General features: G+C 38.2%; 3 protein-coding genes and 3 long non-coding RNA genes across 29 annotated transcripts in view; 2 read left to right on the top strand and 4 right to left on the bottom strand.

The window, feature by feature from the left end:
* LOC111244317 (uncharacterized) overlaps nt 1-41358 on the bottom strand; it is an 85834-nt gene extending 44476 nt beyond the window's left edge. The window contains exons 1-5 of one of the 12 annotated variants that reach the window (XM_086977845.1): nt 40861-41358; nt 27999-28144; nt 14500-14669; nt 14264-14413; nt 6021-7036 (exon numbers count right to left, since the gene is read on the bottom strand). In XM_086977845.1, coding sequence (XP_086833971.1) covers nt 6021-6126 — 106 coding nt within the window. In that variant the 5' untranslated portion in view covers nt 6127-7036; nt 14264-14413; nt 14500-14669; nt 27999-28144; nt 40861-41358. Of the gene's footprint in view, nt 1-6020; nt 7037-8110; nt 11147-14263; nt 14414-14499; nt 14670-15013; nt 15446-27998; nt 28145-33736; nt 33824-40435; nt 40557-40848 lie in introns of those variants that run through there. The other 11 variants (XR_015319427.1, XM_022791321.2, XM_086977843.1 and 8 more) reach the window with 11 other exon arrangements.
* A 9469-nt stretch (nt 41359-50827) lies between these two features.
* LOC111243573 (acyl-CoA:lysophosphatidylglycerol acyltransferase 1-like) lies at nt 50828-105123 on the top strand. 8 transcript variants are annotated; one of them, XM_022789400.2, is made up of 9 exons: nt 50828-51306; nt 63923-64177; nt 66635-66800; nt 95955-96140; nt 97315-97455; nt 99141-99302; nt 99900-100049; nt 101864-102030; nt 103826-105123. In XM_022789400.2, exons 4-9 carry the CDS (start codon nt 95958-95960, stop codon nt 104271-104273), a joined length of 1251 nt encoding a protein of 416 aa, XP_022645135.1. In that variant the 5' UTR covers nt 50828-51306; nt 63923-64177; nt 66635-66800; nt 95955-95957; the 3' UTR covers nt 104274-105123. The 8 variants fall into 8 exon arrangements, with proteins under 8 accessions (XP_022645135.1, XP_022645143.1, XP_086833966.1 ...); XM_086977840.1 differs by lacking the exons at nt 50828-51306; nt 63923-64177; nt 66635-66800 and adding exons at nt 73891-74792; nt 75324-75448; XM_022789391.2 differs by lacking the exons at nt 50828-51306; nt 63923-64177; nt 66635-66800 and adding exons at nt 73892-74077; nt 75324-75448.
* On the bottom strand, nt 65535-73796 carry LOC147759111 (uncharacterized). Of its 2 annotated transcripts, XR_015319431.1 has the most exons (3): nt 73566-73796; nt 71702-71771; nt 65535-66052 (listed from the first exon to the last, which is right to left on the bottom strand). It is a non-coding gene; the product is annotated as an uncharacterized LOC147759111 (long non-coding RNA). The 2 variants fall into 2 exon arrangements; XR_015319430.1 differs by lacking the exon at nt 65535-66052 and having other exon boundaries at nt 71381-71771.
* Nucleotides 105124-112619: 7496 nt separating the features above from the next.
* LOC111246313 (uncharacterized) lies at nt 112620-137993 on the bottom strand (the record flags this gene model as incomplete). The annotated part of the gene is given in 5 exon segments (XM_022795735.2): nt 112620-112842; nt 117498-117561; nt 118885-122112; nt 123185-123443; nt 137806-137993. Coding segments are annotated over 3 exon segments (1260 nt in total), but the record flags the coding sequence as incomplete, so codon positions are not given.
* On the top strand, nt 117351-137495 carry LOC147759110 (uncharacterized). Of its 2 annotated transcripts, none has more exons than XR_015319433.1 (2): nt 117351-117431; nt 134865-137495. It is a non-coding gene; the product is annotated as an uncharacterized LOC147759110 (long non-coding RNA). The 2 variants fall into 2 exon arrangements; XR_015319432.1 differs by lacking the exon at nt 117351-117431 and adding an exon at nt 130812-131128.
* LOC111242930 (uncharacterized) lies at nt 123453-133243 on the bottom strand. Of its 4 annotated transcripts, none has more exons than XR_002670211.2 (4): nt 131487-133243; nt 131284-131353; nt 127303-127450; nt 123453-126391 (listed from the first exon to the last, which is right to left on the bottom strand). It is a non-coding gene; the product is annotated as an uncharacterized LOC111242930 (long non-coding RNA). The 4 variants fall into 4 exon arrangements; XR_015319428.1 differs by having other exon boundaries at nt 131284-131350; XR_015319429.1 differs by lacking the exons at nt 131284-131353; nt 131487-133243 and adding an exon at nt 128463-129149 and having other exon boundaries at nt 125861-126385.
* Nucleotides 137994-144179: the final 6186 nt, after the last annotated feature.

The following is a 144179-nucleotide window of genomic DNA, read 5'->3' as shown; positions in this document are numbered from 1 at the left end:
AAAGTCGCTGCCGTAAACCTGTTAAAGATAGTTTAATTACAAGTGTAGGTAAGGGATAATAGATATTTCGTGACCTTGGAGTCAAGCTTAGACATGTCCCTTTCCTTTTTTTCTTTCTTTTTCGTTTTCGAGTCTTCAATCCAAGTTTTAAAGTTGTCCAAAGGTCCTAGGTTGCAAAAAGCTTGAATTAATAGCGGATCAGTTCTACATTAAATAGTTGTTTTAAGCCGGTATTGCCTTTTGTCGAAGGATCTGTGGTCATAGACTCGCCACAATCTCTATTTATAATGATCTTATCACGGATTCTAGAGTACCTCAATAAACTCCCGGTTTCGCCTGTCCAAGAAAAAGAAGGGGAATAACTTCGCTATCTCTAGTTCATGTTACTCAGGGATAGATTATACACAGACAATTTGGATCCGCTTAGAGCAGAAACATCTTCAGGGTAACATACGATCCAGTGGCTGTTCATCCGACCAATTTTTGCGCTAATGTTAAAACACTTCCTGTTAGAGAAGAGCAAAAAGGAGTCAAAGGTTTCATGCTTTAGTAAGCAGGGAAGCGCCGATGTCTAATGATTTTGCCTCTTCAGTAATTATATGCCTGCTTTGTATGCTGAAAGAAGTGCATTTAAAATCCTTGTTAACCACACAGTCGACGTATTTCCAAGATACTTGCTCAAAATAGAAACACGAAGTTCATTAATTATGCGTTACGATGCCTTCCTGTAAACGTTTAGATACCGTTTATTTTGTAGATCATTTGTGGGGGTACATAAGAATCTTCTTCTGATTCTTTAGAAGCGGCACAGCAATTGACAATTGCTCAGTGGAATTTTTAATCCTGACTAAGGTGGTTCTAGCGTGAGAATTTTGGTCGGTGTATGACAAACCTGTGACGCGATGTAATGAGTTTGTTGTCCATAGAACACGCTAATATAACCATTACACGGAATTATGCGCAGGCCGTCGGATGCATGAGTATACGTTTTAGTGTTTCAATTGTGTTGAGAAATCACTAGATTGTCAATGTCAATTTAATGATGTCAAAATAAATGTTTCCAATTTTACATTCTAGAACTGCCGTCAAGCGTTGCTACAGAAAGCGGGCTCTCAAAATAAGCCTACGCCCAATTTCAAAGTGTGGTCATGAGACCGAATTGTAAAACCGTATCACGGCAACTGCGCTTTTAGCGAATCGATACTTAAGATCATTATCATGAACTGAAAAAGCACTAGATGGGTAGATTTCAAATCACGGCAATCTGAACGAGAACAAAAGAAAAAAAACTGATAATGCGTTATGCTTATTTGAGAAGACTGTTTAAGTAGCTCCGACGGTAGTTTACATAAATGCACAAACTGTTTACATTAATGTAACAATATGATGACAACTTACACCCTGTCGTAGTGTCGAATACGCAGCCTGTTCAAAATTTCTTCGTGTTCCAGTGAAGATAAAGGTTGAAGCCAGCCACAAAGTAGCCCTGAGACTTTTAGAAAAAAAGTACAGGTAGATGAATGTGAAACGCTAGCAATCTCTAGCAAGTCCCGTTAGTGTGCAATCAGCGGATTATTTCTTAGGGCTACGTCAGTTAATTATAGGAAAGAAAGCCTCCATTCTCACTGCCGATGTTTGCAATACATCATTTGCGTAGTACATCTGACATAAAAAAAAATCATATATGACCAAAATTACTAAAAGTAGCGTAACAGTAATATATATATATATAGTCACATCGATTTCGGACAATACCAAGTATATGGCAGTAGCAGTGACGATTTTCACCAACAGTGACGTTATATTTGGTGAACAGTTCGACTCATACATGAATAGCTCGACCGTACGCGCACTGCTGATCGGCCTTATCTCAATCCAGCTTTAGTAGTGAACCTCTTGCTGTACAGCACTGACGTTTCTGTTGGCACTGCTTGAGAATATATGCAGCCGAATCTCGCTGAGGGTGATCGTCCTTTACTTAGAATCAGAGCTGGATAAAACTGTGGTCTGCAAATTAAAAAGGTAACCTGGAGACCTGCACTTGATGGATTTATTATATCGACTTTATGGGGCCACCGCAGTAATCTGTTTCAAGCATGCTTGAATCTGCTAGCCTCCTAGGTAAGCCTCTCTACCATCTATGACCTCTCGCGCAGTCTCACATTAAAAGGTGAAGATATTCAATTCATCAACCTATTCGATCTCCAGCTTGCATCCCGTGAGCATAAGTTTAACTAGCTAGGAAATGAACTTGTCGAACATAATAGCCCATTTGAGTGAAGTCAGGAAGACGTCAGTCTGTCTTTTTGAGGGCGATTGCCTCACGATACTTGATCTGGGACCGTATTTGCTTCGAATTGGTCTGATTTTTCAACGACATCGGTAGCTACGGACGTACCACGAGAAAGTAATGCTGAAAACTGTAACTACGGTTTTTTATCCTGCTCTGGTTCTCTCTGGCCCTAAGTTGCTTGTCCAACAGGTTCGGCTTCAAACGCTTCAGTGAAACAGGCCTTCCATGGGTAGGTCGAAGAGCTCACTGCTTACTTGTTTAACGAGAATACGGATGAACTCAACGATCATACTTATCAAATACAGTCCTTGGCACGCCTCCGAGCTGGTGTATGCTATATTTTCCTATGAACAACAGTGTCCAAGGTTGCTTTATGTCGACGGAAAAGTCTCTATGCTCCGCCTAAAATTGTCCTTCTCGCCACAAAATTCGGCTGCTTTCCTGTTAAGTGCTATCAAGGTTTACAATACAGACTTGACCGTTGCCTAGAACTGGTTCGTAGATGGATAACCGTCACAATCGTATCAATGCACAAATCCGTGTAATCACAATATCTTCAGCACTACGTAGACGCGCGTTTGTGTTACACGCGGGCGATAAGTTATCACGACTTCGCTACATCAATGTGTCACGTGTTGCGAATCTCATAGACCCGTACCGTATCTGGTGCGGAAACTTGTTACGAGAAAGATTGACCCTCGGTTACACCATTCGCAAGGGCTAGTCTAGATTTTTACATGCCTAGCTTATGTCCAGATCATAACCGATAAGAGTCGTTTTCTCCCTAAGGCCGCCGGCGACAATAAGTTGGCATTGGCAAGCTTTCCGTTCAATGTCGCGATAATTGGACCTTTTTTGCCCTCGTAGCGCTTGATGTAATCATTCAGTGGTTCAGTGAGTGGTGAAGTGATTCATTCAACGACTCGTGAGCAAAACAAAGATGGCGCGGGCAAAAACCGTGGCTCGCAATTTTAGTCAGCTTTGAAGAGCCACGAGGAATCGTGTGCGTGTGAATTTGCTGCTATCAGTGAGCGACCACTGTAATATGAAGAGAGTAAAATACGCAATTTTTTGCGCAAACCCCAGCCGACTTTTCGCGTGGTGTTCCACTGGTATCGTTTTTTCGTTCCTCCGCCTTTCTGGACAAACTGTGTCTAAATGGAGATATTCAAGCAACCGTTTTGTTGTACGGAAAAACACGCTATTATATATATAAACAAGGCGTTATCGGCTCGTTGGTGTATAGAGTATATTCTACATTCTGTTAATCTGGACAAGAAACAGTCTTGACCGATCTCTGTTGGACACGTCTGTCTGCTTATTATAACGTGTCCCTGTTTGGTTTGTATCATTGGGTGGGACCAAACGGCTTAAAGTTATTGTGTCCGATCTCTTATTAGTTACACCTTCCGGAGTCCTACCTAGTTGTTGTATCCGCTGAAAGTGTGTCGAGAGTAACTATTGAAAGATGAATGATAATATTTGCGCTAGCGAAAAATTCCTATAAAGAGTTGAAGGAATCCTACAAAGAACTCCTGCAAAAAAGAACGTACAATTCTTTTTTTTTTTGTAGGAGTTTATTCGTACCTGTAATAATTTTAATAATGGTTTCTTATTGGACGCATATACACGTGAAATCCTAATTTATTTTGGAGTTTGTCGACAATTCTTGGAAGACTACTGACATTATTGCCCGCGTACATTATGATGGCCACTTCCCCTGATGTGCTGATGCATGCACCGCAGGCGTAAGTGGAGAATCTTTCCTGATGTTGAGGTTGTTTGTAGTTCTCAATTTAGTGAAAAGGAAATTAATATTATGTGAATGATCGCTGTATCGATAGACTTGGATGAACCGATATAGATGCTAGGCTTGGCGTACGACCGTTTTCGATTAACGTTATCCAGCTGTGTTGTTTCTATAGCTACCTTGCTGCGTAAACACGCAGACAATCGAAAAATATACCATTCAATTTGATAAGCAGGCTCGAATTCGACGTACTAGAATTTCTACAAAACCAGGTGGTAGTAGGAAAATTTCACGTAAGGCACTGAAAGTTTTAGTCTTTAATAAAATTTCGATTAGTGCTCTAGTAAAAAGAAAACCTAAACGTGGTGCTTTATTGGATTAATTATAAAATTAATGTAATGACTGATGATTTTTGAGAAACTCGCGCGCACCACGTCAGTAAATCCAGTTTAAATCTTTTCCCGCTCACAAACCTTTGCGTATTGACGCAGAATACAAAATGGAAAAGATAGACCAGTTGCTGCCGTATCAAGTGCAAAAACAGATCGTTGGTCCTGGCGGTCTTAGAGGACCCCTGCGAACGGGCCAGACATTGGACCGCATGACAACGCTTGGTGGAGAAGTACTAGTACTGTACTAAATGACGTAAGTCATAGTAGCAAAAAGATGTGGACGGTAGGAACTATCTTTAGAAGGTATCACCCTCAAATTAACATACGAGTAGCCTGTCTTCCCTAGAATGTATGGTCTACTCCAGCGACTTCTCCCGGTGAGACATCCATCCATGCACCTATATGCTGGATATTGTAGATCCGTATTGCCATGGCTTGATCAAACTTAGGTTTCAATGGGAAAATGATGTACCTATCTCACAACAAACGTCTTTTTTTAGTTCGCCTAATCTAAGCCTAACTCGTGTAACGAATACCGCCAAAAAATGGTCGGTTAACTAATCAAAAGCTAACATCCTATATGGAACATGTTAGCTTTTTGTAAGATTTCCTATCAACGCAAATAACATGACGAAAATTTAATTTGGTAGCCTGAATGCAATATACAATAGCATATTTAGTATGGTTTTCTGTTTATAGTACGGACCCTTTTTTAAAGGGGGGCATCTTGTATAAGCTTTGTCGATCATCTAGCTATCTTTTTTAATAATTTTAATGATTCTACCTATAATTTTTTAATACGAACGCATTGAGGCAAGCAGTACGCACCCTCAGCACACTGCATGAAGTATACAAAGAATATTAAAATAATTACTAACTAATAATTATTAATATAGAACATTAAAATAATGCAGAAAAGGAGACCAGAAAATAATAGTAAATCTAATGTAACAGAGAGAAATTTGTTTATTGAAAAATCACGTGTTCTTAAAGTTTAAGCACCAGATTGTTTGATTAAAGGGTGGCCTTTCTACAGGTTACAAAAGTTATTGGAATGTTAGTATTTTTTAATTTTCGTATCCTTGTCTCAACTATCTCAAATATCAAACATTTTTTTCTGCCTTTCTTGTACCTCCTCTTTCCTATTAATTTTCTTGTTTATCTAGAGGGTGCTAAAATTTCTCTAGTCGTGATCCGTCGAAGACTGTATAGTATCGTATTTTACCAACTCATAATACCTTTTTTCTTTAGATATGTTTTCCCCTTACATTTTCATAAATATTATTACCTTCTAAGGTTCTTATTTGCGCCTTTATGATCTTCTGACTCTGTTATAATAACTTTTTTGAAGCACAAACCCACTTAATTTTATATATTTAAAGCCAAGCTAGTTTTAATGAGTTTTGATGTTCTTAGAAGGTAGGACAACTCGTCAAGGTGTCGTAGGCTTACTACTGGCTCAAAAATACTGAAACCCAATGGGTTACTTTAGTAACCTTAATAGGTATTGCATGCCGTATTAGATGTTCTACATGTACTTATATCTATATATATATATATTTACGTATTTATAATAGGTACCCACCTTGCAGGGATGAGGCGATGCATCCAAGCAGTAACGGCGGCAGCAAACGAACTAGGCACCCGCATCGGGATGCCGTCCATCTTGCGATCGTTGTGTCAACTTTCATGTTTATTTCGTATCAATATATATATATATATATATATTGTATAGAGCCCAACATACAATCCTGTCGGACGGATGAGCTTAATGGCTTGAGCGTGCTAGAAATGGATTGAGCGAAATATCCTATGTCGAACTCAGTTGATCAACTGAAAATTTATTTCTGAAGCATTCTGGTGCCAGTGGGGTATTACAGCTGCGCTGTATCTTTGAAGAATAAACTGTTATAGTTAATTTATATATAGTTATTCTGAGCACAGTTGACATAAATTAAAAGGGGTTATCAAGAGGTCGCAGTGGCAAGAACGGAAGAACTATCCTATATAGCTACAAAATAATGTAATTCTTGCAGAGCTGGAAATAAATTACTCTTACGATACATATGATGGTAATTAAAAATGTAGCCAGTGAAAGTAATAACTCAGAGCGATGTGGGACGGACACAAGGGCAAATTATAAAATAGTGTTTTTCGAAAATAGCAGCAAACACAGTTACTGATGTGATAAACTGTATACCCATAAAATGCTTGTGGACGACGCATCGATATCACCCACCAGATGCGACTACGTTATGTTGTCCTTAACGAACAAAGCCGCACCGCCATGATAGCGGCCACGCATTTAACCTATCACTATTCCCTCATTAGATTTATTAAGCTGTAACAACGCTGCAAGCAAGTCCAGCCCCAAAGCCACGGGTCTTGTCGCATTCGATTTTCCGGTCACTAACTGCTTAGCCACTGTTACTGCTTCCTGTTTTGAATAACGTGCCTAGTTTGCTTCCTGCCGTTGCTTTAAACAATGACAACAAAGTGTCTGTCAGTGGTTTTGCTGTTGACCTTCGTTGTCCTCCTGCACTCGGCTGCCTCAACTGAATCCCATCAATTAATATGCATACGGGCGACGATGGTATCCTCCTGAAGTGCAAAGAAACAAATCGACTAGTAATCTGCAGACTCTAATTCGGTTTTCTCTACGTACCTTGGTTCCCTAACGTTTATGCGCATTCTAGCCAAGTAGAATCTGAATATGAAGTTCGTTGCAACAGCAATAATATGGTCATTGTGAGCTAGGACGACTCAGCAGCTTGCAAGGGGTCGAAGTATATGCTCGGTATGCCCTGATCGGTAACGGCAAGCGCTTGTGTGTTAACGAGTTCTGTATAAAGTACGGGAGAAGATGAGCCTAGTTTTGACATCGCTAGCTATTCAATTAGGTTATAAGCCGGGCAGACGTTTAAAGTGCGGCAGTCCATGATGTACATCGTAATAGTATATTGTTTAAAAAACATGTGACCTTTATCACGAGTAAATGTAAGTACTAATGTCCATAAAGTCCATAATCCCATAAATCCATTTGATATTGTCAAGTAGTTAGCTCATCAGCTCTTTTCATAGTTATGTTTGACAAGGGTAGATATTATCGCGAACCGTATTCATTCTATAGCCAAAATCGGCTCCAAGCGCGACAGGCAGTACGGTTGTCTATGGTGGAGGTATCAGTAATGAAATGTTTAGGCCATTTTAAATAAACGCTCGGATGTTTCTTTTCTCGAAGAGCAAACAACACAAGCTATCCTTAATACTCAAGCTACCATAATCCGATCGAATATTTACACCTTTATATATATATATATATATATATATATATATATCTTGGAGTAATTCTGTTACTCTAGTACGGTAATTCAACTCTGGTACAATCATCCTACGACATGTGTTCTAATAGTCGGAAACATCCAATATATCCTTCGAAGCCTTCACAGTGACCGTATTGTACAATTCCGTAAACCTACTGCAATTTTATTCCAGTTGAATGAATCTTTACGCTGCAATTAATTGCATATGTATTGAGAAAATAACTGACCTCTAGTTCAAAATAACTAGTAATAATAAGTGGTCCTATTAGCTTTATTAAGTTACAGTAAATGCAACCAAAATAATAAATAGAACTCGTAAATCGAAAATTAATTTTCGACCTTTCAGGCTTACCTCACATGGAATATTTTACTTTGTTGATGCTATTCCAACTCTTTCGTTCGAACGCTTTTGTGATCCAGATACTATACAAGATTTGGTCCGCATTTGAAGTAAATTTCCACATCCACATACATTTGGCCACTCGGTTAAAAAAATCGCGCCTCATTGTCAAAGATCACGCCTGCTTAGAAGAGCTTGTAAAATCGGGCAACTTCTTGACGGCTGGTGAACAAATCGCCCGAAAAAACTTATCGCTCAAATAAGCACTATACTTTATAAGAAAACAAGTGCTCTTTTAAAAAAGAATATTTAGGTAATTGCTCAAATCTTTTGCACAGCTCCCCACAGGGAGACCATCTCACAAGAAAGTGATCGCTTTGCTAAACATGTCAGGGTAAATAGATAAAAGCTCGGACAGACCGTTGACGCCTAGTCGCATTTGTTGTACTTAACTTAGTTTACTCATGAATTAGTAGTTGGCAGTTACTTCATTGACAAGCGCTGTATATTTTTCGAACAGGTACAATAGGTGTTTCGTTTCACCATCTTATTTCACTGATCCTATTAGCTTGATTCAGTTATAGTAAATGCAATCAAGATCAGACCTTACTACATGTTAAATTACTCTGCTATTCCGCTAATATTCGCTAACATGCAATACTCACAAATACCCGGCTATAGCAATTCTACTATAGCAATATAGTAGATATAATATAATATATAGGTTACTCTCCCATTACTCTGCTGAGTAATTGTTGCCTATTGAACTATTCCATTTGTCTTAATTGCCTAATAATGACTGTGACTTATCCTTGACTGGTAATTTGGATTTGTCCCGGGTGCGTTTGCAAATGATCATGTTCATTTCATATATCTGGTATGTTGTTCTCGTACAGGCAAATGATTGCTGACACCAATATGTCAACTGTGTTTGTCCTGCTTTGAACCATCCTGTTGCAACACTGCACCTATCTCATAAGTTTGTTCTAATATTAATGGGTCTCTTCGTTATTCGTACATATTAATTGGCCGATTCTTTTCTTCAACTGTTTTCAATGAGTCCAATGTCCTACTGCATGTACGCTTTGTGTTTCGAGTTTTACGTTCAGTATTGCCATCTAGAATTCCAATACGAAACGTGTCTGTCCTCGAATTTGAACCTAGATCACGACCGTCCCTAAGATTAACAGGCAAATACGATTTCAAAATTGCCACTATAAGTTAGAACAATTGATACTTAAACGTCACAAATTAATCCACCCCCCTACAACACCATTCTTGTGTCTCGCTCCTACCCTGTTTGCCCATATCGGTTCATCTGTCTGAAGGTTCCATATTAACATGAAGGCAAAACTACATCGCGAAGATATAAAAAAAACTTTTTTTCAATATTCTCGAGACTTCAAAAAGTCTCAAAAGTAAGCAATTTTCTAGTATAAAGCTTTAGGGTTGTTGAAGAACTCGCCAAAAAAGGTTTATCTAGATCAATGGCCATCTTGGTCTACAACAGAAAGAAACAACCTCTGAAATTAGCACTCAGGCAATCGAATAATCTCACACGCAGCCCACTCCAAGATGAATGTCTGGTGACGTATGAAAAATGTGCCCCAAGGCCATTTGATGTAGTGAAATTACGAACTTATCGTGCGGCCCACAAGACAAAGGACAATGTAACTATAGATGTGAGCAGATCATATTGTGATGTAGGTATACAGAGGGACTGGAATGCAACCCGTGGTCTCAGCTTTGTTTTGCCTGTTCTAGGACTGCTTGGTCTGCGAGATAACAGAAGCAAGTGGAAGCATGCGTGGCAAACGGATTGCTTTTATCGTTCTGTAAAGACAGATTGCTATACTGACAGTGAAATATCCAAGATTCTAATGAATGCATGTGGGTTTTATTAACGGATGATAATAAACGGCAATGCGCGTCGGCATCCTGGTAAAGGCTGAGACGCTGGCTAGGCTTGTACTATAAGTCAAGTGTTCAATTCTGGAAATTCTTTTACGGAATTACTTCAAAAATGTATTTCCACAGTGAACGAAAAGGGCACTAAGCGGAAGGAACACACAGGACTGCGCAACCACGAGGCCGAGTGTGCGCATTTCGTGGCTTCCACTATAATACAGAGTGTAGGTCGATGGATACTCAATTACATGGTCTAACCACTAACAGATCGAAGTCATGTTCTCTAGTTTAAGGTCAAGGAATAGCTTTATATTGTCATTAAGTTTTCCATCATCAAATCAATGATTATCACCAGTGCGCGGTTGTACACCACTGCAGTAGCCGATGGTAAATACCGTATTTTTCATGAGTTTTAGATCAAGAAATGTCCCTCTAGTCCTCTCAGTTCAAGTTCTCTACTTAGAAGTTATCCCCGCTTGATGTAACATACGTATGCCACCACTGTTTCCAGCCTTCAAAGCACTGTTCAAGATCGCTCGCCGGCACAGACCTCAGCTCAGTTAGTTATACTTATTTTTCTCAACGTGCCGAAACTCTTCCCCTTCAGACTGTTAATTTTGGAGAAAAGAAAGATTTAGTAAATGTAGATAACGGGGCAACACAAATATATCGAGTTTTTGCGAAAAATGCTTTGTAGTAGTGTACTCTGGGCCAATGCATTGTCGTGATAGACAATTCGGGACGCGGTTGGGCCGCAGTTTTCGATTTCTGTGTTGGACAGACTCCATGATCTCCTTAAAAGCGTGACCATGGAACGGGGCAGCATGAAGTCATGATAAACAACTCTTCGACGGTGGAAGAACGCCGTAAGAAACATTTTGGTTTTAGACTTGAATCTTGGCTTTGCTTTTGAATTAGTACTCGTAAGACTGCACTCCAGTCTATTCGTCGTAGCCTTCACGTCTAATTACTTGCAACATGTTCAAGAAAGCTTAGCACTCTTGTTAATGCGAAAAGGTCTTCCTTTCACGGTTCAAGGTTCACGGGCGTTCATCTGCTGCATATTCAGCTTCTTCGACTTTTAAACGATCAATCAAAACGGCCTGACAGAAATCACTTTCTTCTAGTTATAACTAGAATATGGTATAATTAATATATATATATTATAATATGCCCTTTATAATTATTATATGGTTGGCAAGCACGTAGCTTATCCATAACCGCTATCGCGGGCCTTCTAGGATAAGAATCGACAAACTTCTATCCCCTTCCGAAACAACCTGTTTACTGGAGTTTTATTTAGTATCTGGTTTTCATAGACAGTCTGCAACGTGTGCACAGATTTTATGGTTCACACAAGCTTACCTAATTCAAGCTTGCAAGATCCTGCAAAGATCGTAGAACGCTTAGTAGACTTACGCAATCTCACCGGGAAACTCAAAATTGTATCAGATTGTTATGAAATATCACCTGTATGAAACAGACGTCCCGCTCTTTCTATCAAAATAAAAGAGGATAACAAGCGATCATCCAACTCAAACAACGTATTCATGTCGGAAAAAACTTCATGTAAGTAAAACTTGTACGACCTAATAAGATATCGAGCGTTAACAGAGAAAAAATTCTTAGAAAACTGAGCTAATGGACGCCATTCTTGAAAGGAGCACGCTGACAAGTAAAAAAAAAACAGGATAGGACAGCAATAAACACATAGTGAACAGATTTAGAGCTATCATTGTTCGCGACAAAGACAAGTGCAGGCGAAAACAAAGTAATAGGAGAAGGGATTTTTCATGCTACAGTGAAGCTAAATATTCCGCAAGAATATCTAGGCAAACGGCTAACGCCGTAAACAATTGTTGTCCCGTGAAACAAACCTGCGATTCTCAGGAGACATTAAAGAAACCATTGAGCCTTAGCTCTCAACCTTGTTTTAATTTAAGCTAGCCTCGCTTGAAAAGCTAACGTTGTTTACACGGGCAATCATGGAACAAACAGCGAGATTATCAAAAGGCATAGAGCGGTCGTGCTAAAATGAATCCTTCAAACTGTGCAGTGGTTAATATATTTTTTTGTATCTAATGTTGTTCGGAATGTTAGCGCTCTCATAGCCTTTAGTACTCAAAATTTTTCAAACTCAATACGCCAAATTATTCGAAATGCTGACTCAGTAGAAGGGTTTAATCAGCCTTGTGGCTACCTCGACTATTTCTCCGATGAGCCAAAGAGCACTTTGCAACAAGAACGCGGTAGTAATTTGAGCGATTATAATGCTAGTATATAAAATCGCTTGATTTTTTAGTTCTCATTTACTATTTTACCTTGATTTTCAATGCTCACAGACCCCTGCAAAGCGCCGACAACTACAGCTTCAAGAATGAACGGGCGAACTGTCTGCTTCGTGCGTCATTCAGTCAGTCTTGATGCGACGGTTGTTATGTTTCAGCTTGAGATTTGACCAAAGATTAGACTAAACTAAGTTAACTACCTTAGATTATGTACAAAACGCTATATTGTCCCATCTTTGATAACTTAACTGTTTTTTTAAACATGTACTTTTGTATTTCAGCTCTTTCAACCAGTAATTATCTGTTCAAAGCAATGTATATCTAAGAACCTGAACAGTACCACTAGCCCCTTTTATTCGGAGTTTCCTCTCTCGATGGGAAAAAGAGTGCTTAGCAACGAAGGAACCGTGTTTGTGATGTCTAGAGCTGAAATATTCAATATTGAAACATATTAAAATATAATGAACATGTATAAACAAACGAGATGAAATTTAAGGGTTGCCAATATAAAATTTCGTGTGGGGTTATAAAATCAAACGAGATGATTCGACTAGATTTTATCCAAACCTTATTCGCCTCCCTGAAAATTACTCATTAGCTCAGATTAACAACGTTGGTGACCGTTTTTATTTACACCAACGACTACTTTCCACTAATTTTTTCTAAATTACACTTTTTTCGCTATTAAATTTCAAGAAAATACCCATAATTAACAATGTAAAGGTTGCCAAACCTAACGCAATACTTCAATGATCGATACGTTTTCAAATCCAAAGCTCCGTAGCGAATCTCAATACAATCCACTTTTATTTAGAGCCAATGACAAAGAATTGGTAGCTTACCTAAAAAAAGGATCTGCGGGCCGGCACAAGAGAGGGAACCTTGTAAACCTATGTCCTACTTGATCCTAGGTGATCCGCGATGCAATCAGCACAAAATACGGCTTTTCAGTCAAAAACCTCGGTGCTTGCAAAGGTTTCGTGAGGGATGCGTTGCACCAACGATCAAACTTATCCCTAGATGTTTCTATGGTAACTGATACTCCTGAGGAGAGAAAATGTCGCCCTTCAACCAACATCTGATATGATTTTTATTTCAAATTAATGTTAAATAACAAATAATATATATTTTTCTAATATTAAACCAAAAACTAAATGACAACCAATATAAAGATACGCTTTTGAGTTAATATGCTCACCGTGACTCGAATATCACCGGTTTTTCGAATTTTTTAAACTATTCGTACTAACTACGAAGTAACTAACTATTATACATGGATCATTTTTTGCTCAATTACGGGACAGAGTCCGAAGAGGTATATCGTTTCAAAGAAATGAACAACATCCTCAAAGTAAGTTGTTTTTCTTTTAAGAAATGACTTATTAATTTGAAAGAACCTGGCAATTACGCAGCATTTTATGCCCATTGTTTTTACGATATCAAGGATGCATCAAATCCCGATAGGTTTGGCTGCCTCATAATAGAACGTATAGATGAAAACTTCACACAAAAACTCCAGTCGTTTTACGATTTGTCCTTGGAAAAAACTGAGTGCGCGAAAACGATATATCTCAACCGAAGCTAGCACAGCTATGATCAAAAAGATCTAATGACTTACTTCAAAGCATCGAAAGTCAGTCACGGGGTGTGAAAAATCGAATCGAGCGCACTACACTACGTACGTTTTTTCAGAGGATACGACAACGTCATTCGAAGGAAGTCCCACTCTGGAACTCTGCTCAACTGTGATATAACGGGCCCTTCTACCAGATTTTAACGGATGAGGAACTGATTCCCGTTCTTAGATACGCCCATTCAGACGGCACTGTCCGGGCTATGCACAATCAGAACAACATTGCATATGATTCTTGTGCGATGAACAATGAAAGCATTTTTAAGGACATGTTTTATACACTAGCAAAACCAGCGTCTGAAGGAGACCAACTTTAAGGCTGGATATAGCACTCACCTTCATTTCAAAATTTCTAAAATACCAGCAAGATATCGTTGCCCTCCTCTATCGATTTACAGAATTGGCTTTCGCCTACCATCTTTCCGACTGGTCCTAGTGCGGTTATTTAGCAGGGAGTGGTTAAGGTAAGAGATCAATACGAGCTGTCTGAAAGAATCAAATCGAAGGAAGCATATGACTATTCACTGCGTTCTTTATAGCTCGGGATTTCCGCTGGGAGGAGATAAACTTACGTTAAGATTTAAGCCTAGACCATCCTGGTTTTTCTTCGATTAGTAGATAAATTCGTTGCTTTGCGCCGCCATGGACATATCAGTATCCCAATGTTTCGAGTTTCACGTCCGGTATCGTTGTTAACCACACATCTACACTTTTCCATTACCCTTCAGCTTTTTGTAACCACCTATAATAAGTTAAACCTTTTTTTCGTATTACGTTTTAACAAACAAAAATAGATTAAAACATAATGGTGATAATAATAATAATGGCAAAACAGTTTGAAAAAAGCCAGTGAGAAAGCATATAAAGGATTCCAATACTCAATCAATTTTTCTCGAAATGCGCGTTACCGGATAAATTCTAACAGGAGCTTCACTTCAACCCAGTGACTAATAGGAACGATGTATGCAAACAGTCAAACGATCATTCGAAAGATCAACTTACTTACAGCAGTACTAACCCACGTGCCGTCTTCGAAGGACGAGTTTAAAATTTTTTCCTATCTAATTTAATTTCCGGTTATCTTACCTGACACGTTTCACGAGATTAAAGAAACTCGATAGGAGAAAATCACGCTAATACATTCGAAGCGTTAACAATTGGCATAATGATACTCTAGGGTGTCGTAGCACCGCAAAGCGCCATAGCCTCTTTTGAGTAATAGGGGTATGGTACTCAGGAACTTGACGACGCCCTAGTGCGCTTCCTACATCTAACTGTAAGTCAATGACGAGTAAGATTTATTTTACTGCTATTTTATCAGGTTTCAATCCGACCGTGTGAATGCAGAAGTTGACGCTTTTAGAAGGGGACAAGTTGCTCAATAGGTATTTGATGGTGGTGCACTCGAACAATACATTCCGCTCCATGTCTATGCAGTAACGATAGCCAACTCGACTCGTCAGAGCAACAGGGCCAAAGTTAGCTAGGCAAAAAGAACAATTGGGAATAAAGGGACAAGTGAGCAAGAGAGCCGCATCCCTCTATGGCCTGCATCTTGCATAGAGAGTTTGCAAAGTACGATATTGGACCTAGTAGAAAAGCTAGAATTTTGCAACAAGCGTTGACAGTATTAAACTTGCTGCAGGCTTATGCGATGTAGTTACAAAACGATAGCAGAAGCATCTAATACTTGACCCTGTTTCTTGACACTGTAAGTTGCTATACATTGATATTGTAACGAGATATAGCATAGCCAACGTTGTTCTCAGGGCTGAATCGTCAGATTCAGCAGACACCATCGTACGATTTCGTGTTCGCCTGACTAAATAAGGCTTTTCCTACATTTCTCAGATCTAGTCTATATCATCATATGCAACGGTCAATCGACGTTGACAAAAAATCACATATAACGCAGTGAACGATGAATGCAGCAGACAAAAATACCCTACAAAATGAAGGGCTTTTAAACGACGGCATGGACTAGCAATAAGGACCAGTTCCCGTTTTTATTATAAAATGAACTGAAGCGCTGTCCTGACTATTCGATTGATGCATTTACATTTCTCACTCATTCCGTTGGGGTAAAAACTGTTTTGAGTAGTTACGTACCGGTACGTGGAAGTAAGATATTAGGGCGTTCAGTGTGAAATGCAAAAAAGAAGATCTAAAAATTACGCTATTTTATTCCTCCGCGAAATACGTTTAGTTTAAGACTATTCAGATATCATCACTCGAGATTTTAACAGGTGAATTGCAATGGGCTATAAAACATCAAGAAGATCCAAATGAGTTACGATTTTCAATTTTATAATTACAGCCAATAATTTGATGTCTGTTCAATGGTGGACGACTTCATCATGAGATCTGATTCGCTGACCACTGACAACACAGTTGTGTTGTCAGTAACTGATGGCGATAGGAAACTTCCCATTGACCAGTCACCAGTCATTATTCAGCAGAGACGAACGACTTATATGCGCGACTACGTTCGGCTTCATACTGCAAGAATCACTCTCGGTCATGTGCCATACTCGCCAAGCGTTGCTTTCACCAACCAGCATTTTTTTAGATCTCGACGACTCAATAAGAGAATTATTCAAACCTCAATATTACGTCGATATGATCTTTTGGAACTTCTTAGACTCCCGTATTCCAGTTCGTAGCAGTGGAATAAAATAAGTTACTAATAAAATGACAGCAAGTCATTTTATTAGTAACTTATTTATATTCATAAAGACAAGTAAACGGCCTATAAGTTAATGGTTTGAATTTACGCCCGGTATTACCGTAATTAGACAACATAATTATGCATTACATAATTCCAATAAAACTAAAAGAATTTCGTTTGCGAAAACTTCACTCTATTGGGTTTGTCCTGTTCTTTATTAATAACTGTACCACAATATTGATTCTAGTGGTAAGGCTAAAGGCAGTACCGGACGTAAAACTGAAACGTACATTTATGTAGTAAAGTCGAGATAAGAAAAGGTATCTGCGCAATATTAGTGCCAAAAATTAGATTTCGCTGGCTCGTTTAGAGAACTAAATTGCAACCGAGCTTATCAAAGTCCTGTTTCAGTTTTGCGGAGAGCGGACGTGGCCCACCTACGCTCCCGACAATTGGTGTAGTTGAAATGAACATAACAGCTTAATGATTCAGTCGAGATACAAAGCGCAGAGCTCGGTGGTTAGTCCTTATATTCCGTTAATTTGATAATTTTTTGCATCGTAGTGGTAGGCAGGCAGGCAGGCAGTCTGAGCCAAATGCTAGCTTTAACGCAAGGTGTGCTCAAACTTATCCGCAAATTGCTATTTTACTCTTACCACTACCACACAGAAGGATTAAAGACATTGTTCTTGGATAGTCGTTTTTTTGCTTTGTAGTAGTGCAACCTAAAGCCTTGTTGAAAACGGGTCCGTTTGAAAATGTGATGGGCTAGGTCACGTGCTTGGTCACGGGGAATAGTTTTCAATGCGGCGAACCAACTATAACGGCACTCGTGTCCTGATGGATGGATCAGCGCGTGAAAAGCAGGTTTGCCTGAGTCTTGCAACCTGCAGATCGACGAAGGCACAGTCAGTCGGAAAATCCCAGGCCTTGCCAGACCTGGGACGAGTATAGAGGGCTCTGTAGTAGAGAAGATCGAGAGAGGCTGAGAGTAATTTGCGATGTTTGATTATCAAAGTTTAGATCAAAACCCCGTTAGTAAGAAGGAGAGGCTGTCTCCGGGCTTTAAAAGCCAGTCACAGAAATGGCCAAATTAGCATTTAAACAGAAAGGACAAAAACGGCTCCTACCTGCGCAACAACTTGAACGGCTAGGTGAAAGAAATGGCGTGGGAAGGTAAGCAGGAGTTGCGAACTGGCTGCTAAGGTGACGTTGGAAAAACCAACAGAGCAACGTGTATGCTCGAGGGAAAAACAGGTCTGGATGTTTAAACTTCGTTTGATGCCATCAGGCGCCCCATGGACACCAAGCAGTTTTTGGGTTGAGATAAACCAATGCAGCTTGGACGAGAAGCACAAGTTTTTGCTAGATTAGAGGTGGCTTGAAGAAGCCTATAGAGTTATAAGATTGTCGGAGCTTAACTTACGTACCGATATATACTTATGGGATACTGCCAGCACCTACAAGGGGTGTAGGTGCTGACTGTTAACGAAGAAAATCAAAGAGACAATCTGGTCTAGACACCCACGGCCATTCAGTACAACGGGTCAAGGGGAATGTCGGTGAGACTCATAAGAAAACCTATAATCCATATCATACAGGAAGCAAGTAAAAATGGGACTATCATCTTTAAAATGGAAGTAGTTTCAGTCCGTTTGAGCCAACAAGCCTCACTAAGCAAGATTGAAAACCTTTTCAGCGAAATCTTCACCTCAATAGGCCGTCTACTCAAGTATACACCTGAAGACCCACCACCGAATAGAGGAAACTACGAGATTCTCAGGAAGACTGTTGATATTAAAGCTTTCAGGATGCAATTAATGATCATAGACAGCAACATTAAGAAGGCATCCAATACTACCTTGAAATCTATAATACTGAGAAACTGCGATAAAAATACATTCCTTGCGAGAGAATACATCCCTTGTCTACGAGAAACTTCAGTGAGTTGTGTGCGTTGTAACACAAGGTAAAGCATACAGGGATTAAGGTTTTACGGAACGATGACGTTAAGATCAATGTAAAAAGGCGTGTACAAGGGCACCCAAGGCTTTTGTAAACGATGCTGAAGGAAAATAGAGCGAAAATTGGTCGACGTTATCTGAAACCTTCTCGAAGAGACCTCTGCAAAGACGGGTTGGGCCATCGAAAACATCTACGATCTTTTGTAAAGCCTTCAACAAAGAATGTTCAACGCGAAACTACCACTTCTTTGCTATTCGAAGCATGTGCAATGGATAAAAACTTTGAAGACAACGGCATTTGTAAGGGCTCGTTGCATAAACTCTCGTTTGGGATTGCTTCTGCCTGGTTCAGCTTAGTACAAGTTCAAGCCCGATATGAACAGCATGGACTGAGCGCAACACTCCTTCACAGGGGAGGTTGCCGTAACAAGTGTTACTTTTCGCAAGAGAATATTTTTCAAAAGGGCCACAAAAAACTGTGTGCGTTCATCCGGAAAGCGCAATTTCTGCTATGGCGCGAAGTTAAATATCACAACTAATGTCCTTGGTCAACACGCTAATGGCTAATCCCGCCAACGATTCGACTGTAAGTGCGCTGGTATATCACATAGTCAAATGCAAGCGTTGCAAAGGCCATGAAGGGGTTAACCCGTTTTGAAGGAAAACGTCAGCCTATATCCAGTACCAATACTGGTTTTTCTCATATTCAGTTGGTTTTACTGGATTGGTGGTATATTTAATTTAGTGATATAGAAACTTATACCCTAAATTTCTATACCACTAAATTAAATAGGATCAAGTGGTAAGTATCTGCTACACGAAATGGAATCAGACACGGACCTAAAAATTGATAAAAACCAAACCAGATATCAGACGTCTCTAGATGTCTACGGCAATATATTCTTTGAACAAATTAAACTGCTATCCTATAATCCCTACCTAAATTCCCCTATCCCCCTACTTGCCCTTCCAAGATACGCCTTGTTTTCTGTGAAAATATATGTTACCTTTCAAAAAATATGTAATCAGAGAAAGGTGGAGAACGATTACACTGATGAAGTGAAAAAAAACAAAAACTGAGAAGTTAAGCTTAGGATGCAAAATTTAACATGTCGACTGATACGTTAATTAACAGCCACACTGTTTAAATACACAGTTAAATTAGCACACACTCTGATCAGAACGCATTTCTCAATGTGGACACGACAGCTTAAAAGGCAGAATAATAGCAGCTGAAAGCGACTTCAGTACTACAACGCAAAAGTTAGAGTAAACCTTTTATAATTGCTCTGTTATAATAAGAACCATTTCTGCCAATTTCAGCAATATGCAATTCTAGCAGTATGAAAACTCATGATTCCAACAAGGTAGAATGTAGCTGCCGCGATGGGTAGTCATACGTATAGTACAACTAGAAAGAAACGGTCTGAGTACAAATATATCTATTTGTTTTTCTCTAAACCATAGACAAGATACGCGACGTAGAGATTCAACTTCTAGATGCTTTATGAGCGTTTTGGGATAAGATCGTGGGTGCACCAGCAATTCTTTAAAGAGTACTTGTTAAAATACTTTAAGTAACGAGGGGTATAGCAAGCCCTAAGAGAAAACTAGTCTTGCTGCGCGGAATAAATATACAAAAGAAATTGAAATATGAAAATCCTCAAATCAAGTTATTTGAAATGACTCTTGTAGCTGGGGTGCTATCTGCAGAGAAGTATGTTAAACTAAAGAACTTGCCTATCGCAGTGTTGATTCACACAAACGAAAACTTGGATGAAATTTTAGGTTACGAAGTACAAGAACGCTCTGAGAGTACACGTTGCCTTAACTATGACGGTGCGTTTGCGGACAGAACTATTTCACTTATACAAAAACTAAAACTACATAAAGATCTCTGCCCATCTTCCACGCAATGTATCGATCACAAACTTCCATACAATGCTTGAAGCTGTAAGTACGGATCTGCTCCCAACATATGGGGAAACCGATGTCATCCGCCGCAGCTTTCGGATCCAGTTAAAACACAGGCGGTTTCAGCAAAGGTGCCACACACCCCCCTTCGATAGTAACGCGAAACGAAAGGAAAATTATTAACGCTACACTGGATTGTAGTTCGCAGCTAATTATCACAGTCGTCTTAATTTATTATAAGGTATTATTTATTATTTTATTTGGTAAGAATAATTCTCACGGGAAAGAGATGTTCCGATTTGCCTACACCAAAGCTCCGATAATACTGAAAAATAAAGCTTGATGCAAGTAGAATGCAACCTAATCAAAGGCGACCTACGCTACGAAGAATGCCCTTCGTCTTTAACACTTGCTTCACACTTAAATGCAAAACAGAGCACAAAAGCTGAAAAGCAAAGTGGGTCTTCAGGGTATTCAATTCAAAAACACGTTTTCTATGCCCAGCAAAAGATCGCGTGGAATTCGATCAGTTTGACCTGCCTTAAATTCAATGCACTTCGTAATGCGCTAAATATCACTGAACGTCAGCAGAAATCTTTACGTAAAGACGTCCTTAACGGAATACAAGCATGATCTGTTGGTCCATTCTTTATGCATTTTATTTCTGTATGCTTTATTTCAGCACTAAAAAAGCCCCAATGAAAACCTTAGCGTACAACAGACTATTCACTAAGAGGAGTATTAATCTTGAAGGCTTTTTGGAATACCTAACGATGGCGCCAAACGTGAAACTTGAGCCCTTTCGTTATCATCTTGGACGTTGAACAACAAATTGAATTTTGAAGCCTTTCTACGAGCTCTGCAGTCTATTTAAGAACCGGTTATCCAACAGATGACTATCAACACTCTAGCCATTTATAGCAACAATATTCACCAGGAACAGATCTAGAATAACTACAGTTAGTATTAAAAAATTATGAAACCACGACAAATGCTCTCTTCAGCGATCTGTTTGCCTTCTGACACCATGCGAAGAGATAAACATTTGCTGCGCTGTGACAGCATGTTAAACCTATGCTCAATAACAAGGCAGCAAAGTCAGCCCCGCGGGCCAAAGCAAGCTTAATAGTCTTTAAACAAGATGGTACAGCTTGAAAGAGTTGGCCTATCAACAAGCAATCAAAAATCTAAATAACAATAACTACTTTCAATGTCAATGTCACGAAGATTAAAACATGGCATTCGATGAATCGCAAATATTAAATGGCTTTCATGGACACGTGAAATAGTCAAACCAGGACACGTTGCGTTAAGACGTCTTGAAAAGAATCCTAATACGCGTGTAGATCTGCATTCTGCTATGAAGAAATTTACAATCTTTAGAGACGCTCTAGGAGGCGTAGAAAAGTCCGCACCGGAATCCGGTGTCAACCTCGTTGTGAGAAATAAGGCTACGAAATCTTCAAAGAATTTGCTGTTTTCAGCAGACTTCACAATTTGAACAGTAAAACAAACACTCGTCCAAGGCACAAGTAATCTCTTTTTGAACTTTCGCAGCACGAAGCACCGGTGAAGAACGCAATACAAATCTACGAATTTGACTACAGCGGGCAATATACATGTAGTTAAAACGCCTACACATGGCCCTGAAGATAAATGGCAAGAAATTTATGTTGCTGCCGCTGGATTATGTAATACAATTTATAGATGCAGCTGATATATCGTGCATGTGAATTCCATTAAATTAGAAGTCAGAAATCTTCCAAAGGGTAACGCGACTAGGTCGCTAAGATCACGGTTTTTCCAAAAATCACACATTGACCCAAGACATCCGAAGCTCTTAGAGGTACTTATTGGTGTATCACCAAGTCCTCGAATACCCATTGCAAACATAGTGAGCCACTGTTGATACAGTTTCGTTTGGTAGCTATGCATTCACAGCTCTTTGCATCTAGAGCTACAATTTTATACGTTCCGCGCGTCTCGTGCAATCTATTACGAGTGCTTTTGAAGCGTATGATAGAATAGCAAAAGACAAGTATTCCATTTCTATTTTACAAAGGTAACACCGTATGTTCACTTACGGTTGACCAATGCGCATTTTTTCGAAGAGTTGTTAGTCTACGAAGTAATGCATTCGGAGATTGATGTAGAGGAAGCGGAATTTACGAGCAGGTATGATCTCAAATAGCTTCAGGTCTTCTTGAGAACGCCATTATACCCTTGATGCTTTGGGTTATGCCCATTGTACTCTTGAGTTTTGAGCAGAAAAATCTGATTAAAATTTTAGACATGAAGCTAGTTATTTAGGTTGAGGAAAACGAAAAGATGTTTCATTCAGTGTTCGATCTGACTGGAATGAGGTGAAGTGAGTTGGTGCTCAACCCAGAAGTTATAGCACATCGTCGGCGCGCTATAAAATCCTGTCTGTTGCACTTCACACGCAATGTAAATTCACAAAAGGACCTATAATAATGCAAAATACATAAACATATAGGCCTCTCTATTACTTAATACGACGATTTTCAACAACTAATAATAGCGGAAATGAAAAGATCTTCACATCTATGAGACTGAGGCAGTCGCGCAAACGGGGCACCTTTAGTATCACTTTTTTTTCGAGTTTATAGCACGATAATTTCTTAAACATACGATCATTTTTCGGCATTAAAAATATTCCTTATTGTAATTTGTATAAAAAATTAGGGCTAGTATATGTTAGATGACCAAACGACATCACCCGTTTATCCAAAAGAAAAGTCAAAAACTGTAAGATTGATACATAAGCTTTGTTTGTTAAAAAGTTCAAAGGTCCAGAAAGTACGGTTCTCTTGATACCTCTCTAACTTGGATAACATGCATTAACATGCATAACATGAATAACATGCAAGTTAGGATCAGTTTCAAGCTTCAGTGCTCAGCTTTAGCTTTAACTTCTGCGGAAGTGTTTGGATAATTGATGACCAATGTTTTCCTTCCAACTTATTGTAACTGCTTCGTTTAGGCCATGTTGGGCAAATATTTTTATTTTTTTAGCGACAATAAAATATTACGTTCTATTTGGTCTAAAACTTTTACAATATACGAAATTGAATACAGGGTCCAATTAAATACAGGGCTTAACTTCCTAGACAGCCGTCTGAGACGCTGGTTACTGCATGCTATTCAAATACTGAAAATTTCATGTTGGGAGCCAGCCTTCGATACTAAGCGTGACCAACGAAGGCCAAGCACGGCTCGAATTGCTTTACTCTGAACGATGCGGTTTCTTCCAGGTTCTGTGTCAGATTGGACTATGGTGACATTGCAAAAAAAAGTTACCACTATATAGGCAGGGCAACAATGTCTTGACGTTCATTCTCTACGCGTAGCTTGGGTAATCTTCCTGGAACGGTCGACTCAAAGCCTCTGCACAATAAAATCTAGGAGTGAGTTATCCAAGAAAGATTTACTGCTATAAATAATATCATTTGACTGAGTCCACCGGAAGACAACACGTTACATCTTAGCTGAAGCGAAAAATATGTCCGTAACATCTAGGTTATTACTCATTTTGATAACTGCTCGTGCGTTTTTGTTGGCTCAAAACAAATGTGACATGCCATCGTGAAAGACAAATATTGTGAAACAACGTGTTTACTGTTAGGGAAAAATAGAACGACCTAAACAAAAGGATCCTTTTCTATCTGTACTTGCTTAGTCGTAGTAGTCGTAAATAGTAAAAATAAGGCGAAATCCATTTGCAGAAACCGTCATATATATGAAAAACAGGACATTATGTCGAAACTAATCAATAACCTTTTTTCAATAATATGTTTTCTAAATCATAAAAGATATTTCTACAAAATCCTTTGCACTTCTTTGGTAGGTTTCTCGCGTTAAAAAAATATGGAAGAATCCAATTTAAGTTTGGTTTAATAATTTCTTTTAGCACTTCGTCTATGAACATCGATACGAAATTATGATTTGCCAAATGTCTTAACCATAATATTGAACGTACACACTCTATGGGAAACATTCTATGGGAAATTCTATGGGAAAACACCAAGGCCTTTACTGACAACAGACCTAATGGGCAAACTGCGTTTCAGGGAAAAATGAACAGGGAAAAACAAATTCGCCGAACGCAACCACTTGGAGCTTCCAATGGCAGCCGTAGAGGCAGTCTCATATGCCTTACAGCCATTACTCAGTGCGTAAAAATGCGGCGCAGCGAGTTAATGCAACTAAATAAATGAAGTGTTGGAGTCCCAACTGCGCAGCAGAGCTCTTAGCTCTGCAAAAAGTAAGGTGGAACATGTGCCCGGTCCTTCGAGATGATATAAATACATAGACGTAATCGCGTGAACTACAATACTGAGGACGTTGTGCTTATAAATATAAACATATATTTTGAGACAAAGTCACATAGAGACCACACTTTAGAGATATCGGCCACTGAGAACATTCGGAATTTCCGGTTGCATGTCTTAGCCACTAAACCACTACTATGTATGTTATAATTCCTAAGTCTGATAAGCGTATTATATATTAAATATAAGATCCCTAAATCCAAAGGGAGGCTACGCTACTATAGCTCGCCGAATCAGTACATTGTTTTCACTTTCTATTATTTAAGTGCTTCCTACCCTTACGGGGTATTTGTTTTCTATATTCAGGCACGATATATATATATATATATATATGATGTTAGTAAATTGTAGATTTGTAAGATACCGATATGTTACGAATATATTTCCACTTAATCCAGTACTGTCGGCAAACTTGTAAGTTTCGGCTTGAACTTGACTCAAAGCCTCTCTTGTGTCAAAGCAACATAACCTGAGCACTCGAAAACTGTGATCCGTGATCCATTCTCAGTTGTACACCGATTAGTTAATACAGTAAATGCTTAAACCAGTCATGTGTCTGCGCCACAAATTCTCACAGTTAACTTCGGTAAGTTTTTCACAATAATTATAATCCAAAGTTTTGCACCCAGCTTTACGCTAGCCAAAGTGTTAAATAAAAGGGCCGATGGAATACATTCCGACCCTCCCCCCCCCCCCCCGCCGAAATAACGACACAGCTTTCAGCTTTCTTTCGGGAAACTCTCGTATGTGACTGTGCCATGAAATTATCGTCACCAACTGGTCTCCGAAATGCCAGTACGTCCGGATCGGTCCCTTTCGTAAAATATCTTTTTTACTGAGGAAAAATTGTCATTGAAAACAAATTCGACACCGAAACGACTTTTAGATAGGATCCCCATAGTTCACATCTTTTCTTACCATACCGTTTGTTATACTTTAGTGCGTAACGTATTCGCTTGCTAATTTTAGGAACACGTAATGGCCTAAGTTCGAATACAACAATGGACATACGAGTCGACGTGCACGGAGAGTGCCTAACGGACGTAAATCTTGAAACATTACTCCGCGGGTTTGAAAGCCATTGTCCCTCTATCCAGATTCTTAATTGTCATAAACGCAAGTTCCAACAAGTAATGGGCATCGACGGTGGCCCTGCCTCGATACTTCAGCTCTGAAAAGCTGCTGGCACTGTTCGTGAACTGCTGTCTGTATTATGTGCGACTACACTTAAAAACTGTGACACCTTCAAAAGAATATTTTCCGGTCAACGGAATAGAGAGTTACGGCCAGATCGTGGCAAAATTTTTTGCAAGTATGACCGCGATCATATATAGTCGCTTCAAGCATGCCTCTTTTGGTTGGGGCACCGTCAGAAGTGTTACACTATAGCATTGATACCCAAGGAAAGCGATCAATGGCAGACGTTCAATTATGAAATACCTAAGTTTTCTCAAAACAATTGAGTTCGTTTTGGCGACATTTTTGTCCTGATAGAAGATCTATCTAAGAAGAATCTTATGGAGGCTTTCCTATAGCCTATTGGTACGGTGTTTACGAGTTCAGTAAGTCTTGTGAGGTTGCATGCGTATTCATATCGAACGTTTTCGAAATGTTTTAATAATCTCGTGCAAATACTTTTAGCTATGTGGTTTTTAGTACTATATTACTTACTATACTTATAATAACTTGAAATCCTTAAAACAGATGCACTGTTTTCATATTCACACTTTTGTTAAGCATGGAAAAGTTATCAAGTGAAATCATAGTAAAGGTTCTACCGAAGGTGGATGTTGAAACGATTGAAGCTAAACATTGACTGTCAATGAATTTATTAAATGAGCAAAAGGTGCAAATAAAAATTTAGTTCTCACACCGAAAAGCTCAATCGATAGAAAATATGATTTTTAGTCAAAGACGAGCGGTAGCCTGGTTTGCTTAATGCAAAATCTACCTTCTTTTGTTAAAATCTCAGAAAAACAGTGAATCGCGATTTGACTTGAAACTATCTGAGTCATGAAATTGACAGAAAGAGCCGTAAAAAAACAAAAATAGAGCAAGGACGTTGTCGCATGGCTAATTCTGATGAATGAAAACTTCACTTACGTCCTGCTTCAAATTTGTTTCGTCAAGTTATACTTGTTTAGATAAATGAAGAAGTTCATAATGGAAGACAAGTTCGAAAATGGAACTATTAAAAGTTAATCGCCTTCATGAATGCGTCCTTCGTTCGACAAGGAATACATTTACTATATAAACAGCGAACAAGAATTACGAAAAGCCAAAAAATGAGTTAGTTTCTTCGATGTTTAATAGCACTTGAGAACCGATAAAATTCTCTCCAAGTTCTCTTATTACTCATTAGCCCGAAAGAAGCAAATGCTTTTTTGGTCCGTCTAATTATTGTTCCATAGTAAATTGTTGTCTTGTTTATTAATATTATTATCTAGTGAAATCTTCGGAATTCCGGCGAACTTATGTACCCCAAGCTTCTAGAGGTAAGGATCTTCTTAATTTTTTTGCTAGGACAATGAATGTATAGGCAATGCTAAATGGCAAAGCAAAATGTTGCTTTTACGTAGCAACCCCCTAGCTTTTGCCTGTAAATCGGATATTATTCAATATTCGCGTCTGAAAGCTAAAAATCAAATTTGATTAACTAACGTCGTTTCTATTTTCTTTCTAATTATACTTATTTATACGCCATCTACGGATCCAAAGGGTGAAAGAACAGAGAGTCTAAGTGTGTATAGTTTCACTTTATTTAAGCTTGTTCTTACAATTGTCAGCATTTAGATCTAAAATAAAACTTCACCACCTTATGGTCCTATTGATAAAGCCGCTCAATATGCTGAACTATTTTAACTCAATGAGTTTGCTATACGCATAAGACCCAGTGAGTTACAGTTTGAAAAATTTTTGTTTTTCCAAGTTCCTTATCAAATTAGGCGTCAGGGGTCTTCTATAAATACCCAAAATACATTGCCGCATGTAGCTTTAATAAACACTGGTTATGAAGCGCTGTCTCACTTCATCCCTCATGACTTCCAATATAGTTTTGTCGTATAGTTCCGTGCAATTTATGTGCACATTCTTTTTCAACATCTAGCTCTGAGATGAACGAAACTGTGCTAGAAAAGGAAGCAGATTGTTTTAAAGTGTAAAGTATGATCCACCTTTTTAAGCTTCCGTCGGAGAAATCCGGCCCTTGTAATTCATGTTTGACACTATTCATATCCGAGAACAAGCTTTCCATCCACTTTCCAACCTTGAATGGCATGTTCCATATAATCTTGCCATACTTTAAAATAGCATCACTCACCTAGAATCAGAATTAGATAGGTAAAAGTCTCAAATTTAGCCAAGGGCAGCAGAGTCTAGAGTTTTAAATTCAAAAGAAAAAGAAAACAATTGCTTTACTTTGTATAGTTTTCCTCTTCATAGATCATGTTTGGTAATTCATTCCCTCTACAATAAGGGACAAGTAATGTATCTGTCTAAGATAAGGTCGTGATAACAAAACAAACAACTCACTTAATACAACAGCTATCGATTTGCACTACCCATGTTAGGTCCTTTATAATTAGCAAAATTTGTCCGAGAAAGACTAAAATGGTAGGCCCCTAGTATCAGGTTGTACTTGTCGTATCTGTGTCGTACTTAAGTAACGAAAAACCGACACATATGCAATTGAAAACCTTACAGCCGTTGTAGATATATATATATATATATATATATATATGATACGGGTGATAGAACCACTGTAAGGAACAACACGACTGGTAGTCGCTGGTCTTATGTAATTCAATATTTGACAAACCCAGAAGCTTACTTAAACTAACAACAATACTTATTCAACAATATTCATACCCGAAGAGTGGCTAAGCTATTATTTTATGCAAGTGAAGTGATTACCAAGGAAAAATGTATTTCTTTTGTCTACATATCTTACGTAACTAAAGTGAAATCTAGGCCTTTGTTGAATTTCTTTTATGGGCAAGCTTCTGTGGTGCACTTTACAATGTTGCACAATGGAGCGAAATTACAATGCCGGAATTGATCGCATTTGAAGGAACGCCTTCTATCAAGATCGGTTGTTTCACCAAAACGGTCTGTAACACATATGGATTAATAAAGGTTTCTCTCAGTTATAGAATATAAATATTACAAAAATACATAACGTGATTCAACAACATGTTTATATAATATATACTATATGGGTAATATATCGCAAGATCTATGATCATCAATCATTTATATCCCCTGGGTTGTAAGCTTCATAATTAAGAAAGTCATTCTGCCTAGCTTTCAACAAGAGGAAATTAGGTGGAACTACCTGCACGGTATTTATCACATTCCCTTCGCACCTATTCGTACATCGACCTTCTTCTTCTAAACTTTATCAGTAACCGAACTTCCGACTTCAAACGGTGATACAGAACTCAGGTTGATTGTCAAACAATTACAGTCCGCCAGCGTGTCTTGAACCTTTGATATGCGATTCAAATCGGGTCGGTAACGTTGAAGTCGTGGCTATGATTAGAGGGAATTATCACAACGACGACTCGCAAAGCGGACAGAACCCTAAGCCCTGTTAAAGCTAGGGCAAAAACTTAGGTTCTCGTTAGGTTTTTCTCGGGGTAAAGACCTCGAAAGGCCAACATTTTCGCTATTTGTTATAGTCTATTTCACCTATCTCGGTTTCAAAGAGATCATTTTCTTTTTGACACAAGAAAAAAACTAGTCATTCCGATTCAAATGAGCAAACCTCCAGACGCTTCAGGAAATGTTCTCTTGATCGGTACACTGCCTAGAAGATGGTCCTATCGTTATCATTATAGGAAGGGTTTTATGAAAGCTTAACTCGAAGATTGGGGGGATAATATAAGGTTAAATCAGCCAATAGCTAATTCATGATTCGTGTACTCGTCTGCCTCAGAGTATTTGAATGTGCACTGTGTATTTTGCAAAGGCTTCGAGGCAAGTGACCTTTCGTAATTTATTTTATAGTATTTTAAAGCAAAAATAGAGTACTATAGAGCGCGCATGGGCCGAAATTACATAAAGCTTTTTGAGACCTACTCTATGAATTAACGCTGAGTGTACGGCCGGTAGGCTTTAGTGAGGAACGATAGAGCGTTAGAGAGAAATCCCGTTCTAGGTTACTAAATTATCTCTAGAAGGTTTGCGAATGAGGTAAACTTTTCACACAGGTCATGTTTATTTACTATTTCCCAATATCGCTGGCCAACAAAGCTCACAGCATGTAATGTGGTGAATGACCTATATCCTGTCAGCAACTGCTTTAGAAAAACTTCAACGCACACAAAGCAACACTTCAATTCTCGTATTTACGAAATCGATACCCTCTGTAGTATGTTCTTAAAAAGCTCAAGAAACACCTGAAAAGAAAAAAGGATCAGACAATAAAGGAAGCCGAAAATCAATATGGGCATAGCTGGGGTTTCTTCTTACAATTTGGTTAGCAAAATGCATCAATGGCTGGAAACAAACAGGGACACATGAAGATGAATCCCATGGGACAATAGGAATTCGTAGAATAAAAAGCCAGACTCTTTATAGTTCTTTTACAGAATAGTGTAAGACTGCGATAAAAGTTTCAATGCAATATCTGTGCATCTCCAGTTAGTCAGTCTTACAAGATAATTTAAGCCAGTGCATTTGTGGGGCATGTTCCTTATTTTAGATGCACTTTTTAATGTTTTTTTCTATTCCCGTTTTTTCAAAGTGTTCGAAAAATAACGAAATGCCATAGGGTTGATAAAAAACTTTGCAGGATATCTATGACAAGTTGCGTAAGTCCTTTTAAATTCCAGGGTTGCATGCATAACATTCTTCATACACAGCATGTAAGTAGAGTGCCAAATATCATATTGGAGAGAACCAAATATCAAGATCCTGATTATACCCCTTCAAAGGTTTCACGAAATGTTCTACCTCTTCTTACGTTCCTCATTGTTCCCGCCTATGTACTGAATAAGTCAAAAGCTTTCGTCTGCAAGTTCCTTCATATGTACTCAAAATTCTTAGGTAAGATAAAAGAAGATCTTGGAGGACAAGAGAAGTAAGCAAGTTAAAGATGACATAAGTTGTAACGTCCATATCTGCAAGCGACCTGATGCACTTTTACTAATTCTATAACCTTAATTGAGAAACATTGAGCTAAACAAGGTAAGAATCGAGCTGCTTACCAGTAGACGAAGTGTTCATCTATTAAGCTCGACGAAATTTATGGGTTTGAGTGAACGCGGTTTCACAAAATATGACAGGGGGGAGGGAGTTAGGACAAAATAGGGCATAGAGGAAACAACAGCGGATAAAAGAAGCAAGTATACATAGGAGACACTGGCTAGAATAGAGCTACCCGCTAGTATTGTCCATACGAGAAAGAAAGCAATCGCCGAACTTGGAGGACATACACTCAGCTCTTGTTCTGTGATTTAAAATGAGATAAGTTCGTCTTCAGTTTATCTTTAAAGAGCATAGTAGTACCTTTTCTTATTATAAGAAATATGAACGATTTGATTGATGTTTTTATATATTTTCGTCAGCATTCTAAAAATGGCAAAGGAAACTGTTGTAAATTATTTACTCATTTTCTATTTACGTATTACATGGTACAATATGAAGTCTTATTATTACCAAGCTGCCAGTGGGGAATATCCTAAATTTCGAGTACAATTTTTTTACCTTTTGTTTCAGTGTTAGTAGTCATTTTAAAGCTAAAATATAGAATATGAAATATTTGACCGATATTTCTATTTAAGTTTTGACGTTTTATTTCAATTTCCCTTTTCGAAAAACTCAGTGCTAGCTCCTATCCTTTGAAAGTGCTTTCTTTCCTCTACCGACACGTACTTGAAATATTTGGAGTTGCTTTGGTCTCGGATCATAGCAAGTAAGGAAAAATTAGAACCTCAGTTTCTAACCTTTGGACAATTCACCTGCCGTACCAGTTTGACGTAAGAATTTCTGTTCCTTAAATCACAACCCTGACGGTCTGTTAGAAGACAAGGCCCTTTCAAGCTGACACATCTCTGCCCTGTATAGAATAAATCTGTAAGCAATTGCCGCAGGCTGCGAGTAAAAAAGATGTTTCTTTTTTTCTTCTAGATGTATAGAATACATTTTGAATCATTGTCTATGATAGCGGTGGTTCGAGAAGTATAAAAAAAAAAACTACATCTCATCTGAAAATGACAACTCAATCCACAGTAAACTAAGTGTGTATGTCCTTAGTTTACCATTTTGTTTGTCAGTCCACATTCAGTTTCACTCAGTTCTGGCAGAACAAAGTCCAGTCCCGTTTGAAGCCAGTTGAGACACTTAGCAGTGCACCATGAGGATGGTAATAAACAGCATTTTTTGGAGCTAATACACATCATCTTACCCCCCTCACACTAACCAGTCATTCGCGTAGAGTTACATTACGGAACAAAGTTGCAGAAATGCGGTTCTATCGAAGTTGTGGGCGGCGGAGGGGATACTGCTAATGATTTTATGCAGAAGAGACTCTTATCGCGCGGTTAATCTCACTGGCTAGAGTTTATGAGAATGAGTGCGTTCGTACCAATATGAGATTTTAGGCTAAATATATTATTAGTTTAACATGTTCTGAAAAAATCAATTTGATCACGCGTGCTATTTCGGCATACGTGTTCCTGGCTGAGGTTACCTATGGCCTATGGTTCTACAGACCGTCGAGAATGCTTCTTTCGAGCTTTTCCCACCACATTCTCAGATAGGATTCAAAACATGTTTCATTGCCAAGTCTGGCAAGGCTGACTTTTTACGCGCACACAGTTACTTGTATGTCGATACTACCATAAGAATAGCAGCACGTTATAATTACAGAGTGAAGTATGGCATATAAATGTTCATAGTTACCATTTTAGATTGATTGGCGTACTCTGTTGTTCACAACAAATTACACTTTTGAAGTTGGCTGTTTTTATGCCACAATATCTTTTTGCTCAAATGTTGTTCCGTATATATTAACAATACGTTTCAAATGCTTGCGTAGCTTGACTGACGCAATTTCCCATATGGCATTAGCTAAACTATGTAAGCTTTTTTATGCTATTGGGAATATCACTAAAAGTCTTCGAAAAACTTTTTGATCGGCTGTAGTATGACAGTGTTGTTGGCTTTTGAGTGCAGGTTTCATCTTGAGGGTATTCACACGAGAAAAAAAAACTCATTGGCGTTAGGTCTGGGAAACGGGCAGGTTGACCTCTTCGACCAATTCATCTGTTTGAAGGATTGTCATCGGTATACGGTTTTACATCATGATGACACTGTGCCCCATCGTCTTGAAACTAAAATTTCCCATTTTCAACAGTCTTCAAATTAAGATTCAGATTATTTTATTCATTCCAACACAACTGGCACCAGTGTGGAAAACAGATGGTCCACTTAATTCTTTACTTGAGATATCACACTATACCGTAGCTTCTGGTAAATTTAAACACTGTTCTTGCGTAACATGTGAATTTACAGCTGCCGATAAGTACATTGACGTCAACCAATTACGTCATCTAATTTTAATTGATGATATTAATTTGATTAATAAAAAACTAAACAATTTTTCTCGAAAAACTATGCGTCCCTTTCACATCTTCCGTTTTTTTTCCGCTTGCAATTTTTTTTACATTTGTATGGTCTTCACTGACAGCATATATTCTTGATTTACTGACACCAAGGTCACGACTTGATTTTCTTACAAATCTTACAACTCGAACAGTTACATCTGCCTTAAATTTTAATTTAAAGGTTTAAAACTTAATTTAATTTAAAATTTAAAGATTATAACCCACTAAACAATGTACTTTTTGCTAATACACCGTTTATAATGTTTCAGCTTGCGTCAAATGTTTAACAGAGAATAACGAACCTCTTCCAGAAATTCCTTACTTTCGCGATTGAGTCATGTTTTTATCGCTTGACCACGGCACGTGTCCTACTAAGGCCAATCTCAAGGCTGTAAGTATTACGAAAAAACTATTATTACCACTGCAGTCAGGTTAAAGAGAGCAACCCAATAAATGTAACGGCGCAAAGAATAAGTATGCTCTACTATGCTTATTCTAAAGGATGGACATAAACAATAAAGCTGAGCAAAATTCTTTAAGTGCTCGCTTTACGCGCTTTTATATTCAACTAGGCACTCCAGCCACCTTAGTTGGTAGATAGCAACGTTTGTCTCGCCTTAACTTTAGCAATAAACCTTTACATGAGTAGTAATGTCAAAAGTCGTTCCCCAGGTGATACAGAAGACAAGAGTATGCAGATTACCAAAAACGCTCCCAATAATAATCTAGCGACATCGACGATCACGACCGAACACGTAAGTCAGTGGAAATAAGGGGAGATTTTACAACAGACAATAACTCAATGCAATGTTAATATTTACAGCTATGGTTAATAGTTCCGACAAATGAAATATATAAAATTGGTGAAATACAGAAAAATGGTTACATTAGCCTTTAAAAGTACCTTTCGTTTGTACTGCAACTAATTATATATGACAAATACGGGTATAAGAAGCTCAACAAAGTGATGGCTCAAATTATGGGGTCTATTTGATCCGTTTACATCCAGAATACATCAATATGTAATAAATGTTCAGGTTGAAGGTAAGATTTTTAACGACGTTCTAAAGAGTCGTTTTTCATTCTAGTTATGAAGATGTATAAACTGTACGGGTCAAAGTTTCATGAATCGGGAACGGCTCTCATGTAGACAAGTTGCGAAAACGTAAGCGGGCTATCGGCTCGGCTGCTTGAAAATTCAGGTAGGAAAACATTTATGAGCTAGAAAAGCGCGACTGCTGAAAATAACTGAGACTTATATTGGGTCTAACGAGGCGCTAATTCAAGAAATCGGCCGAAATAAACTAACCTTACTGTAGGTTAGTTTTGCGTCCGGTACCACCGTTAGATGTTCTACCAAACGGCAAAGCTAATCTCAATGCTCGACATAAAACGAGCCACTGGTCTTTCTTCTGTTTGTTCACGTGGACCTGCGAACAGGTGTTTCCCACATGCGCCGTAATCGATTGCTTCTTCGACCACAATAGGACCACAATCTGTCCTTCCCAACGAGTATGGAACAACTTAAATTTTGCCATATAATGGCACATTCAGCTGACGAATCGATCATTCTACAGATTGTGTTTTATACAAAGCAACATGATAGCAGCACGATCTCCGAAACTAAAACGTCGGGTACTTCGCACCACAGGAAAGCAGAAAATCTTTGAAATCTCTATCGTGAGAAAATTACGAGACTATAAACCTCATCGATTACCCTAAGCTAACGGTCTGCTCCGCTGGCAACCATGATATTGCTTCCAATAATCAGCAAAAATTCTCCTCAGCCAACTAAAGAATCTAGACTTGAGGGCACGAAAAAAACTTAAATACATGAATTTCTACTCCGTAATACGAGATTCAAATCGAGCGGCGATTGCTTGGGAAATACGTTCATGAGCACATCCTGTATATTTACGTAGCTGCTTTCTAAAGATGCTGAAACCAGGCAACTTCCTCGCTGCTCCGATTCTCTAAGCACAAAGCATCCGTCAGTCTTCTTTAGAGTTTTCTTTAAAAAGGAAAAACCTAAAAAATATTGTCAGTATCTAACTAGATATAGCGTACGCATGTTTTTTCGAATCCATACGCTTATTGCTTTCTTGCTTTGTATAGTGGCTTACAAATATTGAGCAGTCACTATAGCTGTGTTGGCTTAATCTCACTTTAGTTATGCACTGCAAAAGAGAGTGTCTAGCTCATATGTTAGTCACCAAATTGGAAGAACTGAACTCGGAAGCGCGAAACGCTCGCGCTATTAACTAGACTTCACCTTCAGATTTCAAGTAGCACCTTGGTTAGGGTTCCATTCACTGATCATTATAAAATCTATCGGCGACACATACGTATCGCGTTCCGTGCGTATTCTTTATATGTATTGTCAATATCTAGTTAAATGTAGTCTACAAGAACTTTCCATATTTAAACAACGTGTCTAAATTGATTTTTGTTCTCAATTTTTGAGTATATACTTACTCGTAAAGCCTAGGGCGTTAATGCTAATGGCAAACCTAATGCACAGGTCAACCCGGGTCAATAAACAAAGTCTAGACAACCATCTCTGTATTCTGCTAATCCCTTCAAGCAGGAAATCTATGGGACAGTGAATTTATTGTCCGCAACCAAATTAGACGACAGAAATCTACCCTCCTTTATAATGTTCGCAAAAGCAAACTGTCTAATCGCAATAACCACGGATTCGATCCGTGTAGTTGCGGAACATACTAAACCCTTGTTTAATGCTAACATACAATGCATTTATTTAGCACAGAAACATAACTTCCCATCAGAAGACGCACTCAACAAAGTTATGCTTTATCAGGATATATATTGCCAAGCTTATGAAAAAGAAACGGTCGTATTTTAATTCTAAGCAACAGAGAATTCCATGCACGCAAGTAAAACTTGCAGATAACAAATCAGAACCAGTCGTCAATAATGTTTTTCTATCAAACAACTTAACGCGGCCCTATTGTGTGTACTTTCCTCCAACCGGAAAACATGAAATAGCTGACCAGTGAACTTGACCGTGTATGTGATTTAAATTTACTCGGCATAAACTGGAAGTCAAGGAGCTGCTTAAAAAACAAAGAGCACCTGCAATGGGAGCCGAAATAGCTCTAAAGAGCCCTCTTTCTAAATCCCACACGAACACAGGGCCACAGCACGTCTCCTGAGAATATCAAATGTGGACTTCGTTCTATGTGGCGTAAACTCCTCTAAAGACGCGCAAGTTCCATCTTCTCCCTTCAATAATACGAGGTTACAAGACCCTAACTGTGGCAGCTTCCGTCCGTCCTGTGATCACAAAAAAGCTGACTAAGTCAATAAGAGGAAGTTTATATAAAGGACAAGAGAATATACTTCCGGAGACATGTACTCAAAGCAGTCTCAAAATAAGCGCTTTTGTTTCAAAATCTTCACAGACCACTAAGAGCACTGACCAATTGTACAAGCATATACCCAACGATGACCACAATTAGCAGAAACTTGAAAAACCACAAATCAAAGAGAGGAATTGAAAAGAGAGGAACGACTGTTTACAAAGGCGGTCCTCTCTTTTAATGACCCTAGCGTAATCTACAAACACGAGTCATGACAAATAAGAATCAAAGATTCATTATAAGCCATCCAGAAAACGGATGAGTCTTTCGCAACAGAGGATCGCTAGAAGCTAACATCGTCAAAGATTTCTTCTGCTACACATATACCCCAGATGCTGAAACCCAATAGCGATATACACCACCTTATAGAACGATATTGTCCTTTTTAATGACCTTGGTTCTTCAGCTGAAAGCGTGTTTAAGCTTTAATAATAGCAACTAGACCTCTAAGGGTTTGCATGCACCAATTACTAAAATACTGAATAATCTTGCATGATATTTTTGTGTACGCTCGAAACCGGTGAAATCATAAGTATTTTCACGCACGTCACATTCTCTTAAGTTACAAACAGGGGCTGTACGTCTGGGGCATGGAGGAAAACGCCTGGTATAGTTAACTTCCATACTATGGAATATAACGGAAAGCATCACTGGTGGAGCCGTTGAAGAAAAACTTGCGAGGCCCCATCTTTGCAAATTGACCTTGTTTGTCTGCGATACTCCAGTTTCGCAAATGTCTTGGACGGATACTTAACCAATCACTTAGTACCATGTAGTAACTTCTATTTTTAATTTCAAACATCGGGGCCTTCATCCATAAAAACTCCTAGACACACTGCCAAACTACAGGATAGCTTCGCTTAAGTGGAATGCAGCCTTCTGGATTAAACGAATCAACAATAGTCTCACCGATAGCCAACTACTGGTTGACCGTAATGAACAATGTCAGAACGATCAGCTTAGATTTTGTTATTCAAATTTACGTATGTACCTAAATCCGGGTGTCAAAACTATAGCGTATGTCGACGACGTAATAGTCGACTATCCTGTTGGTGCTGAAGAAAACCATTGAAGAATGGAGATGGACAATGGAGATTGACGCGAAACTTTTATTCGCGAAGTAATGTATTTTGAACAAAATAATCTAGTGACAAACGATGACATTGATCACCTTCAATTGACAGTAATCAACTTACAACATGATATCGGGAACAACCCTTTTAATATAGTATTTACACATCTCACAAGATTCGCGCTTCCACATTTGTGGATCAGATCCTTACACGCAACTGCCACGTAATGCTGCTTCTCACGTCTGCGTGATCATTGTGGGAATCGTGTTAAGAGTAACGGAATTTCCACGGCATGCTTCTTTTGTTACAGATGAAAAGTTAGTTGCGAAGAAATAACGATGTCGCAGAAGTATTACACAAAAAAATGCTAAGTAAATTGAAGAAAACATAAAAGTCACTGGAAGCGTAGTGAATATACGACCAAAAGAAACAGTAACATAAACTTTTGTCAGCTATGTTCGTATGGGGTGCTTCCCGCATAGCTCGCTTAATCCTCGCCTGAACTTCGCGCCTTTGTATGTATATTCAACAGTCGTACTATCATACAATTTGTTGCTGGAACAGAAGCACGCTTGATATCTCCCTTAATTTATGGGCTATAACTGAAGGAAAATTTACCGATAATCATAGTGTAAGAAATTTCAGTTAGGCTGTCTTATCAGTATCCGTTTGAATGAACTGAAAAATACATTGACGCGATGCTTGCCGCTGACGATATGCTGAGGTAAAGCTATACGGATATACTTGACTATAGGGAAACTATTTATACGATCGCTCTAGGTAGATTCTTGTTTGAATGAAACGCGTATTTTAACGTAGAGGATGTAACGAACAAGGCATCGAAGGATTTACTTCTGTTGACATATTTTTAGGTTAGTTCATATCTACATAAACAAGCGGTCGACATACTTCGCCTGCGACTGTTGGCTTTACGTTGCTCTACTAATCGTTTTTGAGCGAATAAAAGACTTTGATAATTGTGATTCTTCGACACCTTTAATGATAGGGGCATAGTTTCGAAATCTCTATTTGTACCCTGATGTAATACCAATATAAAGAACTCTTTCTTTTTACTTCAACCTACTACAATCGTAGACCAATTTCAGGCTCAAGATTTTCTTCTCAATGAAAATTAAAGCTATCAGACTATGCACTTGCACTGAACAAACATACGACCAACTTATTGTGTTTATCAGTTACTGAAGTTTATTAACAGCAGATTTTAAGTGTTTAAAAAAATGACGAGACGCCCGTCATTGGATCCCAAAACTTTTATAAAGTGATACAACTTTGACTTGGCATAATTATTTGTTATATTTGTTAGTTATTCTTTTTCTTTCTTTTTTTTGATGAGAAACTCAGTTCATGTTAAGTGATTTTTTTTCGTTATAAGATGAAACATTGCTACGTATCAGCTAGTTATAAAAACCTTGTGTTGGGTCATTGAGTGGCAACATTACTGTTTGTATGACGTTTAGTTTCTGACCTTAGTTGTGAGTTTAATTTTAAAAAGGTGTTTCGGTTAAATGCGTCTGTTTAGCAGGCCGTTTCGAAACAACCTGTCAGTCATTTCATGGTCATGCCGTGCACACAAGGTACATATTTTTTAATTGCGAAATTTACAAATAGATGTATTAAAATTGCTTTTACAGTGATCAGTTTCATACCCTTGCGAAATACGAATCCATGCTCACAAAAACATCGCCAAATACGATGATGATTATAATAATAAAATAATTACAAAAGCTACGCATCAACAGATATCGAACTCACTCGGCGAACTCTCCGACGTTTGAACAGTTGTTCAGCGTTGTAACAGCCGTTCTGTCTGCAAGCAAGGTCTCACTGACATTCAGAGAAAGACGGTGATTGCTCTCTAAGTATAGTTACCGGTAGCTCCACCGATCGTAATAGTCGTGAACACAAGTTCGGGTCGAGTTTTCTCGAGAACATCGTTAAAGTCAGTATGTATGTTTGTACAATGGTATTTTTACATTTACAATTACCTTGCTAAAAGGGTTATTAGATAACCTAGTGGTATCTTTTGCGGAGACCATTGAAAATATTTAATCATAGTCAGTTTCTGCTGTGAGCATGAATATTCTCATTAAATTCTTACATCATGATTGAGGTGTGTCATCGCCTCTCTCTTGCACGTGCACAGATGTGCCCGTTCGGTAATAGCTAAAAATCTGCAATATTATTGCACATAGAGCACAATTTCGAAAGTTGTACTCTTCGTCTGTAAGCTTTTGTGCAACAATGTCTTCAAAGGAAAACGCAAATTATCGGCCAAACGTTTGCTTGTCAAGCGAAGCATTATATAATGCAACTGCATGGTTAATCATATATTATCGTCGTACGAATTTAGCAAATCGCCACTGAGCTCTGTTAAAAGGTGTAGTGTATTTCCTAACCTCTCTATACTTGCATGTAACTTGAACAAGCTCAATTATCCGACGACCATACAATACATATAATCCCATTATAAATGATTAGTTTGCACAAAAGTAGGTTTGTAAAGCTGAAAAGCAATTCTGCTTACTTGTTTACCTACGTCGAGAGGGCGGAACGAAATGAGCAGGCAACTTGTCAGTTGCCTCTCGCTTGAACTCTCCCTGTGATCCACTGGGTGTAATGTGTAACCAGATGAAAACGCTATGGCGCTGCCTCGTACAATCCAATTGATAAACAATTTAACTCACTGACTCAACATTTGGCTCGACATCATATATAATATTCAATATTTGGTTTATACAGAGCAAAGACTGTTTCACGTCTAGTAAAGTCAGATGAATGCTAAGCGGGCGGGACGGTATCCATAGGTGAACGAAGCAACAAGAATATTGTACTTAATAACGATGATCAAAAATGAGAAAAAAAAAAGGAAGATACTTAATGAACGATGATGGTAGTAAAAATCATTTTCATCATGCAAAATCACAAGCATACACGTACGAAGATCCTTACATAGACGTACGCATACAAATACTGTTCCCAGATGGTCTGCTTAATTGACGTGGAACTAAGTAGCTGATTATCACAACGGCAGCATCCAGCAGTGACCACGCGAAACACTTCGAGGCCAGCACTCAACACTACTTACGTTGTAGAATCCGAACACTATAAGATACCAGTTAATAAGAATTTTCACTATGCGCTCTGCAGTTCTATCTATCGTAATGTTATGACACGACTGGCCATTCCTGTGACTGCTACCGCTCATCCAGCTCGGCTTGCACCGCCATGACTCGCACCACTCTTTGCCGAATCGCTTTCTGATCTATTCCCGCTCTTATACCAGTCCGATTAGTAATAGAGCAGAGAGCACTGGCAGTAGCAATGGTAATACTATATGGGAAGCTAGATCTTTGTTTCTTCCTGGCGGACTCACCGAGTCCAGGCCACATGGTCGAGTCCACTGTGAACGTGAAACGAGGAGTTTACGAGTACCTACAACCTGGGGAGGGTACTTCAGCAGATATATATTCCCTAACGGGGAGAATGAGGGAAACAGAGGGCGCTACTAACCGATTGAGTTTTCGGGAAAGCCGCGAGATGGCACTGCTGCAAACGAGGATAGTTTCCGGAACATCTGCAGTATGGCTTTGTTACAATGGCGGCCACTCCTAATTGCGACCCTAACTTAAGGAAACGTTTACTCCAAGGAGAAGTCTCTTTTAATACATATGAAAAGGTAAATTGGGTACAAAATGCGTAAATTAGATTTAACGCAGAGCAAAACGCACGAAGTGGTTTCTAATAGTGGATCTCCCTAATTGGGAAAAAACTGCTGGCAATCATTTTTTGTTTCCAACTATACGCGTGTGAAACTTTGGGCATCAGCCAATTTACATATATAAGGTACATTTAAACTTTTTTATATTTTCGTGCAACTTAGTACAGGAGTAACACAGGGATGCAAAGTCGGTAGAATCACCGGTATGTCAGTAGACGATTGAAGGGCGGGTTTCACCGGAAGGCTAGATTAGATTAAACGACACTTTATAACAGAGAAGTCAAAATAAACAATGACGAAGCTTCCAAATTGATAACAAATAATAATTACCTGAAGTAGCTTTAGAAAACGTATAAGCTGCATAAAAGCGGGCTTTAGTCATTGCGTTACCCGAATTCAACAAGTCAGTTCGGTAGCGGCGGCGTTACAACAATATCATCTACCACAATTCGTGAAAAGAGTGGTTGAAACTGAAAAAGACTGTTTAAAACTACTGCATCTAAAAACGAGGGCCGAACGGCAACCCTGGAGAACTAGGTATGGGCACATACCTTTGTAGTACGCTACAGTGGTCTTTTGATGTAGGGAAGTTTACAAGATTGCTAGTTTTGGACAGTAGATGGATCCCTTGAGAATTTCATCAAGAGCATATCACAATATGCTCTTTCTGTCATCATATCTGGATATGAAATCGGTGAATCTAAGAAAATATGTGCTACAAACAGTCTTTAGAAACCTTGAATCTGTAAAAAAAAAAAGACAGAAAAAACACAAAATTTTATTTAAATAGTTCCTTGTTACACTAGTGATATAAACTATAGGAATTCCGATATCGGTTCTTTAAGTAAAATATTTCCCTCTGATTATATGTACTAAAGCATCAATGATAACGGTAACATATGATGCAATTAAACCTCTACAATATAAATCGTATCATAAGATATAACTATGTTTTTCGACAGGTCGCTGAAAAGAGGCTTTTGCAGTGGGTACCTCGTGTAGCAAGTGAAATAACTGAGCAGAGAAAAGTAATTAATTCGCAACGTACTACATTGCTTAGTAGATGCTACTTAATGATCATAATTTTTAAAATATTTTAGTCGCGTTATCTCTGTAATGAAACGCCAATAGGCACAATTCGTGTGGTACAATAAGTGTACCCGTACGCATAATTAATACAAATATATTTTAGGAATGATAGTCATAGATACATTTCCTATAGGATTTTGTAGCTTGGGCCAAAGTTGGACAGTAGCTTAAATTGCTAGACCCACACACTTTCTTACAAATGATTATGTTGAATTAGGGTTGATATAATCAAAAAGCGGAAACCAATTAGCCGGTATTTAAGAACTTTAAAATAGGGAGCTTCTATATAAATTCATGCACAGAGTTCCGCAGGTAATGGAAACTGATAAAAAATTATGTGAATGAAACATCCACTAGATAAGAAATTTCAAACCTTTCAGAAAACCTATTTTATATCTTTTAACGCCTCTGGCGTTGCACTAAGAAAAAACAACAAACTCAGTGGCTCTTAATGATACAGTTAAATGTAACTCATTTTAAGTAAGCGATAGAAATTAAGCGTCCTGGTAATGTGCGGTGCGTAACACGAAACTATTGGTAGCTGTCGACACTTTTATCTTCCATTGTAAACTTGAAAGTTAGTGCTTTGTAGAAACTTCAGCGATTTAATTACTTCAAAAACGAAATTCTAAACAAAAAAAGAGGTAGGTAATACTAGTTTGATTTTACCCATGATAGTGCCCAGATGTTATGCTGCCTTCAGTTAATTGTATTAACTGAATTAATTTTAATCTTTTTATATTGTTCTCCTCACAATTTGCAGTCGATTCATTTATTTCATTTTTTATTTGTTACCTTTGCGTATATTAAAAAAACATTTTCGGAATACCCATTTTATATGTCATCGTGAATTGTTTTCTATTCTTCACAATACGCCTGTTTATTTGGCATTGCTTTATTACAATTGCTATCCTCAAGACACTCTCGAAGGTCAGAGTGGCACTTATTATCTTTATTTTTCCAAGGTTACACATTCCAAGCAAGGTTTTATATCTGCCAACTTAGGTAGATCTCATTATTAGGTATGCTCTTATAGAATTTTGCTTCTGTATTCCGGGTACACTTACACTGTATTTCACTTACTTGCCACATTCCAAATCAAGCAAATGCATCGACGTTTATACTACTTAGGTACTACCATTTTATACAATAGTCTTATATTTAAATCGTGTTATTTTACACAACTATTCATCGATTAGATAAATCTTCGCTTATCTGCAAACCTTTATTAGCTTTAAACGTCTCCTGCCTGCCATTTTGATACCACTCCTTCAGTGAGTTATAACTGAACAAAAAAAAGAAAGCTTCACTACAACAAAATCAAAGTGGCTTTTGTTTATCGAAAATTCTGCAGGTCAATATGATGTGTATCTGCTAAATGATATGTATGCCCATATCGTGGCAGATAAGCCGTTACAAAAACCAAAAACAAGGCTAACTTTACCATTCTACGGAAAAAAAAACAGAGCTCTAAAGAGGCGACGTGTACCGATGGAAACATTATCATATGCAGCTCGAAATTTAAGTACATCCGCGACTACGCTTACAAAAGGACTGCAGTAGAAGTCCTTCTAAGCACAGTTCGATCGATGTGTTGATGAAACATGCATGACAAACATGAAAAAAACCGAAATCCTAGTGAACCTCGAAGAGACATCTCTGACAATTGACCTAGTTAGGCAAAGAAACTAAATAGGTCGATTTGCCATCCCAGGAGGGCCTTTTCAGAATGTTGTATACTACGGTAATGCCCATTCATTGAACATCTGGTAGCACAGTTACGGTCGAAAACAAACCAAGCGCCGATAAACTGACTTCAATAATAATGAAGAGACTTGGAATTTCAGTGTGCATAGCATTCTTATAGATTTTTCGAAGATCTCTCGAAGATGCAGGAAAAGTACACGGAAACTTTGGGATAGCTATCCACAGAAAAGGTTCAAAGGTAGAGTTCTCCAATAAACGGCCGATATTGTTAACCCCTGTGGCGTGAAAAATATTAGTAAGTCTTAAAGCCCAAGCTATATACAAAAAAGTTGATGCAAAACAGGTGATATCGGACGCACAGTTTGTCTACCGACTGAGATAATACAAGAACATTCCAGATACTGTATATCGAATTTGACCGAGCGACCAAGTGCACTGGCTCTATATACCTTGAACTTTAAATCTTTTAAATGCATTCGAAGCTGCTGGCTCTTCTTTCAAGTAGGAGATCCTTCGGCAATTTGGCTTGAAGCCTTTTTAAGGTTTGTGTAAATGGTCAATACACTGAGAATGGTAGTATAACATCTGGAAGTGCTTAAGGCACTATACTGAACCCTATAATATATATTATAGATAAAATCTCGAGCGTACACGTTGCCGCGGTTCAACTCACTAAAAATCTACGAGGGTGATAAGAATATACTGGCCTGTAAATAGTTCACCTGAGAAATCTGTCATGCACCACGCTACAATAGATTCTTACGAAAGTACTGAAAGCCTTGACTAATGACAATCTGCAGAAAAGTGTTGTGTTTTAGATTTTGGACACGGAAATGCAAAACAAGGATATATCATATATATACTGTAAATGTTTAGCTCCAGTCCGCAATCAATGGTCTAGGTGTCATTAGGCCTACCTCTCAGAACATGAAAGGGACGTGGTGTTCCGCATGACTTAAGTTCCAACTGGACGCTATGGACATTTCAAAATTTACGCGTAAACTATTTGTTATATGTTGAATTAATTATGATCTATGCAACGTCAGTGTGAGATTCAGTTCTGACTAAAAATTTGGAGTTCCTAGAAAAATTCCTAAATATATTTGCAAGCGGAACAGCATACAATATAAATGCCAATGTAATAGGGACCTGGTTAAGGTTACGTGAATTATAAGGTTGTAAAATAAGTATGGGGAATGTACAATCAAAAGTTGTTCGATATTATCCATTAAAACCAAAAGTATGTTTTATCAAATATTCGGTGAGTGAACGATCTTTTACTATGAAAGCTAGCACGTAATCCAGGGAATGCAATGGATACCGTACATAAGTTTGATTTTGCAAAACAACACCAAAACTTTTCAATTATGTGCTAATATAGAAACTAGCTTATACGGTTCACTTCAAACCAACCCTCTAAGATTGCAGGCATTGGTGCGCGCTGATTTGACGTTTAGCTCGCTATAACCCTAAGCATTAGTTATATGTATTACTTAATGCATGTCTCCTTTGTTGATCAATATGAGTTTCCGATGATGAGGTCTCTGAACTTCAGTCATTAGAAGTAAATCCATTTTTACCTGTGGGGATTAAGTTTAACACAACAGCAAACTAAAGAGTAGAGGGAAAATGTACCTTATTTTAACGACACCACCCTGAAAAGCGTTCTGACTTTTAAAAAACGGGTAAATATTTGATCAGTCTATGAAAAGCAAGAGAGCGATTATATATTATTACAACTTATTCCATTTTCCGTGGCCCTCGGCAGCAAAATTCTTTGAAAAAAGGAAAAACGATAAGTTTTTTTTATATATATTGTGAAAGCATCTCTACGCAAGATGGTCTAAGGGGGTTTGGTTGATTTAATTGATTCGATGTTTTACGAAATTACCGGTACGATTAACTAGCGGACCCTCATGCGAATACTGGGCTAAGCCTATGAACCGAGACTTGTTTTACTCATCCAGAATTCCGCTGACGTTGCCTTCTGGGCAGCACCGTCAAAATTGTAATATCGAATTGCGGAAACAACGAAGGAAAATAGTCAACATATTATGGATGAATGGTGTTGCGAAACTTGGTCATACTAAGAATAGCGCCTTACCAACAGACAAGCAACGACGGACTTCCGCTCCGTTAAAAAGTTCTGCTTCAGAAAATTGGCATTCCCAATATCTTCAAATAGCCTCATTGAATTGATACAGAGTAGTCTACTCGCTTCGGGTTCATCTTGGCCGAGACAGTATTTTAATATGTGATTCGTAATATTGTATATATTGTAGTAGGGGGTGATTTTCAAGCGCCACTTATATAACTATTGTTCTATCTGTGCCGACCTGTGAGTATAATGATCGAGTTGATAGCGCCTCTAAACCCCAAAAGCGGAAAATATTACAAACCGATACCATAGAGAAAGTGAGTGGTGGCGCGCTCGCTCCTGCCTTTCTTAGAAAATACGGTGCTCAACTACTTTTCACGTACCAATTGGCGTATTGATAGTAGTCAGATTATTTCGTTCTTCAGGATTGTAGGTGAAACTGTAATGATATTCATAGACACATAATCTTACGAAGTTGTAAAAAGCTTCTGATAGATTTTCTAGCGCAGACAACAGGGGGCTAATGACCAGTGATCATTGAATAAGCAATAGCTTCCATATCCTCCACCTGAACAATCTCGTGTGCACCAGTCACATCAACCGTCTTCTCTCTGTCTCCAATTAATCATCCACCAGAGCCACACTTGCTCTGCTACTCGCGCGCGGACAAGTACTCCATGTACAGAATTCCAGGACTGAAACGTTTCTAACTTTTATGAAACAACACTATCAGCGAGAACGTTATAACGAATTAAAATAGATACAATTATATCTATTTTAATTCGTTTCGTATAACGCTAGATGGACGGACTAACAATTACTAGTCCTTAGCGAAGCAGAGCATATCAAGTAGCGCAGGTTCGTTCTGCCACCGTAGCTATTGCCAATACCTCTCTCCTCTACATGTCATCATAGATGTGGATCTGTGTGCTTGTATTTCATCTCAGATATATCAAGCTATCTACCTAATCTTTCTCCCTTTTTTGGATTAGTAGTGCTGCTGGTGACCTAATGACTCATGTATACGTTACGTAAATATAGTATGGGGATTGGTACAGCTGGCTACTTTACCGTTCCGTTTCTTTTCAGTAATAGGGTTTTGGTGAACTGTACGAAGCTGACCCTGGCATAGCCTTAATGTAGAAGAAGCTGTAGCACATTCTAACAATACGGAAAGAGCGCAAGAATGTAGACTGGCCTTGGTAGTTATCAATGACTAGCAAACACGGTTTCTCTAGGATACAGGAAATGTTCCCGATAAAGTGCTTAAGATAATCTTCATATACTTTCCTTGTGATTCGTCCAAATCAGTTATAAACTGTTCGCTTCGAGCGCATACGCCCATTAGCCTGTGCTCTTCGAAGCGCAACCTAAGAAACAAAACACGACATAACTAACGGCACAAAAACGAAGGTTGTAATAAGGGTACTTTTGTGATGCCATTTGTGTAACTAGTTTCGTTCCTTCAGGTTTAATCACTTCGGAGAGTATATTGTCGCCTCGCCTAGATTAAAAATATTTGAACGAGTTGAATTATTTTTTTTTTACTGTTTTTTGTAACTGTCCAATACGTTTCTTTCGTTCGAGCGCGTACGCAAAGTCATGCCATATCTCGAGTATGGTACAATTTTAAATATCTTTAGGCATCGAATAAGGTATACTGCTAAGGTATACTTTGCGCAACCGTACCATTTCGTTCGTTTAGTAGTCCACCGCTTTCACATGCCTTGCTAGAGGTGTATATACGTTAAATGTAGAGAAATATGTGAAAATACCATGCAAATAGGCGCCCCTTTTTCAAAGCCGGAAGTTGTTGGGCACTCGAAACTGAAGGCTGATTCTGAAAAATGTATTGGAGATTCAAACAAATAATAAAGGGAAGAATAATATTGTTATAAAACGAAAAATATCTAAGAATTGGTACGTACTGTTCGTGAAGGAGTGATTCGTAAGACAGAATTGCAGGCGAATGAGTGAATAAAGGCTATAAAGTGCAAGAGGCATAAAGCAGATATCGAATCCGTTTACATTTGCCTAGTTAATAGACATACAACATAGCGCCACCCATTTTGTAATGGTATGTGCTACTTACTAATTGTTGTGTGCACACGTATCTTAATGAGAAAATATTATTTTCACATTAAGACAAGTTCTGACAACAGCTGTGCAGCACTCGAATCAATGAAAACATAACAGTAACTTCTTCGACAGAAGTTAACGACTGGAATTCGATCTTAATATAATAGTTGGTAAATACCACCGTTGAATTTGTCGTAAACATGTAAGAATCTGTGGCACTGCTAATGAGTATTGACAGAACGTGTTAGTTTGTCATAGTATAATATTAGACTGGGTGTATAAGATATGTTGGTACCGTGTCCCTTAGTATAAATATGTGTGATGTATACCAACCAAAGAAGAACATATCTACTGCTTGTTTTTGCAAAGTAACATCACCGGTGTTCATCCAGTGCCAACGGAAATTTCGTTAAAATACATTGTAATATAAACCATATAGTTAAACCTTGAAATCAAACCGTATCAAATGTTACCGATAGATGAAGCCCCTACATGATATGAGTCAACATGTTTAATATGCGTCTGCGTAATATACTACTGGTCGCGCTTATTTTTAAACAGCCCATAGCTTTTATTCTCGTTCCGTGCGGCACAGTTGTGTAAAAAACAGTAGCACGCTGCCTATGATTTACAAATAAGTGATTTCAATGAATGGTAAAGAAGTTAAGTTTTACGTTTATATTCATAAAAACTATCGTCTTACGGCCTGAAAAAGGCTCTTAATATGTAAATGAGGGTATGACAAGGTCTTATCAAGATTCGCCATTTCGCGGCTTATTAAGAGCTTTAACAAGACCTGCTCAGTTTTTAATAGAACCAACCCGGTGATGTTCGGACAATAGGTAGGAGAAAAATATTGATTTTGTCCAATGTAGCTCACAGTTGATCGCAAGACGTCCTAGCAAGAACTTGTCACTCAAAGACTACTATACACAAATTCTTTAAAAAATATTTTAAAAGGTATCCGCATAGGATCCCACCGACACAAGTGCTTTAGCTAAAGATAATCCGACAGTGAATTTTTCAAAAAAAAAGGCAGCGGTAAAGTACATTTTTACATGAGGAAAGTGTGTAAGCAAACAAAATTGCCATCTGAAAAGGTACCAGTTATTCTGAGGTTATACGCAGAAGTTTAAATACCAAAAAAAAAACTATCTGGTGTGGAATGTAAGCCAGAAACATCCCTAACCCGTTTGTCCGACGAAACTGTGTGCTCTAACATAATTTCAGATTTTTTTACATCCCATATCGTAGAACATGCCCTGCAAGGCACGTGACTCTAGCAGGATAGTAACTAATACTTCTACGTAACTAATATTGTGCTCGCATTGTTAGATCTTTTCGGTAGGCGGCTAATAGCCAGGCGGTCCGGCATCGAACTCAGCCACTCAGAACTCGACAGACCTCCCATCAACTTATATTTATTGCTGCCGTAAGGCATTTCATCCGACGGCTGGCGTAGTTGTATACAGTTTGTTAATTATTTTTTTATTATTATTAATTATAAATTAACATAAATTAATAAAGTTGCTTGCTGCACTAAAGTAGCATGGTCATAAGAAATTTGAAATCATGTCCTGTAAATATATTCCTATAATCTTCAGTTGAGAATACACATTTGCACATACTTGTGTATACAACTGTTGGTTATATAATAACTTCGTTTTTTTGCGAATTGTGCGTGTTTCCTTCAACTAACAAAGCACTGCTTGTAGTTCAATTTTTTAGAATTAAATATATTAGTGTTTGCCTACTAAACTTGAGAGCAGGTGCAGGTCTAGATTTGAAACCAGGCATAGACTATTCGTTTCATGCTGCAGGAAAGCCGTTTGAAGCATTTTTTAACTACACTAAAATTGGAAACGCTTAGAAGATTTAGCCTACGGGAATCAATACGAAAGTTTAATTTAGAAGATTATTAACCGTAAACAATATTAGATAGATGTTCCCATAGTCAACCGATGCACAACTATTCTGGACAATGCCTTTCTTCAACAACGTCTGCATCAGTATTGTCATATTTGTCGTGATTAATCCCCAAAGGTTACGTACATCGGAAATATCAATTGAGATAGTTTAAAATGCCCCGCTCGCGGACGTGAAAGCACTTGGTGGAAGGTGAAAGCAATATTGGCGCCCAGCAAAGAGCAGTAGTCAACAGCTAAAAGAAGCCGAAAAGTGGTAGCTACTCGAGAGTTGGTAGTCTCGAGCCTCTCTCTCAGTAGAGAGCAGACGACAAAGGACAGACCGCACTCAACAGAACCAAAACAACCATCATCAGCGGCTACTGTAGCTGGGACATCTGTGCGACAGCGTGTGCAGTGCAGTGATACTACATGTGAAATATATAGATATATACTGATTTAATGCTGTCTCCTGGAATAACTGAACTTGCCGATTTAGGATCTTTACCACTTTTCCTTATTGAGTTGTATACTTGTCCTTAGTGTATATGGAACATGACAATATTATCAACAAATATTATCTAGAGCACGGATCTGCGTGCTTATTTTGGCAGTAACATAAAGCCAGTGTACTTCATAAATTCCGTACATTACTTCGGTGCGACGCTTCGTCAGCGTCTGGAATCGCTCTTAATGAACACCGTCGAGAAATAGCTAGCTACGGATTCCATCGAAGGAAAGGCTGAAGGTCATCGTATGGGCAACGAGGCCGCGCGGTAATCGTTCCAACAGCCGTTCCGGTAAGAAAAACTTATCTGCTACATGTAAACTATTAATGTTCACATTACTGACCCGTAAGGTGTGCTTTACGCAACGCTTACACTAATAAATGGATTCTGCTACAATACTGTGGCTTTTAATGTCGTTACTGATGATATGCTAGAAATTGTTTTGCGTTCGCACGTTTGTTCATATGAGAAAGAATGGCAGAACATTTTTAGTGCAAACAATCGAGAAAAGTAAACAATCTGTAGACCTGCACACAATGATGAATATCGTGCTCTTAAGATGAAACGGATATCAAATGGTAAGACTCAAGAGAAACGGCAAAGAAGTTGCATTTTAATCATTTGGCTATGGGTATGCTCATGATGACAGAGATTATTATCGAATATCAGAGCTGACGGAACAGTATTGACGGCCGTACTTCACATTAGAATTCCGGAGAACGAACTTATTCTTCTGACGTAAATTGTAAAACATACTGTAAATACTATTTTAGCTTTCAAGCGTAATCGCGTATGTGTTTTGCAGTAACTTCATTATAACGGGACATGCGTAAAAGTATGCTTCTCGAACGAGTCTCAGCTCGTAGTGATCGCAGTGAAATACCGATAATGACAGATAACAACACTGCGCTAAGTGTAGCTAAGACACCACAACTGGGCTAACGACGTTTAAACTATCAGTATCCTTAATTTCTAAATATTCCAATCACAAAGAGAAGCACACAGTTGTTAACATAAAATAATTGATACTTGTTTCTGAATCACACTGAATACGAGGCGACAAGGGACGGAGGCGCATGTAGTTATTTAAAAACTTTTCCTAGAGGTGTATAGTATAAAAACTTACTAGCTAGTAAAGAAATACAGAATAATTTTTGTCCATTTTGAAAAAAGGCAACATTTCGCGTTAATTTGACCATTAAGTTTTAATAACGGCTATTACTTTCACTTAATGTTACACAATGTTAATATAATAATAATATGTTATTGTAATATTATTATTTTATAATATATATATATATATATCAAATAATAAAATAGTAATAACATAAAATGCAAGAGGTTGCTACAACCACGTAATATTAACGTTGTTGTAGCAACTTATGTACCTTGCCGCATAAACTTGATATTGCGAAACCCACGTCGCTCTTTTTGATCTTGCCATAGAAATTGCAGACCTGACATAGCAGAACTTTATTTGGGTCCGTCTAACTCAGAAGCTTATGTACACTCAATTCTCACTACATACGTGACTTAATACAAAACTTCACGATCACCCGATTATATGATTATTCTTCCAAATCCCATTTTCAAGGTTATAGAAGTTCAGAGAGGTTTAACAAAATATTAATAATTTTATATCAGTCTTGAATTTCCGTGCCGGACCACCTAATAATTCTGTTGGAAAAGATTTCCGGTCTTGATATACACGTACGCTATCATATTGCAGTAGTCTGCAGAGTGCTGCGCTTTTGTATAAAACTTAATGCTGTGCTAAAACAGGTGAGTGCTATCTTAATTAAATTTAAATTAGGAAATATTCTTAGCGTCGCCGGGTATAATACTGACTGTTATAAGCAAACTTTTTTACAGCGAAGGATTGCACACCATAAAGAAGAACTATGTAAAGATATGTATTTGGGGGTGTACGACTTATTCGGTAATGTAGACTACTTCTTTACGGCATATAAGGTTATTTCTAGCGGTATTCGAATATAGTTGGATTTCCTAGGCTACGGTCATATTGTGTATCTATAGATATGTTATTAATGCCCTTCGGGATAAGCTTTCACCGAGGTCTATTCTCAAGGAGTGCGTATCCCTTAAGCGTTCAACGTGTGTAACTAAACGGTCTGGAACACAGCCGTAGAAGCACGTTGTTTTAACTGAGGAAGGTGTTTTTGTTATAAAGCCTTTTGTAAAGACATCTAAATCAGCTTTGGCGATTTGGACTCCGAAATGACTACCTAGCACATCAGATAGAGTTACTGCAAGAGCTCAAAAAAGGAATTGGAGTAGAAGTTTCTATTTCTTCACGAAATCAAGGAGACAATCTGTGGCCGGTCACGGAATCAAGGGAACAATTATCTGTGGTAGGGCATCCATGGCTTGATCTCCGTGTTTGAAACACTCAACTTCTTAAAGCTTTTTCTTTTGAGGTTTCTTAAAAAGGACGTTGAAATTAGGAAACTTTCTATTCGGGTTGAGAAGGAGCGTTATATTCTGACAATTACGTCACCTTCGTTTTTATCACGTGAAGATTTTATGGGACGATCGTTTGTTCAAAACATAAGGCTATGCATTTTAGTTTATCGTCCGATCTTCATCTTGGGCACATTTGGCTCATTAAATCATCTATGTGAATTGGAAATCAGTTCACTAGTGAGTATTACTATAATATCAAGTTAATTTCTCAGTCGCTTCCGTTTTTTTATAAGAGAGGATGCAATTTTTTAGCCGAAAAGCATCTACAATGGCAGCTCGAAAACATGCGGCGAATTTAAACCACTTTCAATAAACGGCATTTGCGTACAAGAAGAACATAAGTGTCTGAGTTTGACAACCCATTGCCACAGAGACGTTGAGCAACAACGACAGTGGTATAGATATCGTAAGGGTTTATTAGGTCTCTAGTTGTTGGCTCGCCTTAGGTTTGCCTCATAGCTTTTGGCTCTAGAGTGTTTGGAGTATTGCTACGGAAGCCATGAAGTGCGTGCGCTCTACCACTCAGCTACCCAACCTCCATGTGTATCCTAAATGTTTTATAGGCATATAGTATTTTTTTCTCGTGAACGATCTCTGCTTCCAAACTAGGCCTTTAGTGATCTGGTGTCTCGGATCATAGCCGTCATCCTTGATCTGTGGACAGGTATTTTGTTGTGAGAAAGGTCTTCGAAAAAACCGTTTGTGCGGATATCCAGATTCGAACAAGCAACTTGTGAAAAACTGAGTCATGTTACAAGCCTCGGTGCCGTCGCAGCAGTCATCAGGATAAGGTTACTATTGGAAGGTTGCAACTACGGTCACAGTAAACGACGAACAACGATGCTGTTTTCGTGAGTATTAGGAAATGCGTATTGCAAAATACATTTAATTCAGATAATTCCTAAAAGTATTTAGGTCAGATGCGTGAATGTAGCAGGTTTAAAAAAGGATTTTTTTTAATAATTAACTTAAAGGATTACAATTTGGTATTCAGCTAATGCGAAAATGCCACCACTTGACGTGAAACCTAAAACTGCCGAGTGTATGCGTTTATTTAGGATAAAAAAATGCTATCGACCGTTCTTATTGCCTGTCCTATATGAAAAAAAAACGAAAAAACAAGGTTCGAAATTTTATGTTGTTATGACAAATCACTCGTTTTCGCCTAAGATATGATAATATTAATTTCCAAACCGCCGCTGTTGTTTTCTTCAGATATAGCCGTAGACTATACCTTTTACATCACGAACTTGAATTTAAATTAGATCATCACATCTATTGTATTAATTTTACGGTATTCTCTGAAATTATATTACGTGGTGAGGTTTGGACATATTATATGGGAAACTGGGATCACAGGGAACTGCCTAACTAAAAAGTTCATAGTTTTCGATAAATTCGCGACCTACGGCTACATCGTTCATGTAGTAGCATTCCGTAAGCACAGAGATTGTCCTTTTCTTTTTTCATTTGTACCAGCGCACTTTTTTCCGTGAACTAAAGATTGCACAATCATATTACTTGAAATCATACCGGTGGGTTATGGTGGTTCTGTATAGACGGTAGTCGACATATTTATAGATAACGTTGCATGGCATTGCTTTTCTTGGTAGCTAACAAGATGCTTACTAAGTTACTTGTTTGTTTTACGAGGCTAGCTACATCAGTAGGTCCACAGTGTATCCGCGAAATGATGCCTAGAGTTAGCAGAAAAAAATAGCGTAGACATAGTATAGCTTGCCTCAGCATCATGTATTAAAGACCGGGTATTACTAGATCATTCATTCCAAAAGATGTATTTTTGTAGTAATAGTAGTAGTAATAAAAAGTATAGTTATGGTCACCGGCCCATGCGAAAGATGCCGAATATGCCAGCTAAACAAACCGAACCCTCTGAAAATAATTTGAAATGAAAATCTTGTGATTAGCAATAATACAGATGATTACATGAAGAATATTCTTGATAACCTTTAATTACCTTAGTCATCACATTCCATAGACGATTTTAATCATAGGGAGAACCTAACGACGTATATACTGTCATACCTTGTTCTTTAAGGATATTATTATATTCAGCTTGTGCCGCATGAATTAGAAGTTCCATATATAAACAGGAAGAGGGTATAACAGATGATTTATATTTGGCTAAAACCAAAATATAAAGGTAAGAAAAATTAGGTTATCATAATATTCCATATAAGTGTGAGATACCGAATTCCTTGATTTGGCCCGCGCGTAAGTTAGTTGTGTACATACGCATGCAACGAAGTCATGGCGATGCACTATTCAAGAACTCTGGTTTGTGAAGTTAACTCGAAGGATTTAGCAAAACAGTTAGAAGCCAATTTGGGATAAACTCATTGTGGGGGGTGTGTTGCTTGCAAAAGACCTTGGCATTCATCAAACGCATACCTTCAAAAAGGTTCACTTTACGTTAGAAAGAAGACCTTAAAACGCTACGATCTGTGCAATCGAGAAGACTTTTTGCTAATTTGCATCATGTGTAAATGATGCAAATTTGTCTATACGCGCGGTTATTGATCAGCGTATAGTTTTTCTAAGAAAATAACATCTATTAGAAAAACGTTTAAACAGTTTTTGCGTATGGCCGCGAATGCATTTGTTTCAAATAGGGATGTAGAAAAAGGCCGTACACTCACCATTGGCTTTCACCTCAAGAAGATACAGCCTGTATCTTTTTGAGCTTCTTGACTTATTTGTAAATATAAAGGAAATAACAAAGAAAAATGAAATAATTGGTGTAGTATCTTATTTTATGTAAAAATATAAACTGATGTATGCGTTGCTGTTTTGGTAAAGAATTTATTATACATTTGAAAACATGTGGTAAAGGTGAGTGAAGATAATAACGTAGTGTTTGATCAGTGTTTCTGGATGAGAAACTGTATCGTTGTAGAATTGGAAACATCGGCCGGCATTTATGTAGGGACAGAGTAATTAGAAAATAGAGGTAAAACGAAAACTGGCTCAATTTTTACAAAACTGTGAAAATGACTAAACAGTAGGTTTGCCTAGATGAACTGCACGAAAATAGAATTTTTTTGACTCTCCCCTATACTATACTCTCTCTATTATAAGACTAACGGATCGCTAGTTTATTAATAAATTTGGTTTATCGGTGTGAGACATGAAGTATGAAAGTGGTAAGCCCACGTTACATAAGTGTTCTCTATATAAACACTAGATATTCGTGTTTTTCTACAAGTTACAACCATTAGGGCATGAAGCTGCGGTTGTTTCGTATTTAGCATATCTCGGTCTAATCTAAAGTTTACTACATCAGCATGTAATGCAACATTTTATTTAGAGGCATGCTACCTTGCATGACAATTGCACGCAAGTGCAATCAAATGATATTCTTTGTCTAAGTTTGTTTTAACACTTGTAGAATAGTTCCTTGTAATAGCGTTTTTTGGCGGTCGTTTAACTGTACACGGGTAAATTGCAGTTTCTCATACGGTACGATCAATTAACGCCATTAAACGCAACTAAAATTTTACTTGTCTTTCAAGAAGCCGCAAAACGATTTTATTTCTAAAAATGAAGGTTTTACGTAGTCTGTTGTTTAACATAGTCTGCACAAATTATGTAGACTTAGCCCCGTTCTAAAAAAACTAATAGTAAAATCGTTACTCTTCAATAGAATTTGCGTAGAACATCGGTAAGGTCAGGAATTTCTCATAAAACAATTATTAATGGAATTCCCTGATTACTTGGTGTTATGTATAGAACTGCTAAAATTTATTAACGATCATTGATCCTCTTCAATAAAAATTGTCCTTCACCTCTGAGGAGAAGTTTTATGGGAGTCCATAGTCTCCCTTTTTATAAAGAACCCTATTTTTTTTTTAATTCTTTTGTGAATTGTTTATCATTACCAGACTAAGATAGATTTATTATTATGAATTTACTATAATTTATTATGCACTAGAACAGAATAATGGAAATGACCCGGAAATAGCAAGTAATTATTTAGATAGTTGTTGGTACATGTTGGAGACCATCTTATCGAAAGCAGAGGCCGGCTATTCGTGGTGCAATAGAAATTCGAGTATTTTATTAGCAAGAAGTGGAATGCTTTTTGAGGTGCGTGTTTTTACATGTTTCAATAGAATGGATAAAGATTTACTATTTTCTACAATTCTGTTGTATGGATTGACCCTAAGTTGACCAACTTTTTCAAATAAAAACTGGAAATACTTTTTTGAACATCATTTTAGCAAAACTATACCGACGGCTTAGTCCTTTACAGCTTACTGGCATCGACAAAGCTAGTGGACTGTGTGGAAAGGACCGAATCACGAAGCCAGAAGACAGCCCAGCTCTTCATTTGATTCCTGCTCGATTCTCGAGGAAAGAGGACAAGGCGGGGAATCTACAAGCTACTGATCAGCCGCAAAAGGCATACAGGTCGGAGTTAGATAACCGCAGTACCCAAGCCACCTTAAGGGTAACCTTTAGTACTAGTAGCAGGTTGGAGTCCGCATGGCCGCTAACGTTGAAGCAAGGAATAGGTAGGATTTGCCTGGGCGGATACTTAGTTGATAAACAAGATAGATTAGACGTAGGCCTTAGGCCGCCTAACCGGCTACATATCGTACCATGTCGCTAGATGCGGACCGTGAAGGACTGAATAACCAGGGTGTCAGTACCTTTAGGATTTAGGAGTAGAAACGATGCACAGCTGTTAGGGAGATAGCCGGTTAGAAGGCATCGTCACGAGGACGTAAGACTGTTACTACATTAAACTGCGAAGAACATGCAGATTTTCGCGGTTCTCAGCCAGGAACGCTTAAATTACCGGCTTTCGATTTTTAGAGCACTGCTGGTGAAGCCGTAAGGTGCACCTGATCAACCGCGTGACCATACTTCCTCTATATGCGTCCCTCTGGTATTGTTGGCATACTGGTAGCATATTTTCCTTGAAAAACAGCATTCCTTACTTTCCTACCCTTCTAAAGATCTAATATCTCAGGTCCAGCTTTTTTTGTACAGAAGTTCATACATCTCTACCACGTATATGGGATAAGTCATTCTTTCACATTTCTTCGAACTTTTGCCGAAAAATAAAGAAACAAAATAACCACATCGTTTTTCTACTACTGCCTCACCAAAGATACTTTAAATGCCAAACGAGAAACAAATAAAATTTTCTAAAGGTCATTAGGTAAACAAAGTTGACGCAGCAATACGTAATGAGTTAAATTACATGAATACCCTAAACGCTGTATGGGGCAGTACTATTTCAAATCCCTATGAAGCAAGACGTGGTTAAGAAAAGTTGAACGAACTAACCTGTTTCTGGGTACAATTCATTGCATTTGTACTTATCATATAAAAAAAGGTTCGTATTTAAAACCTACACTTCTATATAAAAAAAAAAAAACATTAGGCTATGACTTATCCTATTGATCAGCAGAAAGGGTGATTACTGAAGAAGAAGAAAGTACTAACCACAGTCGCTGAATTCAGCACACTGTTTTCATCAAGGTTACATATCGTTGCCGATAAATATGCGACATTTCTAAATGTAATAAAACATATGTTCCTAAATGACTTGAAAGCTGTGTCCTATTGACCAGCATATGCATCAGACGATCATTTAAAACAGCATGTTTTGATAGTCCTAACCGTCATTGCTTGTACATAAGAGACAAGAATTATACCTCTTGCTTTGTCTTGTGGAAGAGCTATAGTGGTTAGCTATTAGTAAATTCGAAATCTCGGTGGTGCGGACACAAAAAAATGTATAGAGATACAGTGCAGGACGAAACTGTGCAGTGTCGCTACTGCAGATAAAGGCCTCTCCGTTAGGGAGCCAACTAGTGAAGAGCACCTTCCAACGACAGCTTAAGATTATAGAGGAAACTGCAGCTGCTGATATCCCAAACGAGATTCATTCGCAATACAACCATGTCGTCTGTTTAATGCATTTCAAGAGGCTACATCAGCAACTTCCCTTGTTCAACGCGCAAGGGTCATGTAAGGTTGTCCATGCCAAAGGCGAGTTTAGTTGCGTTCTAGATTGCTAAGCAACTGAACTTAAGCGTATCGGACAGTTAGCATCGATTTTATTTGCGGTAAACCGAAAAGGAGTCTATTTCATGCACAATGGGCCTTAATAGGGAAGCGACAGTTTTCGATCGAACGCCTTGATGAAGTCAAACGATTTGGCTCCTTCAAAGTCATTTCAAGTCAGACAAGATATTCTCTTTAACGGAAATGGACCCTGCAAAAATGACTGCTAAAGAAAATGAAATTAATCGTTCAATGGACATCACAGGGACGCACAAGAATGTAATAAACGTGCAATGCTCGTCCTTGTGTGTACAAGTGGAAACAGCTCCGCCGTGTTTTGCGTCTTCTAGGGTGCGTTTCACGGAACATATGCTTCACCGGTTGGAAGGTTTCGCTAACAAAAAAGGAAGTATGTGAAGACTGTCTTGGATAGTTCACCGCATGCATTCGCTGCTGCTTAAAGAAACCATGCCTGCTAATCGTGTGAATACACGATTAGCAGGCATGGTTTCTTGAATTGGCTTTGGAGTATTGGGTCCATATCGGCAGCCTTATCTACACTACCCGGACAAGGTACAAACCCTAATCGTGACAGTCTTTGGGTTGTCGTGATTTCGTATAGTTTGTCTTGTTTTGCTGGATTGAGTGGCCGGCGTACAAGGGATTATTTACGATAGCGAGTATCGTTGAGGATTTCAGAAAACAGATAATTATTCCGATTTTATGAACTTTCGCTGAATCGCCCAGGCTGACAATCAGTCAAGGCAGTCGTGCTATCATGGAGTGACATTCCGATAGGGTCAGTTACACAGTTACAGTTACGGCTAGTTTAACTATTCTTTTCAAATAGATATGACGTTTCTTTGTGGGTGTCTCTATTTGATATCTTGTTTATTGGTTCTCCATATAAGGCCACAAGATTCAGCAGTCTTTTTTCATTCACAGACTATTTTTTAGCTTATAGTAATAGAATAATAGAATAAACTTAATTAAAAATTCCTCGAGATTTTATGTAGAAGCAAATGATGAGCTGTGCAAACAGTGCCTAGCGGGTGTAATAAATGGCAAGGAGCGTCTAACTTTAAATCCTCTATTTTTGTCACAATTATTCCTACAGTATGATGTCTAGCATTGTGGTGTAACAGTTCACGCTTATTCATTAATTTAAGATATGATTCATCATATCGCTCAACTACAATACACTCCAGCCATAATTCACAAAGTTGTAGTGGATAACACCTCTATTAAATAAGCGACCGGATACTTTTTTCTTACTCTTGCAGTTAGACATTTGCTTCAAAATTATGATCCGTCGGTTCAACATTTTCCGTTTTGATTTTTTCTCAAATTGTCTCATGCTCCCAATTTTTCTTATTTGACCGAGGTCAATAAATATGGTATTTTTATATAGACCAAGTCTGAGTCGTAATACATGTGCGCTTTCCCATAGAATAATTTTAATTGATTACTCTTACTTACCTTTGCAGGGGTCTTCTACGAAACCGACCTAACCGAAGGCTCACTTTGCTTTTAGTTGTAAAGCCTCTACCGAATTTTAAATTTATACGATAAGCTGTCTCTGTTTCTGTATGTCTAAGATATATGAAATCCTGGGGCGGAAATATTGAACCTAAAGGTGAGCCACGTGACGGATTTCCTGTAAGGGTGAATAATGAAGTACTAAGTTGTGGATGAGGTGCATATAAAAATACTATAATAGTTTATTACAATCAAATAAAGTAAAAAAGTAAAAAATGTGCTGTTGTATGGTTTGGGCGAAGAAAACAAGTGGAGCCGTAAAGACGTTTAGTGTTTTTTACAACCGGGACCTATTTATGAACATCATAACTGTGTAAAATCTTCTATAATCGCAGCTAATCACATCAGTGGGAGGTTGCGACTGAACTAGCGGGGTATCAGTATAAAGCAAATGTACAACTGCAGTAATCGATGGTATCTGTTCGATAATCTAGTGCGTGTGTCTCAATAGTCGTAGTTTGTGGATTACGGTTAAAGTGTGCAGGCAACGACTGGAAAAGGTATGAATAAGCTCCTCATTAAGCAACCAAGATAGGTGATCAGAGATAAACCATCCCCATTCCATGAAAACGCTCAATTTCACACCGCAATAGTCTCGCTAGAAAAAATGCAGGAACTACAGTTCGAGGCTTTTGGTCATTCACCATATATATTTAAGATATTGCTATTATAGATGCCTTCTCCCATAGCTTTTTATTTGAAATATATCTTTTAATTTGAAAATTGCTCAGATATTAACATACTGTCAAAACTGCGTTACGGGTTCTCGCACTCCTTGTTTTGTATTCGTCAGATTGTATTTAAATATGCATTTGTACGCTGACATAGTTATATATCGTGGATGCTATAGATCAACTAAACTTGTCGAACCTATATACATACTTCTCTATGCAGCATGAGGTCTATTAAACCTACCTTGATGCGGAGCTCATTTCCATGGCACATGTTATATAGCATAAAGCACGTGTGACAGAAACCTCAACGAGTCCTCATGATGCTGCGATACGGTGTCCATTTTCTAAGACATAACGGTTCTATGTAATATATTTAGTACGGTAATATGGAATATATTCAGTTTCCGAAAAACGTACGTTATAGGTGTGAGCTGTTCAAGTAGCATTTCATGTGAGGTGCAATATTCAGTGTGTGATCTAGAGAAGCTAAAGATGTTATAACATATTTCTAAAAAGAAGCCGATTATAGGATTGTTGCGGAAACATTTTCTTTTCTAAGTGAGAAAATACAACATCAGGTCAATGTAATGATGTTGCCAATTACGGCTTTTTACCTTTCATTTATGCTAGATAGCATTATAATGTTCCTAAAAATTGTTTCCAATAGCAATGTCGTAATCAACTAGGTCGGTTTTTCATCTAGTGAAACTAATGTTTCGCTCAAATTCGAGTAACAAATGAATTTATTACTCTCTACAACCTGCTGCACTCCCTCAACCAGTTCATCCTCTTTTTTCGTCAAGAATTCGTCTAGCCGATCCTTAAGGCCCTTTTTACTAATAAATGTGTTTTTCGTTTCACTTGCGGTTTCAACGATTTGTCGGCGCGAGTCTGAAAAATACAATAGGCGCAAAGGAAGCTCTTCCATGCTGACTCTGTGGTGCTTGGCGTTGCCATAAATAACTTTGGATGACTTTGCTTTGTTTATCGGATATCTTCTGTTAAGTATCCTTGTTTATTTGATGCAACTAAAGCATATACAGACCTGTGTTAACCCGCTTGCTTTTTCGAAGCATTTCTCAGTGTATATATATGATTCCTTCGGTCCTACAATCAACGAACTATGGCTTTCTTGTAAAATGGAAGTCTAGCTTAGTTGATGTATCTTCTGGAGTTACCCATTTCCTTCAATGCTCTATGTCGACGTGGAAATATAATTTTTCGTTACCTCTAACAACAGGTTCAGTAAGAAGCCGTGTATCCTTGTGGGGTTCATCTGCTCTATGGCACACGCAGATTTCTAGTTCTTAATAGATTCTATAAACTAAAACTGTGCGACGATAGTGTTAGGTTAGCAGCTTATCTTCCCGACTAGCTTAGTAGTTTTTTTACTATCTAAAGTCGTTACTGACCTAAATTAACTAACCAAAGAACATTTCCTCCAAAACCTTACCCCGGAACGTTGCAATTTTTTTTTAACATTTCTCACAACGCTGACAGACGATACTTAAAGGGCTATCAAAACAGTTTAGAACATGTGTTTGCTTTAATAGAATATTTTAGTTCAGCAAAAGGCGCAATAGAGTAAGATTTGAAAAAAATCATTAATAAATATTCTCTAAAAAGAAAATGCCGTTCACCTTATAATGAAATTACTGTTCTTATGTAAGAGAGTGGCACTTTCGAGTGGTATATAAAAGAAATAGGCAGTGCATGGATGAAGGAAACAGTAAAAAGAAATCATTCCTTATGTATTAATCTAATCTAACAGAAAACTGTATTTCAATCATTGCTATTTTGCTCTACATTATAGAGAGATAAAAAAAACACAGATATAAATAGCAAAAACGTTGATCACGTCACTAGTTTATGCGAAGCTGTGATGAGAAACGTATGCCTATGCTTTTACCGTATTCAGTCTGTTTAGTGTCTAACTGCCTAGGAATTTATCAATAATTTCTAAGAAGTTATTCATAACTTCGTGTGCCCCAGATGCATCACCACATATTTTCATCATTTTAACTAAAAGCTCATTTTTGATGACTAGAATAAGCAAGTTATTAAAAAGATAACTTTTTTAAGGCGTCCTAATGTCTGATGTATAGGTTTTCATTATGAGAAAGTTATTGTTGACGATTTTTGTTATCATTTGTCCATATATCATTCCACAGGCGAGACACGAGAGCTCAAACCATATTAGGTGGCTCTTAACAATGTAACAGAATGTTACAGACTTACGTCCATCGAAATGCATGTCTACATTCAGTACAAACGCTTTGTCTGCAGAAGGCTTCCTCAAACAAACGCGGAAAGTGTACGCAAAGATCCGACGTTACGACCTGCTAATTGAAACACAAGAATCGCTGGCGCACTTCCACCGTGACTACGAGAACGACTCACGATTTTTACTTCTACAGTTTGACTAGGTGAGTGCACAGTGACACACATTTACCGACCCTAGTGCCACTTCTCTCTGTTGCTTTTGCCAACCGCCTGTTGCTGTGAGCTTACCTCTTCGAGGTTATTATCCATACGGTATTTAGGGAACGAGTGACGAAGTTGTAGCCGAACGCTAACTTCACCTTGTGTGTGGATAGTACCAAAAATAGAGAATTCATTACCTATAGAAAAGAAGCAACTTAATTTATATAAAGATACTATTTCACACTATGATTCCGGTGATCGGTGACATAAGGGATTACCTTACGGCATAAAGAGTACCCAAGTAGCCACTGGCAACAAAATCTCTGGAAGGCGTCAAGCAGCAAAGCAGGGCTTCTGATTTTTTTTCAGAGAAGCACACAGTTTCTCATCAGTCTATTTATCAGCAAAACTGAAACTTGTTGCTATTATGGCATGTTCGGAACTGTATTGTATAGGCGAGTGCAGATTTGAAGTGAACATGCAAAAGGCCGAAATCAATGAAATTAAAGGTCCGCTAGGTGCAACAGACTCCCTTAACCTTAGAGACATGGCAATTCAAGGCATCAATCTTTTATCTGGGGACAACGCTGCGATGAATTAGAAGATTATTTCCTGATCATATTATCTTGGGGATACGGGGGTTCTAAGTCCACCATAGAGATGTCTCAGTTGTTCGAACAGTTTCCGTAGCTTAGCAGCATATATGAACTGGAACGTACGTAGGTTTCCAGAAAGCTGGCGTTATGACCAGCCTTATTTGGGGAAAGAATAAAATCAATACACACGTCGTGATTTTTACGAAGCTTACTATGTTAGAATTCCGGTTAAACACGATTTAAGGCGAAATTACCGTTGCCTGCAATGCTAATGATCCTAAAATCGATATAACTCTAACCGCTAACCTGTCGCCTCCCAGCATCTTAGCGTTTGTTTAGATGTACAGCCTCAACATTGTTTTATTAATAATATTATGTTGTAATCATAGGTGTCGACAAAATGGCTTTTTAAGGCGTTCCTTTAAGATGTTAACATCATAAAGCGTTATGTTACCTGCGGCAGCATATAGTTACTATTGCATAAGTTGCCCACCATGGTTCTTATCGTTTTTTATGTAAGTATTATTTTTCGAACAAACTGTCAATTAAGGTATTTTTTTTGTTCGTTTAACCACAATACGATACCACGACAGAAGAGCCTGACCCAGGAAGCTAGCCGACGAACGCTGCCCTCAGAGCGTCTTTTTTGTGGATTACGGCCCTTAAGTGATTACTGTTTATTGTGCTTAATGTTTATTATGTTTGTTATTAAGATTTATTTAGCAGTAAGAATAGAAACTAATTAGTGAATAACCTCGTTTCCATGTAGATGAGCTGCATCTATCTGTTTTTTAATGGAACGCGCCATCCCTAAAGCCGTATTTGCTAAGTTTCAACTCAACCAAACCACGTGTTTGTTCTGTTTGAAACTGTTCAAGTAGAAAGTAAGTTTGGTACGGCGATTGGTGCCTTCACTTTTTTTCAACGAATTTGGCAAAAATAGTGTAGGTAGATGCGGCTTGAGTTTTTGTCTATAGATAAAAAAAAAAAAACAAATTCAATTCCATTTACTTCAGTGAACTCGGAGTACATTAATTATGTGAGCTATGCCCATTACAATGCCGTGGTAACGTGCTTGCATACCATAACGAAATAGGCAAACCTGGTATAAGTACGAATCTGCGCATAGGGATACTTTGACCTTCTAGGAAGGATTCGAGCAATAGGAAAGGCGATAAATACCGTCAGCATCTCTTATTTTGCTCGATCCTTCTACATAGCTCTTATAAACCCGCTACCCGGGAAGATACTTGAAGCAATGCAGAACAACGGTGTCGAGGCCTGTTGTAAAAGAAACAACTGAGAATTAGCTTTGGAATGAGTAGATTAGCCATCGCGACGTATTTAGTATAACATAATTATGACCTTGGTAAGCCTTGTTGCTGTGCGCAGACTTCTAGTTCATGAAGTTTTCTAAAGAGTTTACGCTTGATTTTAAACTTCACCTACCCACACGAAAATATTATAAAGCTTATAACTTTTGTGACATATAAGCTTTGTAAAACATAGAGCTGAGTAAAACCGCTTTGTAGTTTGGATAATTTCACACTTTGCTGTTACACCTATACAACTTAAATTTTTGATAGACCCCATAAATTTGACGCTTTGTACGCTTGGAGTACTCAATGTAAGTGTTGCTAGTAAGGGGTCCCAATTGTAGCTGAGTTGTTGCAACTATCTCATTATATAAATAAATTTGCTCTGTTAGCAGTATTTCATTATCCGGCACAGTTGTACCCTTTTATAAATAACGAAATACATTATTAATGAAAAGCATATGAAAATGAGTTGAATGGTGCTAAACTGATACCGAATTTACGCCATCCATATTGATTTTAAAAAACTAAGCATTGTGCGTTACAGGAGATCTTATGTCCTATGACCCTATGTCTGGAGGTGGTCGGCAAAATATCCACTTACTAAATATAAGAAGATTTTCTCCAGATCAAATATCCTAGAAAAACATCGATTGCAGTTCCACATATGCAGTTATCTTGCTCCAGAGTTGCAAATCCTGCGCTTTTTATTGGTATGTAACCAGTACTGATTTAGTATGAACAATTGCATAGGGTGCAAGTTAACAGAATCTATTTACATACGCTATGTAGTACTAAAAATTGTGATATTGCTACAGCTCATACCAATACGCTGTCTCGGTAGACGAGCATAAAAGCCAAATTGGTATGGAAATAAGTTGTGTGTAGAAAAACATGTTTTTGATTGAGAATCCGTTATTCGAGCCATTTTACAAAAGCCTGTTATGTCTTTGAATTGATAAAGTTATCCGATTTGGAACCTTGATTTTTACTTATGTGGGGTACCAGTTACGACAATTCTAGTGGAAGATAGGCAAATGTTGATGGAAACACAACTTAATAGCGAGAGTTACTCAAAGGCTAAAAATTACATTTTAGCTGTATGGATTTGTTTGAAGTTGTTGAAAATGAAGTTGTGGATCTCTTTAAATTTTGCAGTATGAAGTGTATTGATATTAACGTTACTAGGAGGCAACAGCTGGTTTGCTAATATCTAGAACATTCATGTTTAAAAGTTTGGTGTAAGCTGAGAAACATACTTATTTTAATAATGTGCTTTCAACACCTAATTCTAACATTATTGCTCGTTCTTGACCGTGCTAGGACTTTTGTCTAACTTTCCAATTTTGAAAGAGTTTAACTTTGCAAAACTGAACCTATCCAGGTATTAGTATTTTTACATGGGGGTGTTCTATGGGTGAGCCCCTTTTTCAAGCAGTTCTACCACTAAAAAATACTCGATTTGTAGCCTTATCTATTGACACTCCGTTGAGAACTTGCATCTGGTACATGACGGAATTATAAATGAATGTAGCTTGGAACAATCGAAAATGTTTGACATTTCAATTTTCGCTTGAATTTGGGCAGTTTTAAATCAAGTCGAACTTTTTCAAATTAAAAATCAAATCAAATAACAGATTTTTCAAAAAACAATATATTTCAGGACTTATTTAAGGTAATTTTTGGGTGACTAGTTATACTATAATATCATTTAAGGACGAGACAGCATGAAAAACTTTGGGATACACTACACAACCTTTTTTGTATATTTTAAGACCAAAAAGGAAACACCTGTTCTGCCCTTTCCGTAAAAGGAACAGCAGTCGAGGTTCGCAAGGTGAAATACGTGTGATGAAAATTTGGCACATTATACGTTTTCACAAGTTATCGGGTATGGCATGTCGCCGACTCGTATTAGCTCAACTTGAACGAAAAAAAAACTGAGCGCAGATAAAGCATAGTCAACGAAACGATTACTACCGCAAGAGTAGCCGTTGATAGGTATTATCTAAGAATATACTGGAATGATAAAGCAAGTTCGCTCACGGCGTCCTCAAATTAGTTCTAACTAAATATTGAATAATAGGCATTTTTTTTGTCTATGAAAAAAAATACAAGAAGACATTGTCCATTTGTGTATTATTCAAAAATATAAACATGTTGGAAAAAGCTACGCTTATTCAGTATGAGTTCTCAGTAAATGTAACATATCTGGTTGCTTCCAAGCAGATCTTACGTAAATTGGGTTAGAGGTGAAAAAAATGTATATATATATATAGACATATAAGACAACGTTTTGGCGGGTTGTTGATCGTCGCGGACATGTGTTCGTCGGTTGTTGTGGGTTACAAAAAAAAACAATCTTCTTCAGAACGTAATTATGTATCATCCTGAAAGGCCAGAAGGCTTTTCTTTGGACTATGAAGGTTGGACCTTACTGAGTTTATGAATTTCTACGATTACCTAAAATTCACGGTTTATCGTATTGCAACAAGAGATACGAACAAATTTTTTTACACGGAAACAAGGAGAATCCACAACAATAGAAGAGGTGCATAGTCAGAAGAGCCTTTGATGATCGTGATAATCCGGTATGCTGTTTGGCAGCTAAATTTAACGTAGCAATTGCACGCACTGTTTATGAAAATCTCAAATACGAGTCTCATGCCATAAAACACAGGCAAAACTTCTCTCAAGACAAAAGTCCTCCAGTACTTGTCGGGATATTTGCTTTTGAATATTGAATACCCTCCGCGAAGGAGCATCAGGCCATTTTCGGTTCTTCAGTGATGGGAAAAGATTCACTGTAAAAAGAAATCAGTCTCAAAAATATCTGATGATTTGTTCAGGATTTATATGCCCCCTTGTAAGTGAAAACAAACTGCCTGCCATGTTTTCGCTTTGAGTCTCGTGTCCAGTGAAAAAGACTTTTTGGTACACATCTGTTATAAAGGCGCATCTACTATCAAATAACTTCCAATGAGATACAGGCGTAAATGTCTACTGTGTTTAATTGTAGTGCATATGCCTTTCAGCAAAATTGGGTACTCGCGTAGGCAAGCAAATTAGTGCAGGGTTGGCTAAGCATATTTTGAAGCAAAAGTTTGTCGGCGTTTTGCGACTTTCCAGATTTGAATCAGACTGGAAAATGAACTGCTCATCGAGTTTTTTTACTATTATGTAATTTCTGATCTACTTTGTTCTGGAGTGTTGTATACGACTTGATGCTCACACCCACTCATTGGGCTGGTATTAGCCACAGATCATAATGCGATATTCCGTCGCAAATCTATATTGCATACTTCTGCGTTTTGACTGGTAAACTTTTCTTTACCTATGTAATTTTGCCGCCATTTTTTTTCTGAATGCTATCAGAGGAGACGCGTTCTGTACTTTCTCCAACCTTGGCTGACATACAAATTTCAGTGTTGTGTGGTTTGTAATATATTTGGTGTAGGTGTTCTTGGACCCTGCGTTTACGGCTGTGGTGCTATCGCTCATATAAATGTTTCATCAAATGTTCGATAACAAACAAACAGTGTGTCCAAGCTGCGCGGCAAAGCTCTTCAACAATTAGCATGCATCGCTTATACGTCGGATTCATAATTCGACGAAACTAGTCGCACTACAAGCTTAGAATTTAGCATATTGTAAAAATCGAACTGATCGCCTGCACAAGTGAGCTGTGCAAACCTGCGCAGAGCTAATCATTTTTTCCAGTCAACGGTAAAATGTTGTTTCAGTAAAGTACCCGCAAATTTCGGCGCATACGATCTACCCATTTGAGGCTCCCAACGCATATTTAAGATGATCTCTGTCGAAGCGGCGAGTTTACATACAACACCATACTTTCTGCCTTTTTGTCAGTGAAGAGGTCTACATTTTTATACAGAGCATAATATTCAAATTCGGACCAACTTTAGCGGGAGTCTTGTCGCAGAACAAAGTCAGTTTTTTTCTAGAAAAAAATACCAGACTCATGATGACGAAAAATCGTGCGTCGTTCTTGAAACTTGAGCCAAGATCAACTATTGTTCAATGTGTTTACGCAAGGCAAACCGAAACAATAACCTTCTTTTTTGCCCAAAACCGAGACTATATCTATTACTAATTCTCGGGTGGCTTTTACACATCCCGAGGTAGAGTTTCAGGAGGCAAACCAAATGATAGGGTTTAGATTTACAGGTTCGAAAATTAATATCGTGACTCAAAAATGCATTTTTGATCTCTATTAAGAATTAACAGTCATTTTGAGGAGCAGGACATCAACCACCAACTGGGCCGTTGAGATAAGCTCGAGTAATTAATCTTCTCCACAAAATATCAACTCCCAACGCCTAAAATATAATTCCACTGGAATTTTCTGTATATAGGGTGTTTGAGCAATACTTTGACCATTCTACCGACCAATATAGTTTGAAGCACGGTTGCTATTAAAAAGTTATTTGTGGATTAAAGAAAAATTATTTTGCGAGTACTGTAATCCTGAATAGAATATAATCGCGGCGAATTATGGTTATATCATAAACAAACACGACAATTAGGAACGATACATCTAGCACATGCAAAGAATTTCATTACTATATCTGGTCTTAGAAACAAACACCTCGTAAGAAAAAGTCCGGATTTAGATGTATCGATGAACTCAAAACAAGCCTGTTTTTATGTATCGTGACAACTTTGGATACCTGTTTAGACATACATAATAGCTGGTACTTAAGCTTCTATTTTTGTTACTGCTGTATGATTTGCCCCTTCATCTTAAAGGGCCATCGGGGACAGGTAAAAACATTGCTTTTGTTGGTTATCTTATCGCTTTAACGAAAAGTCGCTTTTATATCCAGCAAGCTCTCGTGATACGAAAATGAGGCACTAGTAATCAAAGTGTATAAGACAGAGACCTGAATCCACTGAGGCGGTTGCCTTGCCATTACCGACACGTTCCATATGGACAGAAAGGCCTGGAAATAGTGACCAGCTTGAAGTAACTGGATTTGATTTTACCTACGAACGCCCGAGCCTTTACAAAGCACATTACGGAGAGTACGATGAGCGATATTGACGGGTGTGGGTATCTTTCAGACATTCTTTACAAACGGCACTGCCCCCATCTGCGATTAAGATGGCCTTAGTAGGCTGCTAGGAAATCCAGGCAGTGTGTGAACATTTTTCGTCGATGCAACTTGGAAAATTAGACAGAACTAAACCCGCGTTCCTAAAATGCGCCGTGGGACTGCATAGTTCATTGTTGCCCAGACACGTCTGCCTTCTAAGGGACACATCTCTATTTGCAGAGGATCCAATGCGCAGTTCAAACTTTCTACTATTTCCTCTTATTCGGAATCAATCAGAATTTGGGAGAGGAAAATGACGGAGATCGATTCCGACTTTTATAACACAGCGGCGATGAGCAATGAAACCGGCACGAACAGAATTAACCGGCGCATACTTATTTTCATTGGCATAAGCTTCGTGCGTCTGTGCAAGATGTGGTCAAATATGTCACACGGCGTCATGCATTGCAGTACAGTCGGTGAGTAGTCTGTCTGGCCGGGGAACTTTAAATATTAATTTTTGCATGCAAGTAACTGTAAATCAACTTGCTCCAATTTACCTTATGCTTGTTTTCCGTTTTTTCTTTATGCTCGCAGTATTCAGATTTTCTGGGTTTAACCTCTGGAACTCTGTAAAAGGAGTTTTTTTTTGAGACGTTTTAACTTAATTAATTAGCCACTAAAAATATACATGGTGCATTATGTTAAGAAACCAATTAAAAAGTTGCCGTTTATGATCATGTTTCGATCGAAAGATCAATTAACAACTTTTTACAATCACACCATTACATAGTTTCAGAGTCTTCTGTAAAGTTGTCTTAGAAAGCTTGGAAAAGCACCTGCAGTAACCATTGTTGAAAGTGGCATGGTCTAAACGAATCTAATAGCAATGGAAGGTGAATTTTGACGTTAAGAAACGCGAGAAACGTTAGGAAGAGTGAGAAAATCAAACTGAGAAAACTGTAACTCAAAACTTATGCTTTAAGGGGAGTCGTATGCTTTACACAGCCGCTGCCACGGGAGTCACATATTGGAGCTAATCAATATTTACAAGCCTAAAAGAGCCATTAAATAAACAAATACGAAATAAACAAGTTTGGTTATTAATTTACTCCCATCATTGCCTATCTCGTCACATTAAAAGGGATCAAACTGTTTTGAATTGAACTCCAGTTTTACGCATGGAGATAAAATGCGAAAGCAATTCTCCTGTCCATCGCTCTTCACTTTCTTACAGAGCCCACCTGCGCTAATTTCTTCTGTCCTTTGCGCTAGCGTAGTACGGTTCGCCATGGAACTAATCCTTGTTTTTATTTAATTATATACATATATATAAATTAATCGCTGATTGGTTGCTTTTACCCTCCAACATCTCTCAGGTTTCAGATCCCTCAGAACTCAATGGGATGCACAATCTGGATGCGATACGCGCTACTATCGAATCAAAATGTATCGTAATTTAAAAACAATAGGTATACTGAATCCCAAAAAAATTTTGAGCTTTGCAGACCTTATACCATTCGTTACAGAGAATTTTGATTTGATATGTCAAAGACGTAAGTTGATTCCAGATTTTCAAATCTGGCGTAGGTTTTCGATTTGAGCAATAAACGTGAATAAAGTACTAATATGAAATTATCGACAATTAGCACAACGAATAACATGTCGTATAAAGGTGTTTAATGAGTTTTATGAACGAAAAAAGTAAATTTTTGTATACAGTGTACGTCACTTAGCCTCAGAAAGTGAACACGGGTTTTTTCGTATGTTTCCGTTACGCGAGCAAAAGTCGCGCCTCGAGGCCAAAAATGAATTATTAAGATATAATCTCAGCGGCATCGCTAAAAAACCTAATGATGAAATTGAAAACAGAGGTGCTACATATGATTTTTGTCAATTTTTCAAAATGGAGTAACTAGGGCAATATACTCAACCGTAATTTTTTAAATTTGGTTTTAGATTTTATTCCAGGATTTTATTCTAAAGGGAGAACTGAAGATTAGAATAATCTTCAGTTCTCCCTTTAGAAGTGGCTCTTTTTAGTTACCCTAAAGAAGGTTCACTTCCGATATCCACCTGACCTCATTTCAATTTTTGATCAAGACCTGAATCTTTTGATAACTCATATATAGTATAGTCAACTTCAGAATTTCCAAATTCTGAACTTAGATTGCAGGGTAAATAGGATTAGCTGTCTGTCATCTACAGTGAACATATGAATTTTGAAAAAATAAACGCTTTGGCGTAGGTAACCTCGATAAAGCTCGCATTTAAATGAGGTGACAGAAAGACACATTAAATAATTAAAGATAATAAGTATAAACTATATACCCACGGATATGGGTGTCCAAAGGTGCGCTACAAATAATTTCCTCACATTTCAATACGTTCTAAAACATATTTGTAGTAGATATGACTACCTACTGTAAAATTAGCAGCCCTTGTTGGCAGAGAGTCGTGTTCCGGACGTTCTACGCAAGTTTGCATGATTGTTTATGTCTTATAGCCACAGCCCACATGAATGATTACAATAAATAAGCAGCAACGGTTATACCTATTGCAGTCACAGACATCTATCTGATATGGATTGGCGATTTACACGACAACGAATTAAATCGTTCGTTTAGTGACATAAATTACTTTCGCCTCTCCATGTTCCGTCTATTGCTCTCACACGATTATATGTAAACGCGGCAAGGCGGCTGCAAGTGTGTGGGAAAGACGTCTAGGGCGAGGGACCAAATCTATGGCAAAGTGCGCAGTGATTGTGTGCTGTGGTTCTTGTTAGTTCGGTTGTTGCAGACGACATCTATGAGGCGAATTTCATACAGCAGCATCACACCGGACTTTAAACAAACAGGCAGAAGCATAACTTCGAGAACTTGTCTCTGTTGAGCTGTGACAACGACGCTAACAGGATACCTAGAATCGAAGTGGTAGCAGCAACATTTTATTTCTTAGAGTCGATTATTTGTATGGCATATATTATGCATGTAATAGTTTTGGTTCTTGTAGCAGTGATGGTTGTCATTGTAATTGCCAAGTAGCACTGGTTTCATCAAGTGTGGGCCCGATTTTTTTCTGCTGTTGTACTCTACAGACCGTGTGTACCAAGAAGCTTTTTTTTCCTCTGTAAATGAATGACCGTGATATTCACGACGACATTAGCAGAACAGATACCACGTTAAGGTCTTCGTCGTTCCGTTGCTACGTGAGGGCAAAAAGTGAAGCAAAACCAAGCCAAAACAACAACAGAAATATACCGACCATTACATGGCGGCCCTTACCTCATGAAACAAGCTTTGGCAACAAATCTTAAATCATTCAAGAGGCAACGGGAAACGATTTAGAGGAAAATATAACCCGTTTACCGTTAAACAATGAAAGAAGATATCAGTAGTCTATTCGTTGTTATCGACATTGCTATCGCGGGTACTGCCACAAAACCCTGTTATAACTGGTGAAAATGGCTCTGGTCTTCCGGCAATCTTAATGCAGCGCTTAGAACACTTGTTGCGATAGCCCTTGAAATTAGTGCTAAATAGGAATGGACAAAGCAATTCTTGAAGGATGGCGAAGCTTTAACCCAATCATCACCAGCATTAGCATTATTTGCGAGCGGTATTCACTTTTCTGACATGGATATTTTCGGTATTTTTGTAATATTACTTCTGATATCCGAGTCTGTAATTATCCATTATATCATAGGTTTTGACCGTCAGTAGCACTGATGTCGGTGTTGCTCAGGATGCAAAAGATAGCCTCACACGCAGTCTTAACATGTGACTCCCTCAACCGAAGAGTATCCCTTCTTTATATATAGCATGTATATATATGAATATAACTGGATTGTATAATGCGAATAGAGCAGGAGCTGGTATATGTATCAATGAACTTAGATGCCATTGTAATGTATCAGTAAGACTGAAGTTGGAACCACTTGAATACTCCGTTAGCGTTCTTCTAATTGTTGTGTAGCATCAGTGTTGCTCTACAAACTCTTACAGATGAGTCAAGCGTCTAGTGTCTCTCGAAATTGGTCGTGAACTTGCTTGATACGTGATTACCGTTTGGTAGCGGTTACTGGATTATTTCTAGAGTGTGTGCGGTTAATTACTTTTGTACCTACTCCCATACCCTTTTTTATCCATGCAGTCAGATCTATATCCATCTGTTTGATAGATTGAAATTCCTGCGCCAAAATTTCATCGGACAGAACTGTGAAGCCGATAAAAACACCAAGAATGATTCGTGGAGTGGAGCTTGCTCAGTACAGGAGTAACATGAGATGGTGGCGAAATAAAAAGGTTTGTGCTCCATCGTCTCTTTAAAAATTTTTTATTTTCGTAATCTCCGTTTCTTGGAACTTGAGTATTCAATTTTGTCGTTCCGAACTATTTATGCTACGCAGTTCAATGGTGCTGTGTAAGAGCAATATTACGATCAAAGGTTTTGTTCGGCATATTGATTTAAAGTTTGATTATTGTGGAAAATGAATTTTTTTTTTATTTACGTTGAGTTTACACGCGAAAACGAACCTACCATCAGCTGATTGAATCGCTGGTATTCTGTTTTCAATAGGCCTTGAAACTATTAAGTTGGATCTACGCCTGTGTCTAGAAATACTTTGGAAGATAGTTTCCTGCTGTTCTGTCGGCTATACAATTCATCTGTGACTGCGGAAAAATGTTATCACGTTATTTTCCGAGTATCAGTTAACAAGGACATTACAAGCACAATTGAGTGTGTAATGCCAAAACGTTGTTATTCATATCTGTCAAATTCAAATTCATGATTTTTATTGTGCCTCAAGGAGGCACATACGCTGCGTTCTTGTAATCTTTGGGTACGTAACGTCTAGTGGAAAGTTCTTCTTTCTGTTGGGTTTCATGTACAACTTTATAAACGAATGTTTCATTACTAATCTACTTAATAACTACCCTTTTTCGTTATGTAGAATGTACCAGAAAATTTGTTGGTTGTCAGAATGGGATCCGGAGAGTACAGAGACATTTCTACCATAGATCAGTTAAATATATATTTATAATAATAATATATAATATAACTAATTGTAATAATTATAATAAAATACAATTGTCACGTTTGTTTGTGACGTGAAAACTAAGTAAAAATTACCTATTTTTTTTTAACTATTCATGGCCATTCTTGTTGAAGATTTTAATACAAGTGGTCAGGCACCATCCATCGCATTTGACAATTTCTTCTTCAGCTTTCGACGCTAATAATATTTGAATTCATCTTCTAGAAATTCGCTAAAATAGTTGCGCATCAAAGTAGAATATGTCCGTGTTTTCTTTATCGTGACGTGTACTTATGCACAAAGAAAGGTTGTAAATACTTTGATCTAAGTAACCGATAAAATAAATTTGACAAAAATATGTTCAAAACAAACACAACCCATCACTTATCTGGGAGATAGCTCGCCGTATGATTTTTGTGTTCGGTAAAGGTCCTGCTCCCAGAAACACTCGATAGTTCAAAGAAGTCGGTAGTTCAAAAAATTCCAGGAAGGAAATTTAGAACTCGGTCGTGAAGGACCCCCTGCTAAGGTAAATAACGGGGAGTTGGGAGCTTTAGTATTTATGCTCCATTAAAAGCACAACACCATTGAAATAATGTGCGCGGGTCCTGGTACTTGGTAAATTTGAAATGCTTGGCGAAAATACTGCTTGTCCACCTCGGTCGAAGTGTTAAGCCAAAAAGTTGGACAAATTGATGCCGATCGAAAACAAACTTTTTTTGTTCATTTACATTTAAGCAGTGATCCATTCTTACACCAAACTGTGACATTTGATGGAAAATTGATTCTCTAAAATAATGATAGACTCTATAGTCGATGAGTGGATACGCTGAATATCACCATAAAGTAAACGCATAGCTGCGAAAGCCTAGGTGCCTGTTTGATAATCTAATACCAGTATTAGCCACTGCAGCTTTAATGAGTACTGGTTTGTTGATGGCGGCTAAAGTGTACTGCCAACAATTAGAGGAGATGATAAAAAAAACTCCGCATAAAGTGCTAATATTATTGAACATAAGTGAACTTTTCATATTGCACGGCAGCGCTTACACCGTAAAAATGATGGTGGTAACAATGGAGAAGTTGGAAGTTGGACATTTTCTATTACATAAAGCATTCACTAAATACTGCTTTTACTAACTGCTTGTTACCTCGAAATTTTATATTACTCTTGTTAACATGTCGTTTTTAATAGAAAAGATTATTTGACTGTGATGTCGAAGTTGCTTTTTTTAAAAGTAAGACACTGTGATACTCGAGACCTCTATAGTAGTTGAACAAATGAATTGTTATCTGGATGATGGAAAGTAATAAATAACAGTGGTGGAATAATGAAAGATCTAAGCCCGTAAAAAAAACTCCGAAAATATTTACGTTTGATACTGGGCGGCCCCATATTGAAAAACTAGCAGGAAATAAAACAGCATAGTTGAAACACATTTGCATTAAGCGTAAGCCTATGTTTGCCTAAATGCAAACCCGTTTTTTTCTTTTACCACTCCTGTGATTCGGTGATTCACTTTTGCTGGGTCCATCTGACGGCTGAGCAAAAGCTACTTTGGGCTTTCATTGTTATAATCTTTTGTGATTATGCTTTGTCAGATGGAATTTTTCTGACAATTTCGGCTGCGGTTTGCGTGTGTTTTAGATTTTAAAAAATACATTTTTATTCATTTGGAAATAAATAGTTGACACTTTTGAAGTTAAAGAGCTGCTAATATACGCTCGAGCTATATGTAACGTGTATGACGAGGATTCTACAGCTGAAAATAGGTTCAAAAGTGGTTTGTTCCATTAAATAATGGCATCTTCGACCTGGAAAACGAATTTTACGAATGGTAGACATTACCTGAAGGGAAGTTCTTTAGAATAGTCTCTTTAGTCATTGTCTTCTTTGTACACGGCACAGATGTTCTCGACTGCTTTAAGGGTTTTTCGACTTCGAGAAGAGATGAATCAAGCGATGTCAGACATGTAGCACCTGAAACGTCTTTGACGCTTGAAAACAATCACTGCAGATCTGCAGTAGAAAATACTTCCTGAGTAAATGTGCAACATTTGGCCATTAGCTTGTTTTGTCAAGGAAATACCATGAAGGAGCAAAAGAACTTAGACAGTACGTTTTTCTTAAATTATAATTACAACAATAATAATGATCATGAAAAGTAGTTACAGGCAATAAGTTAAAAGTAACGTTTCGTTTGCATTCTGGATTTGCATTGAAAGGACCAACAAGATTTAAAATTGGACGTTCCGTTAACCTTGCAAATATTGTGGAACGACACAAACAAATATGAAAAATTTAAAAATGAAAAATATGAAACAAAGTAGCTCGAACAAAATGTGATTCCTTTGAAAAACACATTTTGGATATACTAGGAGCAATATAGCTGCTACAACGCTGGGAACACTTACCATTTGCGACATTCCATTCGATTATGTATTCATTTCACCGCGTTACTTATTCCTAAATTATTAAGATCGAATGCATTATCTTTTGAATAGACAAAAATAAAGGGTTTTTGGAGAAGCACCATTCAAAAGCGCAGTCTTTCAGGTAGTCTGAGTATAGGATAATTCAAGAAGGTTTTTTCTAGGTAGCTATGTACTTCGATCTTTACTCAATAATTTTTCTGACTAATATGGACTTTGTAATATGAATACATATTCAAAAAAAATATTTAGGTTTTGTATTAAGACTTTTCCACGATCTAGAAAAAATTATCTAGAAAAGATCTCGAAAAGAGTACCATGTTCAAGGCAGGTACGCCAATCTAAAGCACTGAATCAAATACTTGGATGATTTAACCGGTATTTAAACAAACATAGGTTTTAGAAGGATTATTTTTACCAAATAAAGCTTATATAAACAGCATTTTTAAAATAATACAAATCTCGTTAGATTTCAACATTCCATTTGAGGTGATTCCCGTGCAACGAATACTACTGGCATTTGCATTGGATTGAATATTTTAGATACGTAAAACGTAAGTTACGGGGTATCTTCGGTTTACGACCCTGATTCCGTATAATGCATGGGTACTAAAAACTAAGTTTATCGACTCGTTGAAGGATCACAAATCTAGGCTGTTTCTGACGTAAAAGTATTTTTTGTAAAAACACTGATTTAAGTATTATTTAGTTTACCAAGTTGCATTAGTATAGTAAATAGGACCGCAACACAACGAGTTAGGGAAAGGTAACGAATGATTGAATTGTACGTATTGTTAGATAGCTATGAGTAATGCCATCCTTTAACAGCAGAAGCGTTCTCATGCTTTAGTTCGCAGTTGATAATTGCCATAAATAAACAAGGGACAACGAATGAAAGAAAAGAGCCATCGTTTTATGATGCCTCGCTTAGCTGAATTCTATGCGATTCTTGCAAGGTGAGACGAAAATGCATCTCGCAAGTATCATTAGTACCGGACGACGATATATAAAAACGACAGCTACAAAAGCAAATCGATTGGGATCGAGAAATCATTCTGAGTTTAAGGGTATTAGCCGCTCCGATACTAGGCATGGATTTAGTTAAGTCCGAATATTTCGCATGTTCATATTGGATGCAAGTGATCCGACGAGTTTCATCAAATTATTATAAAGTACATATAGCACGATATTTATGGTGTCAAACATAAAGGCCAAAACGGAGGTAGCGTTCTTCTGAAGCGATAGTGTGTACATTACCGTTGATTTAGCATTTTATTTTATTTAGCATTAGTAATTTAGTTTTTAAGAGGCTTAACATAAAAATGTTAACGTGTTTCGGGGTTTTCCTACACGCTAGCAATAATAATAAGGGCGTAATGAGTATCTGCTAGATGTCGGACGGAAGCGGAGAGCGAAAACTATATAACAAAGGGCTGAAACAAACTACTCAGATCGGATAAGATTTCTGCTAAACTTACACGCTAATAACTAAGGTGGTAATGATGATAACATATTAGTTACAAGGTAGGAAGAGTGATGTCAAACCGTTTATGTAGAACGTCAGATAAAGCGAAGTATAATTTTATTGGGTGGCAAATTAAGGTATCAGAGCGCGTTGAAGTAAAAAGGCATCATGTCACTCAGTCACGAAGTGACGTGATAGGTTATGAGATCGGCTGCTATATATAATTAATCAATAATCTTTACTTGCATGTATTTGTTGTTTCACTAAAAGGATCTCATATGGTCTTTATCAGTTTTCAATGAAACCTAATATAACTTATACGAACTGAAAACTCATTCGATGTATAATATGACACAGTGAACTTCTCGAACCTCTTACAAGCTTATTTTATTTATTTTCAATCGAAGCGTACGCCGCAATTGTGACTTTTTGTCAGTTATATGGTAATTTATACATTACGCTGCTATAGGAGTTTAGAGTACAACAGAAAGCCTTTAACCCTAACCTTTTCATTTTTTGAACCATGACTCTTTTGATGTGAGGTTGCGAATTGCTTTACAATAAGGGTAACTACATACTAAACAACTAAACTTAATTTAGTTTTTAGTACGTAGTTTATTATCTCCACCAACTGTTAACAATAGATGAACCAGAATTTATGAATTTGTACTGTATAGAACCTGCATTAGATTACCAATTAGGCACCATAACCTTTTGCAGCTAAATCTGTGCTTTAAAGTGCTGTTCCACTAATTCAGTTTCATCGATCCACTAATGTGATCGTTTGCGATTATCGTATAGGATAAGTTTTTCATCACAGATCATAATTCGGGGTAATAACGGATCACTGTTATAACGTAAGAGTAAAGAACACCACAAATCCTAATTGTTCGTTATTGACTTTCGCAAGAAGTCTTTATTTCATAAAACTAATTTTTGGCTTCAATTTTTTTTGGAAATTTTTTGAATTAATAGCTCATGGTATTTCTAACAGTAGAACTTACAACGAATACAAGGTTTACACGGCGAACTATCTCAGCTGCTGTAGTTCCTTTATGGAATTTATATTTGTAAACTACTCAAGTTTCCTGGTTTTTTATGGCTCACAACAATTCGCCTGTTAAGAGCTCGAACTCCCAATAAACGGTTTCAAAGTACTTTTTAAAGGTACAAGTGCATTTTGAAGACAAAAAAATTATAGCGAAATGTGGCACCGTGATAAAATCTTGGCGTTAAGTACAAGATGGATGGTCAACTCGTTTCATACTGAACGACTTAATCTTTTTAGAAGATGTGTCCTACGTGTGTTTTGAAGGTGAAATCAAATGTCAAGATGTCTATTTAGAATGGATGTATAAATATTTCTATTTTAGTCCGAATTAGCATAGTGTGGTGTTATAAAGTACATTATAGGTAGGTACCAAAGTTAATAATTCATATCTATTTACGTGTAAGACAAGCAATAGTTAAGCCTCAGATGAACCAGAATTTATGAATTTGTACTGTATAGAACCTGCATTAGATTACCAAATAGGCACCATAACCATAATTTTATTAAACTTTACATCGATGACAAAGTTTCCAGTGTTTGAATGTAAACACAGTTTGGCTATGCATTTATTCATATTCACCGACTTATATGAAGCACAGCAGCTCATTGTTTATCATTTATTTAGTGATTAAAGCGCTGCATGTTCAGTTGAACCAACATTAAGACTAAATAAAGCGCTCTTCAATGTTCTCGCTGCGCATTCGTGATTTGCCGCTGGTTAAGATGGGTTCTGAGAGCACTGTGTTTAGATTGGGCAGGATAATAATTTTGCAGTAATATATGAAAAATTGTTGCATCTTCATGCTAAGTTTTTGTTTTGCATATAGACATACTCTCATAATTTAGCAATAGCATGATGCCTTCGTAAACAGCCAACTATCTTCAAACAACAAAGAATCTGTCCCCGGGAAGCAGTTGATACAGTGCCGTAGGTAATCCAATGATGGTGATTTAATTAATTCTTACAATTTTATTCGTAATTTATATACCAAATCGTATTTCTTATTGTAGAATACTAAGTGGCACATGTTGGAGGAAATTTGCTTCGATAGGAAATTTGGGATGAGCGCGGCATTCAAATTATTTAGTAATTTAGCATGTTTTAGTAATAATAATAAATCTCTATCCAACGTTTTTGTATCATGACTAGTAACATTGGCAAAGCCTCTACATAATAAATTCCGTCTTGCCTTAAGGTTTAGTGGCTTGACGTACCACGAAGGCTATTGGTATGATTAGTGTATCGTTCCGCAGACCTTCGGTAGCATCATTATGTTATGGCCGTCATCGGCAAGGACGCTGCTAGTGCCATTTCTACTAGAATTGCTGAAGCTAACGCTTAAATTTATTTATTTTCTATCATTCGAATCATAGACGTCTCATTCGGTTAGTGAAAACGTTTCGTTTAGTCAAACAGCAAAGCTATTTGGCAATTTTTGGCAAACGTCGGCTAGTACTGTTACATTCCTGATAGTATTTTTTACGAAACGCGCAACCAACAAACAGATAACATGGCCATACAATCAACTAGAGTACTAGCTTTGACGGAATGATTGTAATGATTTAAAAAATTGATAACAAATATAACTTTATGTAAATAAATATATAAGACTAATCAATGCAAGGCAACCATATGCCTGCCACATCCGAATTCTTGATAACCAGACGAAGCCTTTGCCAACCTGTAAATAGTGCATTACTTACAATGACGAGACATCTGGGTACTGTTTGTTGCTTATCCGTTTGGTGTATGGAAAACCTAGTTGGTTCCAAATTTCGTTGGTTAGCTATCATTCAAGAATAAAGTATTTGATTAATTAGTGAACTAACAAGGCAGTGAACTTTGCCTATGTGGTAAATATGTGGTAAAAACAACACTACTAGGAGGACTGCTCAATTTGCTGTAGCCACAACTACGAAGTACATGTCGAACATTTCTAACATATGTTGGAAATGTACTATTCTTGCGGTATTAAATCGACATAAACGTAACTTTAAACGCGTTCACGGGTAAAAATCAATTGATGGTAGTATACTATACAGACACAAGCATTGAGTTATAACATATTGCGGGTGAGTTATTCCTATTGTATAAACGTAGTTCGCATTATACATGATATCAGCACATATTGTATCGTAGTGTATATATTTCGTGGTTGCCTCTGTGAGGTTGGATGTTTTCACCTAAATCGCAATAAAGGATCCTAACTTGTCAATCGGAGGTCAAATCTACTGATTATCTTAGTTGCTTTTTGTATCAAAAATATAATACAGGGGAATTAACCTAAAATACGTGACCTAAAATAAAAGAAACGGTTTTGGTAAACTTGCCTATAAATGGTTAAATAATTTAATAATGACGTGCGAAATTCTAGATCTTTTAATAAGGTGCTTATATTTATATATATACGCACTTGAATGTGGACTTTTTCTTATGCTTTGCTAATAAAATAATGTCTAAATGAAGTAGCTATTTTTTTTCATGCTAGAAGTATCATTCTTAATGGTTATATTTATTCCATTTAATTACAATTCAACGTAATTAGAGCTTTAACTCCGGATCCAAGCCACTCGCTAGCCATTTTCAAATCATTCTCTCTTTAATCCGCAATTTTTTCCAACAAGCAAGCTACCGTGGATTGAGCGATACTGGTAGGTATAAACTCGTTAAAACTCTAATGCTCAAAAAATTGTAACGAAATTAAAATTTCGCTGAATAGCAAACCAAAATTCTAAAACGTGCTATAGTTCAGAAAAGTCAAAACATCCAAAGCGCGCAAATTTCAAAAGTACAAACCGTTAAAGTTTATCTGGATCATTCAACATCCAGTTTGTTTTCTCTAAAAAAGCCATTCATTTTTGTATTGAAAACCTAGCTAAGTCAAGGATCGCTTTTAAGCTACTTGGTGAATTTTTCAGCATTTTAAATCTATCGAGGATCTTCCGGTCCGCCTCATGACAGTCTTCTTCGGATTGTTCAGAAGCCATATGAAAACTGGAGATAACGTAGACCGTCAGGTTCGGAGATAGAAGTTTTTAACCTTGATGGGATTCGTTTAGCGCGGAAAGACTGGGTAGCAGTTGATCTTCGCTCAAATTCGACAAATGACGCACTGTAGTTCTCTATAACCGGCTTTCCCTGTTCTAGAAAAAAAAAATAGCTTTCTTCTGGTGCAAAAAGTTATGGGTGAGTGCGTGCCACCTACGACAAACATCTTGCCAAAGCTTAAAGCCGAACGAGATAAAACGGTCCCGTTAAATACGTAACCAAAAACCTGACTATCTTAATATTCCACGCCGCAGAAGTATGTTAACTTAGTAATACTCAAGAGTGAAAAAAGATGGTTTAGTGGATCACGATCTTTTGGCGTGTAAAATATGTAGTGAAAGTTCAGGTGATTGAGTATTCTATAAATCGCGTTGGACGCAAAAGTTTTCGGTTTAACAGTTAACGTACAAATTTTCTTTGAGATCGGTCATAGGTATAAATGACATCTTATATATAATACAAAGGTTGAAAGTAAATAGGAACTGTCATGACGGGTAGGTCATTTCACCACTGAAATCGCTGGCTATTTCGCAACTGTGTAACGGGGTTTCGCACAGCGAACTTTTACGTTAGTGATAGTTGGTAATTCCATGTAGAATATTTAGAAAGTGGGCGAGAATCAGATGAAATTTGCCCTAAAACATCGCCTATTGGCAATAGGAAACTAAATGTTTGCGGATAGTTTAACCACTATGGTAAGTACCATACGAACTCTAACGGCCCAGTCCATATCGGATTGAAATTGAGTTCAAGAAAAAGGTCAACCTCCAAGTTGTCCTATAAGTTCGCTCCAGAATAAGAACCTTCTAATTTTGATCTTGCTCCTAACTTTGAATGAAAAGCGTTTTTTTCCGGACAACTTTAATCAGTAATGTATTAGCTGTTATTAGCGATGACGGCCGTCCATTTTCCAAGCAGTTTTACACTTCGCCAGAAGTTAATATCCTCATCTGCGCTAAACTGTCTTTCACACGTTTAAAAGGTACCAAACCCTTCCCATGAAGAGAGTTATTTAAGGATCGTAAAAAATGATAAATATTCGGAAGGAATAAGGCCAGAACTGAAACAAAGCATCGCAATTACTTTGGTACAGTTTTTGGCGGGTCGCTAAAAATGTGTAAGACTTTGTATTGTTATGATGAAACATTCCCCTCTTACTATTTATCGTAACCGACGACATTTCTAATATGCTTTGCCTTAAACTGTTTTCATAGTACTCAACACTAACTCAGTTAACATTTCGGTTGTTTGTTAGAATTTCACAGAAGAGCACTCTCTCAAATTTAACTAAATGCATAGCACCACCCCCTTTGGATGGGATCCGGCTTTAGCCTTCGTTGAACGTTTCTACTGTACTTTGACTACGATTCATCCTGAGTGACGTGGCTACGACTTACCCATTTTTCGTCGCCCGTTATTATTTTTGTAAGAAATAAGTTGTCCAAATTTAGAGGATGATTGTTTGTGCAAACACTCTTTGGCAGTTGATCAGCTTATGAGGAACCCAGATGTCTGATCGATTAACAGAATCGTTGCCTGATAGAATCTTTATATAGTCGATTTGGACGTTTTCTACAATCTAGCAAAGGCTTACATATGTGAAATCTAATTGACTACAGTAAGATCTGAGCGTCCTCATGGTCAAAGAATCAACCTGGGCGTGATTTGTCTGCGATGCTAAAAACACCGTATCAAAGACAAACGAATTATTTTCTAACCCTGTAATCGGGTTCGAGCATTTTACAATTTTCCGCATAAATTCGGGTTACACTTATTCTTTTCTGGAAATAAAACTTCAAAACCGGCTCCAAATATCTCCACATCGCGAACCTTGTAAATGCCAATTATCTTCAGCATGACGAAAAAGAAAGCCGGAAGGCAGCTCTGCTTTAGTGATACACCGTTCTTCTCTCCTCACTCAATTTTGTTTGTTGCAGCAAAATTTGGACCGTTTTAAAATCCGAAATGAGCTAATAATCCGAAGACATTGCCTTTCTCACGGCTGCCCAATGGAAGGTATTACTCTTATGTTCAACAGAAAATGAAAACAGTAAAACTAAGTTAACTACCGGCGTTTGAACTATGAACCTTGAAGATAGAATTATCTAATTCTAAGTAAGATCAGAAGGAATAATATTATTAAATTCTTATCGAACACAGTTGTTGAGCAAGCTTCGTGATCAAAGCACACAAGAAAGCATTGGCTTCAAAGCTTCGTAATGCTCTAATCGGAGGCATTATAGGGATAGGATCCCTTGATCACGTTAACCTGTTACCACGAATGCTTAAGGGCTACCGAGTTTCAGCTACAACTGAAAGCGATTTGAACAGATTTTAGAAGTAGACTGGTGTTAAATAAATCAAAAAAGTTGCTAAGTGCCAATTGTAATTATTCACTGCTAAATCAATGATAGTTGTTTAGTTAGAAAAAAAAAGGAAAAAACTACCCGATAGAAAAAAAAGCTGCATAAAAGCTTTGCACAGAAGGTGTGCAAAAGATGAAAGAAGACAACATTGCTGGTAACCCAATTGTGTACAATTCTCCTTCTACATGTACGAGTGAGGCGTTGCAAATTTGTTACTTTTTGAACCATCATTCTATACGTCACAGGGTTACGATTACCTTTGCACACCTTGCATAATGTTTTCTTTTGACAGGGGGTGCATGTATGTTTCAAACAGAGAACTAAAAGTTTACATTTTTATAATTTGAAATACAAGACTATTTAACTATTCAGGCTAAAGTTCATTGTTGAATCCGGGTGACCAACATTTCCTGCCTATATTCAGGTCAGTAGTCAACTGAAATCCCTTAGAAACACAATAGACAATATTCACTATGGCATCTACAAATTTACGGGATAAACTAAAGATTGCTAGCAAACGCCTATTAAAACTCATTATGTTGTTGCATCCAAATCGCGATCAACATTCAGCCTACATTATTTTTTCGAAGAAGTGCAAGCGTATGGAGTCACCAATCACTACTCCATCCTCTGTATTATCATCAGGAGACTGGATCGATGTTTGACATTACAGGGGCCACAAAATGCTAACGTGCAAATAATGTGGGGCGTTCACGCACCTTGCTCGACGTACCTGGCTGGATCATCATATGACCATGCACACTTATTGTATAATTATGAGCATTAATCGCTACGCAATTGCCTAACCAATATTTGCTAGTTCATATATTGAGCTGTTGAAAAAGTATTGATTGTTTAAGCCGAAGTTAGGAAAAGCATTTTTTATAGATTAAAATGATATTACTAAAACGATAAACGGTTCCCATTTTTCCGCGAATACCATAATTCTAGCACTGTAGGGCCTCTGTGGATTTTGGGCGAAGAATTGTGACAAGTGATTTTTGAAGCCCTCTATCGAAACTAGTTAACACTTAAACGGACTTCTGTAGAGATCGAAACGGATGATAGTCTTACGGTGCAAAAACCGGGTTCTACGATGAGTGCACTAAAATTCGCCATTCAAGCTTCTTTTTTTGCGGGATAGCTAAAATGTACGTCGCCCTGCATTGTGATGATGAAAAAATCCACTACTTTCGATCGAGTTTTTTCAATGGTTATCTTGCTAGCTGCTGACAGCAGAGGTCCAGATTAACCGCTTCGCAAGGCGGTAGCATTTTATGGTAAAGGCATCTTTTCCAATTCCAGTAAACACATAGTGTTACATTCTTCATCGTTAGTCTGAGTTTTCCCATAGATACTTTACTTATTTGCACATGATTATTGAATGTATTTTTCATCGCCACTGATCGATTGCTTTAGAAATGGCTCGATTTCCTTACGTTTCTGTAGGGTTCTGCAGACGGAGATACGATCAAGTAAATTCTTCAGCTTTCTTTCGAATGATTTAAAGCTGTGTGGCAATAAATACTTGGTTGCTTGGCGACGTCATAGCTATTCACATGTTGGTCTTGCTTCCGCAATAATTTCATCGACCTTTATCGCAATTACTCGACCACGACGAAACGAAAGTCTCAGAACCATTTTTGGGCTGCGTTGCGCGATACGCATTTTGACCACAAACAACAATAGGTTTTTTTTATTGAGCCGGGCAGCAGCATTCATGCATTTGTCCTACTATACTTGTGTATCTTTGCAGAAACGTCACTCATCTTCAAGGTGCTCTATCTTGAGTCTAAATGAAGGCAATCTAACAATGTTAGTACATCTGCTACTAGTAAATCTCAGCTTCAGGATGACCCATATTACGTGACTTTAAAGCCATCTAGCTAGGAAAACGTGCAATATTTTTTCGGCGAGTATATACGTACAAGCTGACCTATACTAAAGTTGGTAAAGTACCTCAGACGAATTTCATTAACACTGAGGTGCTCCAGTTACAAGGTTAATAGATATTTTTTTTTATTTCATCCTCAGCTGCTTCAAAGGGTAATCGGAAAAAGAAGGGAAAGAAAAGAGTTCAATTACTGGAGCGTGACATGTAGGAGTGGAAGTAAAGATGACGCACATTTTACAACTTAGGCACATGGCAACTCGTTAACTCTTCATTCTTACTCGAAAAGAGTTTACATATTTTGTAACTTAAAGCGACAAGATATTATGAAGTATTTCATTAACTTTGGTTTTGCAAATTGGATATATAACTAATCAAACGGGATTCGAAGTCATGAGGTATTTTTCAGTTTTTTTACGACGTTGGTCTACAAATACCTCAGGTAATAGTAAGCTTTCCCTTCCTTAGATTCATTCGTCCGTTGTCTCTTTGCCAACCCCATAAAGTTCACTTGTTAATGTTTAGGTTGTTGATACCAAAATGGTTTGATGTGGTTGATTCTGATAATATTCACGTTAGGCGGTTGCGCCTGCCCTTTCATCAACGTAGGTATAATACACGTCATAATAATTTTCTACCCTTAGCGGCTGATTTGACATTTTGTATTTAAAAATGTATATATTTTATCGTTACGACATCGCCATTAAATCTTACACCATCGAAAATATGCGTTCAATTAAAAGGATTGACCGGGTAAGGTTAAGATCGGTCTGCAACGAGTGTCGGCAAAAAATTTAGTAATTCACCAAACTCTGAATTTTACATCTTTGAGGATGGTTCAACATTTCTAGAGGGTAGCGGACAAATAGATCGATAAATTAATTAGGTAGAGCCAAGTCAAAGAAGGGGTTTCTCGTCGAGTCATTTTTCTCTTTCAATTTCTACAACCTATAATACAGCACCCAATATAAAAAAAATTTTATAATAACGGCTTCGTTCTAAAGGGCCTGTTAATCTGAAGCCTTTTAAATGAAACAGCGACAACAACAATGTGGGTCAGAGGCTTAGCAATCTGTACTCAAGCAAGCATATCTGCAAGCTGGTTTTCGGAATCTTGCGGACATCATGTGTATCCAATAGAAAATGCAAAATGTAAGAGTTAAATACTTAACAATAATTCTCATAATTATGATTTACTTTGAATGCTAATTTGTATAATTTCTATCGAGATATATCGTTAGGGAATCTCTGATCCTCTCGAACTACTTGATTCAATGGCTAAAAGTGTTTGAGTCAAAAATGGATTACACTTACGACTAACTAAATGGCTAGTTGGAACCAAATTTTATCTGCCCAAAAACAAGGTCAGTCCTTAGAGTTTTTAAAAGAAGAAATCCATAACAAGTCATCCATCTATCTGGCTTTCGTGACATCAAAAATGTATCTGAGTCCTAATTAACTATTCATCATGCTTCTATTTCTAATCTGAATACCTTTATAATTGAAAATCTATTCATGAAAATGGATTAATTCAGTGATACTGCGTGAGTTGAAGCATCCAATCTGGATTAACAAGTTCATCGAAACGTTATTTAGTTGAACGTCGTACAGAGCAAGACATTATACATACTTGTAGGTGATTCGTAGACTTGTTTCCGTCCATCTGTCTTAACTGTTTTTTTCGTTTCTTTGACAATTTTGACCTCGAAGAACACCCGATTTATTATTATTGGTAAGGAGCCCTTGTAGAAGGCCATTTGCGGCACGCACATACGGCGCGTCTTTACGTTCAGTCATGTGTTAACGTCGGAATTGAGATTTGTTTAGAAGAGTCAGCACTCTAACAACATTTTTTCCACGTTGCGAATGCTGAAATTAATAATGTTATTAATTGTGTATAAGACAGGTTGTCTATGCAAGCACAGTTGAAACTATAGTCAGGTCTTAATAAATCCTAAAACAGGTCGATTTGTCTCTAACGAGCCTTAGTTATGAAAGCCATAACTGTACGCTCAACCGTATACCAAATGAAACCGTAAAGAGCCTGCAGCTGTAAGCGGACAGCAAGTAGCTAAGTTAAACGAAATGAGTCTCCTCACATTATTTCGTGAAACTACACATTTGCTGAGTGTTTATTCATTTGAAAACCGGATCACAATCCACAACCGTGTAATTGAGATGCCTGCGGGGTGAAATTGTACTCAGTACAATGATCATATCGTAATATTATAAACTATTAGTCTTTTTTTGGCATCGAGCTGGAACTTTTCAGCTCTTTATTTTCAACTTTTTTAATATCCCGTTAAAAGTCTAATGCCGTTATGCGGTGACGATCGCTTCTAAAATGCAATGAAGCAGTCAGTCAGTATGAGAGGCAAAGGGTTTAAGTGCTTACAGAAAAAATTGCCCTAATTGGCAAAGAACATCATAAAGCTGCAAAAAATTGTTTTCAAAGAAACGATTAGCGTAGACGATGGATGCGTAAAGAGTTTTAGTGCGCTATGTTTTAAATCAGTGACGTTCAATTCATTCTATCGTAGACTAGGTAGAAATCAAATTGCTAAACGCATCTATAATATATAAGATGTAACATTAACCGGGGTACCTAAAAATTTGCGCGTCTTTACTAAATGGTCGATAGTTAATTTTTATGGCACTAGGCTGCTCTATTTTTTTGGTACTATACTCATTTTTTTTGTTGTTCTGAATACTTGTGTAGTAAACCACACCTCTTGTCACACTTAGTACAGGATGATTCATCTAAGCTTGCACTACTTTTTTTAATTGTTTCTCATACTCTTAAACGAAAACATAATATTATAATCATCATTAGCTTAAACTGTAGCGGGGAAAGAGTCACTTTCAAAATATTCCGTTTTTTAATCCACAGCTCAATTAATTAATAGTATGTGCGTCAAGCGAGATTAAAGGGTGTTGATTAGCCCAAGTGAACGATACCAGCGGCATATCTTTCATGGCGCGGACTTTTCTTTCAAGTTAAAAGTACGCCAAGAATCCAATAAATGCAAGATCTCAAAACGGCCAAAAAGATAAAACAATATAAAAAAGCGCCAAAAGACGAATCTGTACAAGGCGGCAGTTAAATCGTGTGTCGAAAATCATTTCGTCATTTCGATTCATTTTCAGGTTCTTTAAATCTAAATCGTACTGTGGATTTTCCTATCTGCCTTATGGAAATTTTTCTCGGATCTTCAAGAACCGTGTGAAAACTAGCAACAATGCAGATTGTCGATTTCGGGCGAAAAAAGAAGTTGTTTAATTTTGGTTATTTGAAATTAGTTGGCGGAACTTAGATCAGGCAAACGCCCAGCCGTCCCGTTCATATTGCTGCATTTTTATTACTACCTTTTGTGCACTTGCACCCCTTTTCAGGCGCCTTACGTTTATAATAGGATAACGATAAATTAACGATAATTACTATTCAATGCAATGAGACAGCCATGCATGGCTCTCGCCAACACCGACTTCCATAATGCTCATTCTAATATTGGTGAAATAGCCATTACTGAAAAAAGATTCCGTGTCCGGGGATAAGACCCTTGTTTCCTAGGTCCGGTAAGCCGAACAAGTGCCGTCGAAGGCATCACACATAGAATTTTTTTTAATCAAATAAAAACCGAAAGTAAATACGGTTATAATTGTTGCGGATTTAATGAAACACGATGAATGGTGACATATCTTATGGATCGACAGGACATGAAATTGAAGTTTTTAGGAGGTAGAGCAAGGTAGGTGTGCGTTACACTGTAGCATAAAATACATTGACCTGAAGGAAATATTACATCCATTATGACGTATAGCGGTCAATGGCGCACACATTGCAAGTGATAGCAATGTGTGTCATAAAAAGTAGGGATAAAGGGCAACCTTGACCATTAAAATACCAGACCAGACCACACTGAAATCATCCAACATCCATCTCAAAGTAAGTGCATGCACATCAAAGAACATATGTAAATATTACAAGGAAAAACCTAGACGTAGAAAAAGTAGAGACCTAAGGGGTAGTCAATCCAGTGACAGTTACCGAACGTTTGATTTTTTGACACTTTACATCACTTCAAAAATAGTTGATTTTTTTTGCGCAGTCTTTATAACTTGCTCAACAATTATTGATCTCGAATGTGTTTTGAATTAGTTATATATCAGAAATAGAATGATCGATGGAAGGAATTCAAATCGACCCCATTAATACTATCCTGGCAGGTATGTACAATTTTAAGACAAACATCCAAATACAATAGCATACAGATTGCCAAATCGGTTCCTTGTTAGCTGTATATAAATATAATGTAATTACCAAAGATATCAAAATGCAAATGTAATCGAACGCTATCTTTGAGGGCGCCAGTACTGGGTATGCAGATATTGCTTTTCAGCGACCGTAAAAAAGAAGGTTCTGTGGCGTTTAGCCCTAAACTAGGTGCTAACGGAACGGGTATCCCGCAAGGGGCTTCGGCACGAACTCAGCAATGTGGGACTGGGAAGTCAGGGACTTAGAACTTAATTTATTGCCTCGATCGACTTATGGGATGTTCTGTGGAGACCGTTATGAACGATTTCCATGTGGATCAATGATTTGTCTGTATCGAACAATCAAAATACTTTCTTTAATCAAATCCGGATATCACTAATAGATAACTACTAGAGGTGTAGCTCACTAACTTTCCGAAAATATCTCATTTTCGTAGGGTTAGTGAGCTATAAAATTTACTAGGGAAGGAAGTTACCGCGCTTTTTTCTGGATAGAAAACACAATATCTTTGTTATGTTTCCTATCCAGGTAACAACAAGTTATCACGTTCGATACCTTCAAACTTCCTACCAAACCATGTATGTCATAGCGCAGGAAAGTAGTGGGTTTCGTTTAGAAGTTTTCAAGCACGTTCCTATCTTTGATCCATGTGAGGTAGAGCCACAAATTAATTGAACGCAATTGCTCAGTGAACGGAAAAGGGGAACAGTTATTGGCGTAAGATCTGAAAAAATACGCAGGGTGCAAGAAAATCCCCTATTCGAAGTTTAGGAGCGCAGCTTTGACCATATTTGCCTGTGTGGCCTCGCTTGGTCTTGAAACAGAAAGCCCTGATTTCGCTTGTCGAGTATTTTTTTCTAATAATTTGGTGACCCTATGCGACTAGACCAAACAAATATGCCGATGAGCTCTTTGATTCTTAGAAAGCGATTTCCGGTAAATCAAACCCTCGCACTTTCACGAAACGCAAAGGATAACCCTTTTTAGGATGAAGATCTAGTTCAATTCTAAATTTTCAACTTCTCTTCTAGAACCATTCAGTCTGATCTCTAGTTTATGTTGAGGTACAACAACCTCCTATCATCGCGGGTGTCAATTCTTTCCAAAAATCTGTCATAATCTGAATGATTAATCACGGCTCCGTGGATGCATTCCATTTTTTTGGCCGATTCTCAAGTTTTTGTCGGCTATTGTTTTACGAGATCAACTTGCACTTACAACACGGTACGCTGAAAAAGCACGAACAATGGTTTTAAACGGTATGTCAGAAATAAGCATCAAGTTGAAGGAAATGGAAAGCTTTTTTCCCAAAGCGCAAGGACTTCTTTTCAACTTGACAGATCATGCGACTAAATTCTTCCTATGAGGCGGTTGGTTCAGAATTCGTGAGGATGGTGGCATCTAAATATGCTTTCTACTCTTTCACTACGTTTCGTGCAAAGATCTCAGAAGATTAAGTCATTAATGCATGCCGTACTTTCTACCTTCCGTACATCATTCATCTGGTCCTCGAACTGTGTAATCTGATTAATTATTTATATGGTTATCACAATTGGCAGAACATATTTTATATATGACAAATTGTCAAACAGGATTTACTTAAAATTGGGTTGGTAACAGCCGTTGCGCTTATTGTAACACAGGATAGGACTTGGTCCTGGGGGGTCGCTGGCCGCTGTTGTCAACATGTTACTGAAGGAATAGTTTCGATTGAAAGCATGCCACGTCTCGATGTAAATTTATTGTGAAAAAGATACCGTTTGGACAGGAAAACAAATCTACCACAACAATAATTAACTGTACATTAATTAATGAGGAAAATTGCATTTATTGACAGCAACGCATATGAAGGCGTCGTTGTCATCACAATGTTATTCAATAACGGTGTGAAAACAACGGTGTATCTTAAAACTCCTTCGCCGTTAATGATGACGTAACGCGGCTTACCTTGCTTTCGCTCCGTCTTTTAGTGTGCGTGAAAACTTGGGTTTAGATATAGAAACGTGATACAAATTTGAATTCGGTTGGTACCAAGATAGACCCCCCTTTACACAAACTCCTCATGAAAAAAGGTCAAGAGAACAAATCTTGGACAAAGATTCGCACCAAAAGGTTGCTTATCTTAGTAATTACTACGTAATTCAAACGTACATCTCCTAGCAAATAACAAACTGAAAATCAGACACCAACAGAGCTTATAAATAAAGTAGATAAGACGTGTGACACACAATGTAATAACAGTTTTATTACTTTTTTTTGATTACTTATTTATTGATGGATTTTTTATCTAAGATTATTCAAACTAATTACTGGAATTCAAAGAGTGAAATATGGCGGAAAAACTGCTATGTTTTTTTGGCCAATAAATGGTTAAAGAGTAACTGCAGCGGCAATCAACAACACCAAGAAAGAAATCAATATTGAACAGTAACTACAATAAAGTGGTATAGTAATAAATGCTCAAGACTATAGTAAATATATACGCTGCTTTGTCTTTTTGTATGGATAACGAAAATTCTATCGTATTATAGCAATAATTCGTTTGAGGGTTAACTCCTAAGAGTTAACCCTTAAGTAAGTCCTTAAGACGAAAACATATCTCACGTATTTTTACTACTTGTAGAGTCATTGTGCCTCCAACGCATGTTGTACCAAATCTTGTTGCTCAGCTATGTAAATTTTCTTTAGTTTAATAATACCATTATTATAATATATGCAAATTTTGCTTCCATGATTGCTTTCGATCATTAATAAAGTAGTATTGGCGCTGTAACTTCATTTAATGCATAGGATCCACACATAGTTATGCGACATGATACCTTCTTGACAATCTCCTTTCTAGGAAAACGTTTCATTTTTTCCGGATTTTATTATGAGATACATTCAGTTGTACTAATTATTATTAACATTTCAAACAGTTTGTGGTCTCTGGGCAATAGGTTACGTTTTGAGACTCAGTTTAGGGCCAATTAAGTATTCCTGTTACTTATTGCAGAACTGGGCATACGTTAACGATGGTACAAACTCGATTTAGAAACCAAAATAACCACTCGAATTAAATTAACTGCTCTAAGAAAGGTAGCCTCTCAGGTACTTAACAAATTTTGTGTTACAAAAACGTCACGAATATATTGAATATTATTAATGTATCTTTGTAGTATTAACATGTAACGATGTGCGAACAATTATGAATCTACATTTGTTTATTTTACTTTGATGCGTGCCCTATTTTGTATTACAGGAGATGCAGGTGGCCCAGGTTCTGGCCCAGCTGCAGTGCGTGCTGCGCGCGGCCTTGGTGCTTTTCAATAATATTTACTGTATTCCGACGTACCTTGTTTGGATGTGGGCAATCTTATTACCCTTTCGTGAAACGAGGATATACATTTGGATAGAGAAGATTCTCTATCGGCACCTTCTTCTAATGGTCTGTTGAAAATCGAAAAATATGTTATCAATTTATGGACAAAAAAGAATCACAAGGATAAAGCATAAGGCAGATATACTTTTAACAAGCCTACCGGCAAAACGTGGTGTTGTGCTGCACTTTCGGATATTAGAACTGCGACATCAGAGTATTAGATTGTGTAATATATATATTTTATTATGGGAACTTTTATATTTTTTTCACAAATCTAGTAGTTAGTTTGGAACGCTTGGTTCATTGGGATTAAGCCAATTTTCTTAAAATTTTAGAGGCCTTATGCCTATGAGGTTTTAAACTTGCATCCAAAATTATTCAAGAAATGCGAAGTTATATCCTGAAAAATAATAACTGCATATTGACACAGTAAGTATTATGTACTGGACTAGTACTGGAATTTAAGAAAATAGCCTTTAGCTATTTTAGATCTTGTAAGTTGAGTACATTTTTGATATTAAGCAAGCTCAGTTTTATTAAGATGAGCTTTTCACAAATTAGCTAGTAGCCGTACCGAAATTGGGGTTAAGGGTTGGCCTTGATGAGGGAGAAGTCTTCAATTATTTGAATTGTTTTTTCTCCGGAAGACATGTCCTTTTCATGCTCTGCATGGTTAGTTAATACTTTAGTACTAATCCAAGAATATTCTAATTACGTTTTGCTTACCAAGAATAACGAACGTAAGTTTACGAAAGTTAATGCATATCATCTGAGAGGAAATTAATCCGGGATCATAGGCATCTCGTTGCATCCCTACAATTTTTAGAATCGCGGCAGGAGTCCCTCTAAACTAAATAAAAACAAGCAAAGCTCATAAACTGTATCCATGACCCCGTACTTGATATTTGCACCGCAGATTTCAGAGCTTCAAAATCTACTACCCGTTTTTGTCCAAGCACCATATTCTAAGCAGGTATTGCGTACAGTTATAGTCTTAAAAAAGTACGTAATATATCATAAGTGTGCATAACTTCCTCGCCTTGTACTGTAGATTATATTTCTCCTCCCATTAACATTAAAAACCAATAAGGTAATTTGAACTTGCTGTGGTTTTCCGATTATTCTGATAAGATTTTTATTGCAGCATAAAGCATAATATTCAGACCCAATGCTTGGCATAAAAATACAGAGGTATTTTTATCGGAACTAACAAATTTCTTCGTTTTCATCATTCCACTAGGTGGGATACTGGAGTTTCTCAGCAGGCTACACCATTCACGAAGTAGGGGATGATGTTGAAGACCTCTTCGATAAGCGAACGTTACTCGTCGCCAACCATCAGAGTACAGCCGATGTGCCCCTTATCATGAGCTGTCTGCAGGTATCATTACACGTTGTCAATATGCTTCAATTATAAAATGAAGAGTTAATTTTCGACATACATACATACACATGCAAGCACGTACATAAATTAGAACATAAACTGCTACTACCCATCAATATATTATAATAATATACCAATATATTATTGTGTACGCTGGAATAATAGAGATTGTGACCAACACGAAAAATTGCGGAAGCGATTTCAATGATTTTATTGGTTTTACTTGAGAAGTAACCACTTAGCAGAACCTCGATTGCAATAGAAGGATGCCTTTTTTAGAACTGGGGTAAGGAAGCGGAACTGCCATAAGGTAACAGCATAACTAGAACTTAGTTATACAATAATCTTACTCCAATTGTTCTTAGTACGACATTATCCTAATCATCCAATTAGGCCGCAGTTGTTTCATTATCTTGTGCCAATGATCTTATTCTTGCATTGTTATTAAGCCGTTACCTACCATCCCGTTACTGTTGCTTATCTACTTCAATAAGACTATTCCGTTCTTTGTGAAGTTTCAGTATTTCATGCAAATAGTAGGCTGCTATAGAAACTATACAAGCTACATGAAAACAGTGACATTTTAAATTTGGCAGGTGGTAAGTTAATGGCTATAATTATTCATGTTAGTGCGTGAGTAACGACATTGTTACCTGAAATACTCCTTCTCTATTTCATTTTTCGCTTACTTTTTATTTCTTGTACCGTTGAAGGGTTACTTCCTTTTCCGTTACTCTGTTGTAAGTTCGTTGTGCAGTGACTGGACTTTTAGCTCAAGTTCAAACTCCAAAGATGGATGCTTCTGTTGAAAACAATCGACCCTTGACACCTAATCTTTTGCCCTTTTTCTTCATTTTTGTCAAGGTAAAACAGTCGCTGAAGCAATCCAGAATATTTGTGCTGGTTACGATGAAAACTTTATGCTTAAGAGAATAGCTATAAGTGATTTGCTAGGTTTAATAATGGTATTTTGTAACTAGAGGACACACTTCGCCCCGGCCGGTCATCCGAGGTCGCTTGAAGACAATGATTGCGTTTTGTGGGACTGGAAGGGTCTTTATGGTATCCTTTAGGAAGCGCCTGAGACAACCGAGGCGACCAACAAGTGAATTGTATACAGTGAACGAGGCTATCCAACAGAAAAGGCCCGATAAAAAGGGCAAAGTTATACTCCTTCATGGCAACGCCGGACCGCATATAGCAAAGGTTGTCAAAGCCGTCCTGCAAAAGCTTGAACAGAACGTTTTTTCCCACCGTACCCCTTAAGATTTTCAGCCGGCGGGTTACTACGTTCTCCGATCACCGGCAAATGAAATTCATCTGGGAGTGAAGAGAGTCTCAAAAAGTGGCTGGATAATTTCTGAAAGGTTTGAAAATCTCTGGCGAGAAGAAACAAATGAATCGATTGAAAGATAGGGTAGGTGGACGCGTGACGGCGAACACATGATACAATATGAATATGCCTTCTTAATTCGTGACTACCAAACATATATTTCGATGACACTTTGGTATCCAACGTTGAACAGGTACACCCAAGTCGGAAACATAATCAACTACCATCCTTATGGTAGCTTGTCGAGATTCTGAGCATGAAAGTATGTTTTCTGTTCACTGCAGAACCTGTAATTATTTTGACCGGATTTATATATACATATGTATATATTGGGCATCATTGAGCACAGGTAAAACGCAACGTCTGCAACCATGTCATGTGGATAATGGACGCCATGTTCAAATTTACAAATTTCGGTGTTGTGTCGGTGACGCACGGGGACTTTTTCATCACTCAGGGGAAGGATACGCGGCAATCTCAGCTCACGACCTTCCGACAACATCTTCTGAATGTCAGTATAATAGATTAATATTTTATTGCCATTTGCCTATTACCATTACTTTTTTATAAATTGGGTACCCCTCTACTTGATTATTTCAACTAGACTATAACTCACTTTATAAAGTTTACTGGTTAACGCTGCAAAGAAATACATTCCTTCACTTTTACTATATTGTAACTCATTTGTACTATTGCAATACTTACAAGGCATCGAGTGCTACATAGGATCATGTTAAAACATCCTAAGAACGGCCGCATCAGAGGTTGACATGTGAACTTGAGTTGCATTTTAGTGCATAAGTTCACGTTGTTCCCTTAAAAATGCAAAATAAATTTTCCCTAAAACTATGTAGTCTAGAGAAGAGGCAAACGTGATTTATACCGTAGGATACAGATATGAAGTTAAAAAGCTTAAAAAGCCGAAACCGTAAATTATTAAGGATACGCCGGCATAGAACGCTGCGTAAGTCACTTCGTTTGGCCCACGCATACAAGATGCAATAACCTTCGTAGAGTATTGCAAAAATGTAGAGCTTCGCACCTGTTACACTATTTTACCATTGAAAATGTTCTGTATAACAGCTGCATATGCCGACTGCTTTTTCAGGTTTATTTACCGCGTCGTCTGGGGTGGCTAGTCATCTTCCCAGAGGGTGGATTTCTTCATAAACGATTAGAGAGCAGCCAGCGCTACGCTGCTAATAACGGCTATCCTAAGTTGGACTATGTGACGCTTCCCAGGGTCGGTGCCACCAAGGTAGAACTTGAATTTAGAAATTTCTTCAATTGTAGAAATAAACACTCCATAGAATCAAATTTAGTTCGAATAATGTTTGGTCAACAAAACTGGTATTCTTTTTTGTTTTTATTTACTTTAACATACCAGATTTAAATTACACAAAGAAGGCTTTCGTTAATATTCGCTTAACTTATCCTAAGTCTTTTGTTGATGAGATCATGATATTTTTTTCTACTGTATTTTATACGACTTATATATTATACTGCACATTATAACGACTATGAACACTAAAAATTTTTTTATGTATTCTTTAGGTTTTGGCCTTTGCATGCTGACAGGATACTCATTCAACAAAAACAAATTCTCTTCCGTAACTTGATGACCTAATAGATAATAGATACTCTAGATTTCAGAATACCTATTATTTAATATTACCATCCATTAGGCCACCAGGAGGCCTTTAGTGATATTAGCTTGTAAAAGTTATCATTTTTTGTAATATTTTCTTATTTGTGTTTCTCTTGACAAATGTATGTGGTTTACTTCATTAAGTCTTCCTTCAAAGACACCGAGGACAATACAGTGCTGCCTTCGGAAAAAACGCAGCCTACGTTCTTGCTTTCAAAAATTTCATGCGAAAAATTTGGATCTTGAAAATGTTCTTCGCTCAATAAGACTTTTCGTGCTTGTCAACGGATACATGAAATCAGTGACTGAGGAAAGCTTTTTGATTTGAGTTAGATACAGCAGATTCCATTATAACGGAACACATGCATGCATTCCCATTTGCTGACCGACCATGCGCAAAAAAATGTATGCATGTCTGCTTGACTTCTCTCCCTCAATGGCAGTCCTACTGTGATTTTTTGGATTGAATTGTCACAACTTACAAGAAGTAGACCCGTATAATACTGAAATGGAACAACTCTACGTCTACTGGACGTCGTCATTTCAAGCCGTTCTGGTACATTCAAGTAGTTGTCGCATTCAAATGCACCAGCAAATTATTCTGTGTGGTACATATATGTGTCTCGGACCATAATGGCTATATAAAATACGGCAAACTAATCACGAGGAAACTTTGCCCCGCCCAGTGAAAACAAGAGGCGGCTGCATTGCGCGAAAAGCATTCTCAAGATGGCAGGTGTTAAAGCTTGGGTACCTATTATTAATCTATGACGTGGCTGCAATGGGAATAAGTCATTTTACCTCGCAGCGTCCTACTACTTTGCTATTTTGAGTGCTAGTAATGGCCAGCATTTGATTGCAGAAAAGCAAGTAAACCTACTAACTAAATTTTATTTTTCGAGTACCAGATGCAACTTCATGTAAAAATTCTTACCAAGATCGATTATGTTGGTTTAATACACACAGAACCGCCTTTGTCTACAAGTTAAATACTCCATTAAATGAAAAAATTGAATTGAAATTGATCCATACTTACCTGGTACATCCTATATTATTGAAAGCTAAGGCTTTCGCTTTTACGGATGCTAACACAATATCAAATTTGACGTTACCTCAGCATGAAGTCATTTTTTTAATATTGGTGGTCGGCTTTCAACTGAAATTTGCCTTATCCGTGTACAATATGCGGAACTGATAATAACTACTATGGAATTTATTATGCAGCACGAAAAATTGAAAAGAAAATGTTCAATGGAATCAACTACGGGTTAAGGAGCTTTCAGAATGTGCGTCACTGTATAAAAATGTATCTAATTTGTTTACATGCACATTACACCACTTAGCCCTAAAAGCATTTGCTATAGCTGAATTTGCCTAAGCTGTATTTTTTTTTATATTATACGTGTTTGTGTATCACTTATCAGCTAGCGTTGGAGACATTGACGGACCCAGACGTTTTAAAAGGACAGCCAGCAGTTGAATACCTTCTTGATCTAACTATCGGATACCCTGGAGCCCCAGCGCGACCGCTTGATATCCTCGCAATCGCCACCGGTTACCGAAAGCCACACATTGTACATTTTCATTATCGGTGAGATACAGCTTTTCACATTCTTATGCTCTAGGCTTGTACCACGAACTCGGTAGTATATTTGTGTAGTATAACTATTTACCTAGATGATCGAAATACAAGTAAGCAGGAACTCGTATGCATCTAGGCGAATTCAAGTTTAAAATCGATAGTAATTTTATGTATCGATCTCTGTTGGTCGATCAAAAATACTAGGCCGCTACAAATGAATCCGGCGAACTATGAAACTGAATAGCTTTTAAACTAGTCAAGCTAGCATGATGATTGTTTCATATGTATTAGAAATACTCTGCTTTACATCATGCATGTCTGACGCGCCGCTCTGACAGCCATATAAGAACCATTGGCGGCCTCATACCTAGTTTCTCTGTCTATGGCTTCTCGAAGTAAATCAATAGTGGGGTATAGTTGCCCAGAAATTTGCTCGCTTTGGGGGACGGAAAACCTCGTAATCCGACGAACTTAGCTCGACAGAACAAGCGAGTTGAAGCCAAACGTTGAGTATTGCTCAATCCAAGAAGTAATTTAGGCACGGCGATGTAGTTTAGCGTCGTCATCAAGTAGCCAGTGCTTCCGATTTCGGTGCCAGCGGTCCTTAATCTTTTAAGGAACTCAAGATATCATGCTGTATTAATTATCCAGTTTCGGCAAGTACCTCATAGTAGCAGACTCTCCTGATATTCATTGCAAGTACTACTATACACCTACTCCAAGCCTATTCGAAACTGCCATCGAACTCGATTTCTCTCCAAAGCCTTGATACTTGTCTCTCGCTTGAGGTAAAATTGAAGCATGCCTCATTTATGGCGACCGTATGCTCCAGAAGGGTTTGTTATTAAGTTCCCCAATTGTGCGCATACCACATGCATTTCCAATTGGCTAGAGACAACTAACGGAGGATTCATTTTTTACAGGTTCCGCATATTCAGTATTTGAATTATAATTCGATCACACATTACAGATGAAATGCCAGCTTTGGCCCGAAAGCTACTGTCGTAAAAAACCTCCTCGATCGCGGCTATTACTTCTTGTCCTTTGGGTTCCGACATCTGATTACCTCCTCGCTGGTCTTCAGTACTCTTTCTGTTCTTGAAACGTTTGCATTGTTTATGTACTGAGCGTTCGCCTAAAGCCCCTTCTTGGGGCCCCAATTTTGGGTGCAAGGAAGAAAAACCTGACCTCGGAGCGTTGATTTTCGAAATTAAAATATGTGTTTATCTGAACTTCTTGAAGTGAGCTCAGTTGGTTTTCACTTACAGGTTACTATATATATATAATAAATAAAGGGGCTTTACTGTATACGTGTTGGCTTATCTAATGCAGTCGATGGCATATGTTCTTATATTAATCGGCGGATAAGTAAATAAACTTAGCCAAATAAGACAATTTTGTAATAAAGATTAGATGCGCTTGACAGCAAACGGGTTAATGACTCGATGGTAATTTTGAGGCTTAGACTAGTTTTACGATTTCAGATATATCATTTGTGCTTAGCCACAGTAACTAATACTTCAAATGTGATATCAATGTATTTTTTGTATAACTTTTTTTCCGAAGCTACGATTTGATTTAAATTCAAGTTTGAAAATCGATTTTCAAGACAACGTTGTTTATTACAGAGTTGCGTGATTATACTTTATATGCTAACAAAAAAAGAGTTGTTAATTTCATTTTGAGCGCCTATATTAGGCTGTATGCATGTACATGTATATACAGCCAGATCAAGTGATGATTTTATTTTAAAGTGAAGCAGATCTTACATATTTTGGAACTGATAATGGCTCCATACTTGCAGGAAGTACGCAGTGAAAGATGTGCCCTTCGGCGATGGTGATGCCTTGATTGCCTGGATGTATGAACGCTGGGTGGAGAAGGAACAGCTATTGAAACACTTTTATGAACACGGAAGCTTTCCAAGCGCGCATGCAGAGGACGAGTGCAGTACAGGTATTCCCTTAAGTAGCAGTCACAGTCTATCGGAGCGTTCCATTGAAGGTGCGCGTCACGCTATTCTCGTCGATGAAAGTCGAGATAATTTACCTATGGAACGGGAAGTGGTTGCACCCAGACCTGCCGTAGATCCTAATCGTCGCGAACAATTTTCTCCTCTGACGAGAGCCGAAAGGCCCAGGCCGGTTGAGCTCAGTCATGTATACGTGTTATTTATCCATGTCTGCTGGATCTTGTCCTCGATGTTTCATCTCTATCTCTACCGATCACTTAAGGCCGTCGTCTTTGGCTAGTAGGAATCTAAACCGACCCTGCACTGCAATAGTGCACTGTCGTTCTCATTACATTCGACTGGATCCGAGATGTAAAGAAGCCTGGTATTAAGCCTTGTTGCGAATGTACAGTGATGGAGACATGAGCATCTATGTCCGCAAAAGGATGGGTAAAACATCGAAAGTAGTCTACAAACAAAACCAAATTGATATACGAACTAGTTGTTGTAAGTTAAACTATTTCTGTATAAGAAAGAAGGTAAGCTGTTATTGTGTCGAAGACTTTACGTAAGAGCAAAAAGCAGAGGAACAAAGTTGAGATTAAATGTAAAGTTAACATTTTAAGGAAGAATAAATAGTCAGGAAAAACCTGAACGGAATAATGAAAAGGTTGCACGGTGACCGTCTCCTGTGGCCAGCTGTTAGTTTCCGCTATGCGCATGTCTGAATGTTGTAGTTGCAACTATGAGGAGAGATGGCGCGCGATGGGAGCCGTTGTATTACAAAAAATGGTGATATCATTTGTCATAAAGTAACGTAAATGATCTGTTTATTCGTTCGTCAATGTCTGACAGTGGTGATGAGGTGATATAGCTTAAGTATAGTTCACCTGGCAAAGTCAAGCACCTAGTCTTGCGGAGTGCATTCTGGATCATTGGTGGACAAATTTGTCAGAGGTTATTGAATGGTCCAACAAGAGAAATCAAAATTGCTCGGTGCCGATTCTTTCGTTAGTTCAGCAAAAACAATATATTATTAAACACAATAAAAATAGTAAGAAACGATTAAGAGAGCGGTCTGTATATATAACCTAACCATGTAAATAACTTTGTTTTTAATAAAGTCGTGACTAACGACGACAGCAAAAGTAGTATATGCCTTGTTGAATTAATTATGCTAGCATTTTGTAAACCTTGATTGCGTATGGTGTAATCGGCTGGACTTAGTTAAATAGAACAACTTTGACTATTAAATGATTTTGGTTAAATTGATTAAACACTCCGGATGGACAAATCATAATTTAATCTACAAAATATATCCTCCTGTATAAAATCCATGCTTTCTTATAAACTTCTCGTATATTTTCGATATAATTCGAATTTTTGAAAAGTATCAAACTTTTTCACGTTTCTCTTTAGAAAAACACTTGCTTTACTTTTCCAAGAAATATTACAAAAGTAATTATAGCACGGCTAGATGGCGAGTCCATAATGGTCAAAGAATGAGTTATTAAAATTATAAACACTAATCACAAACGCCAGAAGCCTCAGAGTAGTTGGAAAATACTAAACGAAAAAATTTTTGGAGCATCTTTGGGTTTAAATGGAAAGATGTGCCTAATAAAGCTGACTTCGGAGGGATTAGAAGGATAAAAAATTTGATGTTGAGGTCTCGAAAACGTTCGTACCTAGAAAATACGACAGTTACGATATGCGTTGAGCTTGCTGGCAAATGATGCACCTACACCTCTTCCGAAAGCCCGACTGTTTTTAAAATATGAGGTTACAATATGACTGTTTTTAACCTAGCGAAAATGTAGCTCGCCACTTAAACTTTAACAGCAGATCAATTTATTATCTATACGCCGTGTTACTCTACCATCTTTCAACCATTTCAATCCTGTTCATTGGAAGAGTTGGCCGATTGAGTTTTCAAGTCAGTTACGAAATGATTCGCCAATGATCGGAAAAAGGTGGTAACTCGTCGGGACGAGGACTACGAAGTATGGTAGGTACGAAATAATCTTTTCAGTATAGTTTGTACAGGTCGTCCATAACGAATTTCCCCTGAGCTTTTCACTTGTTCTATGGAAAACTGGGACTTTTAATTTTTGAGTAAGTTCAAGATGCTTTTCTATGACAGCGGTTTATCCTTTCGAAACGGTTTACGAGTTATTTAACTGCTGTATTTATTTAAAAAGGTTTTGACAGGTCCTCGTCAATGTCATATAACCCTAATTGGTCGAATCATTCATTCCAGGTGCAAGTAGTCTCAAACAAAAAGGACCTCCTTCCTTGTACCTCGTACACTGCGGGCTTTTTAAGTTTGCAGATAACTATCGGCCTTAATTAAATCTGAGCAAACGGAAAAATTGTGGTTGAGTGTAGAATTAGAATTCAGTATGCTGATTGATGGATGCTACGCAGCTTCATAAAAGTATATTAGGTAAATATTTTATTAACAATATCTTTATTACTATATACTAGTGTTGGGTCAGCTCAATAAATTTTAGGTGATTTCTCCATGTCCAGTCTTGCTCTGTAGTGTATGTAGAGCTATTTTCCCTATTATGGAAAGCAACGACAACCTAGCACACGTTTTATTTGCACAATACAAAAAAACGCGTTTGCGTTTAACTGATTTCTAGTTCAAGATCATTAACGTAGATGTTTTATGATTTTTATCAAATTCTAGGTTTCGATTAGATGGAATCAGTATACCTTCATGACGACTATAGCATAGATGGAAAATATTACCATACGTAACTGTCTTCACGGAAGCTTTCTGAGCCGCCAGAACTGCCAAAAGGGAGCATAAGAAATTATCGTTGATATTTGCGACCGGTCATCTGAAATATCAAAGAACATTTTTTTATTTTTTTCAATTAACATAATTCTATATGATAAAAATATACATATACTTTTTTTTTATTAAACTGCAGTTCTCAGACGGTGATCTGGTGATCATATAGAGAGCTGAGTGCCTATATTATGATGGGTCAATCGCGTAGACAGTCAACTGTAGGTTAGCTTCTTTAACTTACGTTTTTATACTTTCGTTGTAATAGGGCTCATTCTCCTCACCTGTAGCTTAGCTTCGGCACTTTACTAAAGCCTTTTTAAACTTATTTTATGATTTAAAAAGTTGCAACCGTTATAAAAATTGGCAATTTCGGATATACCTAAATGTTGTTGATTGTTTCGGTAAGATGCCTTGCGTGATTTATGTGGCGCAGGAAGACGGTTAGTTAATTCGAAAACGAAATCAAAAAACAGTCGGCTCGGAAATCAGTGGAGTTGACCTGACGCAACCTTAGTCACGATACAGAAAATATGGAGACCTGGAGCGTGCATTTAGTTGTCCCGTACGGGTAGATCATAGTGGTTTCAATTTAAATTCATCGTCATTATGGAAGCTTTCAGGTCAGTTCTTTTACGCGTTCAGTATGCGCTGCCACTCATACACGGTGCCACTGTGTTGTTTTTAACAAGTAAATATTTCATCTAAGTTTATCCCATGTTTTGATCTCAATCCGTGGCTTGAAGAAGGGACTCATAGAACCACATCTTTAAATTCCTATGAGAGCACAGAATTGCCAGTAACATCTTGAAATCGATGTTTAGCTAACTATACGCCATGCTCAATAGACGTTAATGCAGCTACCCACTGAGAGCCCAGATTCTTTGTCGTCAACATCCGCTAGTACTCCATCACCTGGCCACCACTAATATGTGACGAGTAACCATATTTTTGCTCATTATAAGAATAGTTTACGTTCAAATGAAGGCACACATACATATACATGCACAACAGCTTACATAAGTTACGATTACTTTAAAATAGAGCAAGAAACGCGACACACATCGAAAACTAAGTATGAGACCGTTAAATCATAAATGTACTACATCACTAGTCATTTCGTTTGCTGATACACCTTATCGATTATCTAGTGCTTACCCATTCTGCAAGAAAGGTCATTGTAAGGGCCTGCCACAATATTCTGCTGAAAAGAGTATCTTCATAGAGTGTTTTGTCGGGTAACGTCTTCTCAATTTCACGATACTCCTCAGGGAAGACACAAAAAGGCCTGGAGACATACTTTACTACAACACCATAATTCTAGTCGGATGCCTATTTTTAATTCAGCTTTTTAGAATCATAACAGTATGCATTAGATTTACAGAAAAGTCTCATGCGGCACCTATAGGCACGTCTGCAGCTGTAAGGTAGCTACTGATAAAAATGATGTTCAATACAAACGTATGTTCATATAAACAGCGATATCGATTATAAAAGAAAAAACTTTTATTCATTGCAAAAGAGTGGGCTTATTGGTTTGCGCTACTAGCTAATGCAATTCGTTGAGCTATACAGACAACATTAGCGAATATTGCAAGTTTACCCTTATTTAAACAATGTATCCATTCTACTATTCATGAGTATTCTGCATGCCGTCTAAAATCTAATATTATAAAAAAAATCCTGATTCCTGATAAAACTGTAACACGCAATGTGTAGGACTTTATTAAGCAGTATTGAAGAAGTACTAGCCCAAGCTACTATAATTTTTGAGCAGTTTTAAGGCTGATGTGGAATAGTTGATCTGTACTTTATTACATGTCTTCTTGACTGGTTTATATTGTCCAGTGGTATTTTGGCAGGTTCTCAGCAAACTTTGCAGCTTGACGAGAACAACTCTCCTCATATAATTTATCATTTATGGTTAGCTTACCAATGTATACATAGCTCGTGTAGACGGTCGGAATAGCATTGGCGGCAAACCCGAGGCCAACACGAGGAAAAATGGTCATGATAACGAGAGCAGAAGTGCAGTCAAGCAAAATACTAATGTGCAAACATTGGATTGCAAGAATCGCTGCGATTAAAAACGTTTTGTCACCTAGCTCGTACGCCAATGTTAAACTGAGGAGTGATACGGGGTCAGGCAATAGACCGCCCGACCAAGGCGGAGGTCATCTTTCCACCCTGCTAGCTATAGAACACAAGAAGTAAATACAAAGCTCGTTATACATTGGGCATTTGTTTATAACGTGACAATAATACCGGGGCACTTTGAATGCAGTTTTATAGCAAGTCGTTAACGAATACCATTCTACTAACACAGTTGCGTAGGAAGTTGCTAATATATTCGTGAAAACCTCTGTAATCTGCGCGGAGAAAAGACTATTTTTCTCGTGTTTTCATTGTGAAATTGGATGCAATTTGTGTCTTGCTTCTTCGTTATATCATTATTCTACTTAGAATATTGTATAGTATTATTATTCGCAAGAACGGCGCAGCGATAACCCCAACACCACGTCCTAATAGAAGCTCGGGGTAGGCTACCTATATCCAAGCAATGCATGAAAAAATCATGGTTTACCAAATATAAATGAGATCCCTTTAGGGGGTTTGTCATTTTGACCTGGTTTACCCTTAACAATTCAAAGAGACAAATTGGGGAGACAACCCAAGCTTTTGCAGCTAGTTTGCCGCTGACCGCCATAAGCTATTTAAATTCGAACGGCGTGGCCTCACACAGTAAATTCACGAGCAACGTTTTCGATCTATACGAAGTTGACAGCGCGCGCCTTCGAAAAAGCAAATTTAAGAAACAAATACTAGAAAAAAACATTTCGATAGAACTCCTTGCGGCTATAACGCCTGAAAAAGAGAAATCTCTAGCGAAAAATCTAGTAAGCCTTATTATTTACACGACACCTACAACATTCTAGGAAAAGAGCTAATGAACTTTTGTCGTTTTCTTTATTTATCGTTACATTTCTTTCGAGTATAGATTCCAAAGGCGCATAAATACCCCCTAAATTGACTTGCATTGAAGACCTAAATAAATTAGGTCTTTTATGCCAATTTGTGAAAACAAAATTCCTATTTTCATGTATAGGATATAGAACGTCCTATGCAATCGATCTACAATATCTGACGTTGACTTGCCTCATGCGTCGGCAAAGTCGACTAAAAACCAATGCCTGAACTGTTTTTGTCTTAAAGTAGCCTTAACAGCACCTAGGTAAAAATAGAACACTAAAACACAACAATTTATTGCATTTGAGTGACAGAGAAGAGAGAGACAAGTTTGACAAACTTGTTCAATCCATAAATACACCTTAATATCATATTCTATCCCAGAATGTTATATTTGCCAATGTTGCAAGAATATCCAATTTTACCACGGAGAATGAAGGTAAAGCATGGAATATACAGCTTACCATAAGTGATCTTGCTGCGTTTGCCATGCAGCTAACCGCTAGAATAACAACAACATCCGTAAACATCCTCATAAACATTTCGCAAACGTATACGAAAATGTTTAGAATAACAAATATTATTTTAATGTAAAGATGTGTGATCTGCCTGTATAAGAAGTTTGGTAGAGGGTAGTCAAAGGGACTACTCATTACGATCTACTCAATCTATAGGTACTAAAATGTTTCCGTTCTAACTAGATTTCGAAAATTACGACTCACTAAATTTCAAAATAGTACCTATTTCACTCAGTAGATACTTAGATATACTAATCTGGTGTATCATACGCCAACTGTATTCTACCCAACCAGAACTGGAACAAATGTAAACAACGGTACATGGCCAGGTACACCACAAATGCGGCATTTTGACTACGCTTATTCACAAGGTATTTCGACCGGTCTTCATATCCAGTTAACATCTTCGGACAAATGCATTTACGCCTTCCTATATTGCGTCTATGGTGGTCATATAGGTGCCAATGCGCATATGTATAGCATGTGCCCATAAGCTACCATAAAATTTTCAATGAATATTAAACGGCTTTGGTGACATCACTTGATAATCAAATACAACTGCAAACAAGTCGACGGTTTTAAAACGACTGTCTTTAATAGAACTGTTGGAACTTTGAGTTTAGTTTGAACAGTGATGGATGCTTTGTATAGTTTAAGGCCGAATCTTCAAATCAATATCCCCTTTCAGAGGAAAGCATTGAAGGCGAACTAACGATGCAGTATAACGCGCGCCTGTTGATCATCTATCGTTGCCAAAGTAACCAACTTGGACCATGTATCACCTATTCCAGGAGAACAGCACCAACGATTTTCCATTTAACTTTCCAACGCTTATTCAAACATCGCTTCGAAAAGCTACTAAACATAGCTTTATTAAAAGCTCCAATATACTTTGTGGTAATTATGGTTAAGAAACTGAAATATCTTCTGCCCGCGAATTTTGGGAATAAGTATTTTCTTTTGAAATTAGGCGATCTAAGCAATAAGACATGCGGTGAAAAAAATCAGAGTTTTCATCAATATCTAAAAAACGAAATAGCTAAAAAAATCGATACTACTAGAAGACGTCCGGCCGGCTACTGGCAGTTTTTATTTACTTACTTTTTACATAGGTTTAAATATAAAATAGGAAGCTGTTTCTATAGAGAGTACCAAATGTCTGCGTTCTGCCTTGTTCATCTCCCCCATGTCTGTTGGACTAGCGATAAACATGTAGCGTTTGCGTATAGAAATGACGGAATGCTGAATAGTTTTAGTTTGTTGTAAAAATTATCGTAATAGGAAGTCTACTACAGTTATACTTCGCAAGCGTCGCACAGAACTTTCCCGTTGACGGAAGTAACACTGAGGCGACTGACGAAGAAATTTGAATAAAAGGGCTCATTAGTAAATAAACTAAAGCCAATTCATCCGGACTGTAATGTGGAGTAATATACATACTCTCCTACAACTTCAATCAATAAGCAAGTTTTTCCTGTGGAACTATGTGAAGGACAATATAGATTAAACGGCACCAAAAACAAAATTAATTCTGAATTATTTTTTAAAACTACGCAAAACATATCGAGCGGTTTCTGAGAAAAAGTTTGGCTGAGCTTGTTTTTCACAAATAACACAAAATAAAGCCTCGGGGGCTAAGCTAACCTGAGAGTAAAGACGTGCACAGAACCTCGAACCTTTGTTTTCCGATCCGAAAGAAATAGGAGACTAACCTTCGACGCACCCTATGCAGTCACCTTTTATACACATTCCTTTTACTGTGTTCTTCACAAGCGAGTTGAAATAAAAATGGATAAGGCAGACATTTTTGTGGCGAGTAAATTGGCCTAGTTTAGCTTGAAAACAATATATAGGCGCAATGAGATTTCAGTATTGAAAATGTTACAATACACTAATCTAGCAGCAGTTGATATTCGTGACGCTTCATTTAGCGTCATCATTGAAAGGAAGTCGATCCTGAGTAGCTTATTGCGAAATAACAAGCATTATTGACCCTTCAAGCTGCTCTTACCACGGACATGCGGTAGACGGATAAATATATTCCCTTGCAAAACCACCCATGCACGACGGATCCACTTATCTAACAAAAATCTATATCTAACAGGTCATTTACAGCGTTCACAAGATGGTAAGCGTCTCTCCTAGAACTATCATCTCCTATCGTCTCTATCGTCCGGCTACATCGAAGTAATAATTTTTATTTATGATTATTTTTTAATAGGCCAAGCTTTATTTAGCTTAAGGCTACTAATCGGTAGACCTTGATGGACAACGTGCTTTGTTGTTATTTACCTCGACAGATGCGGCCATATTTTAGCTACCTAAATGAACGCCTGGCCTTTTACAACCAATACTTTGAACCTTCAAACACGACAGGGGTATTGTGCTCATTTATTTTAGAGATTACAGGTATGAGAATATGATCGGTAATCAACCTTATGCTGAATAAGCCAGTATCATTTTAATTGTAGAGAGGTTTTCCTTTTCCACGACTACGACATTTGCCAATATCACAGCAGTTAAGTTAAGCACAGTGCTTCCACGGCGCGCGGTACTGTGTTCGTAAGGCACGAATTAAACTGGACCTGAAGCACACAACCAATGTATAATAAGAATTTTTCTACCTGCAATAAACCTGTAGCAACGGCATAACGTAGAGAGGCTGGTCCTCTCTACGTTGTGCCGTAACGTAAAAAAAGTTATTTGAAATCACGCGTCTGAGTTAGATAACTTAGACGTTTAGTATTATGACAGCTTTGTTTTTTCTGCTTGATTCTCCGGTCTAGCATTTAAATGCAATAAAGCTTGGCGGCTTCACGTGACTTTCAAGGCTTTTTTGTCACTAGCAAAAAAAATGCAATGTAAAAGTTATTCGAATCACTCGTATCTTCCGATGCCTTTTCTAACTTCATTTTTCAAATAGATGTTTAGAACAAAGGTGTTCAGGTCTGACATTGCAGACCTGACGTATATTTTGAACAACAAAATTTCGTGTCATAACTTCAACATTCGAATTAGTTCAGTCCCGAATTCTGTGTCATATTTATTCTAAAAGACTATGGCTGCCTATAACCGTATTTCAACTTAGATAATAAGAGATGAGATCACATTCTCTCCTATATGGGTGACTGTGCTTATTTTTTTCTTCTATCTACACATCCGAATTTATTACAGTTATCGAGTATGCGAACTAAGTCACAACTTTCGCACACAGGGTCTCCTTGCGTGTTGATTTTATTTAATGTGCTTTTAGGAAAACGTTCAGCGGAAGGTAAAGGATGAATGTTTATCTTTTTTTTTCCATACTCCTGGCAGGGGGGGGGGGGCCTTACAAACAACTTTCCTTATTCATCTGCTTTTATGTATTTGAACGGTGACCTGCTCATTTCGAATTTGCTGGTGCTCACATTAATTGTTTCGTTCTTCCAGCGGCTGACATTGAAGGCGAGCATATTTATTTCCATTAAATACCGAATTTAGCGCATAGAATTAATTACTCTTTGAGGTTTGCACTTTGGCACGGTGGACGAAGTCTGAAACAACGACAGATAGGGTTTGTGAGGCGCATTTGAAATCACTGACGATAACGGCGTTATATTTGTTGAACCTTCAGGGAAACACATAGGACCATGTGTTGCCAGTAAGTCTGCTGTAACTGATCTATCGCGGCTTTTTGTAGATCGCAGAAGTTGATCTTGTACATTCATTGTGCACGTAGCATATTTATCTTAACGCTGTTTGTGAGACCCACCCGTGGAAATAATTTTTATGCAGCTCGTTACTAATGAACTTATACACACTACCTTTGCATGCCAGTTACTTGCTTTTCACAAACATTCCTAGTCAAGATCGAAACATGTTTTAGGCCAACTAAGCGAGCCAGATATCTTTTTGTTAGAATACGACAACGACTGTGTGCTATGTCTTTATTTTTATATTGTATTACCTAAGCTTCATGGCTCGCGCCATGAAGCTTAGGTAATACAACTGGTCAACTACAGCACCAGATCCTCTACGAGGGATAGGGGACGACGAGCACAAGTCCACTTTCGGCGTGAACGGCCAATGCTACGCTCATTTTAAGCACAGCTTACTAAATCCTACCACAAAGAGCATTAATTGAGCCCATATCGCACATTTGTTTTCGATAGAGGACTATAAGTTTACTATGGATTACTTCCACGACTATCTTTATCGCTGACACGTTTCTATATGCTATTCCTCTTATGTACTATCAAAAAATATTGTCTATCGTTGTTGCATTTTCACCTTGTGTTTTTTTCAAAAAAAGCTTGCTGAACTTGGCTTGTTCAGTTACTACGGCATTCATTTTTAGGTAAATCCGCTACGCTTGCCGAATGATAAAAATTATTATTTTTGTTCTGAGTGTCTCGGCTAGTTCTAGGATTGTTAAAGATTTTATCGCGTTCTTGATTTTTCACTAAAAAGGTCTTTAGCCTCGTCTTTTTATAAATGTTAACTGAAAGAGGTCAAAAATGTTAACATCACCGTCGTTCTTAAGCAATTCGCTATAAAGTAAATGTAAATCAGTCAAATTTTTTATTGGAAAAACGATCTAGCAGACGATTCAAGCTATTAAGTGCGAGCAGCGGGTTCGTAGAGAAACACGATTAACAACCATACCAATGTCATGCGATGTCATGGAGTTGCCGCTGTTTAAATTATTTTAAACGTTGTCGTTGATTTATTTTATCATCCTATAATTAACGCTACATTAGTTTAATGTACTAAAAATGGCGGAGTTTTCGCTAATGACTCCTTGCTGTTTAAAATTAAAATTTAGTCGTGTAAAACTCCACGCCAACGACTACGTTGCAAATGATTGTTACAGGAAATCATTAGCGACTCTACAGGTAAAAACATCCTATGTTAAATGGAACCTTGGATCTTCAAAATCGCAGGATACGATCTGAAATCGTGGATTCTTTCTAAAAGTTCTATGGCAGAAATAAACAGCTGTGTACGTAAAAAATCACCAGAAAGGTAAGACGCTCGTAGCTTGTTATAAACCAATAGGAGAGTCGGAACTTACGCATGTTTAGAAAGAGCTAAAAGGTAAATAATTGTTAACTTGCTTAGAACAGCGCCTTTTATGGATGAGGCGAGAGAATTTATTAAGAAAGTGACTAGGCTCATGAAAGCTCTATAAAGACGGTCAACGCAAAACGAACGAGGTAAAGTTTATGCATAATAACCGGCACGATTACAGCGATCAAAATTGTAGAATCGAGCCCTCTTATCCAAAGGAACATAACAGAGTCCGATGGCTGGATGAAAAACAAATAAGCGTAAACAAAGACTATTCAGCAAAACACCCCCGACCTTGAGAATACATTGGAAGTCTTAGAGGAGACGTGTAAGCTGCGTTAAAAAGCACTATTGTATTTCAATGCCTCAAAAAGTAAAAGCAAAAGCGGGTTCTGCCGCTTGTTCCTATTTCTACGTTAGCGTAACCCAGAGGTTTAATTTGAATGAGACGTGAAAAATAGTATGGGTCAAACGTCCTCGCAGAAGCCACTTTCATATCTCGGTACATTTCGAGAGATGTAGAGTCACGGCTTTGCACAGTTCAACATCGATTTGCTGAATCACTTCACATAGGCCGTGGTTTGTTTTCAGTGCTGCTTGATGTACACTGTCCTTCATGTAGACCTAAAAAAAAAAGGAAAAAACTGGGCGAACTCAAACAGCAGGACCTAAGCGGGCATTCGATACCACTGTCACGCATTTCGATTAGTCGGTCTGCGAAAATTGTTTTAAATTCATTGTTTCCGCGTGGTAAGTTGCTCCATGTTGTTGAAACCAAAAGTTGCTCGCATCCAATACCCTAAGAAGGACTCGCTTCAAATTATATCGATAGGCCTAGTTATTAATTACGACGTCGTGTCGAAGTTTTGGATCAACATGCACACTGCTCCGCACTACACCGATGTTACGACTCGTACGTTCGTCTGTAACCTTCCTAGCCTCACTTTATCTGTGAATGCGTCAATCTTTTAGAAGTTTTTGATCAATCGCCTCAGCCTTAGCTTCATCAATGACAATTGTCTTTCGTATGTGCGACACTAGCGTGGTTCTACTGCATTCGACTCCCGGTTTCGGTAATAAATTTTTACAAAAAACAAACGTTATTCTGAACTGTAGTGATCTATTGTAACAAACTGGAAAATCTACTCTTTTATCGCTTGTCTACACATATAGGAAGAGACTTACGGTGGCGCTTTTTCGTAGGTATCTTGCGCCTAACCTGGTAACCTGCTACAAGCATTTTTCAAATATGAATTGTTTTCTAACATTTAGTTTGAAAAGTGTAGTAATTGAATCAAGTCTCTAAACAAATTTGTCGACAGGAAACAAACTCTACGTAATAGTTGCGTACATACATTGCAGTTATTGTGTATTCTTATACTTGACGCAAAAAATCAATAGTAACAAGTAACTCTATATCGAATAAGGGAAGAAAGGGGGTGATAATACGAAATACTTTAAGAAAATGATAAAGTCGGAAGAACAACAAAAAATATAATTATTTTGGCACCGTTGCGTTGCTTGAAAAGAGACGTCCCCTTTTTATGATTTAACCAGTATTGAAACAAAACCGCACTGGGTAAAGGGTGAAGTTTGTATGCCTCGCTGTACGGTAGATCTTAAGATGAAGGTCGAGCCTCTATGTCACACAGGCGGAAGATGTGACGCGAAATTTACCGTTTACACATAACACCGTTAAGAACACCAAATTCTAATCGGTGTTTTCTTGGGAATAATAAAGTGTAACAGTGAATAATTAGAATCGAAAGTTAACGAGCTATGCTGTGATGCCATCATTTCGGGAGAATACGGGATACACTCGCATATAAATAGCAGTTGACACGCTTTTCTGTTATTTCTAACTCAACTCTCTCAGCTGTTCCTTCTATGACAGATTTTGATTCAGCGACCTTTCACGGATTAGCTTATACGAGCGATGTGGAACAACTGAATAGGTACTAAAATGAACTGTCGTAAAATTAAGCCTCTGATAAGCCGTAAAATTAATTTGATTGCGTTCACACGATTTGCTACAAACTACAGGAACTACTTTAGGCCATACACGCAAAACAACCCTTTGACATCCATCAAGTTAATTTCACACAACCTAACTGCCTGGATACAAGTGAGCCACTTTCTTTTTCAATTTTTTACAATTTCTGGCGCCATAGATACACTTCGATATACTTACCTTACGCGTTGGGCGTAGCATCCCTGTAGCTTATGAAGCGCCCCAAACAAACGGTACACTTTAACTGAAAGAACCCGTTGGAAAGGAGTCAGAAAGCGACTGTCACAAAAAACAAATTCCTGAAACTCGTACATGTAAAAAAATATTTTACAGCAGAAACGAGAAAATATTTCCTCAAATAAAAATCGAGCGTCACTATGTTGCCTGCTCTGTTGGTTTGATTAAACAGTCGATTGAGTCTAAATGTTGATTTTTTAGAGCATGCACGAGGAGATAGATGAAGTAATTTCCTGTAAACAAGATCGCTAAAAGCTCAATTAGATCAAGCAAGCGGATAAAGAGATAGTCTGCTAAACGTCGCAAAAGCATTACATAAAGAAAAATGTAACTGGTTTTCCCAGCCACAATTCTAGACCATTTAACAGAAACCACATGTTCTGCATACCATTTTCACTCCAAACCCATCAAGTAAAAATCTCGAATGATATCTATTATCTTCCTTCGTACTTTCTCATGGATTTGCCGCATGGTTTCGGGAAGTCTGAACTGCTTTTTAATTTACTTGCCTGTCTACTAATAAAGGTGTACTTGTATGCCATGAGTGCGTCATAGATCTCTATCGTTTTGTCCGCGAACATGGAACCAGCTGCTGTGTTCATTAACTCAAATTTTCTCCTCACGCGGTACAGTTATGACGAGATTACGATGAATTACTTGTCATTATTATTATGCTAGAATTATCAGTATTCGAGTAAAAGATTTCAAGCTTCCATATGAAGAAAATGTTAATACAAGCTAGTGAAATTGAGTAAGGATTATTATTATTTGCGTCTTTGAAGGTCTGATCCTTCCTTTTTGGGTTTTACTCTGTACCACCTCACCGTATCTATCAGATTAATCGGTATCGCAAAACCTGGAGTGATTTTCAGTTACTAAGAAAATACTACCTACCTTGTTCCGATCAAAGTGTAGAAATTTCGTTCCTGGGAAATTTGACTGCAAAAAAGTGAGTTAAAACAATAATACTTAAAAAGCTACATTATTGTTATTATTAACGAGAAACCTACCTTATTATATGCTTCTTTTATTTTATGTAACGTACTTATAGCGGTAGAACAGCTTAATTGATTAAAATCTAAACATATTTTTTTTGCAACACGCTGTTTCGAAGCGTTTGCAACATGATAGGAGGTTGCATTACCACTACGATATATTCGAGCGCAGAATGTTTATACTCTGCAGCCGTGGAGCCTTTGAATTTTTGTAAACGTTATGATCAAAAAATCGTCTACCCTTAAAAGAATTCAGAGATATGGCCGAATGCATTTACGCATAACCAGTACACCCAGAGTTATTACATAAAAAAAGGCCTGAGTGTGCGACTCACTCAATAGTTTTTCTGGGATAGATGAAAGCTTAGCTGCTAGCTAAGCTAATACCCGCTAAACCGCAACTTCTCGTCTTCTTTATGAGGCTTGGCACTATTACACATCTAACTTCGAGGACCCCGAGGGGGAAATGAGTCGTTCTTCTCAGACAACCTGGCTGCCTGGTTCCAGGTAAATTCACAACGAACTTATTCTCTCTTTGTCGATTTCCTGTTACCGTCTTATCATCCCTTTAAAAAGTCTTTTTTTACTCCTTTCCGGATTAGGTCATGCGTCCGATCACATTCTTCACAGATGTTCAATTGGCTTCCTTTCGCAGGATTTTTTTTGCGCGGTCTGAAGCAGTACATGGTATGACCATTTAGGGCTGGAACTGACCACAACCTGTAAATACTTGTGTCACGTGGTAAATACGCTTCTTAAAAGGTTGGTCAGATCACTCGAAGGGCTAAGGAAAGCGCGTCCACCTTTTCATCTGTTCCCACTTAAAGCTTAACGACCTTATCGCTCCACAAACGCCCGATTCTGTGTTGTCAAATACTTTGTCCATTATTACCAAGCTCTATGCAAAGTAATCTCAAAATTGTATCCTGTCAAGGATTAGCAGGGCTCCCTCGGACACTGTTTTGAAGTCGCTCGTCACAGTCTCGCCTAGTGGCGATTACAGTACGACGCTGCATGCTCCTTCGTGCTGCATTGCCTTGGGACCAAACATACAAGTGAAACCACCAGAGCAGCTAGCAGGCGTCTGGTGCTTTTATTTAGGCCACCTATTCACGGTATAAGCCCTGTCAAATTGGAGGCGTATCTTAACGTTTTCCAGTCATACATTTAACATGTGCTTTGCTCGTAGCCACAGTAATCCCGGGGTAGTTGATCTCCTTTTTCATCCTAACGGGCTTTTCATGCACACGATTGCTCCTTAGACGCTTTGTAGCCTGTGAGATCGCTACGGTCCCATTTTTATGGTAGCGTTCTGTAGGCGGTGTTCTTTCATCCACCTTGGCAGTAGGCATCGCGTTCAAAGCTCGCTGTTACCATTAATCCTGTATGACGTGGAGACACTCTTAAAAGTTGTGTCGCCACTTGCTTTTCTGTCTTTGCATTATCTGTCTTCATGTGTATGCAAACCAATGGTAGTGACATACGATATGCTCTCCTGGAAACTGCGGTAGCAGAAAGTTTCAAGTTCACTTAAAATTATTATGCAGTACAGACACTCACAAACTTCGCCGTAATTGATAAAAGTATCAAGTCGTTTATATCTAGTCTTGTTTTTCCCAAAAACAATTCAATCAATTTGTGGAAGATGATTTCACAATAATCATATTGGCCTTCTACCTAATATAAGTCGCTTTTACTCAGCACCCCATTTTAAATACATCTCATTACGTGAGCAAGGGGTTTGTAGAGAGGGTAGAATTTCGTTGCAATCTACTAAATCTCAGCATACTTTCCCTTAAAAAATAGAGCTGCATGAAACGGCTGATATCTGAATACAATACTATGTATATAAATTTTACTTCATGGACAACAAGAAATGCTATAAGCTTTTCGAGAGTAAATTGGTTGTTTGCATACAGGTACTGTTTGAAACAACGGATTGAGATAACTTACTCATGATACTCCTGAGTGAGTAGCTTTCTCCACCCAGATGATATAAATTAAGCGAGAAACGTACACGTAACAAGTGAAAGTAAGTAAAGAAATAATAAGCTTAATTCCGACGGCTTCTCACTCTCAGTTCGTTTAGGTGTTGAATGCAATCACTCATTATCGTATAGTATCGGCTCTAAGCAAAAGTTAATCTCAAACGGGTAATCATTTAAAAATTGTACCCGTTTGAGATTAAAGTATAAGTACTGAATTATTCCATATATGCAGACTGCGCCAAAAATGAAAGATTTAGATATTTACCAAATGAAAGCTTTACCTAATGACTTCTTGAGTGGAAGTTAATAGAGGCGATCACAATGTAATGTCTAAAGAGCATATACTTTGACATCAACTCTCGACAACAAATAACAACAACGTTATTTTGGCTAAGGCAAGCTAAATGATGGTAATCATGACAATTTAAGTACAACAGTTATGCTGTATTACAGAAAATTAGCTAACAACATAACGGGGAATATACGAAGAATAAGTCCAGAGTGGACAAAAATAGCCTTTAAAGTTGGAAAAAAACGAACTCAGAGTTAAAACAAATCTTTTATTCTTAATTATGTCTTTACAAATAAGTAGAAGGCTTACTTCGTATACTCTTCTCGATATTCATAATAGGTTTGTCATAACTAAATGAATCAGCTTATTCGTTTAAAGTAATTAAGTCTCAGCTGCAACTGAGTACATTTTTTTAGGCACTCTGATCTGAGTGGAATAGATCGAGTTTACAGTAATGCAACGTTTATAAATCACTGTGGACACATTTCGAAATACTCCCGTTCGAAATGGGCTCTTTCGGAACGCATATGACATTCTTCATCCGAATGAACCTTATCAGTGCCCTTCCAATTGTAAGCTCGTATACATACACGATATGTAGCTGTGGGATCGTAGTCTTCAATAACCGCTTTATACCCCTTAAATACATCTACATTGGCTGGGTTAACGGGAATATCCTTCGTTGCGCATTTTGCCTCCGGTTTTGGGGTCGTCGTCGTCGGCGGCGGCGGCAAGGCCCTGGTAGCCGTTGTGACCGTACTTGAAACTGTCGATATTATTGTTGTTTTCATACCACCTGAATTATTGTCTATATTAAGCGCAGAAACTTTGTCTGTTTTTCCTTGACTACTATTGTGAGGGGATTGCGAAACCTGTTGACCTTGACCTCGGGTCAAAACCGCCCTTTCATTTAACGAAGGACTTTGATTGTGCGTGTTCCCACTGTGGCTGTTGTTTCCTTTAATTGTTCCCTGGCGAAGACCTGCTTTCGAAGACTGCCCCCCCTGACCAGATTGTGTCCGTCGGGAATGACTTCCCTGCCCATTCTGGCCTGATTGATATTGTGCATTATGCTGGCCAATTGACTGTCCTTGTTCACTTGCTATAGAAACGCTGCTGCTGTTGCTGTTCTTCGATTTCTGTGTCAAGGATACGTCTCTAGTAGATCTCTTCACCTTTTCCTCAGTTGGCATAACGCACCAGCTAAAATCATATCCGTCAATTGGTCCGTTCGGGCTAAGTGGCGCGGACCATTCAACAAGAGGATGTGTAAACGCTGAAGTCTGTAAATAGATTAATTGAATGCAGCTGTTAAATAGAACATCACGGCTTCTTACTAAAATATTAATAATAACAATTAGCTCGTTTTAACTGTGTTATCCGAGTGGTGAGGTTTCATTTATACTCAAAAATTTTATTTCGATATATAATCCAACATAATTCTAAGAGCGTTTAACTGAAATTCATTGATCGGCGAATATGCTGGTTCACCAAGCGTACTCGAATAATTCAGAATGACATCCACGACGGACAACAGGTCATCAGGGGAATGCTGTGATTGTAGAGTGCTTGTTCCAAGGACCTGGACTACATTAGAGGCAGTGACAGCAATCACGACAACGAGAAATGGGTACAATTCTCTATAAGAGCAATAAATTCGATGATCTTGTGAAAAGAAGCGCTGGAAAAGTCAGTCTAAATTTAACACAAACTATCGACTGTTTCTTTGTAATCAATGGAATACCTCGTGGTGCACGCAAGCTTTCACAACCTCGACAGAATAGAAAGTTAAGTTCTTAATGCACCGACACACAGGACAACGGTATCTCGATGAACGATCTATTTACATGTTTTGTGAAAAATAATCAAGAGGATATAAAGAATTGATTTTATATTCCAAAGTATCAATTAATGTGACTCCCTGATACATCCATTGTATTTTAAGACGAGCTAGCTTCTTAGAATTGGTGGAGGTATTGCAAATTTATGATTCTGATGTGTTTCGAAGAAATCTCTTCTCCTCGTCCAATCCTTTAAAAATACGTGAACAGCATTTGTCATGTTGTGGATTTTTCCAGTTTAACATAAGCGGCGTTTGGTGTTTGCAAATGAGTGCGCTGTGTCACCTACAAATGGTAAACAGGAAATGGGCTTTGTACAGCTCTTATCCGTTTTCTGCGTAGACGAAAGTGCACAAGCTGTCTCAGATCCAGTAGTCAGGCATCCGAAGAGTGATAAAGCTCAATGAGAATAACATTGATTTATTCCAGAGAGCTAAACACTGAAATTTGTGTAAAAGTTACATAACGCTTAGATGCATTTCTGTGAGCATATATCTATGGTTTACAATCTTACCGGAAGAATATGTACTTTAGATGGTTTGCCGATTTTCGAACCAGTCCAACAGGTACTTCCGATGTAGATCCAATATTTGCCTCCTTGCTCATGCTCGGGATTAGGTACTAAACCAATTGATACGCGAGTGTATGGGGGCACCCCGCTTAACGTCACACGTTTGCTACCGTTATTCTTGAAATGGTACGATTCATCCACCGACGTCATACCTCCGGCCGATCGTCCGGCATTGTCTTGTTGTGAGGCTTGTTCTGTATTCCTAACCCCCACGTTTATTGGGTGTAATTTCATACAATACAAAAAGCAATTTGGATTAGAAAATTGATATTCTTAATGCATGTTTAGATTTCGGCCTCCAAATAAAAATTAGAATGTTTTCCGTTACGATAGGCCTTTTATATAAAAAAAGTATTTTGTATTAACTTCAAACCCGCTCATCGGGACATATACGTTGAACTTATAATAAGCGATATATATCTAGGACTGCTAGATAGCGTTCGTATAATTCAAGTTGATTTTTTAAAGTACAGGTAAATAGGCCTCGTGCCACGGAAGTATACATTAACATATAATGTTAAAAACAGTGTCAGATTGGAGATTGTTGCAAATGTTCCCTTTGCTTAAATATTTTATAGTACAAACAGGCTAATATTGAGCCAGACGTATTTCACATTCGATGTAATAATTGTAATGTATACATTGGTCATGTGTAACATAGATTTAGTATATTTAATGTGTTACCGCACGTAAGAGAGGCACTCTATATAGTAGTTTTTCTATATATATATAAAATAATATTGTTTCTGAAACTTGGTTAAAATTCTACACTTTTAGCGCCTATATAAACAGCTGTTCTGCATATTTTCCTATACTTTAATTTAGAAATATCATACGGTAATTCCGTTGAGTTTTTAAATACGGTAACTTGTAATCACTCAGTAAAGTATTAAGAACGATTCGAAATTAAAAATGGATAATCTCATATCTTGCTTGAAACGATACCGTCTGTTCTTTTAACTCTTAATACATTCAAAAGATCTCACACTAGAAGATCTTACACTTCCTTTACTTTTATAGCTAGCTCATCATATATACTTGCACTTTTATAGATTTCTATCTCTCCGTCACGTTTTTTTCTTTGTTGCAATTGTTATTTTGCTTGACAAGCTTAACTAGAAACTCTGTATATTTCAGTCCAAGCCTTAGACCACTACAGTTATGACTTTCATTCGTGTTTTCTTAGCGATCTAGTCTACCTTTATGCTGTCTCAATAACAGCAGCGAAGCGATGGCCAAATCAATGTAAAACGGGAAAGTACTCGTCAATCTGGACTAGCTATTCGTGTTCACGTAATAATTACAATGTCAGTTTACGTTCGCGAGAAAGCCGCATTCGCTGATATAATTTTGTACTCACTAAACTACACATCTCCGGCACCGTTATTCTATACATTGCATATAATTTGCTGATTTTAGTTTTTTAATCAATGGACCATAGTTGCCCTTTTTCACGAACCGCCAAAAAGCGAACATGTTTACGTGTACACACCTTTATTACCGCCAAGGTCTCTCCTTGGGCCAAGGCCGCATTGCTGTCTCTGTTAGTTGTTAGCTCATCTCATAGATTTATGTTTAGTCAATTTAGAAAATACTATCGCCTTTAGCTCGAGGGGGTCATCAATTGAAATTGAGCAATCGATTGTCAGCAAAACTTTCTAGGTGGCAGTTAGTTCTGCAGCTGTCAAACTTTTGGTTCTAGCCATTATACTACTTCAGCCATCGTTTAAGCGGTATGCGTCAGTTTCTGCGTGTGTCAGATTCATGGGTAGCTCTTAGTAGTTTGCCAGAAGTGACACTCTGGGAGCTTATTGAGTTTTTCGACAACCCCATACAGTTGCTTTAACGCTTTGTAGTTGAATCGATTTAGTCAGTTAAGGTGCCTTGTCAGTCGGCGCTTTCTACGTACTTTAGCAGACATGGCAACAAGCTAACTAAAAACTGAGTTCATAATAATGACAACTTAGGCCTAAAGCTATCCCGCTACATCAAGATACACAATTCTTACCTGTTAAATTTCTCGCAAATTCGTAATCAATTTACAATACAATACAACAGAGGCATAACAACATGGCTCTGTTGTACATACAGTAATACAAGGTGATATTTTGCATGTGGTTTCGCAGATAGTAAATAAACAAAAGTAGCGTCTCGCGTCCCGATTACACGGTATTGTATTCCGTTATATTTAATCGAAACACGAAAAAAAATTGTTGATTCGGTCCATGCATTGCTAATCTCTAGATACTAAGGTTGACCTTCTAGCCTTACTTTATATGGAACTTCCTTTTGTGCGGCTTTACCTTCACACCTTATTCTACTAATTTCTCAACTATGGACATTAATGCTCCGTGCAAAACGGTTATTCCTCCCAGCTAGTTTTTTCTACAGTGCTTCATCATTAGGGTTTTGTGAAAGCCTAAGACTTCATATCGTTGCTTTGCCCACACCTGCAATAGACATCACCAACAGGACTGGGAACGACACTTCTTCCAAAGAAACTCTTCATTATCAACCCACTCATTTGCTTTGCGCTCCACCACATTTCTAACTTAATTTGCGATCATAAAAATACGTTGTTATACATTTGTGGAACCTATTAATTATATATATGTTATATATGTATATATTTAAGAGCTCAACCAATATTATTCTCAAGGCAAGATGGTCTAAGGAATTTTACGCTTCTTCAGGTTAAAAAAAGTGCGAGGACCTGCCTGTTTTTAACCCTAGCCGCGTCAAAATCATTTGTGACACTTAAAACGTTGTCTAGTGCGAGCCGAAGTTGTCATAGGCTGACATGTCACTTCTTTATTTTACAAGACCTTGAGCAGTTGCTTTAAAAGTATTATTTTAAGAACTTTGGGTACACATGAAGCCTTGTCAATGACACAAGCTGAAATCTATAGTGGCTCCATTTTGATGACTTCGCACCTTCTCATTAATCTTCCACTTATTCAGGAGGAGCTCATTCCACTCCACACCAAGGGAACTTCCCTTGGCGTGAAGCCATACGACAGTCTTGTTCCTCCGCAGCCCCCCGATGACACATTGACCTTAAGGTAGTTTCGTTCTACGGTTGATTCATTCGTGTACAGAATACTCCCCGTCAATGAGTAATTTTCTGTTGTAGCACCTCTCGTCCTGTAACTGATCAAGTTTCTTTAATACCACCTTTCGCTCTGTCCTTGTTCGAAAGAAAGAACGACGGATTGCTTGCCAGTTAGGCTAGTCCTATTGCCACCTACAAAACGAGGTTAAGTTCCCATCGCACGAAAGCGCCCGACAATTGTTTTTTGGACTATTGTTTTTCCAGTCCTATGATCCAAGATCAAGTTTTAGCATTATACAGATAGCATTATTAGAATGTTATGGCGCCTTCAGGAACCACTCCTCTTCGATCGTTCCAGTTTTCAATAACGTTTGTCCTCTAAAAGGACGTCGCTGAAAAATGCTCGCAAACTGTAAATGCGCTCACGAGATTCTCCCATGAATTAAAAAAAAACTTCTAACTAATTAATATTTTTTTTGCTTATTCAAATTTTGTTGATAATACGGTCGCTCAATTAACGTGATTCGGTAATGATTATAAGCATAATTTTAAATCAGGGAAAGCTGAAGAACATGGTACACTATTGCGCAATCCATGGTGCACTTTGTAAAATTCTCTCACAGTGGGCGTAATCTTAGCTAAAATATTGTCAATAATAGTTCTCATACTTTTCAGCTTTAACGGCTAGTACCGTTTCCTTCAGGCGATGGTTTTTATTTAAACAAGAATTCAATTTTTTTGTAAAAAAAACTCTGTGCCGTAAAGGGGCTATTTATTATGTACATACGAAATTATCTTGATACTTTTTTTTTGTAATCCTTTTCGATTTGTTGATTTCAACCTGTTTATTGACGAGGTAACATGTAAGCATACCGATACAATTAAATGCATTTCGCAGAAATTGTTTTTAGCCTCTCTTGCACCAGAGTTGTGTCGCTCTTGCAGTAATCCCAATATTTAAATAAATAAAATGCTTCTGTAATCTCGTTGCAGTACTGAGCTAACTTACTTTTTTTTCCTGTCCCGGTGATGGCATTTTTTTCCTTGTAAAAAATCCGTGATTCGATATTACGTATCTCAAGATATAACTGAGATCCCCATTCTCATTTAGAATAACAAAAACATCCCTGCTGTCTTGCCGGAGTTATCTCGTCAGCCTGTTGACATAAACATATCCAATCTATTATAGATAATAGTTAAATTACACACCACCATTACCACATTAGTCAATTGGTTCGTTCAAGTTGCTGCTTTACCATTTCAATTATTCCATTTCTCAAATTTCGAAATAGATCTAGTGATTTCTCGATTAATTCAACTGCAGTTATTCTACTTTGGTCAATAGGTAGACTTTCCGCCTTGTCTCAGTGATCCCCCCACTACGATCGTTCAAATTAAGCTGTTCCACTATGTTACGCTTATATGCTAATCCTGTCGCAGTAACGTTGCTTAACAATTATTCAATACTTCCACTATGTTCACACTGCATGTATGCTGCTATTTGAAATATACTATACTATGTGAGGTTAAGCCCGGCCTATGCACGCCACCTCTGAGACTTTATCTAACCCAAAAGCTGACTTCCAAACCCAGTTTTCAGTATACCGTACCCCGCTCTTCTGTCGCAGTCCCTACCTTGTGGGCTGTTTTTATAGCGCTTTTAATAAACTGTGGCCACAAACTGTTTTTGTTCAATACTGCTAGCGCTACGCCCTCAACGAAGGGCGCTGAGCTCTGACATAATGGCTGTTCCTTTGTCGTCTCGTTCGGATAAGAACACTAATTGTGTAATGAGGCATCTGTGTGAGGCCTATCTCAATAGTAGATACTTCTGAAACCGATTACATTCGGTTTGCGTTTATTGAAAGTAAACGATTCTGTACAAGACTTGCCGGTAACTGTTATGGTGTCCCGGCTAAAAGATTTAAACTAAAAGCTAAAAGATTAAAAACCTTAAACAGCAACAGTAACATAATTATCCGATCGCTTGCACAACATCCAACAAGAAACAAATGTAACATCGTGAGAACCTCGCATAGCTGTCTGTGTAACAAATCTCCGAGGGCTCTCCCCAAAGCAACGGAAATCGTCATACTGAACTACGAATCGTCAGCCATGCTGGATTGGACGCGTGTTGCATACAGGCTCATCCATGCCTATCCAGCTTACCATTCGCTCGAAAGCAGAGGTTCCTTCGTTTGTTCCAATCCAAGTTCAACGCATGGGTCGTGTAGCGGTTGACAGCTTCTGATATAGCCAAACTAATCGCCTTGATGGAGCGGTGCTTCCAAAGGCTGGCGCAGAGTTGCGGGTTATAGTGTTGCACTTAACAAATTAAATGATAACGAGCTAATTAAGTTTGAAAGAAAACGAGTCCTAGCTGCTCGTTTCGGAAAGGATGGCAAACATCTTCGATGCTTGATGACTTACACACAAACTATGTCCTGTGCGTTAAAGGGTCTTGGAGTTGAACTGCAAGTATACGCTCCTATTTTTCAAACGGAATTGCAGACGGTGCTGCCGTCAAGCATCCCTTTTGAATTCGAAAATTAAGCGCGTCGGGACCAGTTGATCAATGGAAACGGATTTGATAGTGAATTATCTAATTTAAAGGCAGCTACAGCGCAGGGCAAGAAGTATCAAAAAGCAAGTACGTAACTCGATACGTAATTATAAATCAGGACAATGGTCGAGGCAGCAGTCACAAAGACAGCCGATCATCAAGACAGACTTTAGCCTAACTGACAGCCCTAGATAGAACGCGAGTTTAGCATAGCGGGCGCCGACAACCAGACGAAACGAGTGGACAATTTATTCGGTCCAGCCCGTTGTTCCGCAGCTGTGTCTAAGTCGGCACGAGACATTCCGTGCGTACATCTTTTGTACGAGTACCCCCGATAATTGGTAGACTAAGTAGGCAGTAGTAAGTCGTGCTATGATGTCGCTAGTACTGCATGCACCTAAGGACAAACGGTTCATTGGGTGAATACAAAGTCAATACCTTATCGATAAAATGACGGTGGCGAGAAGCAACAAACTGCAACGCGCGGCCACTTTTAAAACTGTTCGTTGGCAACGACGAATTGCCGGACGCTTAAGCCAGATTCACGGACGGATCTACCGAGTGATTCGAGTCTGGCCAAGCGCCTCATTCCGCATTACTTTCGTACAACTGCTCGTTACGTCTTGCTGTCGATTTTCTTTGATAAACGACAGCGATATGAAGCGTCTGTTCCACTCAAACGAACACCGAGCAGGCGTAATAATACTGATCATAGATATCCTTATTGTGGTGAACTAAATGTTCTTGACTGGTCGATTATATATAATAATACAGTAATAATAATAAGCGCGTTATCTGGGGAGTTACTGAAAGGAAACCGTAATTGAACGAAAAATTAGATTGTGCAACCGGTGACTCATGGCTTTCCAGTACTAAACAGCAATCGCCCAACGAGTAACAAAATAGATTCCGGATTTTTTAGTGATCGCAGAAAACTCGGAACATAGCCAAAATCAGCAACGAACTGTCTTCTGAAAATTTTTTTTAAATAATATGGCATGCAACCCATTTCGAGCACACGCTTTTTGAGCACGTTGTTTTAGTTGTCTAGTGGGTAAATGGTAGATGATATACTCGTATTATACGAAGCAGGCGACGTATGCTTGACACTCGTATCAAACGACTGCAATATTTTTTTTGACTTATACTTAGAATAACTTTAGTGTATGAACTTGCAGCATCGACGTCTATTAACAATGGCGCAGAAGGAGCTAGTTATCTATTGATTGCACCAGCCAATAAGTTTATTTGAATAATAAAAACACTGAAAACCGAAGTGCACTATATTACGTGCACTAAAGGTGTCCGAACAATTGGTTTCCCTTCAGCACTTCAGAACTTACCATTCCAGATACTATATATTTTTATCAACCTAACGTATTAAGCATGCCAGGTTTTAAATGCTATCCTAATATAATGGGTTTATGAGCTAAAATCACCAAGTGAATGATTGGGTTAGGTTTCATGGGATTAATTATTTAAAATCAACCAGTAATTGCTTTCTACATTACACATTATTGCTTTCCTTATTCGGTTAGTTATTGCAACTGAACATGTGAGCAGGAGGAAGTGTGGTACAGATCTTCCTACACTTAATGTAAACACAGTGTTAATTAGATTCATGTACTCCTGTGTGCTTCATAGGCGATGGTGAAAACCGTCTACTGTATTGGTGTGTCACCGTATGTCTGGTAAACCAGTCAAACTCATCTAGATCTCGTCCATCATACCCCCGGCTGAATGAAATACGGATTGATTTTCGCTAATTTTCGATCCCCTCTTACCAAAGTTTTTTGGATTAATGAAATTTACGATAGGTGGAAACGGTAATGCACGTCCTCAGCAAACAATGGCGCCGCCACTAGGTAGACAACTCCAAGGCTCTTTTGAAGAACGAGGCCTTTATTCAGTTCTAACGATCTGGGCTCTTTACTGTGAGATTATTCCAGATGAACCTCACCCTGCGAGCGGCCGCAGATTGAAAAGTCACCAAATGGCTGAGGGAGACAACAGGCAGGGATTATGTATTGATGTCAGAGGTATAAAGGGTTTCCTCGATCTTTCTGTAATATGCTCGGAGACACTTCGGCCATTATACAAGGTCAACAACCCTGGATAAATGAATCGCTTACCGTATAGCAGGAGTCGGCCTAAGAAATACAGTGTCTCATGAGCTATAACCCTGCCACCTGGTCCGACTTTCATAGCCTCAATTTTAGTTGATAGTCAACCTCAATTTGGAGAGGACGGAATATAACCTCGTTATGGCATGGTACATATGAAAGCGACTGCCTTCGTAAAGAACTAAATTGTCAGCATATAGGAAAACCTCATATTTCCGGACCTGTATAACCTGTTCGGAAGATCCTTAAGCAAAACTGAGAAAAATAGAGGGTTTAAGTTATCAGTTCCGTAGTTGAGCCATACCTGTGATCAGGAAGAACGCTGGTAGTACTTCCATCGTCATCTGTAAACCTGTTCTTCTGGAGTATCGCTGCTAACAAGATGAGCATATTCATGGGAATTCCAAAGTCGGCGAGGATGATTAACACAATATTTTTTAGTACGGAGTTGAAGGCAGCTTTGAAGTTTATAAATATTGCGTAAATACGTTGTCGAGGTCTACTTACGATTCGTTTGACACTGGCAGGTAGGATCTTGCTGTTTCGGTTGAACGCTCTCTCCTAGATCTGTGTTGCTCCTTGAGTCACTCATACCTTTCAGGAACACGTTTATTTTTTTTTACCGGCACGTATAGGAAAAGATTATAGCAGACGCTTTTTCTTACGATCTCGCGCCACGAAGTTTGTCAGCTTGGGTCGCCTTTGTCTTTTGGGATAACGAAAAGCGTTGCATCCAGCCAATTAGAAGAAATCAGTCCAAAAGGAATATATACGTTGAACAAAGCCGTCCAGTGCCGTGCCATTACCATGGCGGCCTTAAGTATTCATTCTGAATACTCTCCGGTCCTACGTTCGTTTTTAAATGTAGTCCTTTGAGCGCTTAAGTACCTTCCAAAACGGAGAATTCCTGGCTTAGTCTTTCGGGTTTACCCGTTGTCGACTTGCTTTGCGGTCGATGCGCTGCGCGGTGAGACTCCTTAAGGCACGGTGTCACTAAATAAGAACCATCCAACGAAGTGGTCGATGAGCACCGAGGAAACGGCGGAATACAACGTAGGTTGTTGGCACCTATTCATTTATATGGCTGATGCTTGGCCTGTTTTACGAAAATAGCTTCCTGTTTTTGTAAATATCTCTTGCGTTGGGCGGCCTAGATCCTCCAGCAGATTGCTTCGAACATTATGATTGGTAGTCCTGCTGGTGGTTGTGATGTAGCTCAGATGCATTTTGGGTACGAAAAGCGTAGGAAATTGTAATCGAGCCACGATTGGTGTCTACTAGGGCGAGCTGGGTGAACCGAACATTGCAGGATGTCGACGGGATGATACGCATAAACCTCAATGTCAATCTGGGAAAAGTTAATAAGGTTCCGTTCTAGGAGTTTCTTCGAATCCCACTCTCGAAGAGAACCTCAAGGTCTAACCCAGAGAAAATGTTTCTTGTCAACATAATTGACTTTACGCCTACTAGCTTTTGTTACGTACGACAGAACTTCCTGCAAGATCGGCAAACGTCAGTACCTTGCCAAGGTTACCTACTCAGCAATAATTATTTAGTGTGTTTCAAAGGGCTAACGTTTGATTCGAGGTAAACGGATACGACCTGTAGGCTGTCAACAATATTCTCTACCAAAATCAAAGTGCACATCTTGTTATTTGGTCGTACATACGCCGCTACAAGTCGTATTTTAGGGTCACATAAAGCTATGATGTTGTCCTCTGCATGATTAAGTCCACAGCATTCTAATGTAAAACACTGAGACTCCACTACTGGCGCGCCCATGGCCTTCTTCATTCTTCGCAAGGCAGTACACGGAGTAAAATCCTGGAAAGTCAAAATGGACTGGTTGGCAAGACCTTTCTGAGTCGATTGGATGCCGTGATTTAGGTCCGTCAATGTGAAGGTGCCGCCACAATTCTGAATGATTTCTAGCGTTTTTTACAAATCTGTTCTGACCTCTGCTCTAAGGGCGTACTCGCGACTGACTACGAGATTTGGAGTTGCTGTTCCTAGGCATGGTCTTTGTTTTCAGTGCAACCAGGGCCTGGTTCAAAAGTCTTCGAGCGTTGGTCATAGCGGAAGCTGCGCTGTTGACACATCGTTGAATCAATTTGGATAATGAGAAATCTTTTTCGAAGGTCTGGATCGGCCACGACTATCCAGTGAGATTTCACTAAACTCACAGATGTCCTGGGCTATTGTAGGGCAAGCAGGCAGGCAGGCTGATCTGTCTACTAATCTGGGAGTATCTAATAATCAACTAACTTTTCACTGGATCATGTTAAGTCCATGTTCCTAGCGAACATTCTTGAACTGCATGTTACTGCTAAAAATCGCCAAGCTTGTCACCTTTGTTAAATGCTTTTTTGAGATATTTGCAAAAGAGGTTTCACTGACTAGAAACAACAGCCTACGTACAACCCATCCATGAACATGCACAGGAAATAGCGCAAATCGACCCTGTTTTCTTTCTGACTAGTGCCATAAGGTACTCTGGAAGAGACCGAACCGAGATGTCGAAGTTTGATATGCCATACACACGTACTACCACAGTTTATGTATTATAATGGATTACCACAAGCGACATGACGTCTCTTGATGCGCGTGATCTAGGCGAGAGCTGACTACTGCCTGACTGTGACTTCGACTGCAGGACTTTAGCGCTACATGATCATTTATGCAGCTTGTATATGTACTACACAAAGGTGACAAAAAAAAACAGCCACACAGGATTCAAACATCTGCATCCAGTCCACTGCTCTAATTTGAGATTTGATTCCAGAAAATACTGGATTTGATACCTATTTCTTTTGACATAAATTTCGAAAGTTTACTTCAATTAAACCGTGCACACTGTGTTGTGCGCCCTAACCACCCCATTTACACCGAAGCTCTTGAGCGCACGCAATACTAGTTTACTCAGCGCATGACAAAAATGTAATATCGATGAAACGTCATAACGTCGTACCTGTTTCAGTATTTTGTGGTAGCGCAGAGCCGTCTATGCGGCTACTACAGACCATTTTAGTCTACATTCTAATTATGTCATGAATGGTTAGAATAAAGCGCCCGTCTAAACAGCTAAAGCTGAATGGATTATGTAATATGTTAATAATAACTCCATAAACAACGCTGTAGGGCTCTGCGTAAGTTTTACTTCTGACAAAATATAGGAGGCTTGACACTAAGGTGTACATACTTATCATAGATGCTCCTAACGGAGGCTTGTCACATTACATTTAATAAATAAAACATAATTACATATCAATAGAATATGTAATTATGTTTTAAATATTAAAAAATCATATAAAGTAATTATTGCATAAACGCTGTACAAAGATTATGCCACCATGCACCTTTGCTAAAGTCACTTCTTGAAAAAAAATATCATATTTGATTTATTGCAATTTGTTGATGGCAGCCCTGGTTACACAACTTCCTATTGATTTACAAAGAGCGGCAACAGGCCACACGGTGGCCAAGAAAACTCGGCAAAATAATTACTTTGCAATACAGGAGACCACATCCAACCACGGACTGCATAGGAGAAGCCTGTTGCACGCAGCAATGAGCCAGAGAGTCCAAAACGCTTTCTTGGAATATCGGTGGGGGAAGACGTCGCGTCACGTAGCGACGCTTCCAACGTAAAGAATGCATTGAGCATGAACTTCATTAGGTAGTGATGTGTTGCCCGAGAAAGCCATGGCCAGCGCAGCCTTATTCGTTGGTAGAGTAACTATCATCAGGCTGTTTCCAAGGTCCTAATCTAGTGATCAAAATAAAGGACAAAACGGTTTTTCTTGGCTCTCAAAAAGAAACTAAGGTGATCAAAGCTATTAATTAACGGGACTATTAATTAACAGGATCAAAATCTTTTCTTTCTAGAAAATCCTGAAGTCTTCAACCGTAAGTTGAACAAGATACCACAGAAGGAAAGGTGTCCCTCAGAATGTACACGGGTAGTTTTCTGTCTTGTAAAGAAAGCAGGAAAATCTCTACATATCACGGAACGTCTTGTCTACTGGACGCGACTGGAAATGCTTTTGAAGACGTCAAACAGGTAGAAAACTGTCAGCGAAATCGGAAGGGAGAAGAATGCTTTTGTATTTCATTAAGATCGGTCTATCGAAAGCACTATCAACATGGTTTTATATAAAACATGAAGAAAATAGTGTGCGGTTTTATCTATGTATGTACCATGATGATATTCAATTTTCTGAAGTGTGAGCTAACAATAAACGCAATGGGCGGGAAAAGGCTCCCTTTATAGATTGATGATCATTCAAGTGCTCCAAAGGGCTCCTCAAAGGTAATTTCCATATCCGCAGAGTTGCTGGGAAAGCCTCGAAAAGCCTAATAAAAATCCACAGGAAGAAAAAAGAGACTCTTAACAAAGTAGTCGAGTCGATTGTGCATTACGCGACGCCTATGCAGAGACCTACTGCGATAACGAAACCCTTGAAAATGTAAAGGTTTACAGCAATACAGGTGGTGGCAAGCGCATATATAACCAAACCTCGTAAACATATTCAGTATTTGCACCGTATGACTAATGCACCTGTCAAGAAGAGAAACAGGTTGAAGAACGATCCCAAGCAAGAAGCGAGAGAGTAAAGTGTGGGTCAGTAATAGCAGAAGTAAAGCACCGCAGCGAAGAACTTCCCAAAAGAAGTAACCTCACCGACAAAACATGACGAGACACCGGCGCAACAATGAATGAGGCCTAATTTAACCAAACACTTAAACAAATTATGGCCTCATCATCAAAAAAATTATTAACTGGACGCGTGTGTTTTAAAAAACATTTATACACGGTAAAAAGGCTTGAAGCGCCAAGGATGGATTATATACAGCAGGCGTAATCCACAATGCAACACCCACCGTCTTCCAGTGTTCAGCGGAAGATCCAATAGAAAATGGCTTGTAGAAGCTTACAGTGATGCCGCATGGAATATGTGATCACCGGTATCATTTAAAGCGGTGAACAAGCTGGCGCAAAGGAAAACGAGCTGGAATAGAAAAAGAACAGGAAGAAGAAGCACTATTCGGAACACCGACGAGCTAAACGGAAAGAAGACAACTACTGATATAAAATAATCGGACTTAGTAACAGCTAGGAGGACCTGATAGCGCCTTCTCTCCAATAACGTGAAGCAATTCTAGTGCAACTGAAGAACAAGTGCAAGAAGACCTGTAGTGAGATCTTACCGAGGAGGCTTGGAGTTAGCACATAGTGTTGACAGTTGGTTCTCTAGAAAGAAAATAGCACCTTTTCTTTTATAAAAAAAATTAAATATATAAAATAAATTGCAGTTTCTGTAAACTGCAATTGGGCTTCAGTAACAAATCTGAAGTGTCAAATTAAAAATAGTTTCAAATAGGGTTACTGTAATAATATAGGAAATCTAGCTACAAATATCCAAAATTTCGGTTTTTTACCGAATCACTGAACATTAAAAAAAAAAGATTTCATGAATCTTATGACCTTTCGGTCTAATCACTGGTCCAAAGTAGCTATATCAGTCAAAATGCTTAACTGAGTATCCTACGCGAAAAAGTTCGTGATATTCTTAAAGAATTTTCGTTCTCAGTTCTCTGCTGGTCTAAAGATTACATGACGAAGACCCAGCAACGTCATCGTTACTGCGTGCCAATATTTAATAGTCGATAGATCACTGAAAATTATCAAACCATCCTTCATTCCTAAAAGCAATTACCCAGATTTTGCGATATCATAGAGCTAACAAACTCCAAGCCTTCCGATCCACTTACATCAAAATGTAAAGTTCCTTGTGTCTTATCGTAATATGAGTTCTGGTTGAGGCTGGAATTACATGAAACTGTACAGTTTACAAGTAGTACACGGTAGGCATATTTCAATCAATGGAAGCGCGTGCGTAGCTGCAGTTCGCTTTCGTGCGGCAAAAACACTTTATAGGGCTATAACGGCGCGTAAATGTTGACCTATTAAGTCATGGCCCGTCTTTGCGTTATATTTTCGAAACCTAAATGTAGGCCGATTAACTGAAAAACGGTTACTTGTGCGCTTGTGGTTATTTATTGCCCGACAACAAGTATCGGTCCGAGTCGAAAAGTAGAATGGCATACCCACAAATTGTCATATGTCCTTTAGGAATGGAAAAATGATGCTTTCTGTTATAATTCTGCCATGGCTCAACTGATGAAGTGGCTTGCAAGATACATACACCCGCGCTAAACTTTCCGGTTCATTCGCGGCTAAAAGAATCCCGGATAAAACAGACCAGCGGTCCCTGTTTCAAGTCCCGCCAACAACGAGTACTATACATATTATTAGTTACAGAGCCTAGCATAAAATGCATCGTATTTTAGGCCCGGAGAACCGTCATCTATATAGAACAAACGCATAGCTCTGGCTCGAGATTTACAATGGACCTCACTGCTCTCTTCACTGACTTGGGAACGTGACTTGCGATCGTACTGACCTGTGTATCGATAAATAAAGATGCGATTTTAACAATAAAGGGAACACCCGAACCCCGAAAACTTCAATTAATACAGAATGATATATACTTTCAAACACCGCCAAAGACTTGTTGTAGGTTGATAAATAGTTCGTGAAAATCGTTTCTCTTACTAATTAAATCACAATCTGTGCAAAAAAAAAGCGAAAATAATGAAGAACGCCTAGTTTCAATATGTAGCGATACACGTACGGATGAGAAATTGTTAAATGAATCTATAAAAATGATTAATACATTGGGAAAATAATCTGTATAGTACGTGTTTGTCGATAATGTAGTACGTACCCATGCAACATGGCACTTCACTGAACTATTAGACTAACCATTGATAGCGCAGCATCTTAAGAGCTTCAGATCCATCGTGATTGAGTTGGATAACCAAATCTCGACTGGTATGGTCGTATTCGCAGGTGATATGGTATGCACTCCCTTCGTAGTCACGGATATCCGATGTATAAGTAAAAGATACATTGCGACGATGAGCTAATGTCGTTCCAGTACAGCCAACTGTCTATAAATAATAGCGTAAAAATTCGCATTTAATATAACTTACAGTATATTAAATAATCATACAGAGACATTTCTATATTACGTAAGCGTTATTATCATGAAATTTATATTTTTATTTATTTAGATTTTTCGTTTTATTGCACAGCTTGCTTTTGCTGTTTATATATCCGCGATACAATGAACGCCAGATTCTGTACTCATATACAAAACTGAATTGTTAAATAATCTATCACCTTGTTTCTTTTCAGTATAACATAGCCAACTACAGATGTGCAGATTGTGTAAGACAATTTCTTTGATACCCGAAGTCTCCTTTCCATGAGGTGGTCTCGACTTTAGCCTCGCGCATTTTTCTAATTTGCCTTTATCGTTGATGGTATCGTTTTATCTGAGAATACAGAGCAAAGTGTAATAACTCGCGCAAAACTTCAACTACGTTGCCAAGCATTATGTTAGAAAATCACGTTATGCTTTGAAACATTTTCGATAGCTGCGCCAGGCGTCCATTCTATGGTAGGTTTTGGTACCGCTGAGGAGGACTTGTCAGGCTAGGGCGACACCTAGTGGCGAACGCCTAATGCCGATACCAAGCGTAGAAACACTAGATGGGAAAAATCTGGGGAACTGGAATAGTACCTATAGAATTTTCCGCTTTCGCTCTTACGAAGATTCGCTATTAGGCCAGGATTCAAAGTTCTGTTTTTTCAAAACCATTTCATTTATCCATTATATTTGTGTAGTTTTCGTACATGCAAAGTTTTGTCAACAATAATGCTGGCATCTCTTAAGATATTTGTTTTCTGATAGTTTACTTCATGGTAAACTACAATGTAGGTACTTATTAATTTTACGGCGTCGTTAAAATGAGGTATTCATTTCCTTAAACGCCTATGCCGTTGAGTTTCACCAAACCAGATAATAGTATCCATAAACAATAAACTTAGTCATAATGCATCTATTTATCTGCTTCCCATTGCTGCCATTCAAAGCAAGTGTCGTGAAGAACGGCAGGTCCAGTTCTCTTCTTTTTGGTATTTGGCTGTCGGTAAATGTGTGACAAGCTAATGATATTTGTAACTTCTCCCACGGACAACGGTGAATCCGACAGCAAATGTCGGTTTCGTGTCGTGATAGGAAGTCAAAGACCGACCTTACGGTGTTTGACGCGCTTAAAGTTCCTTAGATCTTGGGTGGTAAGGCTTTTCCAAATGATTTAAATTCCATAAATAGCTGCATTTGTAATTTTCTAACTAGAGAGCGGTTTCCACTGATAGTTAAGAAGTTGCCACAGTTATCGTCTTTCTATGTTTTTTTTTTTTTTTTTTTAACGAAACTAATCTAACGAAAGACCTCCCCTCGCTGTTACAGTTAATCCGGGATACGCAAAAGGTCAACTATATTCAAACTCCTGGTGGTGCTTCTTGGCGTCCTAGCTTTGGTACAATACTTCTAGAATCGAGCTTAAACGTAGTTTATCTTCAAAATCGACAAGAACTGAATATAAAAAAAAAAATTCCCGAGCGTTTTTCTTCAGTATTTTCGATGAGAAAACTACCGGGGCAAAATCCATATTGCTCGGCTGGTAGCGCGTAACGATAGTCCAGGAAATTAAGCGTCTTACAAGTAAACTCGATAGGTGCTTGTACATGCAATTCCTATGCACGATTTCGCATCACTCACTTGCTTCCGGGAGTCACAATCATTACGCATTCGCTCCCGGGTTCTAGGATTTTCTTCTGGCACCGGGTACGCATCAGACGGGCTTATTTGACAAACTGTAAACGCCATGGCTTCTTCGATATATGCGTGTTAAAAATCTTGCCGGGACCGCACACTTTCTGGTGCAAGGATGCTGTCTACTTCTTACACAGTAAATGTGGCTCACCAGGGCTACGCTGTTTTCGATATTTTTAGCCAGCAAACGCTAATATAGGATATCGGCTGGATTGTTTTGCTCCAACACAGGACATTGTGAGTCTCCTCGGGTCGAGGAGATAGTAGGGATCGTAGGATTAGGAGGTCGTATATTTCTAGGGTTTTGAAGGAACATGATATTGAACCTATATTATTTTAGGTATACCTAAAATTAGTGGGCAAGCCATATGAACTAGGTAATTTCCCATGACGTTATATTGCTGATGAATTAACAAAAAAAACAGTTGACGGCTTCTGATTTTCATAATGTGAAGATAGGCTGAGCATTTCAGCTACGTATAAAGAGTAGCTTGCCTTCACAAGTGCTGAAATCATAAAATACGTTTACTTATATGGGCACGAGCCCTAACGAAGTGGGTAGGTGAGGCGTAGGAAGCCGAAAAATATGTTTGTATTGATACAGATTCAGTATGTGTCCCATGACGAGCTACAATAAGCTGCCCCTTGTTTAGGGTTGGAAGCGCTTTAGCCTTCCTAAAATAATCGGTTGGAAACGAAAGACGTATATAGACATATTGAGTTTTATAACTATTCACTTTTTTACCAACAAATTTTTTATAAGATTATGAATGGTTATACATGAACAGGGTAATATAGTTTTTTTTTAATTGCCCAGCCTGGCTCTTAGTGCGCAACACCCATTGGTGAGAAAGATTTGATTTTTGGTAATAGTGGTCTTAAACACGTTTCCGAAGCGACTTAAATACCTTTTCAAAAAACTTACGGCCAGTGCTTCTGCTTCGAGATCAGCCATGGTTATTGATCATGGGTGACCAGCGATTCACACTGCTGTCCTTGAGGGAGCCAGTGGCGTTGCGTTTTATGACCTCGTACTCAGGGGTGTTATGTCCAGGAAGCGGCGAGCGGGGACTGAATCTATGCACAAATTGCTGCTTTGCGTCGTTCAATAGAGTGGCCGTTTTACTCGTTGCTATATTGGTTAATTGCGTGCCATCTTGTGCCGTACTATTTGTATATTGGGCGACTATTAGGTGTCGTTATGTTCGGTTCGTCTTCCTGGCCTTGTCTGCGGATTGCGACCGCCTTCTACTCGCAAGGTGTGCTTGACCGACAGACAGGCCATACACCCTACTTAAGGAAGGGCATGTGGGGTCTGCCGTCAGGGTACACGCGCTTAGGGAAGTTGAACAACAGAATGACCGTGGTCCGTACTGCAATACTCGCTGGCAAGTGCTACCCTATCGCATACACCAAATTGCAGGATGCTTTTCATTGGAAAAATGGTTGTCGTTCTAGATGTGGGTGTCAAGACCAACCAACCTGGCTCTAAGTTACTCAAGCATATGGGCCCCTCGATAACGAGCGCGGCTCGATAGCAGAGGTTCGCCGACCAGAGGAACCAACGAATCTGTTCCTTTTCCGACACGGCCAGGTGTAAGCTTTAGCACCACCGCACCACATTAGAACAATTGCTAGATGTTGCTGGTACGGCGTGTTTGTGCCTTGGTATGCACTTCGGAGCTGCCTGAACGCTTTATTATGGGCCGCGTCGAGGTCGGCAAAATGTAACTCGAACGCACGGCGGAAACTTGTCAATATCAGCAAGGTGCCACTTAGTTTATCGCTACGTTTTGAAACACTAACGTGGGGGTAGTCGGTCTTCGCTGCTTGTTCTACTCGTTATTGTTGGTAATATTCACCGTCCTGCAGCCACAGCGAGGCCTTAAGTCTACGCATGTACTTGGGAGCCTTCCTGAGGTAGGCCGCGCTGCGAGTAATTGCAGATTCTGTATTAACTCCACCTCGGAAGAAACTACTTTATCTGCTGCTTCGCCGGAGTGCAGTAGGACCACCGATGCGCTTACAAGCTAGGTAACTTCGAAGTTTTTTCACTTTTGCACGCGGCAAGCTATGGTTAACCGCCGGCTTATCTCAACGCTCGCGTTTGAGTAATTGGCCCAATGGAAGACGTCAGCCGTGTCACAGGGGCAATGCACAGGACTGGGGTTTTCATACAGTATTACAAGCTGACGCTTCACCCGGGCGCTGGTAGCTTCAGCTCCCCCTTGGTTGTGCTCTGAGGAACTCACATCAGGTTGCACGAGGCGCGGTTTAGATCGTATCAGGTCTAAAAACTACAGTTATAAGTACTTTTTAATTCACTGAATAGTTTCTATCTAATAATCAAATTAACACATAACATAAACAATAAGCTACCTAGCAACCAAGAAGAAGCCATATGAAGGGAAACCGCCGATGTTATTGTGAACACAAAAAAACATGTCGTTCACCTCCAGAATAATGGTATCCGTAAACAACAAATCGTGTCACCACATGACAGCTGGTCTGATTAAGCGGTTTCTACTTGGCACTTCCCGTGGCGCTCGTTGTGCGCCTACTTTCTGATTTTTCATTGCCAAGATGAAATGAAGTTTGTGTATACTTCCGTTTGTTTGAAGTAATGCACGCGTACTGATACGTTCGAAAGGAGAGTATCCTGTTATAAAAGATCCTGTGAAGCTTTGTAACTTGTTTGAAGTAAATCGGTATATCACAATCTAGCATTCGTGACGCAAACGAACTCGCATTAAATAGTAGTTAACGGAATCGGATAGGGCTATCGTAACTAATTTTAGATTACAGTTTTTAAATAGGAAGTACGTATTCCAACGAACGCATTCGATGCTCCTATTATCAGGTCTCTTCTCAGTGAGCTCTATGGAAGTGGAAAGAAATATTATTATAGTTGTGACCATTTACATATTTGAATTCGGGATCGATTATGTAAAACTTGTGGTTTTTTACATAGCGGTCACCGTTCTAAATTTCTACTGTTATGTTTAGGTTTATATCCTAGCTGATTCCCTTGTTGCTGTAGGTTAATAAACATTCGTGCGTCAAGAGTTCGGCCTTGCATAGATCAGATAGATTAGACTGCATAGATAACAACGTCGTTGGCATATAGCCACGTTAAGTTCATGTTGTTTCTTATGTTAGATTTTTCATTATGAAACGTGACATAGTGAACTTAACTTTTGGAACTTTTGAAAGAAATATTTTTTCTATTAAACGGTAACCTATTCAATACTGTTAGAGAAGTATGGAGTAGCAGGGTCTACAGAGCCTTGAAAGGCAATTTGTACATCATAGTGATAGCCAAGTAATTTTTCAACTAAAAAATTTTTAACTAAAAAAGTTATCTAGGACCAATGACTAGCCAATGTGGCAGATGACAATGAGCCTTTAATTGTAGCTACCGTATGATCGCCGCTGTGATCTCTGGACGAGCATTGTCATGCAATAAAGGTAATTTATTCGCAAATCGTGATTACTTGATGCGGAGTTTTTTTCGCTATATCTTCCAATTGTTGACAGTGCACTTGAGGCATAATATAAACCTTAGTAGTTACGAAGTTATAGTGTATAAAACCTACATCAAATTAGCTAATGTACCAAAAATAAGCTTTTCCAATTGGACAGCTACTTGGAGGTGAGATCCTGCCGACTTAGTTGCGTCTGCTCACCGGCGTGACCGTGTGCGATTATCATAGATACGAAGGTCTTGTAATGGCAGAACCGAATGGTACCGAATACAAGGTTTGTGCACTAGGCGGTCTTCGCTACTGCTGTTCCAAGATGGTGCGTTCAAATTTTATTCTCTTTTTTGGCTCGCTACAGCCTACTTGCCAAAGGCCCGAGTCCAAGTCAACGATCTCATAACTTGAAAAGTGCAAGTGTATTTAGAATATAAAAAAGTTGATAACGAAATGTCATATTCTTAGAAAATAGCGTCATTTTGAGATGCTTGATCCGTTGCACAGTAAACTTGAATCTTGCAATTTATTCTCTTATGAGCTTAAGGCAATGTAGTTAAAAAATAATTTGAGATTCATTCAAAGCGCCGAGATCAAGGCTTTCAGATATAGTGTACCATCCTCCGATCGTTTACGTAACCCTCAATAGATCCGCTGCATACTTTCCAGCCGGAGGGTAGTAAAGATACAATTAAAACACATTGCTCATATAGAAAACTTCTTAAAGAAGTAAACGCGGAGCTTTAGTGACAAAATTTGTTGGGTTCCAAAGCAAGCGTCTAGACATATAGAACACACATACAAACTGCTGAAATAACTCTCCGGCCGATTCGATAATAGCGGGGCCAAAATTTGCCGTTGAGTAAAGCATTGTCAATTCCAACTAGTTAGGTCAACTGTAAAGCGATTTCGGTACTTTGCCATCTACATCCTTTCTTTATTTATTATACATTTATACACAGAAGTGCACCTAACGT

This window comes from Varroa destructor, unplaced genomic scaffold, assembly GCF_002443255.2.
Source record: "Varroa destructor unplaced genomic scaffold, Vdes_3.0 BEIS01000001.1, whole genome shotgun sequence".
In the NCBI taxonomy this organism is placed as follows: Eukaryota; Metazoa; Arthropoda; class Arachnida; order Mesostigmata; family Varroidae; genus Varroa; species Varroa destructor.
Note: the sequence above shows the minus strand (reverse complement) of the source record. Positions and strands in the feature narration are given on the sequence as shown.

What these genes read in the sequence shown, in the direction of transcription:
- LOC111243573 (XM_086977840.1), top strand. Translation starts at nt 75,386, where the DNA reads ATGATTCGTGGAGTGGAGCTTGCTCAGTACAGGAGTAACATGAGATGG. An exon ending in GATGGTGGCGAAATAAAAAG is followed by an intron (nt 75,449 to 95,954) that starts GTTTGTGCTCCA and finishes TTTGTATTACAG; the next exon opens with GAGATGCAGGTGGCCCAGGT. An exon ending in ATTGTACATTTTCATTATCG is followed by an intron (nt 102,031 to 103,825) that starts GTGAGATACAGC and finishes CCATACTTGCAG; the next exon opens with GAAGTACGCAGTGAAAGATG.